This window comes from Eumetopias jubatus, unplaced genomic scaffold (genome assembly GCF_037043125.1).
Source record: "Eumetopias jubatus isolate StellerSeaLion01/CBP00866 unplaced genomic scaffold, mEumJub1_p1.0 scaffold_11, whole genome shotgun sequence".
Lineage (NCBI taxonomy): Eukaryota > Metazoa > Chordata > Mammalia > Carnivora > Otariidae > Eumetopias > Eumetopias jubatus.
The window spans coordinates 16,482,825-16,626,670 of NW_028274817.1; the positions used below are offsets into that span (position 1 = coordinate 16,482,825).

General features: G+C 45.6%; 1 protein-coding gene across 1 annotated transcript; it reads left to right on the forward strand.

The window, feature by feature from the left end:
* Positions 1 to 9,608: 9,608 nt before the first annotated feature.
* Positions 9,609 to 111,419, forward strand: GPC4 (glypican 4). The gene is made up of 9 exons (XM_088028921.1): positions 9,609 to 9,768; positions 79,660 to 79,818; positions 92,956 to 93,347; positions 104,223 to 104,388; positions 109,069 to 109,199; positions 109,345 to 109,491; positions 110,257 to 110,393; positions 110,932 to 111,107; positions 111,217 to 111,419. Exons 1-9 carry the CDS (start codon positions 9,609 to 9,611, stop codon positions 111,417 to 111,419), a joined length of 1,671 nt encoding a protein of 556 aa, XP_087885047.1.
* The last annotated feature ends 32,427 nt before the right edge of the window (positions 111,420 to 143,846 follow it).

Consider the following 143,846-nt stretch of genomic DNA (forward strand, 5'->3'; position numbering starts at 1 on the left):
TTTTGTGGTGATGAAGATTTTTTGGACCTAAGTAGAGGTGGTAGTTGTACAACCTTGAATGCCTTTATTCACAGTACCTAAAATATTGACTAAAACCCGCAAATTTTCAAGATCATTATCATTTGTATACATTTATTAAAGGTAGACACATTAATATGAATCCATACTTTAAAGGAAATAAAGTTAGGAGTCATAGAAATTAGATTTGATTATTTAAAATCAGAAATTGGACTTCTGAAAACAAATTTTTCTATTTTTTTTGACTTTTGTTTTTTTAAGTAGGCTCCACACCCAGCACAGACCCCAGTGTGGGGCTTGAACTCACGACCCTGAGATCAAGACTTGAACTGAGATCAAGAGTCAGATGCTCGACTGACTGAGCCATGCAGGAGCCCCAGCTTTTTTTTTTTTTTTTTAATGTAAGGTCTGCACCCAACGTGGTGCTTGAACTCATGACCCTGAGATCAAGAATCACATGCTTCACCAACTGAGCCAGCCAGGCGCCCCTACAGGTTTTTCTTGATACATTTTTTTTTTTTTTTTTTTTTTTTTTAGCTGCCTCCTTCCCTTGACCCTGAGAAGTCAAGGGAAGAAAGGCAGGGTTCTCTTGGAGGTGGTGGAAATGAGTGGGCGTAAGCCCCTTCCTGGGTTCTGCCCACTTTTGTGCGTCCTTCCCCTTCCCCCGCCCCCCCCCCAAGGCTGCATGCTGGAATACGGCACTGGATACTCTGAGAATTAAGAAAATGTCAGTTTGAATTATCCAAAGTCATGCTGGGTAAGAGAAGCATGGTATATGTGAGCATGAGCAGGAAGGGACGTGGGAAAAGCCAACACCCCCCCCCCCCCCCCCCCGGCCCTGTGCTGTGTGTGCAGCCTGGATTCAGCTAGATGCTATGAATGTCTGTGCAAGTTCCTAGTTTCCTTGCTCATTTGAATCCATTATTGTTATAGCAACAGTTCTGTAGACATCACCCATCCGTGGTTAGAAAATGACAAATGTCAAACTATGTCTGACCCTGACTCTCTTCAGCTCTTTTTATCTGTGGTATCTCTTTGGAATAAAAATGCCTACTCCCTGCTGGGTCTTCTTAAAAATGCACATTGTCTCTTCACATAAAGGCAGGGATGATGGCGCTATGGAAAAAGAAGAAGAAAAAGAAGAAGAGGAGGAGAAGGAGAAAAGGGAAAAGGAATTCCATCTGACTTTTCAGGTTTCAAGTGCAAGTCTCACTACCTGTAGGGTTCCCTTGGCATTTCATTAAGGACCTTCTTATGTCGCTTAAAACATTCTGTCCCCTTCTAACTGGGCCTTGGTTTTGTGGCTGGGTTTTCTGATCCTCACGGTGGGGCGAGGGGGTGGGGTGGCGGGGGAGACAAGGCTTTATGATGTTCGGGGCCGGAGTTGGGGAGGGCACCCTTCAGATACTTGGAGCCCTGCGAGGCAGGCGGTGGGGGTGGGGTGGGGAGGGCTGCCACCAGATAGCTTGCCTGTTTTTCCAAACAAGGTAGAGAATGAATATAAAATGCAGCAGACACTACCACATGTAACTACGTGTCCTTTGCAATCCCGAGGCACAACGTGCCTGAAACCTAGAAACCCCTGTTCCCTCTTGCCACCGTTCTAGTCAGAACCTATATTTTGCCTCTGACAGTCTTTCATGGGCTTGAAATTTCAAATGCAAAAGGAAAGGTCAAGTTTGAGGTGGATGGGCTAGACAAACGTCAAGGTCCCTTCCAGCTCTCACATTCGAGTACCCTCTGCTTGGACAATGCTGGGCTGCCTGCCTCTACCCTGTCCCTTTGCTTGTGCAATTTTCTCGTTGGCTGCATGCGATGTGGGAGAGTCATACAAACCGTTTTGAAAAATGAGTGTTTCAGAAGTACCTTCGCATGTATCGGTGGTTTTATTGAATCAAAAGGATATGAAGAAATAATTTTCTTTCCATGAATGCTCCATTTATGTCCAGTGGGCAAATTAGAGAAGGAACTCTCCCAATTATATTGAAATGCATGTTTTACATCTAAAGCTGGAGGTCAAATCATAGGCCACAAGCTAGAGTAATGAATATCTATGGTAACTGTTCTGCCATCACCGGGAAGTACACCCACTGAAAAGTGGGTTCTTTTTTTCAGTAATTAGAAATGCTCTTCATACACCAGACTATAGATAACAGCTTAGGGATAGAGAAGGCTAACCAGCTTTCCATACAGATTTTGGTCTTTGTTCTCTGATGAGCGTGAGATGTGAGTTGTCATTTTTTACAGAAGCTACATACTTCATGAGACCTTTGCCCCAGTAGTAAAGTAGGAGAACATGTCAGTACCAGCGACATGAGAATGTCCATTTTACTCTCTGGGCCTCAGTTATCTCACTGGGAAATGGGCACAAGAACACGTTTACTGGAGAGAGAGAACCCTAGTGGATAAAAATAACTCTGATCTCCCTGTGTCCAACAAGTTGTATAATTCAACGCTAACTATGGAGACCAATACGGATATAATTCATGTGTTCCAATACAAAATTATTAGACCAAGGGGCGTCTGGGTGGTGCAGTCCATTAAGCATCTGATTCTTGGTTTCAGCTCAGGTCGTAATCTCAGGGCTGTGAGACTGAGCCCCGTATCAGGCTCCACGCTCAGCGGGGAGTCTAAGTTTCTCTCTCCCTCTGCCCCTCACCCTCCCACTCTCTCAAATAAATAAATCTCTTTTGTTTTTAAGACTGAGCCACCCAGGCGCCCCTCAAATAAATAAATCTTCAAAATCATTAGACTAGGGGCACCTGGGTGGCTCAGTCAGTTAAGCATCTGCCTTCAGCTCAGGGATCCTGGGATGGAGCCCCATGTCAGGGTCCCTGCTGAGCGGGTAGCCTGCTTTGCCCTCTCCCTCTGTGTGCTCGCACGCTCTCTCTCTCTCAAATAAATAAATCTAGAAAAAATTATTAGACCAATACGCTATCATACTAAATAACATTTCAATGCTGGCGAGGCTGGTTCTGAGCAAATTGTGAAGTGGATGGAATGTATAATAACCATAACGAGAGTATTAGCTAATATTTACTCTATCGAGTCCCAACTTTTAGGCCCCACGATAGAAGGGATACTGTTTTATTCATAATTGTGCTCCCAAAGCCTTAGTGTTGCTCCCAGTAAATACTTGTTGAGTGAAGGAGTGAGTGCATGGAGAGCAAATGAGTGCTTGGTACCGGGCAGGGTGCTAAGTGCTTTCTGATTACGTCCGTGTATTTCTGATTTCCATGCCTTGTGCTGAGGACACAAAAAGCGCTTGGGGCCCAGAGGAATGCTTTTCATATGTTTTTCTGTTGTAATCCTCGAGGGGTAGGTGTGACACCTGAGGAAAAAAGCCAGGCTCCGGAAGGGTAAGTTACTTCTCTAAGGACACGCGGCCCGTAAATGGCAGAGCCGGCACTCGGCTCTCGGGCGGCCTGGCCCCACCGCCTAGCCTCTTCTACTGCCTTTCCCTTTGCATTTGTTTTCTGCTCTTCGTCAGGAATCCCTGGATGAAGAAATGCTGGGCCCTTACCACTTGGTGGAGGAGACGGCCGCGGCCTCTTTCAATCCATTCTATGCCTCCTGGCCTCCCCAGATCATTCTTTCTAAGGCACCACTTCTGTCTTTTCAGTGTCGGCTTATACATCGTCAGTGTTGATGGGATCAAGATAGCATGGTCATCCCGGGGTAGCGTGTCCCGGTTATCTGGCACCTTCTGTCATGATAGCCTCCCAGATGAACCTGGACTCAGCCCAAATCAGGTCTTTGCTAGCCTCCACTGGCCCTCTACATCCCCACTCCTCTCCCTGGCAATTCCTCCCTGTCCTTCAGGGTCCAAAGGAAGTCCTACCTTCTCCAACATTTATCCATTAGCCTTGCACTGTCGTCGAAGTTTTCCTGGGTCTGTTTTGGGCTTGGGGCACAGTGAGAAGTGACTATAATTGAACTTGGACTCAGAGGGCCTCAATTTAAGGCTCTGAACCAGTTTCCTCACCCATAAATTATGGAAAATAATACATATTTCACAGATAATACATGTGGAAGCAATTCCTAAACTCTGCAGTACTAAACAAATATCAGTTATTATTGCGAGATTGGCTTCCCACAGAAGACTTTTTAGGCAAGGAGTGGGAAGCTTGCAAATGATGCTATCAGACTGATTTTGTGACAGCCCCTGGGTGGATGGATGGGGAGAGAGAGAGAGAGAGGTCGGAAGCCAGAAGACCTGTTAGGAGGTAGGCTCTACAGTCCAGACAAGAGGTAATGGAAACTGGACAAGTGTTGATGGCCATGGAGTAAAAAGGAAGACTTGAATTGTCCAGGTGGTTAGTGAAGAAAAAGGGAGTACAGTGGGGAACACGGGCACAAACAGGAAGTAAGGTGGCTAGGTACCCGTTGCTGGTAGTTAAAGTTGTAAACACAGATGAACTCTCTGAGGGAGAAGGAAAGGTAAGGCAACCTTCAAGTATTAGAGAAAGAATACTAAAGGGAAGTATGAAATTAGGAGACAGGAACAGACTACGCACATCAGCTCTTTCCAAGTGACTGATCCTTCAATTACGGGTACTTCTGTAAATTTCCAAAGGGACCAAGAGGAGGCTGACAACCATACAACAAAGGGCAACTTGAGATGACCTTCCTGGGGGGGACAGGCCTTGCCTTGTGTTACCCTCACCAGCGTCTTTCTCCACGCATCTATGGATCCCACCTCTCCAAGCAGACAGTCAGCTCCTTAAATGATTCTGGTCTTCCAAGTTTCTAGAGCCTTCTCAGAACAAACTTTGCTACATAGCAAGTGGTCAGCAGGTATTACTCGCTTGGTTGCTTGAAAAGGAGAGTCACAGGGCGGGGGTGGTGGGGGAGAACATTACTTGGTGAAATCTAGGCTGAAGACGGGCTGAGTTTGTCTGGCAAACTTTTATGACATCTTAAGCAGTCACTAACATTTAAAAATCAGGAGATTTCAGGGGCGCCTGGGTGGCTCAGTTGGTTAAGCGACTGCCTTCGGCTCAGGTCATGATCCTGGAGTCCCGGGATCGAGTCCCACATCGGGCTCCCTGCTCGGCGGGGAGTCTGCTTCTCCCTCTGACCCTCTTCCCTCTTGCGCTATCTCTCATTCTCTCTCTCTCTCAAATAAATAAATAAAATCTTTAAAAAAAAATAAAAATCAGGAGATTTCAAATACAATTCAAGGTCTTTTATTCCTAATGGACACTGGCTCAACAGGTGAACCTGTACTCTTGCAGGCAGTAGGCATTCAAATCAAAATAAAGCCCGAGAGAGAGCGCTTGGAGGCCGGGGGCAGAGGAATCCTCAGAGAAAACATGACCAATGCATGGTCATGCTGGTGCAGACAGTGCTTTGGAGGCCTCGAAGCAGGAGCCAGTAGTTCTGCTGGGGGGGACCCAGGAAGGTTTTCCGCAAGAAGTGATATCTCAGCTGAGTTTCAATGGATGACTAGGAGGAAGTTGTCTAAGGAGTGGAGGGGAACAAAGGGTATTCCTAGCAGGGGCAGGGTATGGGTGCAAGAATGTCCATGGCATGATGGAGAATGAGGGGCCGAGCACCAGATAGACAAGGTTAGCAGCGGTGAGTGCATACCTTGTTCTCTCTGCCCACCAGCGAATGTACCCCAAGGCCTCATCAGGAGAAATGCCTCGCCTGGGAAAAGCAGGTACACCGTAAAGTCATTCTATCTCTCTTACCCAGTGCATTCAACTGCAAAGTCTGTCTGGCATATATGTCTTCCCTCCCTCTAGGGATGAGCAGCACCGGGTACACAGTAGGTGCTCAGTGAACATTTAGTTCTCCGAAATAGGGATGCTTCCACAGGATCTGGGCAGTTGCACATTCACAGCTGACCCTAAATAAGACCCAGAGGACTGTGTTCTCTAACCAAAAAAAAAAATCACACAGGATTTGGTCAGAGGTCTTATGATTTTCAGTCTTGGTTCAGCTACTCAGGATTTCCGTGGCTGTGAACGAGCCACGTAATCTTGCAGAGACCCAGTTTGCTCATCTACTTTTATTTTTTTAAGATTTTATTTATTTGAGAGTGAGAGAGCACAAGCAGGGGAGGGGCAGAGGGAGAGGGAGAAGCAGACTCTCCGTCTGAGCAGGTTGCGCCGTGGGGCTCTATCCCAGGCCCCTGGGATCATGACCTGAGCCGAAGGCAGACCAGATGCTTAACCGACTGAGCCACCCAGGTGCCCCTGCTCATCTATTTAAAAAAAAAACAAACAAACACTAAAAATGTCTAAGAGTAGAGGAGTGCCCCCAAAGGCACTTTGCAAATGGTGAAGTACTATATGACCCAATGTAGCGTATCTGTAAAAATGGAATACTATTCAGCCACAGAAAGGAAAAAAGTCCTAATATCTGTTCCCACATGGATGAATCTTGAAGACCTGATGCTAAATGAAAGAAGCCAGACACAGGTCACATATGGCAAGATTCTATTTATACCAAATGTCCAGAATAGGCAAATCTATAGAAACATAAGGTGGATTAGTGGTTTAGGGGAGAGGGGAATAGATTTTCCTTAATGGGTACGGGGTTTCCTTTTGGGATGATGAAAATATTCTGGAGCTAGATAGTGGTGATGGTGGTACACCTTTGTGAGTGTACTAAATGCCACTGAATTGTATACTTTAACATGGTGAAAATGGTAAATTTTATGTTTACGTATTCTACCACAATAAAAAAGCTCCCCCAAAAGTGCTATATGAGAGTTGATCACCTTGAGAGGCTGTTGATTCTTACATTCTACGGGCAGTACCCAGTCCATTTTCTAGTATTCAGAAAACTTACAGAGTAGACGCATCTCCACTAAGGAGCCTCTTTATAAGAGAAAAGCTGGAGTGGGGGTGGGGGGAGGAAAGGAGGAGCTAGGGGCCATCTGAAAAGGGAAGCTGGATGGTATTTGTTTCGTAGATTGCCAGTTGTTCACCCTGTTTGTATTTAAATGAAAGGAGGCTTTGAAGTGGGAGCCGCCTCTGAGCAGGGCTTGGGGTTCCTGTCTTGTGTGGTAAAGTTCAGACTTGTCCAGATCCGTTTCTAGCCAGAGGTTACTGTTTCTGGTGGAAAAGGCTCAAATTTTGGTTAATAATACATGAACAGGAAAAGCAGGAGTAAATGGTGGTGGTGGGGGGCAAGGAATGAGTTCCCCCTGGACTTGTGAAAAGCAGCTTTCGGATTTGGGCTCCATGGTTTGGGAGGATCTTTTTTTCACTCATGGTCACTGGATTTCATTTTGTTATTACTGTTGGTTGCATCTCAGATCATATCATCTTTGGTAAAGAACATCTTTAAGTAAATGCAATCGATCAATGAAAGTTAAAAGTGCTGGGCTAAGCCCTAGCAAGAATTTGAATGGTATCAGTTTGAGAAAAAGGTGGACTATTTGAAAGTCTCTTGAAAATGGCAGAAAATTCACTGGGAGGGGAGTTTGCATATTTAGAAAAACTCCTCTGCTAGTGGCAGGGTTAAATGTTTTGCCAACCCACAGAAATTGTAAGTTTCACTAATAGGTCACAATCTGTTTACCTTGATGATCTCCAAGAGTTAATAAAATGTGGAAGAGTCTGCAGTGGGCTTTCAAAACAACAGCTGACCTAAGTTTCTACAACTCCACAGAGCCAACACGTCAACATGGTTTACAAACAGCAGTGGACGAAGTCTCAACAAACCCTATGAGGGTGATAATTGTAATGATGGTTCATATCTTCATCCTATGTAATTTTATGGGAATTGAGAGTCTAGCCAAATAATAAGTTCCAGCCCCTTTTATCTGCCCAGTTCCCAGCACACTCCCGAGGTGTCTGAGGCACTGCTCACCCTAACCTCTTAAAAGCAGATTGTAACAATAACAAGGGTAATGACAAGTTCCCAATCTGCACAGTTCCCTTCATTAAAGGAGCCCTGGGAGCTTCAAAAACACTCATTAATGGAATCTGACAAAGCTAGGAAGGTGGGAAGACTCGCCCATTTCCAATTTTCTGGTGGCTAAGTGGAGACTGGGTCCCAGAGAGGTGTGAGTCTCTCTCAAGAGGCTCGAGGGCAGAAGGGGATTGGGGGTCTTGGGCTACCTTTACTCCAGGTGACCTGGGAGTGTAGCCCAGCGTTCTGGACCCACACCTCAGCTGCATACTGTTAGCAAGTCGCTCCCCTTCTCTGGGCCTCAGTTTCCCCACATGCACGAGGAGGATTAGGGCCAGGTTTCCGAAGTCTCCGAGGTCATCCCTGACTGTCCCATCGCCTCGTTCTCGGGGTGGGGGGGGAGGGCTCTCTCACTTCAGGGTTTGGTTAGACTTGTAGCAGAACCGGGCGTGGCTGGGGGAAGGCGGGGGAGGAGAATGCCTGCCGGGGTTCCGAACAAGTCGGTGCTCATGGAGCACCGTTGGATGGGAAGCAGGGCAGAGAGGGCCAGGTGAGGGTCTAGGGCCAGCTGGGACTCCGAGGTGCCCTGGTGCCTGCAGCGGAACAGTGCGAGTCAAGTCAGCGCCTTCTCCTCCAGGCGCAGGAGCCAGGCGGTTAGGGGCATCCTCGGGGCTGCGGGGCGGCCGGGAGGGCAGGTATCGAGGCGGGAGGGCTCCGCCCGGCTTTGGCCCACAGTCGGCGAGTCAGGTGGCCGCGCGCAGAGGGCCTTTGACTCGGACGTGGGCTTCGGGACAAGTGCCCAGGCGCGTGGTCCCCCACGACTTGGGCCCTTCACCCCGGAGAAGTTAGCCCTCCCTCTCTGGGTGGGGGGCGGCGGGCATCTCCCGCCTCCCGGGCGGGGGAGAGGAGGGGAGGAGGGGAGGAGGGGAGGAGGGGAGGAGGGGAGGAGGGGAGGAGGGGAGGAGGGAGGAGCCCCGCGGGGCGTGTCGCGCGAGGGAGAGCCGCGCGCCCGGTGCGGCCCCCTAGGAAGTGGATTTGGCCGCTCCGGATCCCAACCCGCTTCCAGGTTTTCTCCCGTCCCGGCCCTGCGTGCTCCCGCCCGTCTCCGGCCCCCCCCCCGCCCGCCCGCCCCCTCCCCCTGAGTGCCGCCCGCTGGGCCAAGTTTGCCGAGCGTCGCCGCGCACGCCGGCCAGTCAATCAGCGGCGGAGCTGAGGAGGGCACAGCCGCGCGGCCGAGGGCAGAGTGAGCCGAGCCGAGCCACGAGAGCGGACCGGCGCCGGGCAGCCCGAGCAGCGAGCAGCGCGCAGCGAGCGCCCGCCGCCGCCCACGCCCTCCGCGGCCCCGGCGGCGCCTGCCACCTTCCCCTCCTTCCCCGCGCCCCTGTCCCGCTGCCGGCCGGCGCGCCCCGTCCGCCGCCCCGCGCAGCCCGGAACCCACCGGCCAGTGCCTCCGCTCCCGTGGGCCGTAGACCGCTTCCACGCCCTCCTCCTCCTCCTCCCCCGGCTGGGCGCCTGGCACCGGGGACCGTTGCCTGACGCGCGAGGCCCAGCTCCACTTTTCGCCCCGCGTCTCCTCCTCCCGCTGCTCTCCCAACTCCTAACCCAGCTCCCTCGCCCTCTCGCTCCGCTCCGCCCGCGAGCCCCCGGCCCCGCGTCCCTCGGCCCGCGCCCGCCACTCCCCCGGTCCCAGAGGTGGGAGCGCGTCGGCCCCGGCCCGCACCATGGCCCGGTTCGGCTTGCCCGCGCTTCTCTGCACCCTGGCTGTGCTCTGCGCCGCTCTGCTGGCTGCAGAACCCAAGTCGAAAAGTTGTTCGGAAGTGCGACGGCTCTACGTGTCCAAAGGCTTCAACAAGAACGATGCCCCCACGCACGAGATCAACGGTAGGTGGGGGGGCCCCCGGGAGGCGTGCGCGGAGGCAGGCACCCCGGGGAAGGGGCCGCGCGGAGCCACCCCCCCCCCCCCGAGCGGCCGCAGGTAGCCCGGGGCAGGGGGAGAGCCATGGGCAGGCGGGAGAGAGCGCGAGAGTGAGCCCCGGCGCAGCGCGGCCCCTCGGGACTGCGAGTGGAGGGGCGCCGCCGACGGGCCGGGTGCCACCGCGCGTCTGCTCCCGCCCCGCCGCGTCTTCCCGGTCCCGGGGAGCCCCGAGGACTCTGGCCCGCAAAGTGCGTGTCACCGGCTCCCTCGCCTGTTCCGGGTTGAACTCCTTACTGGGTTCCCCGCTTTGTTGTGTAGGTGACGAGAGGCCGGGAGGTTGTGAGGGTCGCCGGTGGGGGGTGTGTGTGTGTGGGGGGGGGCAACCTACAGCTTGCCGGCTTCCCGGGGACGCCAAACGTGGAACTCGAATGGAGGTTTCATTGATATTCTTTAAAAACCCTCTCCCCGCCTCTCTTCCACCGCTGACGCGGATTAGGAATTTTAGTAGCTACAGCGGCTTTAGAAGTCGCCTTTAAAAAAGCAAACGACTCTCCACCCCTCCAAATCCTGACTTTTGGGAACTCTCCTGCTTTCCGGAAGGTGCTGGACGGGAAGGGTACTTCCACTCCCCCCCCCCCCCGCTTTCTTTTTTCTCACCTCATTTTCAGGGTTAATTGCACATTCAATTACAAACCTTTCAAAGGACTGACTACAGGAAACCTGAATCGCAGTTTGGAGATGGTTATGCAAATGGAGAAGCCTTAGCCTGTGAAAAAGTTCACCGGATTTCGGCGCTGGGGGTTGCGTGGGGTGTTGGTGAGAGCTCTTCTTGGGGCGCTGGGGAGGCGGCTTTTCGGCGGGCGCCCTTCGCCCTTCCTCGCGAGGCCGGCGGCGGCGGTGGCCGGTCCCCTCCGGCTCGCGGTCTCTCATTCGCGGAGGGCAACTGTTGCGCGCAGCCCCGCGGGCCGCGCTTGGGCCAGCAGCGGCGCAGGTAGCCCGTTCGCCCTGAGGGTTCGGAAAGAACCACGGCTCTGGCTGGCTGCTGGCCAGCGTAACCTAACGGAGGAGAGAGAGCGGTTCGAGCCCCCGGGGGCCAAGCCTCCATTCCGAACCTTTCATGGAAGTGAGGAGAGCGCGCCTTTGCCTCGCGGGGCTGGTCACCCGGGTGGGGCGGGCAGGGGGCCGGCAGCCAGCAAAGGAAATACTGTAATTTTAACCAGGCGCTTCCAGAGGCTTAGGAAGACGCGGGGGTCATTTTTTGGAAGGGCTATTAATAACCTTGGAGATTAAGTGCAGTCATCAATTACATATAAATTACAAAGGTAATTGAGGGAAGTCGCTGGGCACTTTCCCAGTGTATTCGGCATCCGTCTAGAAATAGAACTCAAGAAATTGCTGGAGTAGCCGGGGAGCCCACTGCACCTTGGCAGTTATCAAGTAACTCGGCACACTACTGATTAGAGACTGTTTGCCCTTGAGCTGCCTGTCTTTTGGGGAACTCGAGTATGTCCTCACAGCGGCACGATTTTATTGGTTGTGGAGCCCTGAAAAGCCCTCTTTCTTTCCCCTCTCCCTCCCGCCCCGCCAGAAAAAGTGAAGTGAACCGGCAGCCACTGAAGCTTGGAGGCTCCACAGGTCAGACCCTGGGGTCTTTGTGCCCTGCACGGTTTGGGCCTGAGCCCAGCAGAGATGATTGGCGTGAAGGTTACAGTTGTCATTCCCACATTTTGAAGGCATAGATGCAGCGAAGCCCTTAATGGGAATGTGACAGGTTTTCATCTTCTCCTGCAAACATTATGTGCCTTTGAGAGGGACCAGCGGCATTCAGGGCGTAGTGGGGTGTGCAGTTGCCCGCCCCACTTTCTCCCGCTTGGCTCTGTGCAGGCTCCTCATGGCAGGAACTCTTCCCCAGCCAGCATCTCAGGAAAAAGGAAGTTTGAAGGGTGCTCAAGTACTGCGCTAGGTGTTGCCTTTGATTGCCCTGGTCGTCAGCCAACACCTGAGCGATATTTTTTGCATATATGTCTCTCTGGATATTTTGCCCCCAAAGATAGGAGAGTTATTAGTGACCGGCAGCAGGAAGTGGAAGCTAATGTGCTCACACCCAAAACATTTTATTCTTTTTGTCTTGTCCTTCGGCTCCCTCCCAGAGCTGCTGCTTTTATTTCCCCTTTTGAATGACCTACTGGACTGCATTCTCCTGAGGAACAAAGGAAGTGCCTTTTTAGCTGGAATCCTTGGAAGACCACCAAGGACTTTAGCTCATGCAGTGCAATTTCGCACCACTTTCAACAATAACAAAAATGCATGACTGAATGGCTCAAAAATGTGGAGTGTTAAAGGCATTCATTTGAGTCTAGGACACTGTCACAACACAGACAGACCCAAGTAAATACCTTTAGATGGCCAGTATAGAAACAGGGGGTAATCTTTACCATCACCCTGGCCTGTCCAGATGCATGCATTAGCCTTGTCTTCCCTGGGCTACACTCAGATAATTGTGGTCATTTGGGGGAGCATAGTCCATATAGTGACTGGTATACAGCCCATGTCTGAATGAATTGCCAGGTACTTTCCCTGGCCGGGGGTGGGGGTGGGGTGTGTGTGTGTGTGTGTGTTGCTGGTGGTGGGGGATGATCTATTTTATTTTATTTTTTATATGCAAAAAGTCCAGGATTGTTTTCCGGGCAAAGGGTCACAACGCCTGGGTGCCTAGCGCCAGGCTTAGCCCAAGTGTAAGGTTTTATTCCCTGACGGCCTTGTACTTGCCTTCTAGAGTTTTGAACAGGCTTTAAGAATACTGTGTTCTTAAGGAGGCTCAGTCTTTTTAGATCATAATTAAGATAATTTGATGTGCTCTCAAGGGTGTCAGGGAGTACATCTCGCTGACAGGGCTTCGGGACCCAGGCGAAGTCCCGCATTGCCTATCCACTTGACCGCCGAACTTACCAAGTAATGGGTCGATCAAAAGGGATCTTTAACACCAAGGATAAGGTTTTTGTTCAGCTTTCAATGGGCATATCTTTTTGGAGCACCTACTATGTGCAGCATTCGGTGCTGGGCATCGTGGAGGCAGCAAGAAGGTTTGGAGGGGCCTCTGCCGCCAGGACCTTTCCCAGGTAGTAGGGAGACAAGCCATGCGCACACGGAATCCGAATGCGACGTGGGATGGGGGAAGTACTGTCCAAGTGGTACAGATGAGGAGGGAGGAGCCACCCACAGGGTTCCAAAGGAGAAGGGATCTGGGACCAGATTATCAACTCAGTAATGCTAGTTCACTAGTAAATTTAAGGAAATTCATTTTTTATTCTTATATATTTTTAAAGGTTTTATTTATTTATTTGACAGAGAGTGACACAGCGAGAGGGAACACAAGCAGGGGGAGTGGGAGTGGGAGAGGGAGAAGCAGCTCCCCGCAGAGCAGGGACTCAATCCCAGGACCCTGGGATCATGACAGGGAGCAGAAGGCAGACGCTTAATAAGGACTCAGCCACCCAGGCGCCCCAGTTTAAGGAAATTTAACAATCTAACCATTTTCATTGTGCCTCCCTTCCATAAAGACAGGGTTAGAGAGATGCAACAATTGGCATTTAATTTTATTTTTAATTTTTTAAAAAGTGTTTTAAGTAATCTCGACATCCGACATGGGGCTCGAACTCATGACCCTGAGATCAAGAGTCGCGTGCTCTACTGACTAAGCCAGCCAGGAGCCTCAACCATCGGGAGTTTATTACTAATCTAACTTTTGCTGAAATTGTCTTTAAGAGTGAGGCAATTGGTTTAGGGATGTTCCTAAGCCTGCCCTTAGGTCTCTTTCATAGGGACATTGAAGGATACCAAGGAAAACTTTGTGTCATAGTTGTGATTTTGGAAGTTTTTTGTTTTGTTTTTTTTTCCCTGTTCCCATTCATGTTCATGAGCAATGCACTTTCAGGCACACATACACACATATGCACATATGTATGCTTCAAAGGATTCTGGGAATGACGAGCTATGTTAGGATTACGTGGCAAAAAGTATGTGTGTGTTGGAGAGGTAGGCATCCTTTCTGATACTGAGTTGATTATTGTATGTAAGACACAACATATGTCCTCAAGATTTACATTTCCTCTTTCCCACTCTAAGTAGGTGGGTTGGATTTTGCAGAGAACTTGTGATCTTGTATTCTGTTGGAATCCTCAGTTTGGCTCCCTGGGTTTTATATAAAAGGAGGGTCTGATTGAGCCACAGGGCCTGTCAGAATAGAGATTGTCCCAAGTAGTATTGGAACTACTTCCTGGACATGCTCAAAAAAGAACTTAATAAAAGTTCTGGCTTATGCAGCTCAATCTCCAGTTAGAACATACAAATATGAAATGTTTGATTCAGCATAATTACTATTTTCCTTTTTTATTTGACTCACATTGGGTTGCACGCAATTTCAGGATTAGCTGGAGACTAGACTGAGGAATGAAAAGGAAGTTTCTTGTTGTCTCGACAAGGGAAACAACATCAGTGTTAATCTAAATCAGTTGGAAGGGAGTCTCTGGCTCCCCAGTAACATTAACTGTTTTAGCACTGACATTGTTCCTGCATATGTTCACAACAAATGCATTTTGGCCTCAGGGAAAGGGCTTGTAGCTATTGGTTGCTTTCTCTGGACCTGGTCCTAAGCTAAGGGTTTTACATATTCTCTCAGTTAAAATCCACAACAGCCACACGAAGTCAGAAGTATTACTATCTTCATCGTCTTCCCCATTTTATGAGACAAGGAAACTGAGATTCAAAGGGATTTGGAAGTAGATTCACAGGCTCACAGCTAGTGAATGGTAGAAGTGGGACCTGAACCCAGGTCTTCCTTGACCCAGAAGAACAGTCTATGCATCGTTGTACAGGTTGTAAGACAGAGTACCTTCCCAACACCCATGGAGGGCTGGCTTTAGAAACAGAAGCTACGAGAGGACCATCAACCAGCAAAAGACAATCCCAGCCCTGTTCTGATGGTGTGGTAGAGAGAAGATCCAGTCCTGTCCTTTGCAGGCAGGGTGTTCATACCCAGACACAGACAACCTGGTGTTACCAGTAGACGGAATGTAAATTGTATTTCTTGGGCCCTGGGGAGCCGGTGATGGTTTCTGAGGAGGGGAGTGTCATTAGTCAAACTGTTTTAGGAAGAGAGCCAGTGTCCCTGGGAGTTAAGGGTCAGTGAGGGCTATCAGGAGGCTGTTTTAAGTATGCAGTTCTCTTTTAAAATTTTTTATTTTAATTCCAGTAGAGCGAACATGCAGTGTTCTGTTTGTTTAGGGTACACAATATAGTGACTCAACAGAAGTATGCAGTTCTTAACTGGTCTGCCTTCCGCTTGGCTTTTTACCCTCTCATTCCATGCTGACCGGCCCCAGCTTCATTTCCTTCGTGCCGTGCTTCGAATGGAGTCCTTCCTTGCTCTGCTTTGAGCTTCAGTGTCTTCACGTATCACAAATGATACTTTCATTAAGTCACCTCTGAACTCCCCAGAGTTATGTGCCAACTCTTCCTCCTAATTCTTTGCCTGAATCAGATCGATGGTCTTTGCACATAACTGTCTCGTGTTATAGTTAATTGTGCGTGCAGGCACCTATGTGCCTTCTCAACTGTAAGCAACTCGAGGACAGAGGTCCAGCTCCTGGTGTTTTGAGTGCTAAGTGGGATAGCTCAAGGCAATATTCGGTAAATGCGCACGGGGTGGGGGCTGGGGGATGACATAGACAATTCTTTCGCATTCTCTGTCAGGATCCCGGTGCCATAATGGGGTTTATGCTGCCTTGTTGATAGATTGTCATCCCATGGTCTCATGCTCTCCTGGGAATCTTTTGGAGCCGAACATTCTGAAGTGAAATTAATTTAGAGTAAATCTCCGTGATACATCGATATAGCATATAATAAATGTTTTTATTCCATTTTTGGGGGGCGGTGGAGTACTCGTCTTAACCACTTCATTAATAACCAAGTGCTGTAGGAATTTTTCAGCATGATTCAGAATTGTTTTTCTTGCTCTGAGATTTATTTCTTTAAGGAATAGATAACTGAGACTTCCGTGTTAGACAATTTGGAGCAAATTTAGAAGAGTAATTTAGCACATCAGATTTGGCTGTTGTAGAGCTGTTCGATGCACATTGGTCACCTTTTACAAAATAAAACCTGAAGTTTATTGTCTTTACCAAGCAGAAGAACACAGGCTTAAGGATATCAGAATATTTTATACAAGCAGACCCACTAAAGCACACACAGGTAAGAACTAGCATTTTCAATTCCACTTGGCGAAGCATCTGTTGCTTACTACAGAGAACATGAAAGTGCAGAAAATTCATGAAGCGATTCCATCCTGGAGGTAATTTGAAATGTTATATTTAAGTTCTGATGCATTTAATTCAGCAATCTGGTGGAAGAGAAAAATCAAAGCGATCCATCAGCCAGGTATTCAACTTTTGAAAAAGAAACTCTAACAAATGTTAGAAATTAGGAAAAAAATTGAATGGAAGAGTTACCAAAAAAAAAAAAAAAAGTCAATAACCTCCAGAAAGCCTGGAAAGTATGTAAAAACATCTTATTGGAAGCCCAGATAAATGTGTGCCAGACATCAAAAAGACCAGCTGCTTGGGGGAAGAAAAAAAGAAGCCGGCATGACTAACTGGTAGAGTAAAAGAGGCTGCTGCTTCAGGGGAAAAGGAATCTTTCACAAAATGGAAAGAGCTTCGGCCAGGAGGAGAGGGGGAAGGCCACGAGGGACGGCAGGGCAGGTACAGACTAGAAAGTGAGCGAGCCAAAGGGACTGGAGGTGCACCTTGCAAGTGATTTGAACGAAGGCCCATGTGAGGATAATGGGGAAAAGGGAAAAGGCTAAGTGAGTCCAGGAGGAAAAGCAGGATGGCTTCCTCAAGGGAAAACCGTGCCTGACGAACCTCTCTTGAGTTCTCAGAGAGAAGAGAAGTGGATGCAGGGCAACAGGCAGCCGTATAGGTTTGCGTGAATTATGCAGTGGGCTTCCAAGGCAAAGAATATTCAGAAAATGCATTTCGTTTGGGGTAGGTGGGGGATGTTGGTTTACTGAGGAGAGAAAATGGGAGAAACCCCACTGTCCCTGATGGAGTAGTTTTTGTTTTTAAGGATTTTATTTATTTATTTGACAGAGACACAGCGAGAGCGGGAACACAAGCAGGGGGAGGGGGAGAGGGAGAAGCAGGCTTCCCGCGGAGCGGGGAGCCCAATGTGGGGCTCGATCCCAGGACCCTGGGATCATGACCTGAGCCGAAGGCAGACGCTTAACGACTGAGCCACCCAGGCGTACCGGTCATGATGATGTTTAAAAGCTCCCCAGTGGTCCCAGTGAGCAGCCATGGTTGAGAACCACTGCCCTAGATTATGTCCCAGTCCCTTCCATCTCTGAGAGTCTACGATTTGAAATTTTCCAATGAAATTCATCAGAAAGTATTGTCTTAGAGGAGAGCTTTAATTTGCACGCAGCGCATGCTCATTGTAATTTTGGCTAACTTGGATTTAAGATTTAAGGTCTGCTGAACTTGGAGAAAAATATTTTTTCATCAGGATGCAAGTGACCCGTAGCCTGTGGTGCTTTGCTGCGGGTAGAGAAGCAAGCCTAGGCCATTGAGAGTACTTTGGAGAGAATTAGAAAGGAATCGTCTTGCTTGTCCTTTATTAAGTGTCAGTGTGCTAGGTGATATTTCTTCCCTTTCTCCTTATTGGTAAAATAAAAAAGATCTCTTTATCCCTTACTTTAATGTCCTCTTTGCCATGTGTTTATTCTCTTCAAGTATCTTATCAAGAAATAGAAGTACAGTAAATCCCTAGGCTTCTGGCCGGCACAGCCCTCCAGAACACAGCTGGGAATGTGGAAGTAAGCAGAAAAGCTGCATGATGGAAACAGCTGTCATAAAGCCCGTGCATTCTACTTGGAGACAAGGCCTTTGGGAATTTATCATCAGCAATCAATGACTGAATAGCTCTTCTATCAAGAGCAAAATGCTAGGTGCTCGGGATTCAAAGAGGTTTAAAATGAGTCAAGCTTTTGAGGTACTTGCGTTCAAATCCGGTGGGCCGTAAGAAGATAGAACGGTTATCCGGCTTCCCAGTCCCTGGCCGATGAGAAGTGGCCAGTAGTGCTGGTTGGGGAGTGGAGGGGTCCCAGGGGGGATAAAGGCAGGCAAGACCTGACATCTGGGAAAAGTGAGAGTGAAACAGGGTGGGGGTGAGGGTGGCCAGAAGCTGAGGCGGGGGACCCAGGACTTGCTGATCTTGGCAGCACCTTTCAGTTCCTTGAGCCCCTCTAGGAATGGGCGAATGCTCAGAGGCAGCTCCCTAACCCCTGAGGGCACTAGAATGTTTCAGGGCAGTATTAAATAATAGTGTTTGGTATCATTAAATAGATAGAGCGTAGAATGTTTCAGGGCAGTATTAAATAATAGTGTTTGGTATCATTAAATAGATAGAGCGTAGACTTTAGAAAGAGTATAATACCTGTTTGAAATGCAAACTTGCTTTTGAAAGGGAGGAAGGTTCAGTTCACTTACACATTCACCCTTGCAGGGTACCTCGTTTACCAGTGCTGGATCGATAAGGAGTCAAATTCTATGTGTCACTTTGTCCTTTTCTTAAAAAACAAAAAAACAAAAAAACACAAAAACAAAAAACTAAACTAAGGGCTGTATATTATTAATTCAGTGGCTTATTCACCTCAGAGCTTTTGGTCAGTGATCTTGCTCCTGCACACCTTCTCTTCCAAGTCCTCTAGGACATCCAAGTTCCATTTGGTTCCTTAATGTTACTGCCTGCCATGCTCTGCTTGGGACACAGGCATTCTTACCTGAAGTCACAAGAGGCAGAAGAGCTGGGTTTTGGTTAGAGGGGACAGGTTTAAATATTTGAATATTGATTTCCCTCTTAAACATTTACCAAACTGAGTAAATGGATAATAATTAAAGAAGCATCAGAAGTTAAGGAGTACACACATTGCATGGTCCTTGTCTTTGACCATGTGCCTTATTTGAACCTTAAAAAAAAAAGAAACCCCTCTTTTTTTTTTTTAGATTTTATTTATTTATTAGAGAGAGAATGAGAGATAGCACGAGAGGGAAGAGGGTCAGAGGGAGAAGCAGACTCTCTGCTGAGCAGGGAGCCCGATGCGGACTCGATCCCGGGACTCCAGGATCATGACCTGAGCCGAAGGCAGTCGCTTAACCAACTGAGCCACCCAGGCACCCCAAAGAAGCCCTTCTTTGCCCCATCATGCCTGATCTGAGGTCATGTATCTCCGGTTTCTGTCACACTGCAGGTGTTCGAGCCATGTTTGTGGTTCGAAGATAAGTTCGGGCGTGCTTTTTGACTCTTGTATATTTTGAATGTTTCTGTTTGTCCCTTTTCAGTGAACTCATGTGAAGTTATTTGTTTTAAAATTTCTGCATTCAGTTCTCGACGCCTAAATAAGATAGGGCAAAAGGCAGAATCCTCTTTTCAAACCTACAACGGAGCATTACTTCTTGCTTGGAGGTGGGAGCGGAGTACCTCGTGTGGTTTGTTTTAATCTTGGTGGACTAATGGTTGCTTCTTGTGCCATCTATTTCAGACGTTAAGAGGAACTCTGCTGTACCTGCAAACGCGCTTTTAGAAAAGGGAGGCTGGTTTTGCTCCTGTTCCTCGCTTCCAGCTTTCTGCTGGGTGCTCCCTTCCCGCAGCTTCCTCAGGAGGCTGGGGGCAGGCCCCGGGCCGGCTCGGTGTTTTCGTCTAGTCTACCTCAAGGTCACCTGGCCTCACTTCATCCCAGCCATCCTTTCCATTCTAGTCCTTTCTTCTCCCAGCTACTCTGTCCATTGGCTTTTGCAAGCCTCTTTAAGCCTGGCTTCTTTCTTCTGTGCGGGGCTTCTGGGCTAGACTGGAAAGTGGTGGCTTTTGGACTTCAGAACTTTCCTTCATTCTCCAAAGCCTTGACGTGGGCATCCCAGCGAGCCCTAAGCCTCAGGACCTTTTTTTTTTTCTTCTCTTCAGTTATTGTTTCTATCCTACCACAGAGTTTGTCTCCATTTGCGTTTTCAGCCTGGTGTTTGGTTAGAGACGAAAACAAAGCACCGAGTCCTTGCAGACTGCAGTGTAAAGCGTGTGGGTAACAGTTACTACTTGCAATGGTCCAGTCTGAGTGGGAGTATCATTTTTCTTGGCAGGCACTTCACAGAAAGTCCTGCTTCTTTGGTGCCAGAATAAGCAGTCATTACATTCCTTACAATTTATAGTCAAATTATTATCTGCTATTGTTAAAATTGCCTTAATTATAGAATATTTCCCCATGCTAAGATTCTAAATTGCAAAACAAGACAACTTTGGGTTGTGCTTTGGGAAACCATGCTGCAAAATCACTCCCTGGCCTAGGATGTTGGAGGCTCTGAGGAGGAATGGTGTTTTGTGTTGATGGGGAGAATTTTTTTTTTTTTTTTTTAAGGGGAGGAGTGTGGGGGGGGCTCGCTTTAGACTGAATTTGAACCGAAGGCCCCCGGTTGGCTGCTTGGTTGCTGTTCTGCCTCGTTTTTCCCCAGTTTGGAACTAATCTTTTCTTTTTCCTGCCCCTTCAGGTCCGATGGGCCTAGGCACTCTGGGAAGAAGGCTCTGCTGATTGATCATTAAGCAGTGTGGCAATCTTAGAAGATGGCCTTGTATCTCTCCAGTTGGAGGACAGATGAGGAAGTCACAGCCTTCCAAAATAAGGGACTGTGTTCTTGTGATGTGAACAGAGTCAGGAGACAGGGTGGAAAGTGGCTTCTGTGGAAACGCTCTTCCATAAGCTCTACGTTTGGGCACTGCTTTCAAGATGTCTCCAGAACCTGTCCTCCTCTGACTGCCTGGGCGGCTACTGTCCTGGCCTCCTTTCCCATCCCCTCTTCCCCTGCCCAGTCTGTCTCAGCATGTCAGCCAGTGCTATCCTTTTCTGTGAACCCTGACTCAGACCATGTCCTTTCTCTGCTCAGAACCCTTCAGGGGCTCCCCTTGCCACCCGGAGTGACAGCCAAAGCTTATGAGGCCTTATGGGGTCTGCCCACGGCCCCTCCCATGACAGCCCACACTTTCTTCTCTTCTGTCATTGCCCCCAGCCCCCCCAGCCCCCCCCCCGCCCCTGCAACATGCTGGTCTCTCTGTTCCTTTGCCCTTATCCTCGGCACCTAGAACACTGCTCCCAGATGGCAGCATGGCTCACTCCCTCAAATGTTTTGGGGCTTTGCTTACCTATTCCCTCAACTGAGAAGCCTTTCCTGATCTCTGTATAAAGTTGAACCCCCCCCCAACACACTTTGTCCCTCTCCCTCTCTGCTTTATTCTTTGCAATTACAGTTATGATAACTATTTCCAAGGAGAAGCCCTTGGTCTTGGGAATGATGATCTCAGGGTGAAGCATAGTTTTCTTCAGTATTTATCCCTGTAGGGCTCTTCTCATCTCCCAGGAGGAGTGCTTTTGGACACCGTCACGAGGGCCCTGCTAGATATGGCCAGGGTCTTGTTTCTGTCATTGGGTCCCGAGGAGAATTCTGGAGTACTTGGTGGAGCAGTGCAGGGGAGATGGTCTAAGTTAGTGAGGCTTACCTGGAGCACTCTTCTCTGGTAATAAATCTCAGCCATCATTTTAGGGATTGGGATTACATGCACCCCAAAATGCAAAGTGAACTCTTACGTCCTTTTTTCCTGTTTTCGGAGTGGTCTGCAGAGGAACCCCCCAGTATTGGGAGTACTAAAGCCTTCAGGTTTCTGGGGGAAAGTTTGGCGTCCACTTTTACGTCCATAGAGACCACAGAAATAATAGGTTTTTTTGAATGATGAGTGGCTCCAAATGAAGCCCTCTGGTCCAGCAGTGATTGTTATAGAACTCTGGTTCAGCAAAGTATGGACCAGATGCGCTCTCCCCAAGCCTGTATTAATGGTGACCAAGTATGCAGAGGTTGTCCAGCGGTGAGGAAGGAGCTGGTTTGGGAAGTAAGTGTCCAGGGAGATAGGATTGTAAGCAAATACAGCCCCAGCAGTAAATTTGAAGAAGGAGCATCCCTGCCATGCACTTCAGCTCTGAGAACAGGGCTTTCTCCATTTCAAGAAAGATGGATTTTCAGATTACTTATTTTTTTTCTTTTTAAGTAGGCTCCACACCCAGCATGGAGCCCAACGCGGGGCTTGAACTCACGACCCTGAGATCAGGACCTGAGCTGAGATCAAGAGTCGGATGCTTAACCAACTGAGCCAGCCAGGCGCCTCTCAGATTACTTGTTTTTAAAATCGAAATATGATGGATGTTTTTCAGAAGTTTCCGTTATAAGTAATCTCTGTGCCCAGCGTGGGGCTTGAACTCACAACCCTGAGATCAAGAAGCTCATGGTCAAAAAAAAAAAAAAAAAAAAAAAGCCAAGGGTCTACCCACTGAGCCAGCCAGTTGCCCTGTGATATTTTTCAGAATTTTAGATTAAAACTGTAAATAGGACCCTATTTTTGCTTGTTCAGAAACTTAAAGCCCTAAGGAGGAACTGAGGCTTGGAGTGTATATGGGCTTGACCTGGCAGGTTTACCCAGAGAGCCATGAGGAGTCTTGAAATCCCAGTATTCTCAGTGTTTCCTGGTGACAAGCCAGTGTTTCTAGCCATCTTCTAATTCAGACCCGTCCAGTTTTGAAGGGCAATCTGCAAGGCAGTGATACAGAACTGACCGCACTGTAGTAAATTGGGGGGCATATGTTTGGACATGGAGATTAAAGTTGCCCTATTTTACTTAATTTTTATTTTTTCATTTTTTCAAGTAGGCTGTGTACGCCCAATGCAGGGCTTGAACTCATGATCCTATGATCGAGGGTTTGCATGCTCTACCAATTGAGCCAGCCAGGTGCCCCTGAAAGTTCTTATTTTTAATATTAATTAATTAATGGAAAGCACACAGTCTGAACAGCAAAGAGAGAAAATAATTTTTTTTTTATTTTTTAAAAGATTTTATTCCTTTGACGGAGCGCACAAGCCAGGGGAGTGGCAGGCAGAGGGAGAAGCAGGCTCCCCAATGACGGGCTCGATCCCAGGTCCCTGGGATGATGACCCGAGCCGAAGGCAGACTCTTAACCGACTGAGCCACCCAGGCGCCCCGGGGAAAATACATTTTTATTTATTTTTTAATTTTTTAAATTAAATTTAATTTTTTTAAAGATTTTATTTATTTATCTGACAGAGAGAGACAGCGAGAGAGGGAACACAAGCAGGGGGAGTGGGAGAGGGAGAAGCAGGCTCCCCGCGGAGCAGGGAGCCCGATGCAGGGCTCGATCCCAGGACCCTGGGACCATAGACCTGAGCTGAAGGCAGATGCTTAACGACTGAGCCACCCAGGTGCCCCAAGAAAATGGTTATCGAATCTATTTATTTTTATTTTTTAAAGATTTTATTTATTTATTTGACAGAAAATAATTCTTTAAAATGAGGATGGGGCATCTGGCTGGCTCAGTCAGTAGAGCATGTGACTCTTGATGTCCAGGTTGTGAGTTTGAGCCCCATGTTAGGCGTAGAGCTTACTTAAAAAAAAGATGTCAAAAAAATAAAGTTGCCTTATTTTAAATATGAATTTAAACATAAAGATTATGACATGTGCCCTATTTAAAATCCTGTGGAATGCTATCATTATAAGCATAAGTTGCCCGATTAAGGATAAAAATAAGCATTTTGTTTCTTGTGTAATCAATCGAATGGTCTATGTGCTGTGAAGTACTCCTGGTATGGGCTAAGATGTATGAGTTCATGATAGGGCGAATCAGTCCTTAGCTGTCCAAACACAGCTTTAAGTTTGGGGAGGAGTGATTGTCTCTGCTTTTATTTTTAAAGCAGACACAGCATGCACTGTTTTCACCAATAACCTCTTAGTGTTTCCCTTGGAGCCCTGAGATTTTCTCGGTTGCTTCTAAGCTTAAGAATGAAGTAAACACACCATGAGATTCTGGGATAGTGGAGGCTGAGGCTGAGCTTGTTTATCTCAGCTGGGTCTATAATAAAAGGGTTTGCTAAAAGCACATGAATGGCCTAAATACAGTATTAGGGGATGCTTAACACCTAGAGAGGGGAAGAGAGTATTTCCAAACACCTTAGAAACAACTGGTTTTGATTGAAACCATTGTGTTAGTTATCAATATATCTCTACTTAGTAAAGTAGGTCTATCATATCTCTGCTTATGAAAGTAGGTCTCGTAAGTTGCTTCGGTTGCCCATACTTCTGGGGGAGGGGTCGCTTAGTGTTTGAAAGTGACAAGTGTGCATTTCTTTGCAGAGATATTGTATAGTTGTAGAGATACTGTAAAATATTGTATAATTCAGCCCATATTCCCTTTAGTTAGTCAAATCTATAGAAGGCATTTCTATAATTGACCATATTAACACGAGAGACTAGTGGTACCTCTGCTGTTAGGATAGAGTATTTGTTTTCCTTCTTGAAGTCCCAGCAGCTGTTATATTCTCGTATTTTGCGGAAAGGGAAAACAGCCCCCCAAATTGAGATGTGTTTTTAATGTGAGAGAAATGCAAGCTGATCACTAAGAATCAAGGGAAAGGATTGCATTTGGCACAGTTATTAATTTCAGAAATGTCTTTGAATCTGTGCTATATGCTTGAGCGTTATGCCAGTGCTTTGTGGCTTCCTGGGGTGACATTTAAGAAATGTAGATTTAGATCCTACCTTTCGCCAAATAGAAATTGCCTCAAGTTTTAAGTATTTTTCCTAACAGAAATTGGTCGTAAAGGCATTTTTCACCATTTGCAACAGTTACTTGATGTGTGATCAGGGAGTTATGTCAAACCTTAAATTTGGATAGTGCTGTGTATTTAGTAGTGCTCTTGTGGAAGGAAGTATAACTCCCAACTGCAGATAGTTTCCAGGGGACCATTAAAATGTACTTCAAGTATTTCGATTGTGATTATCATTCTTTGAAATGAAGGGGAATTTTGATCAATTTAAATAAGGAGGAATAGCAAGGCATTTTACTCCAGATAAATGTAAAACGTTGGAAATTTCTTCAAATTCCACATAAGTGTGTTTTTTAGTTGTATTGAATTTTGTCCACTGAGGCTTTGACTTGGTGCTAGTGTTCCTTTTTAAACAATTTATTGTAACCCCGACTGGGCCTTTCTCATCTCTTCTCTTTCTCTCCTCATATTTGTTTTGTTTAATCAGTCAATATTGATCATTTTTTCCCCATTTAACAAAAACGACCAAGAAGAGACTGGCCTGATTTCATCAGCCTTCGAATTGCTTTACTAATGGAAATCTGTTGGTCCTTAAACATCAAGGGTGCAGTTATTTTTTTATTTTTTTGAAGGTTTACTTAATTTAGAGAGAGAGTGCACAGGAACGGGGGCGGGGGGCAGGCGGAGGGAGAAGCAGGCTCCCTGCTGAGCAGGGAGCCTGATGTGGGGCTCGATCCCAGGACCCTGGGATCATGACCCGAGCTGAAGGCAGGTGCTTAACCCACTGAGCCACCCAGGTGCTCTCAAGGGTGCAGGTTTAAAAGGAACTAGTGACCCATTCTTCAACCATATGTCCTTAATATTTAAAAAATCTTGCAGGGCCTGCCACTTTAGGAAGTCATGTCATTTTCTTTCAAGGTTTTTAAATTTTTAATTGTAATATAAACCCTACCTCTTAAAATTATTTAGTCCATATTCAACAAGATTCCTACAATCATGGAGATAAGGGTTGTTAATTATTATCTTAGTAACCATAGATAGCATTCATTCACCGAGCACTCACTGTGGCTCTTTTTTGAATGCATTATGTAGATGAACCTATTTTATATAGACAAAAAATAAGACGCCGCATGGAAGGAAGGTGGAATAAAGAACTTGAAAAGCAAGGCTGTCATTACAGTGAATGAGCCATCCGCACTTGACCAGTAGGCTTTGCACCTGGCTGAGGTAAAACAGGACACTAAGCTGGTTCTGCATTTTCTGTTTATCTGATCAAAAGAAACCTTAACAGCTCCTTAGGCGAGACATTTCCTCCTTTTTGCTAAATCTAGAAAGCATTTGTTGCAGAGATCCTTAGGTCCAACAGTAAACAGTGTAATAATCCATGTCATCAGGGATTTCGTTTCTTGTACCGATCTGCCGTAAGAGTCCAAAGAAACAACACTTGAGAAGTCCGGTCAGGCTTTCGGGTCCACGGTATTGTCTTCAGTCTAAAGAATCAAACCCTTCTTATCTTTATTGGTAACTGCTTTCTTTTTGTGTATGAATTCATATCTCTTGGTCCCTAAGTCCAGGCTCTCTTGCTGAGTAGCTATTAACCCTACAGTAACCGCAAACACAGCCACCTGGAATGACCAGAAAACCAGAGTCGCACACTAGGGGAAAAGTGACCCCGCGGGCTAAGCCACTTGAGATCTAGGAATTCAAGCCGTTTGGGGGATGTGGACAGTACTTCCTCTGCTCCTTTGGCCATTTCTTCTTCTCCTTGCCCTAACTCTGCTCTCGGGACTTTGAACCTGGCACTGAGTTATTGTAGTTGTCATTTGGCCTCCAGAGATTATGGTTTATGGTAGGTTAAATTTTTTCCAGTTGAGAAGATGGTATGATAACAATAACAAGGAATAACTTCTAGATCCTTTGCATATCGTGGTCTGTTCCCTCCCTACGCACGTGTATCTGTTTGCACTTGGTTTAAAGTGTAGTACATACTGCTTGGTAGATCTGTTCTTTTTAATGTAACATGAAAAATGCCTTGATTGTTACAGCTCTGTACAATTACAGTTCAAATGGCTGCATAATATTCCCCAAAGTCAATGTACCATCCTCTATTTTGGGCTCCCCCTACGGACGTTGAGATTATTTCTGGTGGTTTGTAGGTGTTCATGTTTGTGTGTATTTGGTTTTATATTGAACACAACAGTGATGATCTTCATTCCTCCTTGTTTGGCTTCTGTTGCAAACTTCCTTAAGTTCAATTTTATGATGAGTTTCTTGTTTATTTTTTTTAAACTTTCAGAAGGTGTAAGAGCACGCAGCTTTCTCTCGTGCCTAAAGCCTAGCTGAAGGGCAGTGCACGCCAGGCTGCTGCTTTCCAGGTCTGCACGGGGAGGGCAAGGGGAGGAAATCTGAGGCTTAACTCAGGTTGTTGGTCAGCTCTAAGATTTCACTTTTTCCCTAGCATTTCCCAGATGCACCCTCCCTGAGCTCTAGCCAGGAACCTGCACCTACTTTGGTTCCTAAACACTTCGTTCAGCAGTATTCCCAGAAACAGCTAAAATGTTGGCTGGTGGGAGGAGATTCAACCCTGAAGGTGAGTACAAATTAGTTGCTTGAAGGGCAGGGCCTTTATTCTGTGGTTCTTCTGCCCTTTGATTGGAGCAGAATTTCCCACATGTCTGTGTGTCTCACTTTAAACAACAAAACAAAGGGGAAGAAAACCCAAACAAAACCCTTCCTAAAACATTTGTCATCTAAACAGAACTTCCTAGAAAGCAGTGTCATTGTTTCTAAAAGGAGGAGCTCGTAATAACCCTCCATTCTCCCTCCTCTCCCACTTTTTTACAATGAAAAGATTTTATGACTATTAGTTGTGAAATGGCTTAATTCAGCTTCTTATTCTTTATGGAAAATAACTTTGCTATGCCTAATGTCTGCCTCTGGTCAAAGGGCGTTTCCTGTGTCATTGGCTTCCACGGTTTGTCTGCTTGGAGCTTTGTGATCGGGAGGGTACAGTCTCGCCTTTTAAATTGTCTGCTTCGTCTTTTATCTTTCAACAGGTCCTGGAAAGAAATCGTCCAACGGCTTCTTTCCAGTGTTAGTTTTTGAAAGATCCGTGGCTTGCTTTATTTTGACAGGTGGCTGGTGAAAGAGGTGCTTTTAAAGGGCAGGGTGGTGGAGGAGGGGCATGCGGGGGGCGGGCAGGGGGAGAGGACCGAGGGTAGCTGCTGCTTTGGGGGCTGTCTGACAAATGGCGGGTGATTATTGTGCGCTTTTCCCTCAATGGGGCCTTGAAAGAGGAGTTTGCCAATAAGGCCTGCAGTTGGAAGACAGCTGTACGCTTTTTAGGACCATTTCTGGCTTTTCTGCCTTTTATTGGGGTGCCCTCTATGGAAACAATGAGGACCCAGGAGAGGCGACTGGGTGAATGAATTTCCTGTAATGCACAGGAGCGATAAATCATTCACAACCTCGGTATCCTTATCAGGAGGAGCTGTCCCTTTGAGAGTCCAGGCCAGCACGGTGTCCCACTTGGTCCCAGGAACCCCAGTGTTCAGGGCTATCTCCCAGTAGTCCTGACTTGGCTTTAGCTTGGCTTTCTTTAGTTGAGACTAGCTACCGGGGATAGCAGATTGGCAAATGAATGGCTCCTGGTTGAGTTACTGCTTCTTTGTCATAAGCGAAAGCACTCACCACCTCTTGTAACCTTTGGTTGTTGGTAGCCTCCTGAGATTGTCATGTCTAGGGTTTGTGGGACTTAATGATGTCGTGAGAATTATAACGATGTAGGTATCCCTTTAAATCTTCCCTCCTGTGCCAGACTCCCCCACCCCATCCCCCGCCTTTCCTGAGCCATTTATGTTCAATTTATGTCTTGTTTCATGTGCACAGCACAGAATGATACAATAATATTCCAGGTCGTTTGAAGAAAGGTGGAATTTTTCTGATTCCCATGTCCTTCCTCTGTACATGAACAATTTTTTTTTTTTTGGTATTGTCAACTACAGTACATTTAACAGATTAAAGCCTGTTAATAATTAAGAGCAAGACATAGGGTGCGAGCCGAGTTAAAGAGCTAACCAGTAGAAACCACCGAAGCTACACCAGTGTATAATCACTAACAGGATCTGGGATCCAGGCAGTTCTTTTCCAGACCCTCTTTTCTTGCTCCCTCCCAGTCCTGGCTTACCAGTGGCCTCTTGGGAAGAAACGGAATGATCAGTAGGGTAAATGCACTGAGCGAAAGCGGTCCACATTTGCCTTTTTGTGCTAGAACTCTGCTGTAACAATGAGTGGAAAGGGGGCCATCTGCTGAGGCCGAGAAAGCTTTCCGTCCTTGAAGGGAGGCTTGTTGCATGGTGTTGTAGGAATTCACTGTAACTTCTAGAGCCCTGATACTAAAGATGTCTCCGTCTCATAAGTGAAAGCAATTGATAGCAGTAACAACAATAAAAATGTGATTGGGGAGGGGTGTCTGGGAACTTGACCACATATATAGAGCTTTTAATTCCTTTTACTGACCTTTGCAGAAGTTCTAAGCTACTGTCTTTGCAGTTTGATGATGAATTTCAGAATTCATTACACTCTAAGCAAGCTGATTTTTGTCTTGTCTTGTTTTGCTGTTCTTTAAGTGGACACAAGCTATAACATAAGCACATAAGTGTATCCCTGCCAGGGAGGAGAAAGCCTTGGGCCTGGGGCCAGGAGACCTGGGTGCTGTTCCCTGCCCTGCCACCGACTGGCTGGGTGATGGGCATTCAGGAAGTCCGCGTGTCAGGGCCCCGTTCCTGGTGTTCAGAAAATGAGGGCTTTGAACTTTGCTGGTCACTAAGATCCTGGCCAGCCCTGATATTCTGGGTTTCACTGCAAAGGCATTGAGAGCTGATGAGATGATCTGGAAAGATAAGAGAAATAGGAGGAAAAGCCCTTTCCTCATTGCATATGTATCCTCGAATACAATAAAACCCTGAAATGAGCAGTTCTGGGTAACTGAGCTTTCTGAATGGTTTTTGTCTCCTTCCTTGCCGTCAGCTGTGAGCAGCTTGCCTGCATTTAGCCACCTCTGTCCCTCCTTCTTGGCTGCTTCCCTTGTGGTCTTAGAAACCGGAGCATTAAGCTCATCAGAACTCTCTGCCAAGTAAGTGCACATAGGTTGTGAGGAAGGGCCTCTACTATGACTCCAGCCCTTGGACTTGGGCTGATCAGAGCCTTTGGGGGCTTATTTTTAGGCTCCAGATAGGCGATGTGTCACTATATCCCCATCTGTCTTAGGCTAGACTTTAGTGTGGTTAATAAGCACATTTCTCCTCTGTGCTAATTAATTAAGAAGGAAGAACAGGTGGATAAGAGGAGGCAAGGGAACAGACCAAGGAGATGGGGCTGGGGAGGGGCCGGGGAGGCAGTCTATCCCCGGGTCCAGCCCTACAGCTAAACCTGCATCAGAAGACATCTTGTTTCATAAAAGATAGAATAAAAAAAAAAAAAGTTCGAGGTGAAGAGCTAGGCCAAGGAGCTGTTTGAGAAAGCTGGAGGCCCACTTTTGAAGCTTGGATTCTAAAGAGAAAGCTGGCTTGGGTGTGCCTCTCTGCTTAAAGTGGGGTGCTGGGTAGTACAAGCTGCCTCAGCCAGTGTGTTTATGGTTTGCTTATCTGGCTGGTGCCTGGCACTTGCACGCAAACTTCTGAGAGGCCACGGAGACCCCATTCCTCTTGTCTTGGGGCATAGGCCAGAGTGGGAATTTGAACCAAACTCTTCTTCCTTCAGAAAGGTATAAACCACAAGGCATCAACATCCAGATACGTATCCTTACTCTGGAGTTTCTTTAAATTGCTCCTGCACGAAACCTAACTCAAATGATCAACCATTGTGTTCGGAATAGTCTCTCCGGCCATCAGACCAGTAGCGGGATGGACCCACCATCTGTGGTGCTGGCCACGTGTGTATTTTCTGGTCGCAGCCGTCATCTGAGGTGGAGGCCCTTTACGGCTCTGCCCCCCACCCCCGACCTTTCTACCTCCTCAGTTTTATGCCCCCCTCTTCCCACACCTCATACTCTGTCTACGTGTGGCCAAGTCAGACTCCTCATTCCCAGGGAGTAGCTGGGACTGTTGCCTCTTCCTACTTCTGCCAGGGAACCATTTTGCGCATCTCACATAGACCTTTGCATCCCTTTTCTCTGATACCCACGGGTGGACATCTCCCCTTCTTCCCCAGAGCATCCTGCTGTGAATGAGTAAGTGGAGAAATGAATGGACCTCAGGATTGTGAATTCTTCATTTATTCTGCAAACATTTTATTAAACATCTTTGGTGTGCCCTGCTAAGTGTCAGGTACTAGGGATATAAAAACCAATAAGACATGAGCTGTTAGCTAACAAAATTTAAATAAAGTAAAAAAATGAGTAAGACAGACGTAGTCTCAGTTCTTAAGGAAATAATACTTTATATTAAAATTGACTATTGGTTTTATTGCCTCTACAGGGTCATAAGCTCTCTGAAGTTGGGTATCGTGTCTTGTTCTGCTTTATAATCCCATCATGCCTTGCGAACCGTACAGGGGCTCACTGAATGTGTATTAGCTTGATTTGAAAAATACCCAACTTCTTTCCCATGACAACAAAGGGCATACATTCCCAGAAGCCCTTTCCAAAGCGGCATCTTTGGCATAGCACTTTGATCTAATGGTGGGGATGTTAGACTTTGAAGCACACTCTTCCCTCCATATCGAGCGGACTGAAAACACCCAGGGTTCAGACTGCTCACTGCCAGGTACAGGCAGGGTCTTCCTCTCAGTGTGAAGCCTCAGAAGTAAAGGCCTTCTGCCTATTTGTGCTCCTGGATAAGTGCACACTCCAGCCTACCACCTAACTTGTTATGCCCAGAGTTGCTAAAGTGCCTTTAGCTGCAAACCTTTGTTTGTCTGTTGAAAGGATTTGATGCCATCTCCTTAGCTATAGGAGAGCCCAGCTGTAGAATTGTCCCAGGAAGAAAATGGCTTTTAGACCACACACAGGTGTTGGGGGAGACCAGCTTCTGATTGACTAATTCTTGAGCTTGAGTCGAACATGAAGGCGATAGAGCTGGGGATCATTTACACTGAGCATAAGTGGCTGTTCAAAGTTAGAAACGGACGAGCTTGCAGGGGGAAACTCCGTTCACGCATATGAGCCATCCTGTATCAGGAAAATGAAGGGCTGCAGCCTCAGAAGTCCGACATACTATGTGATTAATAATCAACAAACATTTCAAAGTACAAATGATAAAATTAAATCCAGCTCGCATTTACAGGAAACCCTGCCTCTAGTACAAATTATAGACTTAATAGGTTTATCTGGCCATGCCTGTCCTTTAAGTGGTGTATAATTATTCCTAAACCTTTCAGGAAAGAATTTGAGAATAACATTTTAAACCCATAAGCCCTAATTCACTAACAAGGTGGAAATCTCATTTAGTCTTCGGTGGACTCATTTATTTATTTACTTGATGTTCAGATATTAACCTTTACTCACCAGCATTGCTTCCACTTCTCTGCTGTTTCTACTCTGGCAGCGATAAACAACAAGGAATTAATATCACTGCAAAATGCTTCAGGAGAATTATTTGCAGCATATAATTGAAACCTACTGCTGTCTTTCATGCAGCATTACTACAATAACAGGAAATACTGGGAGACCAAAGGAGAGACTTTCAGCCTACCCCGGGGTAACTGTAGGCTTTCGTCCATAAAGCCACTTTGCTCTTGTGAACCGAGGCTGATGGTGTTGTGGCCGAGTAAGATTGAGTGGACATTTGTGAAAACGGGCCTGTCGGGATCTGGCTGATCGTAAGTCAGTGCGGATTTAAGCGGCCTGTTCACCAGAGGTGCAGGGACCCCTCCTTTATGTACTGCACGTTCCAACTTCTGCTGCCACCACCATGCCAGATTGCATGAGGAGTCCCTGATTGAGGGGACTGGGGGCTTCTGGCTACTGCCCCCTACCCCCCGGCCTGAGTATTAAGATAGAATCTGGTCTCTAACAGCCATGAGAATGAGCTTGGGCTCCTGAAGCACCGGGTGGATTAACACGTGAGTTATTTTTTTCTAAAATCGAATTCTGCATAAAATTAGCTCTAGTCTCAAAAACAAACTAAGCAGACTAGAAACTGGACGAGGGGGGAGTCCTTTGTACTCACAGAATAGGTACTTTTCCTTCAAGTGTGTCAGGGCGAATTAGGACTATTAATGCTTTAACAACTCTGCCAGTTATTGAGCTGGTCCTTAAAACAAGGGAGGCAAGGGGGGATCTGAATAGACAGATCTCTGACTTAATAGCCACTTCTCAGGTTGTTCTTTAGTCTCTGAGTATATGCACCTGCCTCCCATTTCCATTAATGGCATTAAGAGCTGCATATCGTGTGTAATACAGGATCATCAGGGTCTTTATTGCTGCTCTTTGAAAGGGAATAAAATCATGTCCCTTTCATTCTCTCTGAAACATTACGTGTTAAAATTAAGAGCCCTTGTGCTTTGCCCAATTACTTTCCAGATAAAGTTTCTCGATAATGTGCCTCGAAGTAATTTTAATTTGAACAAGCAAATATGTATTCTTTGTTTAAACATTTTTCAATTCCATTTGTGTCCTTGCTAGAATCTTCTGAAAGAACTGCTTAGATTAAAAAAAGAAAGAAAACAAAAAACCCAAGTAAAATGGACTCCAGTGTCCTCACTGCTGTTTAACAGCCTCCCCTCCCCCCGCAAGGCCCTCACATAGGAGAACGCTGCACAAAAGAGCAGCGTCGATGCCCTCGCCGAAGCCGAAAGCCTGGTCCTATCCCTCTGCCAAACTGGTAGTAGTTAAGGAATGTCCTTTAATTTTAGCCTTAGCTTAATTATACAGACGCATCCATACTCCGTCCACAGATCAGTTAGTTTTGGCCGGGAGGTGGACCGTGGGGCGGCTGGGCAGTTTGCAGGCTTACGTTCTGACTAGTACTGCTGCGCCCACCCTGGGTTAAGCGGGGGCCAGGGACGCCCAGCATTGATCTCTGTGCATCTTCTCCCAACTTCACAAACCTCTCAGAAGAGGATTTTCATCTTCGTTTCTCTGATCGGAAACCGAGCCTCAGTTTCTGTAACTGTAAAATAGGATCGTACCTTCAGAGCTTATGGTAAGGGCAGCATAATATATGTGAAGACGCTTTCAGTACCATATGAATGTGAGACATTCGTGTCGCCATTGTTAAAACAGTTCCTTCTAGGCGTGCCTGGCTGGCTCATTCAGTAGAGCCTGAGACTCTTTTGATCTCAGGATCGTGAGTTCGAGCCTCACGTTGGGCAGAGCCTGTCTTAGAAAAAACAAAACAGTTACTTCTGTTCTGATTATAAGTACTTTTAAGGAAAATTCAAAACCAAAGGAGCCCAATTCTTTTGACTGTTCCTGATGTTTAACAACTGAATTCCTTGGTGTTTCCTAAGACCATGGCGATGATAAACATTTTTATGCTCCTTTTCCCCCGCCACCCCATAAAAATTGATTCATACACGTTACTGTAGGCCCCCCAGTTTGCGAGCAGTACTGAGTCCTTGAACTAAGTGCTCTACTACAAAGTCAAAAAGGACGCGTTCCTGTGAGGCAGAGGCTGTGTCACCTATAAACCCATTTACTTTATTCGCCCATAAGTTGGAAAAGTGCTGGAAATTGGTAAGGAAGTAATACTAGGCTCTTGGAGGCATCAATTACCTGTATCAAGATACATTTTAATATTTTTATGCGAGCAGAGGTACATTCAGTATGAGTCTGGGCAGAGGGTTCCAGGCCCTGATATGAGGCCTCTGAGTTCAAAAGGGCTTTGGGGGGGTGAGTCTGAAGGGCAGTGCTTCCCAGCAGGGCTAGAGATTGTACTGAGAAAGCCTTAGTTTGCAAGCGAGTCCAGATACTCTTCCTGTTTTGTTGGGAGCGTGGCGGGTGGGGGGGTCGGAAAGGAGAGTGCTGGCTAGTGAGAGATGTGAGGGAGTGGGTGGGGTTAGGTGAGCTTGAGAGTTGACATCTGTGCTGGTACCTTCTTAGCGCCCTGGGCTCCTGTTAAGGTCTTTGATGACACCCTTGGGGAGTGATGCCTGACCTTTCAAGGTCCCTGCTTGTACACATAGTTCAACAGCTCAAGGTCTGAAGCCTTCTGAAGCCTTCTGGAAATGCTTTACGTGTGCCAAAGACAATGCCCAGAGTCTGCTTTTGGCTTGGGCTCTCCCTCCTACTCAGGTAATTGTGCATCCTTATGTAACCTTTCAAACCGAAGACAGAGACATTTATAGCAACTTTCAAGTTCCTCTCCTCTCTCTTTCCTCTTTCAAAGTTTGAACTTCGAGATCCTCGGGGCGGGGGGGGGGGGGACCCTTTCTTTTAAAAGAAATAACTTTAATTCACTGCAGATTTAACAACAGGGTATGGCCCCGGTCTGGTCTTCAGCTGAAGGACATGACTTTGTGTGACAGGGATCCCTGAGACAGACTAACTTTTACAAATTGGCTAGCGCTATTTTTGCCATGAAAAAGAAAATAAAAGATTGCATGGCTTGTTTTTACACAGGAGTCAATATTGTCACAATTAGTTAGGCCTTTTACATTTTATCTTGCACATGGCCATTTGCTCCGGGTAGTGGGTTTGGTTGGACACCTTAAAGTGCAATTCTTTGTGCATTTTTTTAAAAGATTTTTTATTTATTCATTTGAGACAGAGAGATAGAGCATGAACAGGAGGAGAGGCAGAGGGAGAGGGAGAAGCAGGCTTCCCGCTGAGCAGGGAGCCCGATGCGGGGCTCGATCCCAGGACCTTGGGATCATGACCTGAGCCGAAGGCAGACGCTTAACCATCCGAGCTACCCAGGTGCCCTCTTTGTGCATTTTGAGTTCTCTGGAGAAAATTCTGATGTTGCATCGTCACAATAATGAGTGTACATGTTTCTGAAAGGGCTTTTAACTTTGATTTAAGAGCTCTTAATATTTTTAATGGGCATTATTTTTTAGAGAAATTTTAGGCTCATAGCAAATTTGAGCAGAAAGTACAGAGTTCCCATGGACCTCCTGCACAGCCTCCCCTTGCATCAACATCCTGCTCCAGAGTGGGACATCTCTTACAATGGACGGACCCACACTGATATACCCTCATCACCCAAAGTCCATTCTTTACGTCAGAGATCACTCCTGGTGATATACATTCTGTGGGCTTGGACAGTGTACAATGACATGTATCCATCACTATACTATCAGACAGAGGAGCTTCACTGCTCTAAAAAATCACCTGTGCTCTGCCTGTTCATTCCTCCCTCCCTACAACCCCTGGCAACCACTCATCTTTTTATTGTCTCCATAGTTTTGCCTTTTCCAGAACATCATATAGTAGGAATCATCGAGTATGTGACCTTTTCAGTTTGGCTTGTTTCACTGAGTAATACAAATTTAAGCTTCCTCCATGTCTTTTCATGGCTTGATAGCTCACTTCATTTTAGGACCAAATAATATTTCATCGTCTGGGTTGCCACAGAGTATGTCTCCCGTTTTCCTCCTGAAGGCTATGTTGGCTGCTTCCAGGTTTTGGTAATTCTGTAGAGAGCTTCTATAAGCATCTGTGTGCAGGTTTTTGTGTGGAATAAACTTTCAGCACATTTGGATATATACCAAGGAGCCCAAGTATCTTCAGTTTTGTAAGAAACTTCCAAACTGTCTTCCAAAGTGGCTGTACCATTTTGCATTCCCCCCAGTAACGAACGAGAGTTCCTGTTGCTTCACATCCCCAGCACCATTTGGTGGTGTCAGTGTTTTGGATTCTGGCCATTGTCATAGGTGTACAGTGGTATCTCGTTTTCATTTGCAATTCCCCAGTGACCTATGATGTGGAACATTTTCTTATGTGCCATCTGTAGATCCTTTTTTTTTTTTTTTTAGATGATTTATTTGACAGAGAAAGCACAAGCAGGGGGAGCAGCAGAGGGAGAGGGAGAAGCAGGCTCCCCACTGAGCAGGGAGCCCAAAGCGGGGCTCAGTCCCCGGACCCTGGGATCGTGACCCAAGCCGAAGGCAGATGCTTCACCGACTGAGCCACCCAGGCGCCCCCATTTGTAGATCTTCTTTTGAGATACCTGCTCAGGTCTTTGCCCCATTTTTAAAATCGGGTTGTTTTCTTATTATTCTTAATACTGTTTCATCCTGTGACAGATGTTAACTTAGTCCCTTCTGGCTGGCAGCTGGAAAGTGATTTTTGGTTACCTCTCCCACTTAGATACGTAGGGTCTCGGGCAGACTTTGCCTGGTGTGTGTTCCTCTGGGTTTGTTGAAGGATTCACTTTATTAACCTGAAATTCTGGTGAAAGGGCAAGTAAAAAGTTAGTGGTCAACTAAGTGTGCAGGCGCCACTTAACCTATTGACTTCACAGACCTGGCAGGAAAGTACAGTCGGTCCTGCTGTAACACAACATATTCATTCCTAAAGATCACTGTGCTATGCAAAATCCGGCACTAAAACCACAGGCGTGGGAAGATTGGAGTTAGGGTACAGCACTAAAAAACTTAACTAGGGGCATATTTAAAAACTAAAGAACCTAATAAAAACAATTGCATAGTTCTACACGTGCTAAGTGCTTAGGAAATACATAAATACTACAAATATGGCACAAGAATGCGAATGTGAAATTCACATGTTCATTGTTTCCTAAGAGATCAATCACATTGGAACAAATTCACATTTTCAAAATGAGCGTTATAGCCTAGCCGACTCAAATGAATACGCTTTGATGCATTCTTTTTTTTTTTTTTTTTTTTTTTGAGATTTATTTGAGTGAGCGCGCTCGGGGTAGGGGGCGTGGAGGGAGGGGGGACAGGAACAGAGAGGGAGGGGGCGAGATAGGGGACTCTGTGCGGAACTCAGGGCCCAACATGGGGCTCTGTCCCAGGACCCTGAGATCATGACCTGAGCTCAAACCAAACCAAGAGGGTCAGATGCTTAACCGACCAAGCCACCCCAGGAGCCCCTGCTCTGATACGTTCTTGAGCATAGTAGGTCCCTTTCATTCTCCTAGTAGCTTCTCACAAATGACCTCCTTTGTCGGTGTTGCCCGAAGTGCTGCCATCGACGCCCCACTGACCAGGGCTTTCATCACCAGTTTGTCCCCTCACCAAGGGCCTCTTGTGCTGCTTGGGAGGGCCAGGTAGCATGCAGAGAGCCAACTTCTGGTTTTATATTGAGGGGTATGCTGGGTTGTTTGACCTCTTGCTTACTCAAAATTGTTGGTGTGGATGAAGCATTGGCCAGCGCCAAATGGCAAGAAGGCTTCTTGGAGGCAGGTGAACTAGGGCTGGCTGCCTATTTGAGCCCTCTGATGAACGGTCTTCACAGAGTCAGTGAAAGCATATTAGAAGCAGGTCTGTCCAGAGCTTGGCATGGATCTTCACAGGCCTGTATTCAGTCGTGTCTGCATCTCTTTTCTGTGCATTTTTCCCCTTATGGATTATAGAAACCATTTCTTCCTAGGGAAGCTTTCGATCATGTTAAAGACTCATTTTCAAAGGGAAAACAACGCCTTAGAGAGGAATTTGTTTTCAAAAATAGACATTCACATTGCATATAAATATATAGACAAGCGCTCTGACGGCAACAACAACAAAATGCTGCCCTTCTGTTCTAGGAAAGAAATACCTTATTTTCTGTTTGGAGGGAAGGATTCTTTACAAACTACAAATGCTCTGTTCTGTGTGTATCATCTCCTATAATCCCCCTCACTAAAGATGCTTTGGACTCAGAGTGGCTCTATTATTCTTGAAAAGCCTTGGGTTTTTCTGTATATTGGCTGAGATAGATTCTTAGCCTTAAAACTTTTTGCCATCCAGAAGCTACATCAAATTTATGAAGCTGCTGTGCTTGATTGGGAATGGGTCCTCAGAGTTGGGGGTCTGATGTTTTAAAAAGGTTTTGTAGAGAAAATTCTAGATTCTCTAATCTCTAGGTCAGAGCAGTCCTGTTTTCATGGAGCCTCCAATTTCTCTGTTATTTGCTACTTAGGACCACTCTGTTGTCTGCAGAAATGTTTACAGACTTGTCACTGTTTCAGGTAGAGAATAGGAGCTGGTATCTTCGCTCAGAGTGAGGGCAGTGGTTTTGATCCTTGGCTCACCAATGGCTTCTCTTACTCGAACTTTCTGTGTGTCAGTACTGATTTCCATGTGTTCCCTCCTTTAATGCTCACAAAAACATCATCAAATCTATTTTGCACTTAATGGAACTGTGACTTCTGCCACTTGTACAGGATCAAGCAGCATGAGATTTGAACCCAGGATGTAAAAAAAATTTTTTTTAATGAAATCTTTACCCCCAACATGGGGCTTGAACTCACAACCGTGAGATCAAAAGTGTCACACACACCACCAACTGAGCCAGCCAGCTGCCCCAGGATTTTTCCTTTTCCTTTTTTCTTTTTTTCTTTAAAGATTTTATTTATTAGAGAGAGAGCATGAGCAGGGATGGGGGGCAGAGGGAGAGGGAGAAGCAGACTCCTTGCTGACCCGGGGGCTTGACGCAGGGCTCTATTCCAGGACCCTCACATCATGACCCCAGCCGAAGGCAGACAACCACCTGAGCCACCCAGGTGCCCCTGAAGTGTTAGCTTTTTATTTATTTATTTATTTTTAAAGATTTTATTTGTCAGGAGAGAGAGAGAGAGCAGCACAAGCAGGGGGAGAGGGAGAGGGAGAAGCAGGCTCCCTGCTGAGCACGGAGGCCGATGTGGGGCTCGATCCTGGGATCCTGGGATCATGACCTGAGCTGAAGACAGATGCTGACTGAGCCACCCAGGCAGGCGCCCCAGGATTTTCTTTTGTAACTTTTTTTTTTTTTAAAGTGTTAGCATCTTTTTTTTCTTTTTGAAGATTAATTATTGATTTTAGAGAGAAAGAGTGTGAGTGAGCACGGGGAGGGGCAGAGGGGAGAGGGAGAGAGAAACTTTAGCAGACTCCTTGCTGAGTTTGGAGCCCAACACAGGGCTTGATCTCATGACCCTGAGATTATGACCTGAGCCGAAACCAGGAGTCAGACGCTTAACCAACTGCACCACCCAGGTGTCCCCTTTTTTAACTCTATCTATCTATCTATTTATTTATTTATTTTATTTTGAGGTAAATTTCACATAACAGAAAATTTACCATTTCAACCATTTTAAAGGGTGCAATCCACTGGCATTTAGTATATTTACAAAATTGTGCATCTGTCAACATTCAACACTCTCTAATTCTAGAACATCTTCATCCTCTCAGAAGTAAAATTCCGCACCTATTAAGCAACCACTCCTCATCTCCCAACCCCCAGCCATTGGTAATTATTAATCTCCTTTCTGTCCCTGTGGATTTTGCATATTCCGGATATTTCATGTTAATGGAATCCTACAATATCTGACCTTTTGTGCCTGCCTTCTATCACTCAGCATAATGTTTTCAAGGTTTATCCCCAATTGTTGCATCTTTTGGGACTTGATTTCTGTTTATGGCTGAATAATATTCCATTGTGTGGACATACCGCATTTTTTATCCATTTGTCATTTGGCAGACATTGGGTTTCTGCCTTTTGGCTATTGTGGACAGTGCTGCCATGAACATTCACGCACAAATTTGTGGGACTTGATCCCAGCATCCTGGGATCATGAACTGAAGGCAGACGCTTAACTGAGTGAGCCACCCAGGTGCCCCCGACCGTTTGTGTTATCTGTGAGGTTTCTGGTCTGTAGTAGGCCATTAGTAGTTTTCAGGGTATCTTGTTTTAAGCAGAGTTTTGACTGCGTTGGTGGGGGATGGGGGTCAATGCCCCTAACCCCTACGTTGTTCAGGGGTCAACTGTGTATATATACCTAGGAGTGGAGTTGCCAGGTCATATGGTAATTCTACCTTTAACTTTTTGGGGGGCTGCCCGACTGTTTTCCATGGTGGCTGTGCACCATTTTATGTTACCGTCAGCAGTGTGCGAGGTGAACACAGGTCTTTCCCACTCTAGAGGCTGTGCCCATTTCTTGGGCCATGCTGTCTCCTCCTAACTCCCCAAGGGCTCCAGTGTCCCCCTGGCACATCTCACCTCCAGCCACCAACAGAAGCATGTGCACGGTCTCCTGTCTTGGGGGGAAATTGTTGGTTATAATATGGATTTGGCTTGGGGATGGAATGGGGGTTTGAGATTTGTCAGTGGACATCCTCCTCTTCCTCAGTGTCAGGTAGTGGTTAGGAGTATAGGTTCTGAACCACATACTATATGATTCCAGTTCTAAGAAAAGGTCCACAACGGGCACATCCATAGAGTGTGTAGGATCAGTGGCTGCTGGCTAGATGCTTAGGACTTAGGAAGTGATGTGATGACTAAGGTATGGGGTTTCTTTTTGGGGGTAATAATTGATTGTGGTGATGGTCGCACAACTCTAAATGCACTAAAAGCCATTGTGTTGCACACTTTAAATGGGTGAATTATATGGCATGTGATTTTATCTCACTGAAACATTAAAAAACAGCGTAGGCCCTGGAACCTTACTGCCACTTACTAGCTCTGATCTTAGACAAGTTCCTTATGAACCCTGGAGCAGAGTCACTATGTGTAGAAGGAGGTAAAATAATAGTTATGTACCTACCTCATAGAGTTGTGATGATCAAAGGAGCTAATACAGATAATATAGTGCTTGGCATGGTGCCTGACACATAACAAGTGCTCAATGCATGTTGCTAACTATTAATATTAGCATCATAAAGTATTTTTTGAAGGTCCAACTGATAGATGGTATTCATGATAGGGCAACAAAGGCAGGAAATGGGTAGAACTCCTCTTAAAATTTAAGATCTTGGTTCAGCCCTGCTGCCAAGGGAAATGAACAATACAGGACAATGTAATGAGGCAATAATTCGGATAGTAATGAGAGATGAGGTCATGTGGCAGGGAGTGCTGGGTAGACCTAAGGGCTAGAAAAAGAATATTGGTGGTGATGCGGGAGAGGAAATTGTATTCAAAATGCTTCCCTGCCCTCACTGACAACAGATGTTGGGAGGTCTTGGGCTCTGGGCTCCAGGGCCTGTGACCCCCTTGAAATTCTGTCCAGCTCCTTTGGAGGTCATGATCCCACAGTTGGAGGGCTCCTGGTGTAGATTAGCTTCCTTGGGTATGTTTTCCTCTCTCTTTCTCGAATGCCTCCCTTCCCCAGGCTCTCGGAGGACCTTGGAGGTAGGTGCTCATAATAGTAAAGAAAGCAGCAGCTTTTCAAGGGAAACAGAGGAAAAGAACGGGACGGGGGCCGCCCAGCAGGAGTCTGAGCGACACGGATCTGTGCGTGAAAAGAAAGCAGAACAAAGCAGCCAGTCCAGTCACTCTCAGGTTGGAGGCCCTCCAGAAAGAGCGTGCCCACTGCTGTCCGTGTTCGTCCTCACCCGCTGCAGGCGTGGAGCATCGGCCCGCCACCTCCCAGTCAGTGGCCCCGGGCGGAGACAGACAAAGGCAGAGAGAGTCAGCCTCCCTCCCCCCAGCTCCTCGAGGAGGCAGGCCCAGAGCACACGCGCGAAGGGGATTGAAGAACCCTTGCGGACGACAAGCCGCAAGCGCAAAGCGGACAGGCGGGCCACCAAGTGCGTTGCAGGGCCCAGGCGGTCCGGGTCCCGGGCGGCGCGCAGGCGATGCTGCCTTACGGCCGGGAAACCCGTGCGCCACCAGCACGCCCAGTGACCTGTCACGGGGAGCCAGCGGGCGGCGTGGGTGTCTGCGCCTGCAAGCGTCCTCGCGCCGGGTTCCATCGGGGAGGCTGGAGCCGCACGCGCGCACACGGCGCCCTGACGCGTGCTTGGGCAGTGGTGGCCGGCGCGGGCATTTCGGGGCCGGAAGGCCGGCGAGTGTGAAATGCCATTGGCAAGGGGCGGGGGCCCGAGCGGGCAGCCCTGTGCCTCTGGGGAGGTTTCTCTGCGCCGCGGGGAGAGGGCCCCGGGGTCAGCTGTGTGGCTTCTCCCTGCCCCCTCCCAGCCTGCTGTCTGTCCATCAGCTGCAGGGCTGCCGGCCCCAGCACGCGGGCTGCTCCTTGGCTTTGAGCCAGTGGCGAGCTGGGAGCCTGTGACTTTGAGACTTGGCCCTTTTCAGTTCTCTTTGTTCAGAAAAAAGTTTCATCCTGGCTCTCTTCAGTGGCTGCCGAGGATTAGGAGAACCCCGGGGAGACTTGGCTATAGGACAGCTCTCAAAGCTGTGCTGGGAAATTTGAAGAGGGGCCATTTCTCTCTGTCTTAGTTCAAGTTACATTCTTCTCTCCCTTCCTGGACGAGTTTTTACTGTTGCAAACCCTACGGCGTAATCCCCTGCAGCTATGGAGGGGATTAGACCAGTATCTGGACCAATAAAATATTTTAAGGACCGTTATAATGGACAACATGAAGGAAAGTTCAAATCTAGGCACTCGTTTTTAATAGTCGCACCAGTTAGAGCCGCTGCTTGCTTTCCTGGGTTAGCATTTCTCATTCTTGGGGGGGGGGTAGTCTGCTTTTCAGTGGCTGGAAAGCAAAAGAAAGAAGGGAGGCTTTGCTCTCCTGAACAGAGCTTGAGAATTGGATTGCTAAAGGGCCAAGGGCTGCGGTATTCTCAAGTACAAGTGGGCCATTTTCAAGAATGTGTAACTACTTGTAGTTTTCTCCAGTTAATATTCTTAAGAAATGGAAATTGCCTCAGCTGTAAAATGGTTTCTTATTAATTCTTTTTTTAGTGTCAGTGGCTTTTACCTTTAAGAAAATGCATTTTGTCTATGATTATGAAGAAATTGTTTTTGAGAATCTGGTTATGACAATAGATGGACAGATTTTTGCATTTTCCTTAAGCTGCCCTTTGATACAAATCTACAAAAATGCCTCTGTCCATCTTGTTACCATGCTTCTTTTGGTACTTGGGGAGAACTTTACTGTGAACTGCTTCCATTAAAATTATTTCCTTGAGGACACATTAACAAAGCAGAAAGCTGTGGACTCTACTACATATACACATACCAGGGGTGGGTAGTTCAGTTTCTGTAATCCCACAATATACAAATGTTGGCAGGATTTCAATGATGGTATTAATCCTGTGAGATACTTTGTCATGCATGATAGATGATATTTACAAATTGAGGTCTAAATGGTCAGAAGCTTTGAAGATACTTTATTATGCAGTATGTGGAAGTGGAAGTGTTTATATTACTTGTTTTAGACGATATTGCCAACCAGGCAGCAAAAAATATACAGTCTCGTAATAGGCTGCAACAGTTTCATAACAAACCTGCGGGTTCCTGGGGAGTTTTTACAGCCTAAACCAACAAGGTTTGTCAAAGGTTTTGCCAAGGTCTTAAAACCCTGTGGATACTCGGAGGGTTTTGATATCTCCTGTGAAATGCTAGTCCATTTGTATGCCATCCATATACCTGTTGAGTGACTTTTCTTAGTAAATTTCTGTATTGGGAACTTAGAGTGGAATCTGATAGCCCTGCTATGAAGAGCTCCTGGTTCTTTAAGGGCTCTGCTTGATTAATGAGAAAGGATTTGAGCATAATTAGGAATCACAGTGCATTTGAAGACTGGAAGTGGAAGCCCAAGAAGGGTCACTGATTTGTTCTCAAGGTCCTAGAGGCAGATTGACTTGTTTCCTCCCAACATGTGTAACCAACTGTAGGTTGCTTTCGTTTGCCCTTCTCCCCCCCCCCCCAATTTTGGGTACTTTTAAGCTTTTAAAGGTTTCTGTGATCAAAGAAACTCAGTTCACCCTGGCCATATTTTTTGTGACTTTGTACATTTTCTCTTTTCTTTTCCTGTTTCTCCCACTGGGCTTCTCCCTTCCTGTGACTTTTTCTTTTTTCTTTTCTCCGTGCACCGCCCCCCCCCCCCGCCCCTCCAGAAAGTCTATTACGTAGTGTTCCTGAGCTGTAGAATAACATGGTACTCTGGGCACAATCGAATTACCCTTTTGTATAAAGAGTAGAGCTTTTCTCCTTAGGTGGCTGTGGGGGAGGTTTTGGTCTCTCTTAACCCCTCCCCATGATGCCAGACACTTGCAGCCACAACAGTATGATAGATTGGTGGCTTTTTCTTCCCCAGTTTTATTGAAGTATAAGCCATATACTATAAAACTCACTCCAAGTATACGATTCACTGGTTTTAGGATGTTTCCAGAGTTGTATGGCCATCACCACAGTCTGTTTAGAACATTTTTGTCACCCCAAGAAGAAACTTTGTACCTTTTAGCAGTCTCCCTTCGTCCCCCTTCTCTCAGGCCTATGCAGCCACTAATCTGCTTTCTGGGCAGAGATTGATGTTTTGGGGGCCCAGTCTGCAGTCCTGTCCCTGTGATGAGGGGCATTATTTGGCTGCCTAACTTGCTCACCTTGGCGGTGGCCTTCCTGATTTTTGCCCATTCTCCCTCATTAGCCGGACCTGTCACTGACTACTTTAGAGCCAAGTCAACTTGAAGATGAGTGTATCCTGCACTGCCATTCCTATGCTAGAGATTCCAGAATGGGGCCTTGGAGAACCTCTCTGTGAACTTTCTGTCTGATGTCTGACTTCCTGCAACCTCATTTTTATCAGAGGACCACTTACTCTTTGCCCCTAAGCCCTGGTCACGGGAAGCCCCAGACTGGAAGCTTCCTCAAGGCAGGGACTTTGTAACCCGAGCTCCAAGCCTAATGCCTGCCTGCCACATAATAGACACAGTGTTCGTTGAATGAGTGAACTTACACACTGATATTAAAAAAGATTAAATTACCCTAGCTTTTATTTTTTTTAAAGATTTTATTTATTTATTTTAGAGAGAGCGTGAGCGTGTAGGGGGGGAGCAGCACAAGGAGAGGGAGAGAGAGTCTTAAGCAGACTCCGTGCTGAGTGTAGAGCCTGACGTGGGGCTCGATCCCATGACCCCAAGATCATGACCTGATCCGAAACCAAGAGCCAGATGCCCCAAAATTACCCTAGCTTTTGGACACATACCTGTCACTGTTTACGAATTGAGCTCATTTGTGCTGTTGTCCTTTTCTTTTTTCATTTTGTATGTGTTTGCTTTTTTGGGTGCTTTTCTTTTATTAACCTGACTGTAGAAATCATTAAAAAAAAACAGCATGTAAAGCAGATATCAGAATAAATTCTGGTTGTATCCCATTTTGGGTGCTGATCAGAAATGTACTTCTTTCTCACTACCTTTTGTTTCTTGTGAGACTGGTTCCTATCCAGGAGCCAACAACATGATGCTCTGTGAAGTGTTAAGGGGAAATAAAAAAAGAAGGTTTAGAGGACCAGTTATGTTTCTTTCGAACTAATGCTATAGAAATCTGTGCGCCAGGTAGCTGCTTTGATTCTTTGTAGCTCTTATCTGCGGATGAGCATCTGGTAAGGAATGCTTTTACTTGCACTCCAGTACATGCCTGTTGCAGTCAGAAAATAAGTGGGAGTGAACAGTTTCTATCTCAGATTCCTCGGATTGCCGTCACTGTGGGCCTGGTGTAGAAGTCGAGAAAGTGTCAGTAAACTGTTGTTAACGGGGCTCCCCCAAGAGCTCAGGGTGATCTGAGGCACAGCACCCGCCCGCCATCCGCTGGCATCTGCCAGAATTCAGAAGTGAAGCCCATTGGATCATTTGGTTCAATGTTGTCCAACAATAGGGTATTAAAAGCCACACACTCAGGAGCAGAATATTGAAAATTGCTTTGAATTTTCAAAGCTCGCTATCTAAAATATCCCGACAACTTTGAAAAAATGACAAGCAGGCAGTGCAGTGGTCCCTAAGACATGTGCTTGCTCTTAAGCAAACGCCTAAAATGTTCCTAATTTGTACCAGAGACCTTATCAAAGGGCTTTGCAAAACTTCCAGTTCGGCAATTATGCGTATTAGTTGAGCTTAACCTCTTGAGTCGGGGGTGGGGAGGAGGGAATTATCATTTTGTTCTACTTTCAGCTATGGAGGCAGGTGGACCTCTCTCAGAGGAGACCGTGGCCTAGTGGGAAAGGGTTTGATAAGAAAAGAGAGGGAATTTGAGAGGATCCTCTTTTAGAAGTTGGCACTGCTTTCCTCCCGAGGCACTGTTCCAACTGTGCGCTGTAGACTCGCGCGCTCCGAGCAAAAATGTTCAAACCCCAGCAGTGCAAACCACCTCGTGTTAAGCTTTGGATTTTCACTGCTCCCACCCTCAGGCCCCATTTTAGCTATGATCCAACAAGGAAACAAGCCTTTTTTGAAAAATTGCTTCCACTGGTAATTCTTAGTAAAGGATGTTTAACAGTCCAGAAGGCAAAACTGCGTGTTTGGAAAGTAAGTGACATGCACCTTGGTGTCTGTGGCCTCTATGTAATAATAATTCATTGTCCCAGAATTAGGATCTGTGTTTCTTCAGGAGAAGCTTTTAGGTAGATTGTAAAAGAGAGGGTCAGAGAAGTATTTTAGGAGATGCAAGGTATCTCACTTTGTAAAGACAACTGTCAGCAACCAGATTTTTAAGTAATGCAATCTTCCTCAGGAAAGATGAAAGGGTAGTGGTTTCTTTATCAGCAAATGGAGACCACAGCTGTTTTTCTCTGACATGTGGTAATAGAGCAGTAATCTTTTACTGTATTTTGCCATTTAGGAAAACTTATAATTAACTTTTGGGGTGTGTGTGTGTGTATGAGAGAGGGAGAGGGTGAGGGAGAGAAATATGTTCCCCTTTATGTCCTGGGTCTTGATTTTTAATCATTTCCAGAAACTTTTAGAAAGAGCTAGTAAGTAGATGTTATTATTGAACCAGAAACTGCATTTTCTGGTGTTCTCTCTGTGAACATCTCAGACTTGTGTTGCCAGGAGCAACCCTGAAGCTGATTGGGGGGGGGTGCTTGGTCACAAGTAGGTGTAGATGGTTGGAGAGCGGGTTCTAAGTGTTAAACTTTAGAGTGGTCGGGAGATTTCTTTCTAGAAAATGAACACCAGCCTGTTATGATTACCCTTAATTATACCCTTGGGTATATATTACAAAACAAAAAGACTTTCTGAAATTTAAAAGCAAAATTTGGGTTTCATGTAACCTCTTTCGAGCTGTGGAGTCCGGGTCTGGGTGGAGTAGCTTGGCGTTTGGGCTCAGTGATGAAGGAATGAATGCGCTCATTTAGGGTAGGAACAGCCGTCATTTCTGTGAAATCACCTGCAGCCCCCCTTGGCTCAATTTTAGAATGACTTCTAGGATGTCCAGGAAAGTAAATTGTTCATCTTGGGGCCTCAGTTTCTGTTGGGTGAGTTAATTGCCTTTCCCTATGAGAAACGTGGTGACTGGTCTAGTGGCCTAAGTTTCCTTGTATTAACCAATTTGGAAAAAGGGAAATCAACTCAAACATAACTTTTTTTCTTATCCAAGAATTGATATACCCATTTGATAGAATTGATATACCCGTTAAGGACAAGCCTCGCCTATGAAGATGGCTTTATTTATATTTAGAAGTGATGGCTGCAGGGTTTTATCTGATCTGCTTGAGATTACAAAATTGGAGCTTGTTACAGCATCGGGGCAGGGGAGGCTGCTGATTTGTCCCAAAAGGCAGCAGTGATTTGGGTAAAGCAGAAGAATTTGTAGGAGGGAGAGAGAGAGAGAGAGAGAGAGAGAGAGAGAGAGTGTGTGTGTGTGTGTGTGTGTGTGTGTGCGGAGTCACAAAGCAGAAGAATTTGTAGAAGTGTGTGTGTGTGTGTGTGTGTGTGTGTGTGTGTGTGTGTAGTCCTGAAACTGAAAGTAACCTAAAATCATGAACACTGTGATTTAAATGACTGAATATTTGCCCTAAGAACGTAACTAAGTCAGAGTCGCTTCTTAGCACTTTGTGGTTATGCCCGTCTTGTTTGTTCCACTGGTCCCTGAGAAGAAGAGATAGTGAGGCCAGTCTAGACCTAAAACTCAAGAATTAAAGTAGGCTTTTAATTAACAGTTTTTAAATTTGCCATAGTTTGCAATTACATTTATATTTGAACAGGAAGAAGGCTTAGGACTTGACTTATTTCCTAATGTGCTCCTGAAACGCTGAATGGGAACTTGCTCTTGAAGACTAATTTCAGACGTGTGTAAGCCCATACATACACGCACATCCAGACACACAGTGGCTACATTGGGATGCCATAGCTTGATGAATTTTTCAAATATTTTAGCAAAGGTTTCAGAGCACTCATGAAACAAAAGCATTAAGGATTGCTTGTCATAGTTAATAAAGTTTGCTTGGATCTCACTTAATTTTTCTGCTTCACTTCACAAAGTAATTGAAACTTCCTTTTTGCTTTGAGAGCCCCCCCCCCCCCCCAAGAGCTACAGTCTTAAAAGAACATCTCTTTTGGTTAGCAACTCTGTGGAATTTTTCTGAATGTAGAACTAGGTCCTCAAATACTTATTGAGCTTATGGTCATTCAATCCTTGGAAGGGAAATTAGTTAAATCTGCAAGTGGCTTCTGGAGGCCAAAGAACATCCAAGGAGAAAAAGGGCTTATTACAACTCAAGCATTGAAAGCATCTCTTTGGGTAAGGCTGGAAATGTGATCCAGGATGAAAAGTAGAGATGATGGAACTGTCCCTCTGGAACACAGAAGGTATGAAAAACTAAGCTCCAACTGACAACAAAACTGAAGAACTTTATAGGAGCTATCAATTGATGGAGATGAGCTAAAATGATGAACTTCCCAGTGCTCCATGTCTAGCTATGTGCTGCTTTATTTCAAGTGGTTCTCTAGAAAATTGCTTTTTCCAACAAATACAAACAACGCTGGAACTCTTAACTGACTCTTGCAAAATAGCTCCCTCTTCCCTCCCTTCCAGCCGTGTTTTGTTTTGGGTTAGCAGTAAAAGACAAAATAGATTCTTGACTTTACTAGAAAATTTTGGGGACAGATTTTGCTGCTGAGGCTGCCGAGGTGAACAAAAACCTCAGATTGCATATCCCTCTCTTAGGGCAAAAGCTTATTTTTGGAGCATTGTGGGTGGGTTTTGAGGAGCTCTTCTGTTTTTGTTTTAAAGCATTTGGTAAGAAGACACTTGACTTTGAAATTTTATTTTCATATGTACTGGCTTGAGAGACCTGACCTCCCACCTCCACTCAATCTACCTTGTCAACTTTCATTTTTAACTAAGTAATCAACTAGTTGACAGAACTTGCTTATTTTAAAAGCAATCATATGGGAGTAATTTCGCCTTTTTTTTTTTTATCAAGTTGAGTGTTAATTATTTTGATCTGCCTCTTGAATGGTGGGTTGTTAATAGTAATATTAGTCGCAGCTGGGCTGTGAGTGCTCGACTCCAGATCCTTGGTTGAATCAATTTTCTGTTGAAAATGATTTATTTAAACCCCAGTTCTCAACCTCTGTCTTCCCCCCAATCCCTTAGGATAATTAAATGCCCAGTACTGTACGTCTAACTAGTTACTTGCTGTTCAAGAATCCTCATTTAAATGTTCATATCATATGCAGAAAGAATGATTTATCCTGGGAAGAAAGCTTTGTAAATGCTGGGTTGTTTAGTTCAATTTAAATTCATTTTGAAGAGAATAGCTCCATGCACTGAGCATAGTACTTTTATCATCTAAGAAAATACTGAGAAAATTACTTCAATATAAAGTAACGTAATACTGGGTGATCAACACTTTTTAATACCTTGACATGGCTCCTTTTATTATAAAGAATTTATTTATTTAAATATTTGAGAGCAAGTATGTGTATGCATGTGCACAGATGAGTCGGGGGCAGGTAGAGGGGATGAGAGAGAGAGAGAGAGTCCCAAGCAGACTCTGTGCCGAGCGTGGAGCCTGACTTGGGGCTCGATCTCATGACCCCGAGATCATGGCCTGAGCCCAAACCAAGAGTCAGATGCTCAACCCACCGAGCCACCCAGGTGCCCCTACTTTGACATGGCTTCTTGATTTTGTTCATATATCCAAGTGCAGAATCCTACCTTACACATAGGTGTATAGGTGGAAAGATATCATAAATTACAGTACCTTAAGATATGCAAAACCAGGGAATTAATTGAGTGTGACTGCATTATAAGTCACTGTGCAAGTGAAGCATTTGAAAAATATTTTGACAGTCTTGACTAGGTTTTCATGTCATTTTTTTAATCAACTGCATCATAATATTAGGTTTCATTGCTTAGCTCACACTGTCTAATGGTTATAAATTCAGTATCATTTAAGACAGACTTGAGTTATCTCATGTAAATGATGATAGTTCTGTGAGAACTATAACTTAACAGAAATATAAGAAGAACAGGAACTAGGGTCAAAAGCCCCACAGGGTATAAAAGGGTCATAACCTTTCTCTGAGGAGGCAAACTTAACTGATGTAATAGTTTTTCAAGAGCACTTGATTGTGTGAAGGAATATGGTAACAGGATTGAAAGCAAACCTAAAGCACCAATAAGGATTAAATTAATTGTACATCCTACTTCTTGGGGAGGGATTAAGGCTGTGGTTTTCTATGAAATTATTTAATTGCAAGTGGAATAACATTCCCTGGCTTTGCATGTCATAAGGTATTGTAATTTATGACATCTTCCACATATATACCCATGTGTAAGGTCGGATCTGCTCTTGGATATATGAACAAAATCAAGAAGCACATCCGAGTATAAAAACATGTTACCCGGGGTGCCTGGGTGGCCCGGTTGGTTAAGCATCTGCCTTTGGCTCTGGTCATGATCCCGGGGTCCTGGGATTGAGCCCCGCATCAGGCTCCCTGCGCAGTGGGGAGTCTGCTTTTCCATCTCCCTCTGCCCCTCCCCTCCCCTGCTCTTTCTCTCTCTCTCTCAAATAAATAAAATCTTGAAAATATGTGTTACCTAATATTATATTACTTTATATTGAAGTAATGTTCTTTTTTTTTTTGAAGTAGTGTCCTTAATGTTTTCTTAGATGATAAGATTACTGTGCTCTTAAAAATATTAAGAGGGAAGCTGTAAATGAATCAACAAAACCTCTTAGATGATGAGTATAAAACACGCTGAAAGACAGCTGATTTTGTTTTAAAGGTTTTATTTATTTATTTGAGAGAGAGAGCATGAGCAGGGGAAAGGGGCAGAGGGAAGTGGGGAGAGGGAGAAGCAGAAGCAGACTCCTGCCTGAGCAGGGAGCCAGATGAAGGGCTCGGTCCCAGGACCCCAGGGTCATGACCTGAGCCAAAGGCAGATGCTTCACCCACTGAACCACCCAGGCGGCCCTGAAAGATGGCTGATTTTATTAACAGCCCTTTCATGAATCAAAAAACATCCCTTTAGACTTTGGTGTGGAGGATAGAAGGAATGAGGTCTATAGTCAGTTTGAATGTTGGGAGTACTGGAAAATGTGCCATATTGCTGTCTCCATAGTGTCTTGTTCAGGGAGACCTGCATCTTCATTGAAGGGCCTACATTGGCCGTCCAGATAATTGAGATGGAATTAAGACTTCGTATGCTGTCAGGAAAACAAGCACATCCAGTTCATCTCCAGCACTGTTTCAAGATGATTCACAGTTGGAAGAGAATGGCAAGGAGTTTAACAGTTATGTGGTTTTTTTTTTGTTTGGTTTGGTTTTACCCTTTTTATTTGAAAGAATCTCAGCAGAAGATACTGTACTTGAAAGATTATAGGTAAGAGAGGAGCTCATTGTTCTGGTTTGCCTAGAGCAGCTCAGGCTCACACCTGTTGTCCCAGTGTGATGGTTAAAATAGGGCCCCCTTTAACTCTCAGAGGTGTCCTGGTGTGGACGGACTATCATTTATGGTCACCGTGAGGACAGGAAATGGGATGTTCACGAAAAGAACTTGAGAGTTAAAAATGATTTGAGATAGTTTTGCTTCAAAAAAAAAAAAAAGGCTAAGTGAACTTCAAATTCTTTTCTAGATGTAAGTTAGCCTAAGGTTGTGGAATGAAGCGCCATCAGGTTGATCTCCTGGCTGAGCAGGTTCTGCTTATGTTGGGAGAGTGGGTCTCAAAGAGGCAAGAAAGCCCTATGTACCGATGTCTAAAAAAATCCTACAGAACAGAATCGAGTCTGATTCTGATGGCACGCCAGGGCCGTCATTATGAACACCCCTTCTCGTCACCCTGGCACGCACGCAGATAACAAGTCAGAGTTGGGGCTCACGCCATAGGAGAAGCTGTGTGGACTAACTCACAAATAGCTGCCTCCCTCCACGGAGCTTGTGTGTGAAAGTTGACGGCACAGTATGCAACTGCGTTCCTCCAGGGCCTGCCAACGTTTTGTTTTTGAAACGACCAATAAAGCATATCTTTTATTGTTTATGCACCTCTTCCTGGGGAGTAAGAGGGAGTAGCAGCGAAGCACTCTTTTCTGTTTTATTTGTGCATTTTTTTTTAACCTGGTTACAGTGCTGTAGGCTAAAGTATGAATTATGGTTTTGTGCCCAGTGATCAAATATCATCAGCCTAGGGAACACCGTAAGACCCGAGCTGTGCAGAAATGTCCAAATAGTGTAGAATAGGTGTTTTGGAATCAGATTTATGTGTTTATTGTTATGGCATATGGTTTAGTGGCCTTGGAGCTAGGAGACTGATTCCTGGGCTGTAGTAGATGACCTTGGATAAGTCACTTAATCCCTCTGTGCCTTCGGTCCCTTTTCTACTTTCTGAAGCTTAACAGGGATACAGAAATCCTCTTCTGGGGTTAAAGAAGTGAGTTGCTTGCTTGCAGGAGATGGATGCACTCGCTCAGCCTCGGGTCTCACTTGCTAACACAGGGGAGGTCATGGAGGGCTTTCTGAGTGCCTTCAGCTCCAACCCTTGCCCTGAGCGAGCATAACGTGCTTCAGGATGTGGAGGGTCCCTGGACAAGAATGTGTCCCCCAAGTGTAGTGGGAGGTGGGAAGGCCTGCAGGATTAGGTTTAGTTCTGGGAACACAGGGGTAGGTCAGCCCTTTCCAGTAAACTGGAGCCTTGAGTGGCAGGCCCCTGTGGTGAAGCAGAAGTCGGGCCAGGGTGGGGTCCCAGTCGAGCCCTTGCTGATGACAGGAAAACTTTGTTATTTGGGCAGCAGTGGGTTAAGACAGTTAAGATACTTGCCAGCGAATATCTCATGAAAATCACTGGATTACCCTGTAGCAGTTGTTAAGTGCCCCCGGAGCAGTCCGGTTCAGAGGGACCACGATGAGAGGGGAGGCGGCCCAAGATGCAAGGATGGAGCCACAGATCTCCAGGTTTTGAAAGTACCTTAGCTCATAATGTCCAGACTCATTACCTGGAAGTTTCGGGAACCCTCTCAGCGTGCTCTCCATGGAGCTGCCTGGCCTTGCAGTTCATGGTCGAGGGCTTCAAGTGTGGACCGTTATGGTGGTGTGAACAGGTTAAGTTAGTCTTGCTGACTTCTGGTTTCGGGGGCTATTAGAACACTTATTCCTTAGGATTTTATTTCAATCAATTGCAAGTGATTTCCCCTGGATTTCTTTTTACTGAAGTCTAGTTGACATACAGGGTTCTGTTAGTTTCAGGTGTACAGCAGAGTGATGTGACAATTGTGTACATTAAGCAGTGCTCATCACAACAGCTGTACTCCCCATCTGTCACCAGGCAACAGTATTACAATATTGTTGACTATGTTCCCCATATGACACATTTATTTATTTTATAACCGGAAGTTTGTGCCTCTTTGCCCTCTTCACCTGTTTGGCCCATCCTGCTGCACCCTGCCTTCCACAGCCACCAGTTTGCCTTCTGTACTTGTGAGTCTGCTTTTGTTTGGTTTGTTCTTTAGATTCCACATCTAAGGGAAATCGTTTGGTATTTGTCTTTCTCTGTCTGACTTCATTTCACTTAGCACAGTGCCCTCTAGGTCCATCCATATTGCTGTGAATTAGCAAGATTTCACTCTTCTTTATGCCTGAGTAATAGTCCAGTGTGTGCGTGCGTGCATGCGTGTGTGTGTGTCTTCTTTATCCATTCATCTTCTTTATCCATTCACCTATGGATGGGCACTTAGGTTGCTCCCATGTCTTGGCTGTTGTAAATAATGCCACAATAAACATCAGGGTGCATATATCTTTTCCAGTTAGTGTTTTCAGTTTCTTTGGGCAGATACCCAGTACTGGAATTACTGGATTATATGGTATTTCTATTTTTGATTTTTTAAGAAACCTCCCTGCTTTCTCCACAGTGGCTGTACCAGTTTACATTCCCACCAACAGTGCGAGAGAGTTCCTTATTCTTTTTTTTTTTTAAAGATTTTATTTATTTATTTAGCGAGGAGGTAAGCAGGGGGAGGGGCATAGGGAAGGGGAGAGAGAATCTCAAGCAGACTCTGCACTGAGTGTGGAGCCTGACACAGGGTTTGATCTCATGACCTGAGCCAAAACCAAGAGCCGGATGTTCAGTTGACTGAGCCACCCAGGTGCCCTGATGGTTCCCTATTCTTTACATCCTTGCCAACACCTGCTATTTCTTGTCATTTTGAGTCTAGCCATTTTGACAGGTGTGAGGTGATATTTCATTGTGGTTCTGATTTGCATTTCCCTGATGATTAGTGCTGTTTTGCGTCTTTTCATGTCCTCTTGGCATTCTGTATGTCTTCTTTGGAAAAAAAAAGAAGTCTATTCAGGTCCCCGGCCTATTTTAATCAGATTATGATGTTTTCTTTGGGTGCTGAGTTTTATGAGGTCCTTATATATTTTGGATATTAAGCCCCTATCAGATATATCATTTGCAAATCTCTTCTCCCATTCAGTAGGTTGGGGGTTCCTTTTGTTGATGGTTTCCTGGGCTGTGCAAAAGCTTATTCACTTGACGTAATCCCAATACTTTGTTTTCTCCTGGATTCTTTTAATTGAAAAATTACATAGACGAAGACCAGAGTACACTAGAACTGGAAGTAGCCTACAGGGCATCCAGTGTGAAAGGGGAAACTGAGACCCTGAAAGCTAAGTGCTTTGCTTGGATACAGTTTATGAAATTGGTCTTATGGCCCTATCTCCATCCTGCCAGGCTTGCACTGAGGGTAGGTTAGTCTGTCATTGGCCACGGGAAGAATGTTTTGCTCTAATTCATTGCTGCTTTTCAGTCCTTCACCCTTGACAGAATGGGAATCATATTCTGTTTGTCAGTGGTGTAAGTTTAAATTGGCTTCTAAAGCAAAAGTCTGCAAAGGGGCCCGTTTATTATCTCTAGAAATGTCCCCCCATTAGCTCTGGCAGGCTTCCAGCCCTGCAGACGTAATGGACTGAAACCTCTGCTGGTTCTCAGCTTTTGGCGTTCAGAGATTGGAATGTATAAACTGAACCACCCCGCAGAGGTAGATACAACTTTAGTCTCATAATCTGTTAAAATACAGCTACCCTATTTGCCCTGCTACTAAATGCAGAATGTAGAAATTGCCATTGAACTTGGAGAGGCAGGATTAGGGAAGAGAAAGTATGCTCACTGCAGAAGGAATCAGAAATTACCAGATTTCCCTATGAGTCTCTAAGGACCTCAGTTGACTGAGAAATGAGAGATTTGGTCTACATCTGTGGTTCTGAAGCCCTTTCCAGCCCTCACCTTCATCCAAAACAAGTATTTATTGAGGGCAACTCAGCTAGCTCCTGTTGCTCTCGGGGTGCCCAGGTGAATAACATAAACCCTTGGCTACTGGAGAAGCGCTCAGTGGAGGAGCTCATTTGGGGGCTGATGTTCGTCAGCTCTTCTGCCCTCCACGGGAGGCCCCTGGGTGCCCCTGAGCAACAGAATCATGGGAACATAAGATCTTAGAGCTCTTATTTATGAATGTTGGAGCCAGACAGGAGGTCAGAAGTCATTTTACAGAATGAAGTCTTTGAAAGCCAGAAAGGGGGGGATTCTTGCCTCCGAAGCACCCAGCCACTTTGTGGCAGTCAGTTTGAGGACCACGGTTTCTCATTGCTTCCTCATGGCTCCTTAAATGATACTGTGCTGTGTTGAACTCTCCCTTTTTGGCTCCCAACAGAATGTGGTTTGATGTCATCTTTGGTGGCCGTTTGCTGAGTACCTAAGTGAGAAGAGTTCACCGTCCTTTTTTCTAAACCATTTTGATAATTTGTCTTAAGTGCACCCAGCTCATTGAATTTTTACCTATAACTTTTTCTACCCACAGTCTCATGAACTGGCTACGTTCTAGTCCCCGATGATTTCCCTGCATGGTAGTGCTGAGTGTTGGCTGCAGTGGATCTCCACCTTTTGTAGTCTGAGAAAACCATAGTGTGTTCTGTAAGTGAGACCGTGTTCAGTGTGGAGAGGGTCCTTGGCAGACCTTTAAGTCCGTAGACTTTGGAAAATACCTCTAAGACCCACAGGTTGGGAACCACTGAACAGAACCATTGAAAACATATGTGTATGGGCGCCTGGGTGGCTCAGATGGTTAAGCAACTGCCTTCGGCTCAGGTCATGATCCTGGAGTCCCGGGATCGAGGCCCGCATTGGGATCCCTGCTCAGCAGGGAGTCTGCTTCTCCCTCTGACCCTCCCCCCTCTCATGCTCTCTAGCTCTCATTCTCTCTCAAATAAATAAAATCTTAAAAAAAAAAGAAAACATATGTGTATGATTTATGTAATGATAACATTTGAAGCTTGGGTCTTGGAACTTGATATTATGAACTGAAATGCTTTTAAACTTGAATCATCTCCATGCATACCTGATTCGTGCCTTCATTACATTTGACCTGAAATCCATGAAGCTGATAAGAGCTTGAGAAGGCTGCCCTGATAGCATGTAAACACTCGGAGAGCCGATGAATGACCTGCTACAGTATTCTGTCCTTCCTGCACAGCTCCTGAGGGATTGCTTATGAACATTTCACCATCCAGCCGTTTGCCATTTCTGATCTTATTGTCTAAAACGTATGCCCTCTAACCTAACATCCAGGGTAGGACGCTGCTCCATCTTTTTGCAGAGAAAAGCTTGCGAAACAGCTGCAACTATTTAGGAAAGATGAGTGATGCAGAAAATAGTGCATATTTGCAGGTTTTAATTGGCTTGTTTCCTTTTTCTACCAAAAAATAAAAACCTACAGACTGTGATTTAAAAAAAAAAACAAAACAACTTTGAAAATAAAATCATTCTAGCTTTAGCTTATTAAAATAAGGGTGGAGATTCTTAAGATTCTCATGTTCAGAAGAGATTTCCCTATCAATGTCCGTATCCTGTCGCAGAGGATCTCCTGGGAAGAGGGAACATCAAGATAGCCAGGTCTCAAACTCAGCAGGCTCTCAAATAGGTAGTTTTAACATGGACACTTGGTAGGATGTTGTCATAACTGGGAGGAAAATGGAAATGGGAAGGAGGGTGCACTGCTGGAATAATCTATCCTAGACTCTGAGCTCCTTTAGGGCAGAGAGTGTGCTCATTTCTTATCCTCAGAATTTGGCACCATGCCTGACATATATGGGGTAGCCAATAAATGTCCATTGACTAGAGAAAGAAAGGATAGCTTGTGGGAACATAGATAGAACAAGCATGGGAGTGATGAAAGGTTAATGAAATTGGGATGAAAAGGTGAAGTTTTAAAAATTAGGTGGGAACCCTGGGGATGTGCTTTCCAGGCAGCCGCCAAAACTATAGTTGAAATGGAGTAAAATATTAAGAAACAAGAAATCGGGGAGGTTGTAAAAAATTACTTATTTGGCTTTGGGACTAAAATTCTGCAGCTGTGATCAGGGAAAATGCTCTGCACAACAGCCTGAATAATGAATAAAAATAATTTTCAGAATGAAAAGGAATCAACAAGCTCTGTGACTCAACATAGAAAGGCCCATTGCTGGTCCCCCCCCATCTTTGACAAGAATGACCTTTTACCCACCCAGGCTGTCCTCCTAAAATGAGTTGACAAGGTTTGCATTAGTAGGGTCTCTTAATAGAGAATGGGACTGTCTTAAATGTCTTAGTTACTCTAGGAAGCATAGTTTTTTTTAGCTGTGTCAGGAACAATGGATATTCTTAGATTTTCAGCAGCTTTCATAGCTAGATCTCTTTGAGATAATTTGTTGTGTTCCGATCCAGAAAGTTATGTATTCCTTTTACCATTCCTGAAAGATGTAATTCATATGGGAGTTATTAAAGAAAGGTGGGTATCTGATTCTTATTTACCATTTCATTCCACTTTTACAATTATGCATGCATATTGAAGTTCAGAATGCCTTGTCTAAATTTTCGGATGAAAACAGGAAGTAGTGACTAAATTTAAGTGTGTTTTCTTATTTGAGAGATCAAAACCCATGTTTTGGACTTTGTTTTGTTTTGGTCATCACTCCCAATTTAAATGTCATCGTTGTTTCTGGTGGCCAGAGCAACTAGCTTGTGGAGACCAGTAACTTGTGTTAAGCTCCTATCTGAGGCCAGTCCAGATGGAATTCTTAACTCCAAAAGGTCGATGGGTGGCAGATTCCCGAGAAGTTCAGCATAGACTTTTTGGCCTATGTGACCCAGCGCTTCCACTATATATACATATATGTATATATATATATATACCTAAAAGAATTTGAAACCCTTTGGGCAAAAAAAGAAAGAAAAGAAAAAAACAGAACTAAGTTTGGGTATTACTAAGATTTTAGTGTTGCTGAGAGAGTGTCCTGTCAATGTCTGTATCCAATGTCAAAATAAAAATCAAATAATGTAATTTAAGGATGTTTGTGGCAGCATTATTCATGGTTGTGAAAAGGTAGAAACAATCAATATTCATCAACTGATAAATGGATAAACAAAACATGGTATAGTCCACACAGTGGAATAACATTTAGCCATAGGAGGAAGGAAGTACTGAGACACGCTACAACGGATGAACCTTAACAACCTGATGCTTCATGAAAAAAAGTCAGTACAGAAGGACTCCATGTTGTACATTTCCTTTTATATAAGACGTCCAGAATAGGCAAGCCCACAGAGACAGAAAAGAGATTAGTGGTTGCCTAGACCTGAAGTGTGTGGGTGCGTGGAGGGGAGGGAGTGGCAGTGACTGCTAATAGGTATGAAATTTCTTTTTGGGGTGATGCAAAAGTTCTGGAAGTAGATAGTAGTGATTGTGGAACTCAGTGAATAAACTAAATCCCAATGAATTGTACATGTTAAATGCATGAATTGGATGGTATGTGATTTATATTTTGATTAAAGAATAGTTGGGGGAAGATACTAAAAAATAGTTGGGGCTGGGGGATAAGCTATGGGTCTAGCACCACGTTGGACTCGTGAATTAACCATTTGCTTTTCCCTAATGGCTAAATGTCAGGGTTCACTTGATTGATAAAGGGATACAAAAATCCCAACCTGGATGACAGGAGACCCCCGGTAACTTAGTGCCATGCCGCCTTGGACAGTTTTACCCATATTTGCAGGGAACTTCATCTTTTCTTCCATAGACTGAGGGACTCAGATCTCAGGGCCATGGGTTCCTTCCAGTTCTTAGTGGTTGGAAACTTTGATAGCCTTTACTTAACATAGAACCTTATTTCACCGTTTTCCATCCTCCAGAGAACGCAGGCAATGTTGGCAGGTGAGGAGTGGGTAAATGGCATCTTTTCATAATAAAAGGCTTGAGGGTATTTGGGGAAGGGTGAGAGAAAAAACTAGCTTGTCTTAGACTGTTTTGGCTCCTATAACAAAATCACCAAGACTCTGTGTCTTAAACAACAGAAGTGTATTTCTCAGGGTTCCAGTGACTGGGAAGTCCCAAGATCAAGGTGCCCCGGAGATTCAGGGTCTGCTGTGAGGGCCCCTGGGGTCCCTTTTATAAGGGCATTAATCCCATTGCTGGGGGATCCACCCTCATGACCTAACTACTTCCAAAGTACCACCTCCAACTACCCTCACGTGCTTGGTTTCCACATGTGAAATTGGGGGCAAGACAAGCGTATTCAGTCTATAGCAAAGCTGTGGGTTTAAAGACAAACCTTATTTGTCAGCTCATTGGCTGAGGGCTTGCATGTGTGGTTCATTCCTGCTACAGAACCATTAATGCTTGACAACCCTGACCCAGGCGCCTCTTGACGTCTCTGCCATGGCGTTCCCAGCTCGCTGTCACACCCTGGCTTTCTGTCAGACGAGCAAACCGTCACCAGCATTTGTCTTACTTGCTGAAAGGCCCGTCCTCCCCTCCCCCTTCCTACCCTTAGCCAGGCTTTCCTGACTCGACTTACCTGTTTCTCGTAGTGGGAGAGAACAGTGTGGTGGAAGGAGCTCGAGGGGGTCCAGGCTCACAGCAGCACTCATTCAGCTTTCTGAGAGGAAACCAGGAGTGGACAAGCTTTCACTGAAAAGTCACCATTGTGTAGGTTTTCATGAAATAAAGATTGTGTGCGCCACCACAGAGGGCTGTTTTCAGGACAGCCCTTACAGAGGATGTTTGTTTCTCTCGGAAATGCTGGCAATCTTGTAAGCTTTTCATCCCTTCTTTAGCAAGGCATTACCCTAGCGCTTTTAGTGCCCTATCCTGCTAAGAAGTAGGAAATGTTAAGAGGCCATTGTTCTAAAGACACGATCTCCGAATATCAGTGCTAAGTGCCATCTGTGGCCACACACACGTTCATTTATAAAACGGCCTGCGAGAGACTGGGAGCAGTGATGGGTTTAGATCAGAGTTCAGTCTCCAGACCAAGGCTATTTAAAACTGTAAAACCGTTCTTACCTCGTTCTTTCAGATGTAGACCATTTGTACTGTGTTATATGCAGGTTACAGATAGGGCACGTGACATTTTATACACTGGCGTTTGTAGGATGAAAATGAGTGAGCCGCCGTTTCCCCCCGCCCCTTTTCTGTCCATTTTATTTTCTCAATGTCTTTGTTTCCATTATTGTATTTGATTTGTTCAGGGGTCTTTTCCTTACTCAGAATCCTGCCTTGTCACTTTCTCTTTTCTGTGAGAGATGAGAACTTTTGCATTTGGGTCTCTGATAGAAAGGAGAAGGAACGATAGAATTTCTGCAATCTAGTTTTCCAGAAAACATTGCTATTTTGGCCTTCCATGCTGTTACCCAGGGTTTGTTCCATTTCATTTCCCTGGAGCACTTAATAGACATTATGACAAAGACCAGAAATGGTGCTTTTCTGGTGTGCACAGTGGCCTGTCCTGAGGCACGTGGTTTGAGAGTTGGCTTTCCTTGAGCATCTGATTTTCGTTTCCTTCTCAGATACGTTGGATCTTTTTCCTTCACCAAGCCCAAGTTGTCTTGAGAGAAAGAAAGAATGGTGTGAAGTACAGTTAGCAGAGTCTCTCTTCCCAAAGGGGAAAATGTGTGTTTGAAGAAATAAATAAGCCCATTCTAAGAAATAAACCTTATTTTCATGTCTACTTAACTCTTTTCTTCTAAGTCTTCTGGGATTAATGTTTTTGGTAATATGAATCAGCTGTTTGATGTCTTTTGAAAGGAAAAACAGCTTTGCCACCTGGGTCCATTCTCTGGTCAGTTGTGTCTCTGGCAAGGACACCATGGTCAGGTGGAAGGAAAATGAATGTTCTTTTTTGGAACACAAATTCAAAGCACCTAAATATATACAACACAAGTGAATTTTCCTTAATAAATCACCCTGTTGATCTGTTCTCTGAATACATCTAGAACTTTTGTGAAGCTTTTGAGTTGCATCCTGTTCCTACTGTTGACCTTAATGCTTGTGGCTTTAAAATAACATTTTTGTTATCTTGCTTCATCTGAAAAGAAAATATTTTGAGTACGAGATTTTTCCAGATAATTACGCTTTCACATATCAAACAGTTCTAAAAAATGTTCTAAACATTTCAGTGAAAATATTTCTGGAATATTTATTCCTCTGGCTTATAAACAGAAGGATTAAAAACTGTAATTAATTAAGGAAGACCCACGGTCATCATCATGAAAATCATATAAGAAAGGGTACGCTAATGCAGTCATGTCCTCGGGGCTCTTTTTAATCCAGGGCAGAACTGAATGTCTAGAAATCAGACAGAGTTGGTTAAATATGCAACTGAAATATTGGTGTGTAAAATAAAAGACTATGTCTCAGAGGGCGGCTCCAATATTCTACAGTAAATTTCACAGACTCTGAATGATTTTTTCTTATACTTCCTTTTTTTTTTTGGTTAGACCAAGGCTTCCCTGGCTTTTTGGATTGTTCCAAAAGTTGGAGCAATGTGTGAGTGAGCTGTTGCTCTACTTCTAGGGTTGCTGATTGAATAAGTTCAGTATATCAGGAGGCTATAAAAAGAACACTTTTAAAGCCTCTCCATATGCTTGATTAAAAGAAATAACATTCCCATCTTTCCACACCAAACCTTAATTTATTTTCCTTTGTCTCTCCCACATCCCTTAAAGAATTGCCCCAGTCTTTTCATCTAGCCTCCAAATTTTGCCGATCTCTCCTCTGTACCTTTTAAGATTCAATGCCAGGACATAGGGGCATAGGTACAGCATAATCTTTTCTGTTGTGTTTTTAGCACCCCTGTACATTTTATCTTCAGGGTCCCCTTTATCTAACCGCACATTTTTCTTGCACTGCCCACCCCAGGAGCTCTGGTTTATTAGATGAACTTGATTTGTCTCCTTCACCAAAATATTTGATTTTCTCTTCCTCCCTCCCCATAGGCTTTATTTTTGTAAATGTGCAGTGACTGCACCTTTGTTGTCAAGTTTGCCAGCCTGCTTGATATGGAAATGAGTCTTACTAGTTTCTACTTCCCAGGGTCCCTTCTGGAACCCTTCTTATGAATAGGAATCGCATTGACAAGCACCAGTCTCTCGGGCACAGTGGCTGTTTGTAAAGACGGCCTACACATGTTGGCCAAAACAATTTCACCCTTGACTTACTTCAAAACTGGCTGGTGGATACCATCTGGTCACAGTGATTTATCTACTCCTGGTTTGTTGATTAGATGCAGAGCATCATGTTTACCACTATTTGATCTAGTACCTCTGACCTGCCGAGTTCAGTGTTCTGGTTTGGGAATGCGAATCTCCTTAGAAGACAAAGAATTCATTCAGTCTATCGACCATCTCCTTTTTAGTCCGGTGACTGTGATTAAGTGGGTCTGCCGATGCTCTAAATGGCTTCCTCCCTTTGATAGAGCGAAAACAGTCTCTTACTCTCTTGGCTTTGCAATCTCTTGCAAGTTGCTCCTGGCCTGGTTTTTAGTTTGTGTCTAATCTGCAATGCCTTATGGGCTTTTCTCTCTTCTCTGTTTGGACTAGCTCTTTATCTCATCAAAGATACCTTCACTTCTTTTCACTCTGCCTTTTAGCCACACTAAAGGATCCCTTCTCTCTGCAGCCCTCTTGAAATCTTAAGGACTTGGGGAGCACTTATTCTGAGGTAACAATAGGTAAGGCTTTTCTATTTTTAAACCAGTCTCCAGGCATCTTGCCTGTTGTTTACTCATGGAACTCTTTCTTTCTCCCTCAATAATAATGCCTGGTTTTGCCAGAGCTTCTTAGCCTTAAATAGGAAAAAGACATTGAATGAGTTTGGAACTTTTCTTTTCCTCATCACGCTGTTGGATGTAATTGTGCTGCCCTCGCATGCTTGTTGATCCCGTTACTTGGTGCCCTCCGTCCTATATACTACTCAGGACCAAGGCCAGGGTATCTCCCGGCGCACCTGTTCCTCCCTCCCTCCCTTCCTGCACGCTCCGCCCACACACGCTTCTAGAAACACTTGTTCAGGAAGCCCTCATTTTTCATCTCCAAACCTTGCCTACACATCTTGGCAGGTTAAACGTTATGTTGATGAATTTTCTTTTTCTTATTCATGTCTGTGAATCTTCTGCATAATTGTAAGGGGGTAATGGAGGGAAATCTATGGTACCCGTCTAAAACCTAGCAGAGGAAGATGTATTTGACAGAAATATTTAAGAAATAGAGTATGAGGAGGTGATCAGGTGCTAAACTGACAGACAATCTGAGGTCGATACACTCTCATCAGAAACATCAAAAAAAAATCGGCACTTAAATGCATCACAATTGTGCGGGGAGCTGTCATTTCCATCTTTGTTCTCCCTTCCTTTGATGTGACAGGGAACAAACTCCCTTCATCTCAGGGTGGGTTCATTGGTTTTTTTTTTTTCTTTTTTCTTTTCTTTTCTTTCTTTCATTTTTTTTTTTCCTGACATACGTTTATCCTTAGGTATTCCAAATTTCTGAATCATCTACCTTTATTTGATAGAGCTTTCAGCAAAGCGATTGCCACAATGGAGGAGCCGATCATTAGTCAGGACAGTGCAGTGACATAGTGCACGCCCTAGACACACACATTTTATTTTTAAAGATTTTATTTATTTGACAGAGAGAGAGCGCACAAGAGAGCATGCACAATCAGGGGGAGTGGCAGACAGAGGGAGAAGCAGGGAGCCTGATGTGGGCCTTGATCCCAGGACCGCGGATCAGGACCTGAGCTGAAGGCAGATGCTTAACCAACTGAGCCACCTAGGTGTCCCGACACACACATTTTTTAAAAAGCAAGATGCACGTTTAAGGAAGTAAATATTACTGTCTTTCACTCTTCTGAATCGTATTCGCGAGTGCCGGAGTTCTAGACTATTGAGTGAGGCACCATATACATTTAATGCTTTCTGTGAGGTAGGTTCTGGTTTTGTCCCTATTTTCTAGAAGACGAACTAGTTTCCGAAGCGAAGAGACTGACGCAGAGTTACACAGAACTGAGTTCAAATTCAGTCCTGTGTAACTCGGAAGTCCTTACATTCTCCGAATCACGGGGAGCCTGCCTGCCTTAGAGACCTAGAACAGGTACTGTGTGTAGAAAACTTTTCTAGTCCCTTTATTTTGTGAGTCTCCTACTTGTTGTGACTTTCTTCATTTGTTTTGTACCAGAAAAGCAGCTTGGCTTCCGGCCGCTCTCCCAGGGCCACCAAATTTGTCAGTGCTATTATAAGAGTTTTAACCAAGAAGCAAAATGTGTCATGACCTTTTTTTTTTTTTTCTTTTGAACACAGGCTCATTTCATAATAATCTCTGGCATAATTTGTGTTTCTCTTTGCTCCCACAAATCATGAAATCATGAAAGTTCATCTCACAAGAATGAAACCATGCCTTTTTAAAAAAGATTTATTTATTTGAGAGAGAGCTTGAGTGCGTGCACATGAGTGTGAGTGGGGGGGAGGGGTAGAGGGGGAGGAAGAGGGAGAGAAACTGAAGCGGACTCCCACCGAGCACAGAGCCCAAAGCAGGGCTTGATCTCCCCATCCATGAGATCATGAGCTGAGCCAAAACCAAGAGTCAAACACTTAACTGACTGAGCCACCCAGGCTCCCCAAAACCATGCCTTTTTATAAGGATGCCCTACACTTAACCATACCCATCTGGTCATTTAGGCAAAATGAAAGCTCAGACTTGTGCTATCAAGCACCTCCTCAAATGTTTGTGAAACCTGAGATCAAACTGTGCCTCTTCTCCAAGCTTATTGTAGTATTATCATTCTGTATGATTGACTTTATCTCAGTAGGGTTACCCTTGAGTTAGGTTAGTTGATGTTTTTGTATTAGGCTAGGATGATATATTAACAATAGAGATACCCATGGACAGAAGCCTAAGTATTTTTCCCCGTAGCCTGGTCAGACTCATTCTAACTTAAGGCCGCTCATTTGCAAAAAGCAGGGCTTATGATGCTGGACAATTGCTTTCGCTTCAGCTTTTGAAGTGGCTCCTTTCCCTCACATTGAAACTGATTTCCAGAATATGATTTAAAATCTTTCACTGTGGTAATGTATGTGCTCCTTTAACATTGGCAAGACTAGGGATTATGATTTAGTTTCAGCCTAAGATTAGGTAGATTAAGAAAAGAATTAAAATGGGACCTTGCATGGTTTGTGATTCTATAAAAGACAAAGAGAACAAAGCGAGCTCTTTTCTTTCATATTTCTAGTTACGAATATCCATCTAAGTACATGAAAATATGTACTAATTCCAACAGATAAGCACAGCACCACCAAGCGTTACCTTTAAACCAAGACTGGACATTTGTCTGTTGCCATTTGTTCTCATCCTTAAAGACTTATTTTTATTATTTGTTTTGAGTTCTTTCAAAGTAATCTCTACACCCAACATGGGGCTTGAACCCACAACCCCGAGATCAAGAGCCACACATTCCACTTACTGAGCCAGCCAGGCGCCCCATGACCGTTTTTAAAATGACCTCTTGTTGGTTACTGTGGGAGCAGGACAAACTAGGAGCTTGTGCAAATCACACGTGTGTCTGCAAGGAGAAGTTTACTCTTTTATTTTCCTTTGAAGTACCCTCAAGTGTACTCTTAAAATATATCATGAACCACATACCATTATTCGTTTTCCACACGGGATAAAACATCTTGAAGGGGAGAAGCTGAAAACAAGTATATTAATCTGATGACCTCTTTTCTGGCAGAAGGTCCTGGTAAGAAATTGGTCCTTGAATTTTGCAAAGGAGGCTATATTTATTGCCCTTCTTTTTCTATGAAGGGCCATTTTAATAATTTTTGCTCTCACATCAAAGACTTTTCATAATTATAGCCAATAATTGCAGTAGTAATGGTGTGCCATCTGCAGGCTCTGTATAATGGAAACTAGAGAGAAAAACATCTCCCTCTGCTTGCTAAGAGTTACCGTGGAACCTGAGCGCCAGATTGCCACTACTCAGCCCCTGGTCGTACACCATCTTCCTTGTCTTCCTCACCCACTTCTCGTCCGTTCTTTCTCTCTCACTCCTGTGGCTTTGATGATGGGTCACATTCTGGAACTGGGGGGAGTGATTGGAACTTCCTTGGGATCAGATATTTGGCCAAATTAATTGCCTTTCAAGTGAACAGTTGACCCATGATCCCAAAGATTTATGGAAGGCAAGTTGGATATTGACATAATGAAACAAGCACCCACTTATCCAGTTGGTCCAGCCCATAGCAAGCTGTCTGACGCCGGACTATGAACATCCATCTCAAGCTTGACTCTTGCCCGGGTTTTGAAGCTCTGCTGTCTTTCTTAGGTCCTATGATGGCACCGTTCTACAGTGACTCCGATGCCAGCCCTCTGACAGCAACTTCCATTTCTTCTTAGAGGCTCAAACTAGAATGGCCTCTTTCCTTTCATCCCCACCCAAAGCAAAAAATGGTCACAGGCAGCCCTTCATTCTTGGTTATCTGACAGCTCGGCACTAATGAGGGCCAGGCTACCTCCAATGCATTAGGTTGTGGTTTTTTTTTTTTTTTTTTGAACATTCACATCTATGTGGCCCTGGGGTAACTATAAGGCCTCTTATCTGGCAGGCCTGCATCTGAGGATGGAATTGAATAGGCCTGTAGGGACTTGAATGCAGAGCAAACCACTGGTTTCTTTTCCTTGTCACTTGCTGGCAAAGCGGCAAACACTGTTCCATGATCTACTGTAAGGAAGTAAATTTTTTCATGTCATCAATAAATAATCACATTAATACTTCAGTTTAGTGCTCAAGATCTGCCTTTACTTTTCCCTCTCTGTGATACTTAAGAAGTAAGAGTAAAATGGTAGGTGGTTGGCATGGCGGCAGCCCAGCTGAAGAATTCCCTGATACCTTACATTTTGCTTCAAGCACCTTTTTATCATCAGAGTTTCAGAGCCCAGAACAAACAGGGATAATTCCCAGTGTGGCACAGAGGAGTTGTGTAGTATCTCGGCTCCTTTGCTGTTTGGTGTGTCTGTCACTTGAAGGCATAAAAGCTCTTCTCCTGAGACCTTACTTGCAAAAATTGAATGGGACCATGTCAGTGATTTATTGCCTGTTGGAATATAAGTTTAGGGAAGCTCAGCCTTAAATGACCAGAGTTTCATACTTGTAAAAATCAAAGCATTAACATCCTCTTAGAGGTGGGAGGTTTTAAAATAAATTTGGATGTTTAGTGACGTGACGTGTCAAGCCAAATAACTAAAAATAGCATTTGTGTGAGAAGTTTTTTTTTTGCTTTGCCGATTTTTCTTCGTTGACCAAGAAAGGTAGCAGTACCAGATCCCCAAGGAGTTTGCTTACTCCCTTCATTACAGGATTCTGCTTTGAGTCCAAACGAACATCTGCTGTTTTGGATGACTCAAAAAATGTGTGTGACTCTTGCTCCCAGTTTGTCCAAAGGCACCTCCAAAAGCACCTCTGCTGAAGCCCCAGTGTGAGAAGCATGGGTTGGATGGCTTTGCCCGGGGTAGTGTCAACTCGCTCGCCTTTTGAACTTGAGTTGTTCTGAGAGAAGATCAGAGGACCTCAGAGATTCTGGGGGATAGGGGCTGGAGGAATTCAGATTATAGAGTAAGAGGGAGAAAGAAAAAGCCGGTAGAGCAACAATAAAATCCATGTCTGCGCATCTTGTAATTTTCAAGAGGAGAGACCACGCCTTTTGTATTTTCTGCACTGATGGATGGCATCTGGTGCATGAGAGGCACTTGATAAATACCGCATTACTGTTTTTGTGTTGCCAAATTGGGTCAAAGGTTAGTTTGGGTAAAGTGAACAGTTGATTTAGGCTTGGGGAAAAATTTAAAGCAGCATTCTCTTCCCAGATAATCTCTTGGCGGTGGACTGGTGGAAGTAACTAGTTCAAGAAGTGATAAAGATACTGGATTTTCTAATCCTAAGGAACAAATTCAGTGTAATTAATCGACAGGTCTGATCCTGAAAGGTAAGATTGGGGGATCAAGTGGTGCCAAGGAGCTAGTAGATTGCCATTAGGATAAATCCCAATCAGATGTGGGCTTCCTCACCTATGCAGGTAAGCTGGGAGAATCTCAATGAAGAGTGGGAACACTGAAAACTTAAGCAAAGTCAATCTTCTGGGAAAGGCAACATCATTTCTAAAACGGGAATCTATGCTTGGCTAATGAATGACCTTGTGGTTTTCAAGCAACTAAAGCATATGTGGACCAAGGGAAACCAGGGCAGATGATCTACCTAGGCCTTCAAAAAGCTGTTTGTGAGTTTGCACACCAAGCCAAGGAAACTTGAAATCCTTGGCATCGCCACAGAAATGTGGGACTGTTCGATCAAACATTATAACGGTTGACTTCGAGGAAGGAAGCAAAGGGTATGGATAGATAATTCTCTGGATAGCAACATTAATGGTGGCATGCTCTGCAAAATTAGGACCCAGACCGATTTTACTTAGAGCTCCAAAAAATGCCTCACAAGAGGAAGTCAACTTTTGTTGACAAAAGTGTAGCAAAGAGCCCACTAAAAGGGAATAAATTCTAGGGTATATGCCCCAAAGGCAACGGGCCCAGGTGTTAGGGTATTTGATAATGGTGAGGAGAGGAGCTTTTTTGAGGGCTGGAGAGACTCAGCCTGGCAAAAGGAGGACCCTGCCCCTCCTCCATCTGCCTATGCTAAGGTGCAGAATTTTTCCTCTCATGTTATAGAAATTAACTCCTCTTCAGCTGTGGCTCATGTCCATGTGCGTGGAATGGAGACTAATTGAGAGTCCTTCAGTGCAGATCTGTATTAGAGTGAGCTGTAACTCACTGTGACCTTGAACAAGAATTTTGTGGGAAGTGGATTGTAAGGGATGTCATTAAGTAGAAACACTGAAAATGTAAATGTTTCTTTCTTCTTTGCCATTTCATTGACGCTTGGCTAGAATTTTAAAAGAACGGTTCCTGTGGCGTGAAATCTGATGTCAGAGAATCATTTTTCTTTATGTGAGCTAGCAGACTTTGCTATCACTTAGTGTAAAAGCTTTCTAGATAACCATTTGGAGAAATATCTTTGGGAGGATTCATGATTAATGAATATGTTGTTCTTTAGGTGTATTTTTCCTAGAAAGTAGGTTTACTGAAAACCTATTCTCACACTTTTGGAGGGAGGAATTTTAGGTGTATCATGAAGGAGTAAAAAAAAGTTGAGGGTTTTTATTTTCTTAAGCACCCAAGCTGAAAACAATTATGAAAAAAAGAGAAGCTACTTTTAAAAATGTTCATGACCTGCACAACCCATGTAGTGTATATGAAATGGAAGGTATTGATATTTATATTAGAGCAAGTGTCTGTGAACTTCTCCATCCACCAGCTGCATTTTCTTCTACACCAGTGATAAGCTCGGGACTCAGCCGCCCAATCTTTCTGATCTTGCCAATTAACCTAAATGGCTTTGGCAGGTTGGTTATCTGACGCCGGGGCTCCTGGGGGTTCCTGGAGAGATTATTTAGGAATAATAAGGAAAATCACTCCTGTTTTTTTCTGAGGACACTTTGCCTTATCCACTTTCTCTGTAGTCTTGATTGCCCACAGGAGACTGCTTACAGGGGCAACCATTAAGACTTCTGTACACTAGGGGGGTGTGCAGAGAAAGAAGTGAGAAGCTGGTGGCCAGCATTCCCCAACCCTGGGAATCCCTGTGGCCCTCCAAGCCTGGCCCTGAGTAGCTGTCTTAGAGATGACCCTACCAAGGCCTCTGTCTGCCAGGGATTGTGATCCAGAAGTACTGTTGGGCGCCAGAGAATAGAATGTTCTAGCCAATGAATGGTATTTTGTCTCGAGGCTACTTTTTTATGGGTCGCTGAATATGTAACTGAGGCGTTCGGAATTCTTTACCTCCAGGCATTCTGTTAAATTAAGAGCCCAGTGAAGATTATAAATTGGTATTGGAGAGAAACTCTGAATTGGTGCTACCAGGCTGCGTGCACCTGAAGCTCGGACAGGAAAGCTCTCTTACGTTAGTGGTAAAGCGCGAGAGCGCCGACTTTTCCTGCCTGCCCCTAGCCAGCCCCCCAGGAGTCCCTAACACAGTCCCGTGAGCCTTCATTAGCACCCACTGCTTAGGGTAGTATGCATTGGAGCCTCCAAATTATTGAAGAGTTTTGGGTTAATCACCAGTATTACTAATCCTGTTTAGAGTCGTGGGCCCGTAGTAACTGCAAAATTGATGCAGGTGACGGTAACCTAGGTCGGAGTGCGCATTTCCCGCCCCTTGCTCACTTGGGCTGATACTGCCTTCCTTCAGGAAACCTTTGGTTTACTACCACCACAAGGGGGTTCCAAGATTGCCAGATAGAAACTTAGGTTCATAATTTCTTATCATTTAAAGAGCAATAAAAACCCTGCTTGATTTCTATCTGGAGTGGATTTGAAAGCTGTTGCCAGCTCACTGGAATGGCGCACGGAGTTTGAAAATAGCAACCCTAACTCTTCCAACTACATTTACAGGAAGGTATTCTTAGAAAAATACAATGCAACTGATTTTCAAAATGTATGTGTTTCTGATTGGCTTTCCCTAGCCTACCTTGCAGGATTAGTGGACCTAAAAATAATTGGCAGTCTTAAGCCCTCCAGAGCTGTATTTTGGCAAGGTTTTGCAAAATACTAACTAGCTGCATTTCTCCTACTGATTGATTGGTAGGTGATCTCAAATGCTACATCTGCATAATAACTATAATTTATGTGCTTTCTTACTAAGGCTTAGGTCAAATGACTTAAGGCTTTCGATGTGCATCGCACATCCTATGTGGTAATTCCACTCCTTTTCGCAAAGGGGCGGGTGGATTAATGTATATGCTCCCCTAGCCCCCCTGGGAATATTAAAACCCTTTAGAGATTTTCTTTCTTTGTTCCCGTGAAGCAGAACATTGTGTATTCCTCCTGTGGTTCTTGGGTAGCTTGGAGGCACTGGAGTTAGACAGCAGCCTGCTTTTTAGCTCACTTTGTGGCTGCATGGATTTAGGTCTAGAAAGTGAGCAGAAACCATTTTGGTAACTCTTGACCAACGGCAAGAATTGTTTTACTTTTGGAACAAATAAAAATTAGAAAAAGAGTAAAGTAGCAATTGAGGGATTAGGGAAACCACCTCCAGCAAATAATAGCTTAATGTAGCTCCGATTAGTAAAATTACACCAAGCATTGATATTTTTTAAAAGCCTGATGAAAGCTCCCCCCCAACACACATATTTACCCCTTTTTCCTTTGAAAACGGAAGTTTGCTTTTTAAAAAAATAACAAGCTTTTTATCCAGAAGAGTTTCAGATTTACAGAAGTTGGGAGGATAGCACAGATGGTTTTCCTGTCATTAGCACCTTACCTTAGTGTGGTACATTGTCACAATTGATAAGCCAATGTGGATGCATTATTATTTGAAGTCGCCATCTAGTTCTGATATTCTGATATTCTTAGTTTTTTTTATTTTGCTAATGCTTTTATTGAGATATAATTCATATCCTAAATGATTTGCCCATTTAAAGTGTACAAGGGCTTTTAATGTAATATTCACAGAATTGTGGATTCATCACCAAAATCAATTTTAGAACATTTTCATCATCCCAGAAAGAAATCCCCTACCTTTTAGCTGCAACCTCCCCTTACGCCCCATTCCCCTAGGCAACCCACCAACCTGCTTTCTGTCTCTGTAAATTGACCTATGCTGAACCTTTCATATAAATGGAATCATACAATATGTGGACTTTGATGGCTGGCTCTTTCACTGAGCATAGTTTTTGGGTGTTTGTTTTGTTTTTGTTTTTGAGATTCAGCCATGTTGTAACACGTATCAGAAGCTCATTCCTCCTTCTGGCGGAATGATCCATCATACAGATATACCACATTTTGCTTATCCCCGCCGATGCACAGTTGGCTATTAGGAATGATACTGCTGTAAACATTCACATACAAGTCTTTGTGTGTTTTCCCCCAGTGTCATTTTTCTGTTCCAGGGACCCATCCAGGATACCATATCTTAGTCCATCATCGTGTCTCCTTAAGCTCCCGGAGCTTTGCTTTTGATAGCCCTTGAGAGGTCTGTGTTTCATTTTCATCAGTTCGCTCTCACTCATGCAGGCCGCTCAGCACCTCTTGTCTGGCTGTCTTGAATTCTCTCAAATCCACGCCGGAACAAGAAAGTTTCCTGAACTAGCGAGGGGAGAGAAGGTGCTGGCCCTCCCGGCCCCTTTCCTTCAGCTAGTACAAGTTGTCGGAAAAGTCTCTTCTTGGATGACTTCAGTAGCTTATCGGGGTAGAATAGATGTTCTTTCTTTCTGTGTTTCCTCATTGCACTTTTTACATTTACAGAAGGCTTCCTTGTTTACAAAGGGCTTTGTAAGGCTCTAGTGGGTAAGCGACTTTCCCCAGAGCCTGCAGTGAATCATGTCCAGCTGGGACTCAAACCCAGGGCCTGACTTCCCACATCAGTCTTCTTATCCCGAGACTACCATTAGCCTTGCAGAATGAAAGATCCAAATCGTGTTAAGTATTTGGAACCTTCTAAACTCACTTCCTAAACACCCTTGTAACGAGCTAAGTTTTCTTCAAAACCCAAGTGAGGCACTCCATTTCGGCAAGAACGAGCAATGTGAAATTACAGTCTTCTTACGTTTGCAATTTACAAAGTGCTTTCCAGTCTCTTCTCAAATGTTCCTCACTGCAGCCCTTACCCTTAGGGTGCAATTTGTGTCTCTATTAGTTACCAATGGCACTTGGTCGTTTTATTGGTAGAAGTCAGTTGGGGTGCAGAGAATGTCCTACAGAAGTTGGGAGGATAGCACAGATGGTTTTCCTGTCATTAGCATCTTACCTTAGTGTGGTACACATGCTGGTGCAGGTGAGCCTGGGTTCTCTACCACTGTGTCCCGGAAAGGTTTCTGGCTGCTGTTCGCCCCATTTAGAACTCGGGGGGGACTAATGACTAGCATCTCCTAGTATCTCCTACAGATACAGAAGCTAACACCTTAGTGGTGACTACAAGTATTCTTTTATCACCATTCCCCCCAAATGTGTCAGAAGTGGAGAGACGTTTTCTTGGCATCTAGTCAGACTTCAAAATGAATTTTCTGAGAAAGCCCTAGAAAGTGGTTGTAAGATACAGGTAAAAATAGTCGAGTTGATAGTACATAGCAGAGAGCTGGCCTGAGAACTGCTCACCATTTGTAGCACTTTCTAGGGGGGAAGTGAGAACGAGCAACCGAAAATCCACAGACATTGGCTGCACCCCATTTGTACCTCAGAGCCAGCCTTTGGTAAGAGGAAGTGAACAAGATAAAATGAGAACGCACATTTCCACAGATTGTTTTCCACCGAGTCCTGATAAAGGATCGAATAGATTTCTCATCCTCAGTGCCTACTTCTTTAGCCATTGATTTGAAGAGCTTCCAAAAAGGGACCAGTACACACTCGGCAGGATCGAGTAGTCATTTATTGTGATTGTCTTTGTTCAGCTTTGAAAACTAGGGCATATATCAAGACTAAAGAGAAATTACATAGAGCTGGTGTGATTGAAAAAAGTTTGGCTCTTTCGAGTGATTTTTTTTTGTTTGTTTTTAATGACATAGCTTTAAAAGCACGCTTCATTGAATCTCATCCAAGCCTCCGAGGACAGGGCTAGGGGACCTTTTTTCTTTAGAAGGCCACTGACCCACAAAGAAAAAAACGAATCAAGGGCCATGTACAAAAAAAGCAACTTAATTTAGGTGCCTCCTTAGAAAACCATAAAGCATTCAACTTACCTGCTTTTCAAATGAAGATCAGGGAACTCTAAATAAGTACAACAAATTAAAAAAAAAAAAAAAAAAGCCTCCAGGTTCCTATTCGGTGCAGTCCGAAGCTGTGGAGGAGGGTGATGAAGAACAGTCGGGGGGAGGAAAGGCGTGAAAGTAGCCAGGAGGAGATACACGGAGAGAAGCCTGCACCCAGCAAGGGTCATTGGAAGGAGAAGGTTGAGCTGGGGAGAGAGAGGAAGCAGAGAATAGTCGTAGATCATGACCTGCTGTTCACCTGAGCCATTGGACTAACTGGTTCACGACTATTCCCAGCTCTTCTGTCGGTCCACTAAAGCGTTTCAAGTACTAATTCTTATGGAAGTGTATGTAGCAGAATTACCTAGGGTCCTTAAAAAAAAAAAAAAAAAGGCACATGCCTAGTACTTAGCCCTGCACTGTCTGCCCACCTGTCCCCATATCAGGTCCTCTTGTTCCAGTGCTTGCTCACTCAGGCCGAAGGAGACATTGCTCCTTCTTTCCTAAATGAGAAAGGATCACCAGGTTTAGAAAGGAGATCTCCAGAAAGAAAAGGCATTTCTCATTCAGACACAGTATTTTAGGAGCAGTCGCAAAGAGAATGTCTTTCAAATAATACGTGTGCCCTTTTAATATAAACCATTTTGGGTACTTAAAGTAGAAATATGCAAGTTCAAGATCAAGAGTGCTCTTCTGACTGAGCCAGCCAGGTGCCCTAGAAATAGTCAAATTTTATTTATTTATTTCTTTTAGAGTGAACTAGTATTTGGGGGGGTGGGTAAGGGCAGAGGGAGAGAGAGAGAATCTCAAGCAGACTCTGAGCATGAAGCCTGAGACGGGGCTTGATCCCACAACCTCAAGATCACAACCCGAGCTGAAACCAAGAGTGGGATGCTTAACCGACTGTGCTACCCAGACACTTCTAAGTTTTAAAAACCAAATGAGTTGTTCGAGTTCTTACCAGAATGCTAAGCTCTGATTCCATTTTCAAACGCACCAAGACTGCCCCCCCCATATTTCCCATCAGCCGAAACTGGTTACGGCACTGAGCCCCCCAGTAGCGTATGCATGTCTTGGGATTTACTTCACAAGTGTGTCTTGGACTGCGTGTGTCTCAGGCAGGGCTTTGGGCAAGGATGTCAGATTATGTTTTCAAGTAATGCCTTTTAGAAATGCGGACAGAATAAGTGGTGCATTCCAGGCTACGTGGGCAAAGTGGCCTGTTGGAGTAGGCTTCTTGGAACAGAGAGGAAGACGACTTTGACGGCAGAAGCATTAGCCAAGTGTCTACCCTGTTGTTGTCCTTTACACAAGGTGAGCCTTTTACCATCAGACAAAGTCTTCCTGGAAAGACCTCTCTAAAATGAAAGTGGACTCTCTTTTATTAGGTATTGCCAAAACAAATATGTACTCCAGTGTTCTGGTATAAGCTGGTCTCCAGAAGGCCCTGCTAAGGGTCCCTGATGGCCATGAAACGGGCAGAGTACACTGGCTGTGCTGGACTATTTATTTTTTATTTATTTAAAGATTTTTATTATTTTGTGAGAGAGAGCATGCGCACAAGTGGGGAGAGGGAGAGGGACAAGCAGACACTGTGCGGAGCGCAGAGCCTGATGTGGGGCTTAATCCCATGGGCCCGAGATGATGACGTGAGCTGAAATCAAGAGTCGGCCGCCCAACCAACTGAGCCACGCAGGCGTCCTGACACACTGGGCCTTTTAGATGCTCTAGTGTATATGTATGTGAGTGGAAATGGCACTCTCTGCATTTGGCAGGTTACTGGTAACTTTTATTGCCGTTACCCATTTTTGAAAGGTGTCTCCTTAGTGTAAAATTCCTGTGGGTCATTTTATACCCCTCAATGTCTAGCACCTTCTTAAGTACAGAAAATTACTCTTTCCTGCTGTCTCAGAATTTTCTGGCTTCAGGTTGTGTGTGTGTGTGTGTGTGTATGCATTGGGGGTGGGAAAAAGGTGTGTTTTTCCTTGAATTTAGAAACTTATTTTGATAGCATCCATTAAGTGGCCCCTTGGTTTATTATATGTGTGAACCCTGTTAAGATTTGGTGAATGTAGATTATCTTCCAAACTCATGCATTGTTTGGCCTTGGAAATTCAGTGCATACCCCAATGGAATCTTAGCAGGCATTTGAAAACCAGCATGTGATGAATTTTAGCCTGTGACGATCTTAAAAAGTAGCTGCTCCCGTCTTATAATTCATTTAAATAGCCCTGCATGTCTTAAGCTCTTACTCTGAGCATTCCAATTAATTTTCTATGTGGGGTGTGAGTGTGATGGATTATTTAATACAGTACAGCAAGTACTGTCCTAGTTGGGGTTCTTCGTATCATTTCATATGTTAAGACCATATTGGGGGAAATCCTCAACCCTGAAACCTGGAGACTACTGGATATCTCTCCGTTAATTATGTGTCTCAGTACCAAAGGCCTGCTGTGAACTTGTTAAGCCAGTGAAGAGGGAGTTTTGTTTTTGGTTGTAACAAAGGTGTTTGCAGAAAATTGAGCCTTAGCAACCTTCTTTGGCTAATGAGATCTAAGATACTCTGCAGCTTCACAACTCCTAAATTCTTAGACACAGTCTTACCCTCCCCTCCACCTTTTTTTTTTTCTTTTTTGGTTAGATTGATCTGTTGACCAAGGGTTTCAAAGATGCCAAAAGAAACGTTTAGCAGTTTCTGGATGAGGAAGTTGTTTGAAGATTTTTCCCCTCCCCCCTTTCCTAAATAGTCCTTGATTACTGTACCCCCCCCCCCTCTTTTGTGTGGCAGTAACATTCTCCCTACTTTTCAATTGCTGGGAAGGAAGAATGATCGGGCATTCATATGATTATGTAATATTTGTGTACATGCTGTGGACGATCCAGTTTAGTCAAATTAAGTTGCTTAAGTCCATTTTATCTGCAGTACCCCACCTCTCCAAGGCCACTGCAGTATCTATCTTAGGTCAAGATTATTCTTCTACTAAGCACACTCAGCCAAGAAGCAGCAATGGCCGGCTCATGGCCCAGCCAGTTCATTTCCTGTAATTGGTGGTGTTTGACTGGCTCATCATTCTCCAACCCTTTATTTATTGTTTACACTTATGGTTGACAGGTGCATATGTCTTCAACATACTTAATTCCTGAGTTCCCGAGATCCTTGATTTGTTTTTAGACCCCTCGTCTTATGTGGAACATGGATGGTAATAGCAGAAGGAAAAGTGGCAGTGAATCCTTGTAAACATCTGTAAAAATCGGATCACACCAGGTAATAGTGGTGTGACTCAAGGGGTAATAACTTTTGGGGTGCAGTTTTCAGTGGCACCACATCTCTTGGTCATTATGAGGGAGAGGTATGGTCTCTGCAAACGCAGTTGTGTTCTGTGCCAGGAGGAACAAGGTGTGGGTGAACTTTGGGACCTAGTAAAAAAAAAAAAAAAAAAAAAAGGCTCTCCAGGGGTGCCTGGGTGGCTCAGTCCTTAAGCGTCTGCCTTCAGCTCAGGTCATGATCCCAGCGTCCTGGGATCAAGCCCTGCATCAGGCTCCCTGCTCCACGGGAAGCCTGCTTCTCCCTCTCCCACTCCCCCTGCTTGTGTTCCCTCTCTCGCTGTGTCTCTCTCTGTCAAATAAATAAATAAAATCTTAAAAACAAAACAAAACAAAACTCTCCAAACCTTCCTGTCCTAACCACAAGCAGAATATAGTCGGTGTAGAGGGAGGGAGATACCTTGTGGGTAGAGCGGCTGTGGAGTGATGCATCTTATGGCACTTCTCTTGACTCCTAGGACTACATCACTGCCTGAAGATGACATTTATTGGAAGCCATTAGTCTATATTGGGATCAGTGGCTACATATCCTGGTATTATGAGGTCAAATAGTGTCTGACAACTGCACAGGAGATGCTGGATGAGAAAATCTGAAATTTGAGGATCATTTTCCATTACGCTTTGTGACTTCTCATAGCCTGAAATTATCCAGCGTGAACTCCCCTTGTTTCCCCTTGGCCAGCAACCCCTTGAAATCCACTTACCCCTTTGCTTCCCCACAGTAAAACTACTGCTGGTGTGTTTGCTCAGTCTTTGGCTGTCATGTATTTTATTTTATTTTCTATTTTATTAGAGGGGAGGGGAAGCACAGAGGGAGAGTGGGAGGGAGAAGCAGACTCCTAAAGCAGGGAGCTCGATCTGAGGACCCCGAGATGATGACCTGAGCTGAAGGCAGACCCTTAACCAACTGAGCAACCCAGGCGTCCCTGTCCTGTATTTTATAAATCATTCTTCATTAAGGGTACCTTCTCTTGGAATGTAAACTCCCAAAAGCTAGAAAAACTTATGTCTCACTTATATGACTTGTACAGTATTAAGCATAGAACCTGGAATAATTTATTTAAAAAGAAAAAAAAAAAGCCTTGGGTTGATCTTAAATGATTCTGTTTATTGGCCACACCGATTTCCTGTGCTGTAGCAATCTTCTTGGTTCGAACGTCCTTTTGTATTTTGTAAGTGGCTTTCTTAGTTTAGCTGTCCCATAAGGGAATGGATGTTTTTGGTTTACATATCCCCGCCACATGGGGCTCGAACGCACGACCCTGAGATCAGGAGTTGCATGCTCTACCCAACTGAGCCTGCCTGCTGCCTTGATGTTTTTAATTTTAGTAAAACACTTCAGATACACACGATGTCTAGGCTTTTGCGGGAACCTTGCCGGTGGAAATGCAGCAGAGTGTGTGCACTTAAGCCAAACTCTTCCCTCTTGGACTTGATGAATGATGATGGAGATTGATGGTCCTACAATTTTATCTTCCAGGTGATCATTTGAAGATCTGTCCCCAGGGCTATACCTGCTGCTCTCAGGAGATGGAGGAGAAATATAGCCTGCAAAGTAAAGATGATTTCAAAAGTGTGGTCAGCGAACAGTGCAATCACTTGCAGGCCATCTTTGCTTCCCGTTACAAGAAGTTTGACGGTAGGTATGGGAACTTTGGTCCAAGTAAGCGTCATTATGTGCTTTGTTCTTGAATTTGTTTGACACCTTTTATGCAAGTCCTGTTTTAGAGGTGGGGACAGTTCAGTTTCTACGATTGCTTTTTCAGAGCTCCTCTGTCTCTTCCCAACACATTCTCCTTGTTGGAACCTAAGGGCAAGTTTGCCTTCCAGCTTCATTGCTGGGATCCTTCTGGATGCACTAGAATCTGTATGGTAGGCATTATGGAAATATGGTCGCAAGAAGCCAAAAAAGAGATTGAAGTAGTTTAATTTAAAGGCTTTCATTTATTTTCTTGGGTGAACACAAAATAGTGTTGTTGACGTAAGTCACTTAAAAAAAATCTCCCTAATAAAAAGCAGGCATCTGAAAACTTAGCATAAGCATAGAGATTCTGCAGATGCTGGACTTCATATTAAATTTCAAACTGGATTTCCCAGAGACAACTAGAATTCCTAGAAGCCCTGTAGAACATAGATAGGATTAAAACTCAGCTCTTGAGTTTGCATGCAGCAATGACCCAGAAGTAGCTACTATATTTATAATTGTTGTTAAGCTGGGCTTCATCCCTTAGCTGGCACTTTGGCGTCATCTGTCCGTGTGAAGCCACGACCAAACTCATTTCAGTCCCCTGTGCCAAACATGAATTCTCATATGCACGCTGTCTTTTAATAGTGAAGAAATAGCCAATATGAGCCGAACGAGAGGCACTTCAATCATATCTGAAGCAATGTTACAGATAATGGACTTTAAAAACTATAGACTATGGGGTCCAAAACACCTCAGGATTCTCTTCTCTGGTGCTCTTCACTCAGTTTGAAGATTGTTATGAAGTAGATTTAATTTTAATAGGAATGATTTCCTTTGTGCCTGTTTTAAAGGCCATTCTAATTACATAGTACCTTTGAAGCATGCTTTTCTTGACATTATGTGTGGTGAAGAAGTACAAGGCAAATTTTCAAGATGTGAAATGTCTTTGAGTATTTCTGCAAAGGGCTTGTTACCATGGTGAGAAGTTGGACTAAATTAGATTTATATAGCTGATAAGGCAGTCCCCAGCTAAAGAACAGGTTGTATTTCGAATGTTGGCTTTTGAGATTTGGTATTTGAAACTTATAACTGATTTAATAAGTGTTAGGTTCCCAGGTTAGACCATGAGAGCATATTTAATTTGTAATGAGTTGAATTAAAGTTTTCTCTATGTAGCATGTCATTTATCATACCCATTTTGCCACCAGTTACTGTGCAAAATTGTGTTCTGTCTTGATTTTATCTCCTCCTTTTCCTGGATGGATGAAAATGTTTTATATATCCATATATCCTGTTTATTAGTCCACACACACCCCCACACACATGCTGTAACTATAAAGAGTACTTAACAACATGTTAACACCTTGTGAAGATGGGTGTTATTGTCAAAAGACATCATTAGGCCACCTCTGTCTCTCTTGGTCCCTAAACTGTTAGGGTGATTATTGAAAAGACTGGTATTCACTTCACTCTGGCATTTCTCATTCAAGACTGTAATCTTAGCATTTTCTTTTGCTTTGAGTAGAATACTTAGATAATCAGATGGCCATCTTTGGAAACTTGAGATGCTGATACATAAAATTGACCCCTTGGGGTTTAATAAGGGCATTTAGAAGGGGAAAAGTCCTGCTCTTTACAAAAGGCTAGCCTGTTGGTAGCATGACAGAGTGGCGATAAAGCTGTTTTCAAGTTCTGCCACCTCCACGTCGCCCCATTTCCTGTTGGACATGCCTCCTTCTGGTTTGGAGCCCACGGACATTAGGGACCCCGTGCCTACAGGCCTGCCGCTTTAGCCATTCTTTCCCCTTCTCACTCCCCATGGTTTTATAGCATTACTCGTATGATTCCAGTGTGTAATTTTTAAAAAGCCATACAGAGAAACACTATCAGTAAGTGTTAACATATGTTTTTTTTTAAAAGGACGGAAAAACAGTTTCTCTGACCTTTTCCTACCAGGTTGCACATTCAATAAATGTGTTAACACTGTTTCTTTATCAATTTCAAAACTGGTGATGAAAAATGATTATGAAACTTTAGTTTGTTTCTTCTGACTTCAAATTAAAATATGGCATAGTCAATAAAGGTAGTGAGCACAGATTAAATTTCCTTTGAAGGAGTAGTAGTTGAAATGTGTTTGGTCTGGAGATCAAAACAGAGCTGGGATACGTTGCCTATTTCCTCCAGACTAGGTTTTCTGAGATAATTAAATGCTTTTGTATGGTAAAACCTCAGTTGACTGGTATCCAGCAAACCACAGTCCTCAAGTGGGTGCTGCGTTTGTTGACTGATTTTTAAGGATGGCAGGACCCGCTAGCTCTCCTCAGGCCTAAAGAGAAAGTTGAGTGAAATTGTATAGGGGCTGTCTTGATGCTCGGAAATCCAAGGGCAGGGTGCTTGGTCAAAGAATTTTCCAGGCCATTATAAAGGACAAGCTCGAGCTAATTGATGTGAATGAAAGGAGGTTGGGCCGAGCAGCAAGATGGCCACTGGCCAACCAAGCTGGGGCGGCCAGGTAGCAGGAGGAAGGCTGACAAGTCATGAGGAAATAGGAGAGGGACACGTGGAAGCCCACAAGGTCAGGCAACTTCAAAGGAGCATCTTTTGCCATCTTTAAGCTTACGGTATAAATTTAAAGTGGTGACCCTGAGCCCAGGCATCTGCCTGTACCATCAAAACTTAAGTTCTGTTTATGAGATAGTGCCTCTTTCTAAGGCCAGAACAACTAACTTGTTATAAATTTTTTTTAAGATTTTATTTATTTGACAGAGAGAGACCGCGAGAGAGGGAGCACAAGCAGGGGGAGTGGGAGAGGGAGAAGCAGGCTTCCCGCCGGGCAGGGAGCCCGATGCGGGGCTCCATCCCAGGACCCTGGAATCATGACCTGAGCTGAAGGCAGACGCCCAACGACTGAGCCACCCAGGCGCCCCTAAAATTATTTTTTTAAAGATTATTTATTTATTAGAGCACGCACACACAAGCGGTGGGGGAGGGGAGGGGCAGAGGGAGAGGGAGAAGCCGCTGGATCCCAGGACCCTGAGGTCATGACCTGAGCCGAAGGCAGACACTTAACCTAACCGACCGAGCCACCTAGGTGCCCCTCTTAGAAACTTTCCAACAAAAATAAGGTTCATAGGCTTTTAGTGGGTCAGCCTTCTTTAACTAGAAACCATCCCATTGCCTCGAATTTCTCTCCTTCCTCCTCGAGGAGCTCCAGAGTTCAAGTGCCAGTTGTGGCGTTTCGGGGCCAGTTCCCTTATCTCTAAAGGCTTTTTTTTTGTTCTACCTGTTTAATTTTTGTACACGTTTAATTTTTTACTGTTTGCCCATCTAAAGAGATTATACAGTCTGTAAATCCATTTTTAAGTTGTGAACTGTGTGCATGTGTGTGTTTTTCAGACCTGGGTAAAGTACAGAAGTACACTTCCTTAGGCAGTATCCTCCCCACCAAAATTCTCAGGGTTCTCCTATTTTAAACTTGTATGTCTGAGTGTAAGGTCTCACTTCTTTATTTTTCTACACTGTAGTCTCCCTTATCCACTCTCTAACTGGGGATGCTCCAAACCAGAAATGCCCTGCCCTAGGCTGGAGACCTAGAGCCAGGAAGTGAGAGTGGTAGAGCTAGCTGCTCCCCCTCTTGGTGAGTTCTGGGGGGAGCAACAAATTTTTTTTTTTTTTTTTTTTGAAGTAGAACTGCTAATTAACATAGCTGAATCGGTTGTCTCATGAATATGCTAATCAGATGCTCAGTTCAGGGGGCTTTGAAAGAATCGCCAGGCAAAGGAATAGAAATAATAGAAGTGGGGCATAATCCGTGTTTTGGGACCACAACATAAAGGCCCACCCCAAAACGTCGCATTTTGTGAGAGACTAGTTGTTTTTAAAAGAAGCATGGTTCAATCAAACAACCCAAATAGATTAAGAAGATTAGAGCTGCCACGTTAAATATATCTCTGAATCACATAGTAAAAATGATGTAACAAGTATGAAAATACATTTTTGCTTAACTTCCCGAATCAAACGGTTTGCATGTTAAAGAAATCTTAAGGAAATAGAGCTGTCTGAGGCTAGTCCATTGCAAAAACTCTGTTAATTCCTCGTGTTAGGGAACAAATGTAGTAACTTCAGGGGCAGAGCGCATTGAATTGTCAGCCTGGTTCTGTTGTGAACCCACTGTGACCTGGGGCAATTAACTGGGTCTCAGTTTTCCCATCCATAAAATGAGGGGGTTGAGCTAGATGCTCTCTAAAGACCCTTTCAGTTCTAAAAATTCTGTGAATCTTCTAAACATGTGACTAGACCAGCTGCTTTAGTGAAAGGTCTTACAAGATGTTAATTAGCCGCCTGTCTGGTACCCTCTATTTTCCTGCTATCATTTCTTAACTCCACTACTTTCCCCAGGTCTTTGAAAACCCTCCCATGAGCCTGAAGCTTGTTAACTCGAATAATAGTAGAAATTTTCTGAATTAGCTTAAAACGCACATAAAAGAAATAATTGTCCCGTCTATCTGCACAGGCCAAGTGTAAATCAAAGTGGCCACCCTTCCCTTAAGCCCTCAAGCCCCCTTGTTTTCTATCATTTCACAAAGGCAGGACGCGTCGCACTCTACAGATTTAGCCAGATCTGTGTTTTAATCACTGACTGGAAATTTCCCAGAGTTCACACGGGCCATCCCTTCATTAGGCCAGTCGGAAAACCCGCGTAGAGGCGCGGGGAGTTGACAGCATTTGCATTCACAGGCCCATGAAAGCAGTGACCTCAGTGGGAGGAAGCTGGCCACTCACCTTAAAAGGCAAATGCGTCTGACTAGGCTTCATGGCCATTAGCTAAGCTGAAATTTCTGGAATTTTCCTGACCTCTGACCTCCACTATTTTTTCAACTACATGGTCTTATCCTTCGCACATCCATATTGACTGACTCAAGACCCCCCTGGGGAGGTTTTTACGTTTATAAAAAAAAAAAAGTCTTAAATATCCTCCAAAATGAACATGTGGTAGAATGTAGAACATCCTAGGGCTTGCTTTTTTAATCTTCACCTCAGATTTGATCCATTCAGACGTTTAAAAAAAATGTGTTGCTTTCTTAAACCTTTGCTGTAGTGCAGTCAGTGGACAGCATTTCACGGGATGCTTAGCTCGGAACTGGATAGAGAGGTGAGGCCTTCTGGCCATCCTGTGAATGTCACACTCTTTCCAGATCCTTATGCTAAGGGTCTTTGATTTCGTTGGAAGGCACTACTCCTCTTTTCTTTCCAATTCTATTTTCTTTTCCTTCCATGTGAAGGGGACTAAAATGCCGGGCATTTTTGCTAACTCTTTCATAATCTCTCTGTGAACCTTGATGAAAAAAAGCCACTGGCAGCTTTACTGTAATCAAATCAAGAGCTCAGACAAAACACATGCATTTCTGTATTGACAAAGGTTTTCTGCCTTTTGAGTTGTTATCCGAAGTGTGACCAATCGTGGCTCTAGCATTGGCTATCTCGTCAGATTGGAAATGCTTGTGCAACTTGCAGGGCGCCCCGAGCCTGGAGCACCAGCGCTGTGGGCCTCTGCTGTTAGCTTTGACTTCTTAAGAAGTCACGGCATCAGCAAGAAGCAGCCGATCTGTTTGGAGGCAAATAAATAAAATGGAAGAGCTTCAGCTGAACGGCTTTTATCTACTTTGTTGGTTCATTGCACTTTGAGCCTGGGAGTGGAGAACACTGTTGTTCCTCTCTGCCCAGCCTCCTTCTATGTGTCTGTCTGTCCAGGCAAAGAAAAGGGCGTATTTGATCTAGCACTGCCTCCCAACTGATTGACTGGGGGAATTCTCAAGCCAGCCAGGCCTTTTCTTGTTTATTGTCCCTGCCCAGCTCCATCCCCTCTCCCCTTGAAAGAATTGGCAAAGCCATTGAAACTCTTGTAAAAAATATGACTCACAGAGAGTGTTACGTGGGCACACCTTTTCTAGAGGTCAGTGTGTCAGAAGTCTTGAAAACATTCATACCCTTTGATTTAGTCATTCTACTTTTAGGTATTTCAAGGAAAGAAAGATGTCTGTACAAGGGTGTTCATCACAGCATTACGTACAATAATGACAAATAGGAAAATGGTCTAAATGTCCCACGATGACTCTGGTCTGTCCACATGGTGTCCTATATATGCAGTTGTTACCGTTGAGGTTTCTGAAGGATCTTTAATCACATAGGAAAGGCTAAACATACCCAAGAACAGGGTACAGATATGTTACGATCTCAAGCCTGTAACAATACGTATCTTCATAGGAAGAAGAGAATTTGATAAACCATTGTTGCTGTCTTTTAGAAGTGGGGTTATCGGCAACTTGTTTCTATTTTCTTCATATCTTGTCATACTTTTTAAGTTGCTACAATTTGAAGGGGATACTTGATAGGAAAAAAATTGTATTTTTTCATGAAAAATGCTTTGGTGGCATTTTAAGAAAATATTTGGGTTTTTTCCCCTTAAAGTATCACAGTGGTCACTATAGACCATTTGTAGACAGAAAAATGCATGGAAACCTCCAGCAATTAAATGAGTAGAATAAGGGAAATAAAGTACTCTTTGAATATGTGAAGGTACAGTATTTTTCTGGTTATAAAATGTCACTGAAAAATTTGGGCGAACAAAATTGAGAAACATCTATTGAAAAAGATTACCCCAGGTCCGTAACACCCATTGTATTTACATCAACACTGTATTTGCCTCATCTTTTTTTGTGCAGGTAGATGCGAATTGGAACATAACAGATTATTTTTACTTTGTGTCCTGATTTTTCTCTTGATAATAGGTTGTGAGCACCTAGACCATATTACAAGGTTTGTATGTGAGGCCATAGAGTAGATCCACCTACAGGTTAGTATATGGAACCCTTGGGTGGCTTCTCCAGCCTCCTGGCTTCCCCAAACATCCCCTCAGCCTCCTCTGAGCACTTGAATGAGAAGGAATGTGTGTGTTAAAGGGAATTGGCTTAGCTGGTACTGGGTGTTACCCTTCGTATGGATGGAATGGGGTCTAGTAGAAGGCTTACAGTCTTTAGCCCATGTCTCTAGCTACAGTAGCACGAGGCAGGGGCCATGAGAGATAACATAAGGAGCTTTAGCTTTCAAAATGGATTAACTAAGAAAATTAACCTTGCAGAAAAAGAGCCATGCCTACTTTGGCAAGCTCCCTAGCACCGTTTCGTATGTTCACAGCTCCTAGTAAGGGCTGCAGTTGGCCGTTGCCCCGTCATCCTAGGGGAGGTCTGTTGATGTGCTGTCAGTTGATGAACATTCATCAAGTACGTGTCCTTTCAGTACATCGTGCCATAGCAGGCACTTTTAAGAAGTAAGATTATGCCGAGATGGAGGAAAGTGCCTGCTGAAAACTCAAGCAGACGTTACTGAAAAAGCAAGACAGAGGGAGGAGATCGTCAGAGACCAAAGTTTCCGTTTCGTTTTTCCTTTTTCTCTTCCATTCACAGGTGCTTATGTTAGCCGTTCTTGATTAAATGCGTTGATCTCTGGTGAAGGGGTGAATAGAACTCTTCGAATTTTCTTAACAGTGAGAAAAGTATGATTTGTAGCACTTAGAAGGAGGCTTCTTTTCTCAGGAGTTTTGTTGAGGTGGTAACTTACTGTTCGCACACCATGCCAGGGCTGCGAAGTTCAGCCTTTACAGTAAAGAGGAAATTAATCCTTCAGCGTAAAAGGCAGCTTCCTAATAATATGAAGACAAGGTGGTAATTTATAACACGCAGCCAAGTGGATTGAATAGAAAGGGCTTCCAGTCTCTCAGGGTCGTGGGTTAGTTCTAGAATGTTTTCTGGCTCATTCGTCGATAGCCAGTCGATTGTTTATAATGGAGTAACTAATGGCGTTTAATAGCAGAACTGGGGCCTTTTGACCTGTTTCAAGAATTTTGAATGTTTATTTGATGCGAGACAAGTGGCTGGGGATAGAAGAACATGATGTTCTTCTTCGTTCTTTTAAAAGACAGGATATTTGCATAGAAAACTTTTATATGGAAAAGGCGACCTCTCGTTCTAGCTGTTCCCATGTTAAACTGATACTCCTGACTTCCGCATAATCCATTTTAGAGCTGGCAGATACTTTCAGTCCCCTAGCTCAGCCCTCGGACTGAGCGGTGAAATGCGTGGGGAGGGTTGGGGGTTGACCTGCCGCTTCATTCTTAATTTTCCTTTCCCCGATTCTTTGCTTAATCCCTGATCTGTGTTTATATATGCGTGATGTGTGTGATACACCTCTTCCATGGGTTGAGGTTTCTCCATTCGGTGTCTTTCACTCAGTGGTCGCTCCCACCCTTGTAGATGTCTGGGACATTTCACAGCATCGGAAGCCAGAGCCATTAAGCATTTCCTTTGACTAAATTGCTCCCAGTTTTATAAGGCCTTGGGTCTTCTTAACTGACCTCCATCAGCTTTGGCTTCATTTATGTTCCCCGAGCTGGATAATATTCGACTCTGCCAGGAAAGATAAAAACAAGCCTTAAGAGATTTTTAAAGTGACTGTAGATAGGAAGAAACCCTAAAGGTGACCATAAGAACCCTTCACCAATTACAAGTAGTGTCCATTTATTGAGCATCTCTGGCGTGCTGGGCATTATCCATATGAGGTGAGCAGTAACAGCATCATGTTATGGATGAGGCCAAAGAAAATCAGGTGAGATCTTCTCTCCATTCAAGGTCACACTGCTCATAAGTGAGGGATCCCGTGCTTTCCCCACTGTATCACTCCAGTTTAGGTACGTAGCATGTTACAGTGCTTGTTTCCACCCCTGTGTTCCGTGCTCATCCACGAGCACTGGGAGTAGCAGTTGCTTGATCCTTAGAACGTAAACACTTAAACCTCCAAATTGAAAGCTGAAGGAGAAATAAACCCTGATCACCTCTTTGACTCTTTCAGACACCTGTAGCATCACTTGAAACAGACTCCCTGCCCAGCATTTTCCATGAGTACAAGCAATTGTCACAAGGGAGATCTAATTTCCCCATTAACTTAAGCTTCTGATCGCTGCGGAATCCTGGGTTACACTGCTCTGGCTGGTCCTCTCTTAGCCACCGAGTGTCTTATAATTGGCTTCAGGCATAATGATTAAGGAGGAATGATTGCCAGCTGTCTCGGGCCTGTACAGTTTCTCTTTAGCAGTTAAGATCAGACCCTGATCCTGGATTCTGAATAATGGGGGAAAAAGTGAAGATGAACATTACAGTGATGAATGAAGTTGCTACTGAGGGCCGGGGACCAGGACTGGGGCCCGAATGTCTAATTTTGCTCTATTCCTCATTGAGAAGGAAGTGTCCTAGGAAGAAAGGGAGGAGTGGGGATGCAAAAGAGTTACACATGCACGTGTGAAAGCTGCTAGTTTGATAGGAGGAGCAGACGTAAGAGCTCCCCCCCTTCTCCTTTTTTCTCCTTACAGCAAATTGTTATGCTTTGGTTGATATTGGACCTAACTGGTATGGATTTTGGAATTTAAATTATGTCTGCCATCCTTACAAGGTCTCTGAGGCAAAAGGCATAGTTCGAATGGTCCCATTTAACAGGGTCAGTAAGAATAAGTCTAAAGAGAAGGGAGTTTGGGTCCTCCAGGTCCCTTGGCTTTTGTTCTCTTGACTTCCATAGGCGAAAGAGATGAATATTTTAGAACTTGCTATATGAAATGAAGGATTAAGGATTTTATAGGTGCTTTAAAAATCTCTGGGAAACATAAAGCCATGTGTGGGGCGTTGGCGGTATAGTAAAGGTGAATTGGATGAAGGAAATTTGTCTTCTCGGGAACGTTGATTACAGTCTGGGCAAGAAGGTTAAGATGCATGGTAAAACTGTGGGCTTTGCTTTGAGCCCATAATAGCCACTCAGTACATACTTGTCAAATTGCATAGCCATTAGGAGGGATTCAGTGATCAGATTTTAACTTGTTATATCAGTTTTATAGAATTTCTGTATATAGCCCACTCGGTCTTTATATTTGCGACTTATATGGCCATACTAAAGAGTCTTTTGAAGTGTGTCAGAAGGGAAATCGATTTTCTGAACAATCAAAGGAATTAGAATTGAGTATGTATGTAGCACCAAGCTAATCTCTTAAAGTTTAAATTAACATCACACACAGCATGCACGCACACACCCTTCCTAGACAGTATTTGAGTCATGGGAAACAAAGTAAGGTCCATGGTGGTATTGGACAGAGGGCATGCTGGTTTGAAATCATTTCTCTTTAATTATACTCCAAAGCAGCTACATTATAATACAGAGCAGCACCAACCCATAGGTTCTTGATCTGAAGGAGGAACTCTAAGACTTTTATTTTTTTTCCCATAAAATGTTCAGTGTCTTAGCATTTCTTTGACCTGGAGCACTTTGAAGCTTAAACGGTGAACTCTGACATTGTATAGCTGTTTTAAATTAAAACACCTCTGAAATGCCTCTCTGCCCCCACCCTTAAAACCTATACAACTGTAGGTGCCATTCACTAGAAATGCAAGAAAGTATTCAGTTATTTATTAAATGAGTCATCAAAGCACAAGTCAAATAGTTTCCAACATCCTACTTTTACACTAAACGATGTGTGCCAATTTTATGAGCAATATAATAAAAATCCAATATTAGGGAAGGACCTGTGGTTGCCTTTGGAATCTTCTCTTTTGGATCGTGAACTAGCAATAGCAGTGGATTGACACAAGGCTTTGCGTATTGATCTCAATTGCCAGGCTTTAGTTTCCCAGCATGTGAGAGCTACGTGTGCAACCTGCGGGACACATACTAACGCAGCTCAGCACACCTTCTTCATTATGTCCCAGACGAACCAGCAGCACCTGGCTGGGCTGCTAGGGTTTCGAGCAAGGTATGGGAAGTGGACCAGATGGCATTTCCAGGTCACTTCATACCCCAACACTCCCCAGCTTTGATTTCTAGAAAAGTGTTACCTGCATCTGGACACTCAGTTGAGAGACTTCCACACAAGAAAATTTATCCCCCCCCCCAAAAAAAATCATAAATCACACCCAAGAATGCAAGGGAAAAAATGGAAAAAAACCCAAGTCACTGGAAAGACATTTTTCCTCTAATTAAAACGCTTAACCCGTATGCTTCATATTTAGCACAGCCCCGAGCTGGTGTTGATTGCTATTGAGGAGTGAAATGGGACACGTTTCCTTGGCGAGAGCAGCAGTTCTGAAACCTTAGGGGAAGCAGAGTCGCAGATGGCTAGGCTCCATGCCCAGGATCTCTGATCCGGTGGGTTTAGGGTGGGGCCCAAGAACTTGCATTTCTAACAAGTGCCCTGGTGATGTGGTGTTGATGTTGGCCTGTTGTGGGACCACACTTGAGAATCACTTGGGATTTTAGAATTAGAGGCCTCTCAGGTACCTGATTTGAGTAATGCTTTTCATATGGTTCCCCTAGCTCCTTGTGTACTTTCTGGTCTTCTTCCGGGGAAGAGAACTTGGGTAAAAACGCCAGGCTGTGCACTTGTAATGGAGGTGAGGAGTTGACTTGTGTCCCCGTTCTTCTGGGGACACAAGTTTTTAGCTTTTTAGCTCTTCAGAGGGAATCCATTTCCCTTTGTCTCCTTCTTCAAGAGGGCCCAGGAAATATAAAACAAGCGAAACTCAATCAAAGTAAAAAGAAAGAGCTCCTCTCCCCACAAAAATACCCCGCAAACAAAACACACATAGTTTGAAAAGCTGGAACCCAGAAGACTCTGGGCTTTGAGGCTCAAGCCACCGTGTGGTTGACGAGTTGGGGGCGTAGGTATGGAATCTCTCGGAAGTAAGCAGTCACACGCATCCCCTCCAAAAGGCTTCAGCGTTTCCAGGGCAGGTTTTGAGAAACTATTGGAAGTAGTTTTCAGCCTCTCATTTGCCCGCCCAACATGAGAAGATAATGGCTTTGTTGCGCTATTGCATTTTGAGAAGATTGCTAATGTTCTTCTGGCTTCAAAGGAGGCACCAGATTTTTTTCTTCTGCTCCATGTTCACTTGGAGGCACTTTCTTAATTGATGTGGTCCTTATATTTTGCTTTAGTATTTATTACATTTCCTGCTTGAAAACTTAATATCGTGAAGTATTTTATTTTTATACCAGCCATAGGTTCATTAAGAATGATTGTTACGGATACACCATTAGCTCTTCTCTTCTTTGAACTGCCTAACAAAAGCTTCGGGAGAAACTAATTTGCCCTTTGTACTTAAGAGATTAAAATCTTTTAACACTCAGGCCAGAAAGTAAAGGTGGAATAACCAGGTATTCTTACATATTTTTCTGTTGTTTTCCCTGTTGTCCGGTTAAATATACCAAATCTGTGGTTGAGTCTGCTAGGCATTGCACGTCTCTCTACCCCCTCTGCCCCCTTCCCCCTTCTTTCCCTCTCTCCCCACCTCCACCCCCAAAGAATCTCATGATGTTACCATATGAATCCTTTAAGAACCCAAGGTCAACTTGGATACCCCACTTTTTCACAGGGAACACCTGAGAACTTATTTTCAGAAAACCTCAGTGCTAGCTTTTGTGGTATTTCATTATGTTTCTTGGCCTCCAGCATGTCCCAAGCAGTGTTCTTGCATGTCACGTAGATGTAAGGAGAAAAGAAAAAAAACTGTGCCCAAGTAAAACAACATGTTTTGAAAATACCTGTCCTGGTGTCAGGTTTCAGTTAGGAGGCATCGTTAGCTTTGGTTTAGATTCTTGCAGTAGAAAGTTCTGGCAAACCTCATGTTTTAGATTTCATGTACCCATTTTTATCAAGTTCTTTATTTTCCTTGTGACTGAATGAGAGAAGTGTCTGTGTTTGTGTGTGTGTGCGTGTATGCGCATACAAGCATGTTTTATATTGACGCCTGAGAAGTTGTTGGTCTAAAATAATCATTTTCCCCCTTTCTTAGGTGTAGACACGTGTAGGTGACTGTGACTCGTGACCTAGATTTCCTTTCATTGACACGAAAAGGAATCCACCTTATATACGAGTGTGTTTTCCAAATTCATTTTGTCATATTTTTTCCTGTTTTCAAACTGACCTGAAAAATGCTTTGTTACTTAATTACTGAAAACCCTTTCTTCCTTTTTTTTCTTTTTTTGTTTTGTGTTTAGAATTCTTCAAAGAACTACTGGAAAATGCAGAGAAATCCCTGAATGACATGTTTGTGAAGACTTATGGCCGCTTATACATGCAAAATTCTGAGCTATTTAAAGATCTCTTTGGAGAGCTGAAGCGCTACTACGTGGCGGGAAGCGTGAACCTGGAAGAAATGCTAAGTGACTTCTGGGCTCGCCTTCTGGAGCGGATGTTCCGCCTGGTGAACTCCCAGTACCACTTCACGGATGAGTATCTGGAATGCGTGAGCAAGTACACCGAGCAGCTGAAGCCCTTCGGAGACGTCCCTCGGAAACTGAAGCTGCAGGTTACACGTGCATTTGTAGCTGCCCGTACTTTTGCTCAAGGCTTAGCGGTCGCAAGAGATGTAGTGAGCAAAGTCTCTGTGGTGAGTGCTCTTTACATCCCGTGTGTTTGTTTTTGTTGTTTCATTTTAAAAGAAAGTTTGGGGGGGGGCGCGCAGTCGGTTGGGCATCAGACTCTTGATTTCGATTCAGGTCGTGATCTTAGGGTCATGGGATAGAGCCCTGGGGCAGGCTCCATGCTCAGCAGGGAGTCTGCTTGGGGTTCTCTCTCTCCAGCTCTCCCCCACTTGCTTGTGTGTGCGCACTCTCTCTCTCAAATAAATACAGTTAAACAAAGAAAATTTGGGAGGTAGAAAAATCAGTAGAATTCCATGGACACGATAACCATTTCCTTCTACTCTCTTCTTTCTCTCAGCCTTTCCCTCACACACTTTATTCTGATACAGATACGCCCTATAGTTAGAGACCATGCTGTGATGAACATCATCCTATAACATCGTTCTTTGCAGTGGTTTCTTGGGTAGCTATTCTTGGAAGCAGAATGTATGCTCACTTTGGAACCTGGTTTAGTGTCGCCATGCTCTTTTCAGCTCCTGTTCTACTTCCCCTCCAGAGAAAGCAGCAGACAGGCTCCATATTTGGTTGCTTTGAGTGACTAGGTTTGGGCCTGCTAGTTACAGTCTAGAGCAGTATTGAACATGCATTAGTACGTGGTTCCTTGTTTTCAGGTACACTCAGAGCTCTTTAGAAGGCAGAGCTTTTTATGACAGTTAGTGGGGGCCACGTGCTCTTGACTTACGGCTTTGTTTATAGGGTTACCGATAGAGAGAATGAAATTGTAATATGTAGGCAAGAGCAGATTGAAATGAAGCACATTTCCCTCATTTGTAAGCTAAAGGAATTGGACAGTGTTCTTTGAAGCCAGCTTAAGGGGGTATTTCAGGGGCCTCCTTGAGGAGAGGCAAGGGAGACGTGGGGAGTCTGCCAGTAAGCGAGACTCTGCGTCCGTGACTTTACCTCCTGGCTATACCAGAGAAACTTTGCTTTTCTCTCTTTTCAAAGGAGAGGGTTTTTTTTTTTTTAAGATTTAATTTATCTATTTTGAGAGCAAGCAGGGGGAGGAAGAGGGAGAGAGAATCTGGAGCAGACTCCCCGCTGAGCACGGAGCCCGGCGCAGGGCTCGATCTCACGACTCTGAGATCGTGACCTGAGCCAAAATCAAAAATCGGACACTTAAACTGACTGAGCCACCCAGGTGCCCCTCAAAGTAGAGTTTTGAACAAGATTTCAAGGGGGAAAAGGTTCTATGGCTCCTTCGCTCCCTGCTCCCCCAGAAAAAAAAGAAATTTGAAAACTTCTGGAAGGTCTTTCTGCCTCTACCCTTCCATGACTTAATACCGGCAAAGAAACAGTAATTTGGGACAAGTTACCTTTGGAAGACTCATCTTGGTGCTGTTACATTTCAGCCCTCAAAGGAAAAGCCAAATTGTAGTCCATTCACTAAAAAGTATTGCAGACAGAAGGACAGCAGCTCCTACTGAGGCCATCTGGTGGTTTTGAGGACTGGAGGGCGTGGTCAAAACGAAAACTGAATAGCGATACAAACATCTGGGGTATCAGTCTGATTGCCTGTCAGTTCATTTAGAGTTTGGGTGACCACATAATTTATTGTCCAAACCAGGATGCTTATTGTCTAAACCAAGAGGTGCTTCTTATGAAGTCTTACCCAGATGGCGTGTGCCGCTAAGTTTGAAGAAGCAAGCAGGCTTGTCCTGAGCAGGCCAGGCTTCGTGGTTACCCTAGTTAGAGAGGAAGCCTAGATGTTACCTCAGTGAAGGTAAGATTCTAAAGAATCATGTACCATAAAAATTAGGTGTTTCTAAGATGTTTCATCCTAGGATTGGGTGATAGGAGGCTTAGTTGATTTGTCGTCGTCACTATTGCAGGTTTGTATGTTCTCTCTCATCTTCAGGCACATAAACTTTCAGGGAACAACAGTTCTTTCCAGCATGTTTTTGTTGACTCCTTTTCCTCCTGGTAATTCTTATAATTTGCAAAAATTTGTTGGGGCATAGGAGAGTGGGTGGGAGCAAGTAGGGAGGGTGATGGTTATAATTAAAGGAATAGTCTGATTCCTGAACTTCTGCCAACCTCAGCAACCATTATGAATCTTGCAGATGCTCACGTCAGAGTCCTGAAACAAGGCACAGTTATTCCACACCACGGTTATTTACATGGTAGCTCACCTAAAACATCTGCCCTCCTTCATCGAGTCCTTGCATTCATCCTCAAGTGAATAGGCGGAAAGGCGCTGCTGTGTGGTTTGAATGAGTGTGTGTGTGTGTGTGTGTGCGCGTGCACACTCGTGTGGAAGAGAAAGGCAAGAAGTAGAAAGACCTTTGCAAGCATCTGAAAAATGGTTGTTTTCCATTAGCCATCTTCCTTTCAGTTCTTGGGAAGAGGGACCAGGCCGGCAGAAGTCTGGTTAGCCTCACTTTGCTAAGTTGGAAACCCCCTTCGAGAACTGAGATTCCAGAACCTCCAACTCACAGTGGAAGGCAGTAGATGAAATAAGGAAGTGCTTTAGAGACCCTTCATTGCAGATTTAGAAGATCAAGGGCTAGAAGAAGGCTTGCTGTTGTCCAATCTCCCCCGCCTCCCAGGGTAGGGAGAAGGAAGCAGTTATGGCTTCCCCGTGTCACATTCTTCTTGACATGGTTCTCAGAATTCATGGTGGGAAATCCATAAGATTGGCTTTTGTATAAACGATTCAAACACCCTTAACTATACAATAAAGAGTATGTGACTCAAAAGAGTCACAATTTCTGGTGTTTCTTCTGGTATGAATTTTTTTTCCAGCAAGAGATTTCCTGTGTACCTTAGTATTGTTAGGTTGTTTGAGAAAGTTCCTTTCTAAATATAACCCTAAATTTGCTTCAGAATTGATCTGTATTCTACGTTCATTGTATTTTCTCATATCTGTGTAAGAGATGTTTGCGTAGTTAAATGAGAATACAATGAATACAAGGTATAAGGCTTAATTTGAGCAAACATTGCTTGCCAATTGTTTAGTTAAAAATACTCTTTTATGTCTACTTAAAAGTTGAATTTGTAACTGGAAGCTTTTTAATAATGTTTTCTTCCCTACTGAGCTTCTTCTAGACTTAAGGACTGATTTGAAATCAAACCCTTCAACTAAGTTGGGTCATGTTATCTAAATAACACAATGACAAGATACTCAGGTATCAGGTCAATTTCTAAAGGAGTTAAAACACAAATTACTGAAAAATCTCTCATCTATATAATGTTTCTGCCTAGAATTATCTAAAGAATACTTGGATATTTGAGAAAATACTTAGTACGTTAATTTCTGGAGTATGACTCCTAAATAAACCAATTTTAATTTAAGATACAGTGGTATGGGGAAGACAGTAAATGATCTGACTATGAAAACCTTATTTCAGGGGGCGTCTGGGTGGCTGTCGTTAGGCGTCTGCCTTCGGCTCAGGTCATGATCCCAGGGTCCTGGGATCGAGCCCTGTGTCGGGCCCCCTGCTCTGAGGGAAGCCTGCTTTTCCCTCTCCCACTCTCCCTGCTTGTGTTCCCTCTCTCGCTGTGTCTGTCTGTCAAATAAATAAATAAATAAAATCTTTTGGGCATGTTGGAAACAAAGTCTACAGTTGCTGTCCAAGGGTTGTCTGCAGGTGGGACTAGAGCAACTCAAGAAATAGACACTCTTTTTGGTGTCCAGTGGAATGAATTACCTTGGGCTTGGAAAAGACCATTCAGAGTGGAGACTATATTTCCTAATTAAAGAGAGTCACCTCACCCACCTCATCTACAAAGAGGTCTCTGAAAGTCAAATATGAGAAGCATTGGGGTCTTGGGGGTAGGTACTGCATACTTAACTCAAACACGTTCCCGCTTTCTCTTCATAAGTGGATGCCCTGTTTTTCCAGCTTGCTTTTGCCACACAACGGTTGTAGTTAAATGCTGAGCAATGATTTGATTATCACTAAGCCTTTTAAAGGCCATTAGCACCAGTAAGCTTAACTTACTTCAAGAGAAAGTCACCTCTTAGGCCAAGTATACTTGCCTTGCTTCAGATTTTTGGGCCTAAACCTGCAGTGATTGCAGCTTACTCCACTGAGCTTTACAATTCCAACTGCAGAAAAGTCCCTTTAATTGGTAACAAATGGTCCAAGAGCACCCTGGCACTACACATCTCTGTATGACTTAGTCCTTCGTTCCATGTCATGGTTCATGATGCATTTCTTACTGACCTGCTCTAGCAGCAGTTTTGCCTGGAAGGGTGAAGTCTGTTGTGGTCTTTCAGAAATGCACGAGTGGTTACATGCACCATGAAAATGAATAGCTCCCATGCCAGAGAGAGTTGCATTCTCGTGGTTTCAATTAACACTGACATAATGGGACTATGTCTGTACCCCCACCCCAAACTCCAGGGGCTATAATTAGAAAGCAGTGCCTCACCATTGTGATGTCTAAGTGATTGTCCTGCCTCGAGAACAATTTCCATTGCCCCCCCCTTCAATTTCGTCTGTTCACAATGCCCTGACACCTGCAAGAGTACTGCACAAATGATCTTGCCATTTCCTGCATCATTATAAATGTAAAATCTAATAAAGGTCTATCCATAAAGCTTTTAAGAAGCTAGGTGTAGACATTTGTTCAAACCTGAATATTTGTGTACACTCACCATCTTAAACAACTCGGATTGTGAAGAGGAAGGTGGGACTGTAGCCGATCGTGGCGGACGACGTGGGCCAGCAGGAGCGTGGAAAGTGTTAAGGACTTGAGACAGCGTGCTCTCGGAACAAAAATCGAGCCCTCTGCAAGGAGCTTAACACAACGATGCTTCAGTTTTATCGACAGCACATCAACAAATACTCCTGAACGGGCCCTGGTTTGTTCCACGTGTTTTGTTATGTCTTGAAAATTCTGTTCTCTGGAATAGGAACATCTCATCCTTCTTTCTTTTTGTGTGTGCGGTGAATTCAGACTAGGAAGTTGTTGTGGTGTCTGGGCGGCTCAGTCGGTGAAGCGTCTGCCTTCGGCTCAGGTCGTGATCCCAGGGTGCTGGGATCGAGCCCCGCATCGGGCTCCCTGATCAGTGGGGAGCCTGCTTCTCCCTTTCCCTCTGCCCCGCCCCCCTGCCATCCCCGGCTCGTGTTCGCTCGCACGCGCTCTCTCTCAATCTCTCTCTCAAATAAATAAAATCTTAAAAAAAAAAAAAAAACCCTAGGAAGTTGTTGAATAAACTCATCACATCTCACAACATGTTTGGGTTTCCTATCTTTTTTTTAATCATAATTTTGGGAAATATTTCCCCTTATTTTTATTGGGTGCTTATGTTACCAAGCAACAGATAAAAATCTAGGTCTTTTTTGTTTGTTTGGTGCAGTTAGCTTTGCAGACCAAAAAAAATGTTGCAGCAAATGTATGTTAGGGACTGGAATAAACTAAAAGGAAATGTGTTTTTAACTTGAGTGCAGCATGTTGACTGCCATCACTACGTAGTGTGGCTTAAGGTTTCTTCAGAATCACCGAAATGAAATCCAGGCTGCATGAAGAGTTCTTATCCAGCAGTTTTCTTTTTTCAGGCTGCTTGCAGTAGTTTTCAATGTGGTGTTTGGAAAATGCAGGTTATTGAGTAGAAAGTCTCAATCTATATTAAAAGAGTCTTTGCAGAGAAGGGGCCTTTTCTGCAAAGGCTTTTTATGGCAGAAATGGCGTGCAGATGTCGATGTCAGATGTATATTGGGTGGCAGGAATGAGTATCCTACAAAAGGGAAATGAGGATTCCCCCCCCCACACACTGACTTTTACCATGAAACACAGACAGCCTCCTGAAATCCTAAGGCACTTTAGTGTTTAGAAAGACCCTTGTCAGTCTTGAAGGATTTTATAAGACTTGGAAGTTGGCTATTAATATCTTGTCATTATGGGTCGGTAACTCAGATTTTGATTTGAGGGCAAACAGAAGTATTGAGTCCAGATGATGTCCCTTTTCTACCATACTGTCCCCCAAAACTAAACAAGTCAGACCACCTCATTCTCACATAAATGATGTCAAACCCTTTTTCTTACAAAATATCCCACTTCCTAGTAGAAATTGATCATCTCTGCTACATTTAGCCATAATTCTTTAAAAATGTTAAAACTTGGGTAAAACATGTGTATTGTTTTCTGGTGTTCGTTTGTTTAAGTGGGCTCTTTTTTCCTCCATGTGCAGCAGTGTTTACCGGAGCTTTTGAGTTCTTTGTGAGCAAGGGCCGGTGGGTGGTGTATGTATATGTGTATATATATATATAATTTTCCTTCGCCCCTGTGCCATCTCGACCTATTGTGAAGATATAGCAATGGCTGAGGAAGTCCTTGTTGTTCATTAAACAGTATGTCATTTCATCGAAGGGTCTAGTCAAGCACATCCACCACATGGATGAATCCTAACTTGCCCTCCAACGTAAAAAATGGTTTCATTTGGTCACTACACTTGAAAACCGCAAATTCTCACCAGAAAACCATCCAGCCTCATCGCTGAGCGTTTGCTGTGTGTGGATCCCCTGTGCTAGGTCTGGGGCGCTGTGGGGAAAGGACCAAGCTTCCTGTGCTCCCCTCAAGTTTCTTTTACTGTTCTGTTCCTCAAAAGAAGCCATTCTGATACACATCGAGGAAGTTGAGTGTACCTGCTCTAGAACCAAAATTCCCACTTTCAAATCTTGGCCATTCCCTCGAAGATCTTGTCTGAGTCCCTTCATCTCTTTTGACCTCTGCTTTTGCACGTGTGAAATGAATTGATAATATGCCTCATATGATCATGGGGAGGCTTAAAATGAGTTTAATACATGCAAAGTAGAAGAGAACCTGGCACATAGTAAGTACCTTGTAACTGTATCTTATATATCAATAAAATCCATTAAAAGCTATCAGTAGACAGGTAATTCTGACATAGAACAGAATATTCTTCTCTTCGGTTTTGACATCAAGACCCTGCATGATCATGAAACCACAGAAGCTAAATAAGCATTTTTTCCTGAGACCATTGATCCATTCTTTGTGTTAGTGCTTCAAAGGGGGAAGGGAGGAGTGGACAGTTTTCCCTCCTCTGCTTCTAAATGTCATTTTGAGAAAGAACTAATCTCTAAGAGAGGTTTGAAAAATGTGCCTTTTATCAAAGCAATCGTAACCCCCCCACTCCTGTGCCCCAAGGATTCCAGCATCGGGGCTCAACAGACCCTTCTAAACAAAAGGAAGACCTCAAATGTTAGTCAAGAGCTGTGACCCAAAGGAGCAATTATGTTGAACATTTTAAGTGGTATGTCATGCCACAGAGCATCAGTATAGAATTGAGGATTAAAAGACAACCTTGGAGTATAGTTGCCCCTTGTGTTAATCCCCACGGGGCAGGATCTGCCACTTGGACTTGGGTCCCCACGTAAATGTACTTTAGTAAGTAAGTTATTTAGGGACTCAAGAAGCAATTGATTTTGAGGATTATGAGGGAGTAGAATGTGAATGAACTTGAATTTTTAAAAAAATTTTTTTTAAAGATTTTTATTTGAGAAAGAGAGCACTTGCACACGAGTGGGGAGAGAGGCAGAGGGAGAAGCAGAGTTCCCGCTGAGCAGGGAGCCTGACATGGGGTTCGATCCCAGGACCCCGGGATCGTGGCCTGAGCTGAAGGCAGACGCTCAACTGCCTGAGCCAGCCAGGCGCCCCTGAACTTGAATTTGTATTCAAAATAAATAAAGCCCCTGAAAATTCCAAAAGCTAGTCAACCATTTTGTTTCTCCACTGGGTACTCCAGAGCCAAAACGGAGAAGTGGGCCTTGGCACCCTGGGTTCACCATCCTGAGCTTGGTTGGGTCTGTGAGAGTGGGGACCGAAGGCCTGGGGGACGGTCACGTTATTGGTACTTCCTCTGGGGGGCTGAGCATTGCAGGGGACGCCTGTTTCTTTCCGTTCCCTGACTGTGTTAAAACCCTTCTCTAGGGGCGCCTGGGTGGCTCAGTTAGTTAAGTGTCTGCCTTCAGTTCGGGTCATGATCTTGGGGTCCTGGGATAGAGCCCCGTGGCAGGCTCCCTGCTCAGAGGGGGAGCCCGCTTCTCTCTCTCCCTCTGCCCCTCCTCCTTCTCTGTCCCAGGGCCTCATCCCCACGCAGGGGTTTTGTTTCCCAAGTCTGAATAATGTGACGTTGCGCGTAGCGGTCTCAGTAGTGGTCCTGAGACCACAAAGACTGCGTTTGATTTTCTACAGCCTGGGTATTGCTCATGTCCTTGCCCATCGTGGTTTTCTTAGAACTTGGCCATCTCTCTTCTCGGTTCTGGTATTTAGTATTTCCATAGCATGTTATAGCTGAGTTCGTGGTGATCCTTTTTAGTAGTTAGACAACCAGTCACGTGTAGAGCATGAGCCAGTACTTAGCCAGAGAACGAAGTGGAAAAAGTCAGCCAAACCCAGCCTCATAATCTTCCTTTAATAAAACTCCGTGTCATTTTGTTCGGTCCCAGTCTTTAAAACTGGAGCTGACATCTCCCTGTGTAGTAGACCAGGTCTGCTGCATCACAGATTTGACCTACGATGGAACAAAGAATGGAGCGGACCTTGGAGAGAGTTAAGAAAACAAATGGAAGGGTCTTTTTTGGGGCGGGGGGGAAAGTTTGTCAAATAGATCTGTTGTGTTTTAGATTTTGGCTTATTTCCTAAAGGCCCATACCATTTTGGAATGTGTTTGTGCTTTTGAGAACAGTTTCCCTACTCTAATACAGAGATTCCTACTTGCTACCTAATCACAAGTACATTCCAGAATAATCCCCAACACGAGATAGGTGCTCAGTAACTATTTGTTGACACTTGAGCTTTGTACATGTTTCCGTAGTAGGGCATGGTTTCCGCTGAAGCATAATATTTAACAAATGCCACAGGCTGTAATCCGATTTCTCATAGGCATTTGCGTACTAACCCTTCGCCTCTCTGCAATACAGCCAGTTAGGGGTATCATCAACCTGGAGCCGAACTATAGCAATACAGAGGAAAACAACAAGTGTGCCTAAGATGAGGGTCCATGGCCCGTGTTGGAGAAGGCCAGGAACCGGGAGCTCTCTGGGCAATGTTTGATAAGGTGCAGTGCTCGAATCCAATGTAGCGGGGGCACCACATCAGCAAGTCAGTTCATCTGTGTGGCCTTGCTTTTCTTGTCTCTTAAATGCGAGAGCCGGACGATGTGACCTCTGAGGCCCGTTCCAGCTCTGACTAATGTGATCCTGGGATTCTCCAGCCACCTCCTCTCTCCAGGCTTGCGTGCTCACCTGTAAAGTGAGGGGGTGGGGTAGACAGGTCTTGAAGTCCTAACTATCGGTGACTTTAAAAGAATGGACTTTTAGCTATCCAGAAAATCTAGCCCTCCAGACTGGCCATCCCCCCAGGATAGTGGGTAGCCAAGATTTCACTGCCCATTAAAGCACAGTGAAAAGGACTAATCTGGGCTCGGTTAAAACTGCGGCAGATCCTAATTCTTGGGAGGGGCTGTTGACTTCGACATACACAATAACCAGCTTGTTGGAGGCCAGAGTCCTGGTGGGGATAAGAGGTGGGGTGTGTGTGTACATCAGATAGGAGCCCAGGGGTGTTAAGTTTTCCTCCTGACAGTTCTAATCCCTCGTTCCTGTTCCTAAGGCTACTGTTGATAAGCGGTCTCCACAGTCACACTCCGGAGCAGGTGAAGTGCATCCCAGCATCTGTTCCCTGCCCCGGTATCTTGGAAAGTTTGCTCAGAACACTGGTTGGGTACTGACAGAGGGGAACACACTAATCCTCTGATAGCGACTCGGAAAGCAGAGGGCGGGGCAGAGAGAACAAGAAGACAGAAACCTTGGGTTAGCTGCCCATGAGTGATGGCTGGCCATGATCCTTTCTAAGCATTGATGAAGATGCAGGGCAGGTGGCACCCGCTCTTGTGTGCCTAAGACACTGTCGCTGGAGAAGCGGAAAGAGGACACAACGCCTCATTTCTCCACCGAGGACAGCCAGTACCACGTTTATCCTTGCTGCTTCCCTTCCTCGTGAACTTTTCATAGCCCCCCGTGGCCTGCCAAATGGTATCTGTTTCTGCCTGGTCTTCACGTGCCTTTCAGTTCTGGCTACGCACACGCTCCTTCCTGGGCAGCCAGCCAGCCGTCTTTCCCACAATTCCTCAACCCCAGGCACCCGGCGTTCTCCCTGGTGGGGGTGTTCTCCCTTCAGTGGGCCAATTAAATCCAACCCTTTCTCCCCAGTGTAACCGAAGTCTCCTGTCTTCCATCGAGTGTTCCCTGGGCGCTCTGCTTTACTGTTCCCAGGCCTTGGAAGGCCTTCACCTCACCCCAGGTTTAAATGTATTCACATTCTTGCCTGTAGGATACATTGAGTTTGGCCTTCAGCACAGCTCCTGGCACAGAAGGGAGTACACACTAGGTACCCCACTACACCTCGATGGGGGGCTAAGTGTCCGAGGCAGACCCAGTGATGGTAGAGGCCACAGCAGGCCATGCACGGTGGGCAGGAGAAGGTCATCTCTACTCCTGTGTCTCCTGGCCGATCCTGGAACTGTGTGTGTACGAGGACTTTGGAACAATTGAGCCACATAAAACGAGTGAGAGTGTGTGTGTGTGGGGGGGGCAGGGAGCGGGATGGAGGAAGCATGGGAGTCTACAGGGTGGGAAGTATGTGCACCTGGGTTATTTACGGTCAAGTGGTGTTCTTGCCTCGACCCCCACCCACCCACCTTCTTCCTTTTATCTAATCTTCCTCTAGAAGCAGCAGGCCAGGCCTGCTCAGTGTGATCCATCACAACTCATTCTTAAGTTGAATTCATGGCCAAACCTTCAAGGTCAACTGGATGCACTTGGAATGTCTGTGTTATCACTGCCCCACGTTGTCTTTGTCTTCTCCCAAACTAGGTCAGTCCCACAGCGCAGTGTGCCGAGGCCTTGCTGAAGATGCTTTACTGCTCCCACTGCCAGGGGCTCGTGAGTGTGAAGCCGTGTTACAACTACTGCTCGAACATCATGAGAGGCTGTCTGGCCAACCAAGGGGATCTCGAGTTTGAATGGAACAATTTCATAGGTGAGTGAGCGAGGCAGGGGTTTGTGTCGCCGGAGAATGCTCAGCTTCCGGCCACAGGGAATATCGTAATTATCGTCCGTGGAAGTTCTCCTGTTTCTTATTTCTTGTTGGCCAGGGTTCCCACTATACTCAAAGTTCACACCGGTCTACAAGTAAATGTTCCTTGAACAAGTGGGTGGCGTTACGGAAGACCTCAGACACGGTGAATTGCAAGTTGTCATAAGGAGAATATGACTTCTTGGCACTTCCACCCCACAAGGTCCGTTTTAGTTTACACATCATAGGCTGTGTCCCTGTAAATGCTGGAGTACGGCCATCACTGACTGAGCTTTGAAATCGTTGTCTGTCACACTGTGACCGAGACTTCCACACACCGGCCGGATGCCCGTTGGGTATTTGAATCAAGTGAAACCGGATTGGAGGGACTTTAGGGGTTCTCTTTCTATAGAGAATTTAACAGTAACCGACTGCTCCGGTGAGCACGGAGGCCCTTTTGCTCTAGTCATCTTAGAGGTAAGCATTGTCACAGGTCCCTGGCACCCAGAATCCAGACAGCAATGTGAGTGGGGTACCCACTTTCCGAGAGGAGTCATCAGCATCAGTGGGAAAGGACAAGTTAAGGATCATTTAAATGTCCGGCCATTGACTTCGTTGATGTGCCCTTCATGCACACCTTAGTCCTGAAACCTCCATGACTGGTACGGAAGCTCCTGGTCCCCCATGCTAGTGGCACCTTGCACACGCGCGCACACACACGCACGCATGCATGCGCGCGCGCTAATGGCTCACAAAACAGACTCCGCTCTTCCCCCATCCCCGTCAGGTTTGTGTAATTGCAGAACATAAGTGGCTTTAGAAGCACCTGTTTTTCACTTGTTCACATCATGGGAACATGTATGCAATTTGCTGGCACCTTTGGGGCGGGGGATTGGAGTTGGAGAGAAGGCTTTTTAGTCTGCGTGAGAGCTAATTACCATATTAACTCTGTTTGAAAATGCATCACTAAATTGGCTCCAACAGATTCTTGAGAACACTGACACAGGAATAAAAAAAGATGTGAATATTAAGCACTTCAGCACAATTGTAGCCTAAATAGCTCAAAGCGAGAAGACCCGAGAAAATCTACACACAGGAGAGCCGAGTCCCGTGAAAGGGAAGGCAGGGGCAGCGGAGGCCCATTGTGCCCAGAAGGAAGCCATGGGAGAAATTGTTGCTTTAAAATATTTCCCCCGGGAAAGAAAAGCTAGTGGCATTTCCAGATCTGAAGTTGATGTTTTTGCTCTTTTTTCAGTCTTACCCTCACCCCCACACCCACATGCCAAATTTGCAGTTCGCTTCTGCTAAATTCATTTTTGTAAATGTTGGTTAGCCTTTTTATTTTATAGCATCTAATGTACTCGTTCTCCGGGCAAAGGAGAATTCACTGTACAGCACAGACTGCACTATTAGTGTAGGGTGACAGCCCTCGAGTTTTGCCAACTTTTCTATGGATCGATCAAGAGTAAGGTGCAGAGGGCCGTGTCCCTCGCGCTGTTATCTTATTCGAACATATCTGGCAGAAACGGTAACTCATTGTATTAAGATACAAATTCTCTTGTGCGCTTTTTTTTTTCATAATTTTCTGAAGAGTTTGCAGCTCCACATCAAATCAAAACCACACTGTGGCCTGCTTAATTAATGTTTTCAAGCAGGTACTCTAAAGCAAGGAGGAGTGAGTTGCTGTTGTTCTTGTTGAGAGTTTTAAAACCTACATTTGCTCTCTTTCAAGAAACAAAATTAAACCCAAGTGGAAATTGATCGGATTTCCCAATCCATTTTCTTCAGTTTTTGAAATGATCCTTTTTGGAGGGATGAGGTATATAATTGTATCTAAACTTAATTTTTAATGGGTATTTTATTCTTTATGTCCCATAAACTGATCTAACAGGCCAGGAGTAATAGACATTGTTAATCCCCAGTGCTTTTTTATGAATTTTCACGAGGGTTTAATTTGCTCTGTGGTTATAGAATTCAGTCCCAATTTACATGCCTCTGCTCGAAGTTCCTTTTTTTTTTTTCTTTGCAAAGAATTTTTCTTACCCCTTTAAATGACTGCAGTTAATGAACGGCGAAGAGCTTTTCCCCCCCACTTCTTTAAATCAGATCTTGGGGTTAAGTCGGGAAACTGCCTTTTGCTTTCCCGGTGGGTCGAGAGGCTGAAGATGGGGGTTTGTGATTATTGGTGGCATAGTGCAAAAGGATTCTCTTTGCCTGGTGCGAGGGAGGGATGCTCTGTGGCTGGGTGGGGGTGACCCAGTGCCCATAGCCTGAGCGCTGAGAGCCCGAGGTTGGACCAGGCCCTTGAAGAGACTCAAGCTAAGTTTTCCACATCTGCCTTCTTGCTGCCATGGCCTCCTTTTCCCCCCCTCTCTCGAATTGTCGTCAGCCTTGATCCAGATGGATCCAAACAGTTGAAACACCCTGGACTTGGTTTTGTAAGAGGTTGCCTCAAAAGGTCGACCAAATACTCCCCACTGCCACCCCCAAAACAGTTTCTAGAGAGCCATACATTCTGCTTGGTGGCACCTTGTTTTCCATCACGTACTGTGGTTGCCTGAACATTCACCTGACGCCAACCTTACTCAGGTCGCAGGACTTTTGTGTTGGGGTGTCGGGGTGTCGGGGCTGCTGGGAGGAGGCAGTGACCCGTCAGATATCCTGGAAATGAGAGACCTTTAGCCTAGACCCACCAGAAGAAAAACAACCCCACAGCCACCATCTTTGGATCTCCCTCGGGGCTGGCTGCTTCTAGGGAAGGGCCTCGTTGAGAGCCAACCAGGACTCCCCCCAGGGGCGGGAGGCCGCTCTGCGCATTCCTCAGCCGCCCCGCGCAGGACGCCATGGCACCGGCCCCAACAAAGGCCCGGCTTCCCTCCATTCCCAGAGTTGACAAAGACGCCAAACAGCCAGAAGAATCGGGTTTATGTTTCCTTTGAGCCTTTCACAAACACATTAGTGATCCAGCCTTTCCTCGCCACTAGGGGAATGAGTAGTTTCAAAATGCTCTGTTTTCTTTTCTTTTCTTTTTTTTTCTTGTTTAAACCTCTGCATTTTGGATGTTGATTATCTGTCTATTCATAATATTTTTATTTGGAGCAAGCGACTTCTTCTACAAAGAATGTGCTTTCTGTACGTGGCAGCCCTGATGCTTTGACAATGATGAACACATTGACGTTGTGCTCCACTTGTTTACAAAAGTCTCCTTTTGCTAGCACATCAAAAGCATTTTTCCCCCTCTAGTACAATGCTATATTCATGCTGGCAGTCTTTACTTAGAGGCTGGAAGCGTCACTTTATTGGTGCTTACCACAATGCAATCTGAAACTTTATTTAAAAAAAAAAAAGTGCATTTCACGGAAATCTATTTGTGGTTTGTGACATTGGAATTGCAGCTTAGAGAAATGACCCCCATGCCTTCAAATGTTGTGTTGCGTCTCTTCTAGGTGGAAGGTGAAAGGTTGATGAGCAGATTGGGTTTCATTGACAGGCTGATGCCCAAACTCCTTTGCACCAGAAAGCTGAGGTAGAAGATGGTGGTGGCCTGCAGTCTTCTCAGAGAAGGGCCTATAGTCTTCTGGAAACTAGCCCTCCTTGCTGGGGAGCTGTCCTTGGCCTACCTGGAGGCTGTAGATAACGTGGGCCTAACGACCCTTTCCCTGCCGGGCCTTAAGCACCAGAGTGGAAAGGAGAGCAAACAAGCTGAAGAGTTCAGTGCTTGTCAGGAGGGCAGCAGCCTTTCCTCATTGCCAGTTTCCTCCAATTTTGACCAGGATAATCAGGCAAAAACACTAAGCCTCACAACCCCCACAAACACCTACGGCAGAAAAACAAGTACCGCATATTTTTGTTTAAGAGATGCGATGTGTACTAAAACATTCTAGACTCCTCCAGAAGGCCAAGGTGATTCGCAGAGTAATCCGTGAAGACTCACACTGTGAGCGCAGGCTTTTTGTGTACTGTGTCTTGTGTTGTCTTTTTACCCGAATGAAAAGAGGCACATGTTTTGCTTTAACTTGAGGCCCTTGTGTTTGAAATGGGAAGTTTATCTTAATACAAAATTACATCTTTCAAATTTGCATTATTTGAAAAGTCATTAGAATTCCTAGGAACACTGTCATTTGTACTTTCCAACTGTGCGCTCAAGTTGCTGAAAGGGTTTCATTTAAAAAATGAAAGAAAGGAAATGATATGCCAGGATTTTAACGGATTTATGTTTTTGAGTCTTGTAAATGGAACCTAAATGAAAAGATCCTAGAAAGTCACTGGGAGAAGTGGCATGCTGTTCTGCCCCCAACCTTAGGTTTGTCAGCAGGAGCTAGCTCGGAGCCTTACATTGACAGCCACCGACACACGAGGAATGAATAATCAGTATAATAGAACGTTCCCGATTGGGTTTCCTTGCTGTGGAATAAAGCATTCACCTGGCCATTTCACACTTTAGAGAGCTAGCAATACACGGGGACTAAATGCAGCCTGTGTAATAGAAACAGACGTAAAAACATGAATTGATTATGACGCATGCCTTCTTCCCTACCCCGCACCGGAAACAAAGGCAGTAAGGTAATCAGACTGATGACCCAAGGCTGAACTAACGGTTTACTTTTTCCTGCTGTATTGTTTTTTCTCCAAACGTCCTATTAGATGCGATGCTGATGGTGGCGGAGAGGCTCGAGGGTCCTTTCAACATCGAATCGGTCATGGATCCCATCGATGTGAAGATTTCCGATGCTATAATGAATATGCAGGAGAATAGTGTGCAAGTGTCTCAGAAGGTAATGAAGGCAGGATAACTGGCAAGGAGCAGCAGAGCCCTCCCTCCCCCACCGCCCATCTCCCCATCTTCCCACCTCCCCCTGCCCCCTCCGTCAGGGCTTGGGACCCAGCTTCCCTAATGGGACTGTGTTCGCTTTAATGCAGGTCTTCCAGGGATGTGGACCCCCCAAACCCCTCCCGGCCGGCCGGATTTCCCGATCCATCTCCGAGGGGGCTTTCAGTGCCCGCTTCAGACCGTATCACCCCGAGGAACGCCCGACCACGGCAGCTGGCACGAGTTTGGACCGACTGGTGAGCACTTTGGCGCAGGAACGGCCGCATTTAATGACAAAGAACCGAAAACAGTTGCTCCGAATGCATTTTCCGTTGGAAGGCTTTCAAGTGCGGGTCTTTCAGGTGAAACTTTCCAAGCAGATTGCATGTGGATGTCCATAAATCTGCCTCTCATTTTCTAGCTCATAAAGTTCGTACGTCGTCAGGAAACACGACGCATCTCCTGTGAGCGCATCACTGTGCCTATTATAGGGAGCACAGAGCGATGAGACTCCTCCTCGTTCAGCGGGGCTTCACTAGCAAAGGGGATGAATAGGAAGCGCCGGGGCGGGGGGCGGGGGGTTGGAAGCGAGCCGCTTTCCCCTCGGCAGCGAGCTTCACGCGCCGTGGCCAGAGGGGGTGCCGTGGCAAGGCGGTATAGACACAGCAGCCGGAGGAGGAAAGCCTCGCGGGAGGAGACGGTGGCTTCTCCTTGTACCCACGGGGCCCGGAGGCCGGTGGGCCTCAGGTGGTAGCTGTAAATACAGAGGGAGAGTGGCCGGTGGATCGGGGCCACTCCTTCGGGGCCTGCGTTCCAACCGTTAGTTCATTTGAGCGAGTTTGTTCTTTTCCGTATAAATTTGATATGCATTTTTGTCTTGTGACTCAAGTTGAAAATGAATCGCATAGCGCTCTGGAGCTACTTTAGAAATGATCAAAAGACACATCTGTAGGCAGTTGTGTGTTTTTACAGAGGTCTTTCTTCCCCCTCCCTCCCCCCCCGCCCCCGGCCCTGCTAATGAGGTTACTGATGTCAAGGAGAAGCTGAAACAGGCCAAGAAGTTCTGGTCCTCTCTGCCCAGCAACGTGTGCAGCGATGGGAGGATGGCCGCCGGGAACGGGAACGAGGACGACTGCTGGGACGGGAAGGGCAAGAGCAGGTGAGGCGCGGGCAGGCGGGCCCCCTTCCCGCCTGCCCCCCGGGGGGTCACATGGGGGTTGCTCAGTAGTCACTCGAGGGAGGCATCACAAAGCACCGGACGGTAGGTAGCAACAGCGTGGATGGCTTCTAGACGTTCTAAGGCACGGGCTTTGTCCCGCAAGCCTTGGGAAGGCACCCGGCAGCCCCGTCTTTGCAGGATTTGATGCCTGTGCTCCTCGGCCCACCGGCCTGGCCCTCCTGAAGCTGCAGTTCCCCCAAGGCCTCGCTCCCTTCTTGGCTGATACCGTGTGTCACTGCCCTCCACACCCAAGTAACTTTGCTAAGGCCCCACTGTATCGGCCCTTGACTCTGACCCAGCAACCTCCGTAAAAGGGGTAGCGTTCCAAAAGGTGCCCGGCGAAGCGGAGAAACAAGAAATGGGAGAACTTGCCCCGGAATTGCACTCAGCGGGACTGCCAGGATCACGGCAGGATTCTCTGACCTTCGGCCACTCTGAGCTTTACCGACCCTCTTAGCGGAGTCATTTCTCATTTCAGATACCTGTTCGCAGTGACGGGAAACGGCTTAGCCAACCAGGGCAACAATCCGGAGGTCCAGGTGGACACCAGCAAACCGGACATCCTGATCCTTCGCCAGATCATGGCTCTCCGGGTTATGACCAGTAAAATGAAGAATGCTTACAATGGGAACGATGTGGACTTCTTTGACATCAGTAAGCATTTGTGGTTGGAAACTTACACATTGCTCTCGTACGCCGTGTGACGAGAACGGGCGGGATGAAATCTCTCTTCCATTTCTTTTTTCTTTTTTTTTTTTAATAGGTGATGAGAGCAGTGGAGAGGGAAGCGGTAGCGGTTGCGAGTACCAGCAGTGCCCCTCGGAGTTGGAGCACAACGCCACTGAGCCCTCCGGGAAGAGCGCCAACGATCAGGCCGGCAGCGCCGGTGGCCTCGTGCGGGCACGGCCCTCCCTCCTGGCTGCCTTCTGCATCTTGCTCCTGGTCATGCAGAGAGAGTGGAGATAATTCTGAATCTTAGAAAGTTTTCTTCACAAAGTTAAAAAGGCACCGGTTATCACTTTTATACCATCCTAGTGACTTTGCTTTTTAAATGAATGGACAACGATGTACAGTTTTTACTATGTGGCCACTGGTTTAAAAAAAATGCTGACTTTGTGTTTTCATTCAGTTTTGCGGGGGGGGGGAGGGACTTGGATGTATAAAGGCGGTTCCTGGCGCCCCCCCGCCCCCCCCGAATCATGTTAAACGTGGCTGACAGTGTAGGTACAGAACTGTAGTTAGTTGTGCATTTGTGATTTTATCACTCTTGTTTGTTTTGTTTTTTTTCTTTTTGTTTGTGGGTTTTTTTTTTTCCCCTTCAATTATGATCTTACCTTGTTTCTTACAAGAAAACCAGGGTCCTTTCTTGGCATGTAACATGTACGTATTTCTGAAATATTAAATAGCTGTACAGAAGCAGGTTTTATTTATCATGTTATCTTATTAAAAGAAAAAGCCCAACAAGCAGTAAAATTTCCATTTATCCCTGTTGTTTTAGTTGCCTTATCTGGAGAGGAGCGGATGTGATTTTGTTTCTTCTTCTTCTTAAGTTAGGACAGAAGGTGAAGGCACAGGGGGGCTTCTGAGCCACTTGGTAGGTTGGGTTCAGGCATCGATACAAGAAGGCAGCTCTACTTCACTGATAGCCAGGGACTGGAAGAGACTGCAGATTATACCCGTCTTGGATGAATTGAATCACAGAAACTAAGGTCACAGGTCCATTTCTCGAACCCACTTATACTTAGAGCGGCGCCCATTTAGAAGAAGGCATTCAGGGTGTCTAAGTTATCACACGTTCACACTTAGTTTGGGGGTGGGTTTTTGTCTTTTTCTGTCTTACCAGGCAGGTTAGCTAGCCGCTGTGTGCTGGTCTTCATGTCCACACTGACCTGCTTTGAATTCCTATCCCGATGGCAGAAATAAGTGCCCAAGAAGTTCATTTGGTCCCCCTTGTTACAGCATACCAGATTTCACACCCCACCATATAGAATAGAGAACTGTCTGGGGGCTAGCCAGAACCAGGGTACAGTCTGGGCTCACCACATAGCTGTCCACACTCCTCCAGCAAAGTTTCCGCCTTTGCATTTGGTTTTGGATCCCAGTTTTTGTAAAACAAGATTGCTAAAGTGTCCTACTTGAGTCGTCTTGCCTGGGGCCCCTCTGATCAGAAAGGCAAAGGGCTTGCTGTGGTTCACAGCCATGTGCTACCCTATCAGCCAAGAAGTCCGCCTGGGGGGGGCGGGGATCTGGGTGTCCAGACTTTTTTTCACGTGTTCTTGTTGTTTGGAGGGGGACGGGAGGGAGTAGAGAGCCCAGAAGGCAATAGCTTAGCTGTGACCCTTAGCCACAATTCCGGGGTCGGGGGTGGGGGTGGGCACGGGGATCTGGCAAAGGCCATAACTGTTGTCCCAGGCCAAAGACAACTGCCTTGGCCCCTTAGGACCCCGTTCCTTGTATCCTTACCAAATGACAGCTTCCAAAACCATGAGAAGGTAACAGCTCCCTTTAAAAAGGAGTTCCCAAAAAGTCTTCAAAAAGAGAAAACCCCGCAAGTCTCTTCCTGCTTTAGACAGCCATTAAGATCTCCGATTCCACAGAAGCTAACACCCACAGAGAGGTGGTTTGTGTTCCTGTTCAATCTTCAGTTGTAAGACTAATTCTCTATTTTTATATTGAAACGTAATTACTTGATAGCTCAGGGTCTACATTTCATTCAACTTTTTTCACACCAAATTCTGCGAGAATGGTCAACATGGAATATTGGGGGCTGTTGTAAACAGAGGCTTAATATTATTAGAAGTAGCCAGTTATTTATTAAAGCATGATGTTAATAAAATAGGCATATTCTGGCTGGTGTGTATAAGTGTTTCTTTTTTTTTTTTTTAAACGAATCACAGAAGACCTAAAGTTGAAAAGGTGCTCCATTTATGTATGAGGAAAAATGGATTGTAAATAGCTAAGCTGCCTTGTGAGAACTTGGAAAATGTGCTGATACTTAGTAACTACCTCAGTTGTGAGGAATTTCCTTTTTAGCTTAGACTGCTATTACTTTGACTTGGTAGAAATGAATCTGGTCTCCAAAATGTGGCTCAAAGAGTTATCCCCGTAGACCTTGTGAGATTGTTTTTAATTTAAAACCTTGAACTCTGCCCAGCTGTTTTCTTTCAGTCAGCTTCTCTACACCAATAACATTTTCCGAATTAAATATTCTTGAAGGTTCTTCTGGACTCTCACTGATTTGTTTTCTTTCTTTGCATTTTTTCCTGTTACCCTTTTATTATTTAAATTGTCTCTTGCTTTTGAACTTGAACTATGAAATAAACAAATCATAGATTTTTCCATTCAGATCTGACTGGGTAACTCTTGGCTTCTAAGCAGCCGGCAGGCTCACCATTGCACCCCGTCCCCTCCCCGCAAAAAAGAATAAAGGCAAGTTGAATATTCTAAAATCTTAAGAGTTCAGAGTATGAGGTAGAATAAAAAAGCTTTGTTGGTAGACCGGACTTTTCCAAAGTCTCAGTTAATAGCATGTGATTTTGTGTTTTACAAAGTCATTTGGAAATTATTTTTTCTTTCCAACACTTCACCGCCCTGTACCTTAAGAAAAAAACATTTTAACGACTCTTAGATTTACATTTTATTTCAAAAACAGTCCGTAATTAGCACCTACTACTTGATAAAAGACAAAGTACAAAGCATTGACATGCATTTTAAAACTTTCGTTCCTGCGTGTTAGAAACCTAACAGCTTACGTGAAGAAGAATTTGTCATTTGTGATTCTAGAGCCGGCATGAAAATAGATGTTGGTGATGCTATGCACAATTCTGCTTGCCCTTTGGTGTCTGCAGAATCCGTCCACTTGCCAGAGCTAAAGGGTGGCAAGTCAGTGACCAGATCTGCGAGAGGAGGCCTGCACGTGCACCTTCTCACTCTCGAGCAAATGCCCGACTACCAAATACCACTTTCTCTCTTCCTTGAAATAAGGGAACAAGGACTGAGAACTATTTTGTCAACTTAGAACCTCGCGGGGAAAATATAGCTGTGCGTTCTGCGATACACTTTATTGTAGAAGTTCGGTTTCTACTTTTAACCTCTTCTAGTTATTTTCTTCTGGAAGCCCTTAACAGAGGTGAAAAATCTCTGAAAGATAACCTGTGGTAATCTAGGAATACCAGCCCATCAGTAAGGCCAATCCATGTAGTGTTTACTTGTCTAATTTAGCTTTTCATTAGGTAATGTTATGACAGGGTTTAAAAACCAAAAGCTACATAAAGGTATAGAGTGAAAGTTTCCCTCCTGTTCCCCCATCCAACCGGTCCAGTTACCCCACACTCTAAATTCACTAAATTATTAGTTGATTATACACACACACACACACACACACACACACACACACACACACACACACACACTCTGGCTTCTTCCAAAGTTTCCTTATGCATATGGAAGCAAATAAGAATAGAGATATCCCCCCCTTTTTTTGGTCAATTACATTATTGAGGGATCCCTAAAGATGTGGAGTCCCATTCTAAAGGCATGGTTGCTCAGTGGTGCCCCACTTGGGATTTTTACTGTATTTTGGCCCAGTTGAATCGAGGTGATTTTGTTTGTTTTCAAGAAACCAATCTTGAATGAGGAGCGGTTGGCGTTAGAGGGCTATAATCCCGGAGTGCATCACTAGGACACCGTCTGTTCACATTAAGATTCGTTCCCGGTAGTTTGTCTCCATATCCTCATCAGTGAAGAAGATACTGACTGGCCAAAGCAATCGGGAAGATCCTCTTAGAACACAGCACATGAACACCACTGTTAACGATTGGAAATGGTTCAAAGGAAATGTACCCCGGAAATGACTCCTATTAGAATAATGTACTCCATTTTTTTTAAGGTTTATTTGAGAGAGTGAGAGTATGTGGTGGGAGGGGCAGAGGGAGAGGGAGAGAGAATCTTAAGCAGACTCCACACCCAGCGTGGAGCCCGATGCTGGGCTCGGTTTCACGACCCTGAGATCACAACTTGAGGCGAAGCCAAGAGTCGGATGCTTAACCCACTGTGCCACCCAGGCGCCCTAGAATAATGTACTCTTAATGTTTCCTCAAGCCCAGAGGCCTTGAAGCTGCAGCTGTATCACGCAGGGTGGAGATGAGAATAGTGGGAAATGCATACCTGGATCTTCTCAGTTGCCATATGAATTATCTGTCTGATGGCCAGCGAGCCATTAGAATACGTAAATGATTGTCAGAGTTCAGTTGTCATGTAAGGTTGAATTTTTATTCATCAGTGTTTGGAGACACTTTAGTCCATAAAATCTAGAGGAATCCATTTCTCAGCAAGAGTGTCCACGTGTGGCATTAAATGGACATTTTACTTTTGACAGTTCTTAAAGATAGGCGAGGAATCCTGGGAAAAGGCAAGATTGTTGGAAAGCAAAAAGTTTTCATGCATCAATCCTGCCGGCTAAAAGCTGATGAGAGTTGACCGGTCTGGTTAAAGAATGAAGAGAAAGCGTGTGTGAAGCCCGCGATGCTTTTCTAAGGGGTTTTAAGGTATTGTTCTCCGGTGTTTGGGGAAGAGTTTTTTTTTTTAGAGATTTTATTTATTTATTTGAGAGAGGCAGAGAGAGCACATGAGAGAGGGGAGGGTCAGAGGGAGAAGCAGACTCCCCGCCGAGCAGGGAGCCCGATGCGGGACTCGATCCCGGGACTCCAGGATCGTGACCTGAGCCAAAGGCAGTCGCTCAACCAACTGAGCCACCCAGGTGCCCCTGGGGAAGTTTTGCAGTAACTCTGTGTTACTCTGTTTCTTACCTGCGGCAGAGTTGGAAGTGTGTGTGTGTGTGTGTGTGTGTGTGTGTGCGCGTGCGCGCGCGTGCACGCGCGCACATACACCTACATACCTACATACAGGTTTGTGTCTTTTCAAACACTTAATCCCAGGCAGACCTTACCCTGTCGCTACCTTCCCCCTGCTGTCAGTGCTGTGTGCTTGGGGAATGCAGACTGATTTTAATAATAGCCGAAGGGAAACATAATTAAGAAGGTAAGCCTCCTGCCAAGAAAAAAATACACACACACACATATAAAATGCATTCCAGATAGAGTTGCTTAGGTTTACCATGGCCTGGGACTTGGTTTTCTACACCAACATTGATAACCCAAAGCTGACTGTAACCCACTGTTCTGGGGGACACCCCCGGCAGGGAAGTTGGTGCCAGGCCGGCCACAAAGAACCCTGGTTGGTGGGTGATTTTCCGGACCCTGGCATCGGGCTCTGAACCCGTTCGCTGCACTTGTCTTTATAGGTCTTGAGTGTCCCTGCCCTCACCTGGCTCTTAAAATGTAATGAAAAACTTGTTTCAGTTCTGAATAATTTGCAACGAGCTCTGGCCGCAGCAACTGAAAGTTACTTGAATGTATGGACTGTAAAAAGAAAGTTCCTTGCTGTTTATTCCCCTGCACCATCCCGACTGAGCAGTGAGGCAGGACGAACCCGGGTCCGGGCCACTAAGCCAGGCCACGTCCGTGGTCACAAGTAGAAGTCGCTCCATTTTGCACACGAGGGTAAGGACTCGGAGATGTTAGGTAACTTTCCCAAGGGTGACCTACAGGTAAGAAATGCAAGAACCAGATTTGAAATCGAGGTTGGTTGGCCAGCAGAGCCTGTTTTTGTTTTTTTTTTCCCCCAAGTGCCCCTTTTCCTTCTATTACCCTTTCCCCCTTACTCTGCTGTCTCAATCATCAGGAAGCGACAGGCCTGTCGGGCTTGCTGCAATGAGCACCATCCTGGCCGTGCAGAAGACCAAGTTAAAGGTCATGGCAGACTCTGGCTGACCCGAGTACAGGTGAAGGAGTCAAGGGCCACCTGGAGACAAATCTTTCTTTTCTTTTTTTTTTTGAATTCTTTGTTTATTTGATTTTTGGTTTTTTTTAATTTTTAATTTGTAATTTTTTTATTTTTGGAGACAAATGTTGTCGAAAAGTTTTTCTAACTTCACGCGGTGGCTCCTCGCTCGGTGAACTTCAAAACAGGAAGAGCTCGGTTGATAGTGTGTCGGCACCATGTGGCCTCTGTGCTAGTTCTAGTCCTCTCCAGGCCATGTGACCCTGTGTGTGGCAGGGCTCTGTGGTCGCCCTGGCAGCTGCATCGTTGGGAAGGGGCCACTCGCTGAACACTTAAGCAAACACAATCTGTTCAGAAAAATACCATGGTTTACATACGGAAAATTCACACCCGCTTAATCAGCTGGAGCTTCGAGAGGAGGTAAATATATCTTGGGATGAATGGGGCCCAGTGAATAAAATCTGGGCTTCTTAAAGAACCCTCCATAGGGGCGCCTGGGTGGCTCAGTTGGTTAAGCGCCTGCCTTTGGCTCAGGTCATGGTCCCAGGGACCTGGGATCGAGTCCCGCATCGGGATCCCCGCTCAGTGGGGAGTCTGCTTCTCCCTCTCCCGCTCCCCCTGCTTGTGTTCCCTCTCTCACTGTGTCTCTCTCTGTCAAATAAATAAATAAAATCTTAAAAAAAAAAACCCTCAACAGGATTTCACCTTAAAAATTACACGTGGGTCAGAAATTGGACACAGAGAACCAAGATCATAGGCAGTGTAGCAATAGGTGTGTTTCTCCTGGACTGGTCTCAGTGCACATTAGAAAAGACCACATCCAACGCCAAAACCTGTGCGTGAGGGACAAGAGAATTTGACTTGCCATTTCCTACCCGGAGAGGGAAGCCGGTGGCTTTTGTTTGTTGTCCCCTGAACGCCTGTACTGGCATGCCCATCAGGTGGTATGTGCTGAAAACCGTTCGGAAAGGTGCTGACCTAGGGGTGCTCAGACTCTAGTGTTTGACCTCAGCCTTGATCCAAGGTCCAGAGCGAAACCTGTGAGCCCAGCAGGGACTGTGGACTCAGCCTCCAAATGAAAGCCAAAGGATGTCTCACTCGTCTGCAACCACGTCATACACACCTAGTGACTTAGAAAATTAGTTCAACCACAGACGCTGAAGGCTGATGGTGAACAAAATCCCTGGACTCCAGAGGTGGGTCAAGGTGGTATGGGTGAGGCAGGTAGCCTCTGAGGTGGCCATCAGAGATGGTGTTACTCTTCTTCAACCTGCCCCTTGGGCCATTGGCCCACACAATCAGGGCTGGGTGGGACCTTATGTGCCCCACATTGCATAATTTGTCCAAGTTCCCTTTTGGAGAACTGTAATTTATGTCCAAAGAATTTGACGGTCCCTGTTGTATTGAAACACGCTCCAAAGAAGAAGTACCAGAAGAGGCCAGCCCTTGGTTAGCAGAGATTGCTAACAGCGATCACTCTGGCTCTGGGGGTGTGTGTGGGGGTGCCAAAAACCACATGGGATTTGAGGCAGTAATAGGATTTATTTATTTATTCATTTATTTAGAAATTTATAATTATTAAAGAATTGTTTAAATTCCATATAGATAATGTATGGTGGGTTATAGGAGTTTCAGGCGTACAATATAGTGATTCAACGATTCTATACACTACTCTGTGCTCATCATGATAAGTGTCCTCTCGGCAGTAATGTGATTTATGACACATCTGGCTTTGGTCTCTGTGTGGGAGGATGAGTGAGGATGTAAATGGGGTCCTCATTCTCAGGAAGCCCGTCATTCCACTGGGGAGACGAGGGTCACCCAGGAAACCATACCGTACCATACTAGTGAATACAGCTGCCCTACTGATCAAGGGAGAACAGCGCAGAGCGCAGGGGGCAGGGTGACTTCCGGGGGGGGCGGGGCTCTAGCTGGACTTGAAAGGAAGCGAGGAGAGGGAATGCTCCTGGGAGCTCCTTGTGGTTCTTCGTACTCTTTGGATGCTACAGGTTGCCTCCCGGTAAGGTGCTGGCTGCTCTGGAATTGAAGGGGTAAGGGCAGACAGGTGGTCTGAAGATGGTGGTGGGATAGATGTGGGTTGACAAGCGGCAGGAAAACGATGTGTCTAAAGAATGGAGGTGAAGGGGCGCCCGGCTGGCTCAGTCAGTAGAACATGCGACTCTTGATCTTGGGTCGTGAGTTTGAGCCCCATGTTGGGTGTAGAGATTACTTAAATAAATAAAACTTAAAAAAAAAAAAAAACAAAAATAAAGAACGGAGGAGGGGTGCCCGGGTGGCTCAGTGGGTTAAGCGTCTGCCTTCAGCTCAGGTCATGGTCCTGGGGTCGGGCCCCGTGTCAGGCTCCCTGCTCAAGTGGGGAGTCTGGCTTCTCCCTCTGCCTCTGCCCAGCCCCCGACCCCGCTCGCGCGTGCTCTCTCTCTCTCTCTCAGATAAAGAAATAAAATCTTTTTAAAAAAATAAGAAATAAATAAAGAATGGAGGTGAAGATTTGTTAGTACAGGGCTAGAGAAGAGTCTGAAGCCCTCAAAAGCCAGGCAAGGCAATTTAAAATTCAAGTGGGCACCATCGAATGGAAATTCTTGCATAGGCCTTGACATGCTGACCAGGGTGTATAAAGATGAACTAAGAAGCATGTGGCGTGAATCCCATGGGGTTGACCTTGGGCTTGACAGTGCTCAGCACTCTACTGTACATCCCGAAGGGGCTCAGCATCCCCTCACACCCCCTCTGCTCTAGCCTGCCCCAAACCGTCTCGATTGGGAGCTTTGTGGTAAAGGCAATCCAGTTCCATACAGGAGGTACTTGTTGGATGTCCAGGCTCACAGTGCAGTCAGACGCGTTACAAGTGGTCCCCGTGGCCCCCCATCCCATCACACCCTTGGACGTCACACACCTGCAGCCAGCCACCTGGCCATGTTCTCTCCATTTCTTCCAGCACTGCTTCTGGCTCACCCACAGAGCCCCAACCCCGCAGGCATCCCAGACTTGCCAGGCATCTTAGGCTACTGTCTTTGGCTCTGGCCTCTTGGTTCTGGAGAGGAACACAGAGAAGCATCTCTGGAGTCTGGTTCCTCAGACGCCATCCCGCAGGGACTTGGGATTTCAGGGAAGATGGGAAACTTTTTCAAGCGTCAGGCAGCTAGCCCGCAGGATGAACGGGCCAAATATATATCAGATTAAAGAGGGGATCCTCTAATGGGGTAAGAGGGGCAGGGCTGTCCCAGGTGGCTTCTGTCACATTACCCCTTGGGTGACCTGGCTTACGGTTTAAAAACTACGAAGCAGCTGCTTGACTTCTTTCTGGGGTCTTCTCTGAAATGGGGTCTCTCCACACCCTGTCTATGGCACAGGGTGGCCATGAGGAACTGCTAGGAAGATGCACCCGCTGGGACTTTGGGAGCTGGAGAACACTGTGGCGTTCCAAGGGAAGACGTGCCCTTCTGGGGGCCTAGGGTGCCGGGAGCAGCTCCAGGACAGGGCTTGGCCCAGAGCACACGAGATCCCTGCATGAGAGGTGACTGCACTTCTGAGACCGGGCCGCTGAGCCCCACCCCCGGCAGTGGGCGCAGGTTGGAGCCTGGGCAGGAAGGAGCTCCCGCTGAGGACTCTGAGATGGATCGTGGCCCCGTCTGCACTCTTGGCGCCCCCTCTGTGGGCTACACACCACATGCATTTGGAAGGGAGCTACCCCATCCACCTGCCGTTGCCAAGAGGTAGCAGGGAGGCTGCATTTAGATCAAAGCCTTATGGTTGGGGTTTTACAGAAAATGAGCACATGGGAGCGTGAAGCCTGGTTCTTCCTGACAAGAGAAGATTCTAGGTCTCTAATAATGACATATTTTGATTTAAGTGTTCAAAACACAATCAGCTTCAAATGGTCCCTTTCCATGGCCCACGCACTGTCTTCCGTCCTCAGAACACACCGTGCAGCTAGGGGAGAGGAGTCCCACACCCTGAGCTTCCTTCCTAGGAGGCCGGCAGGCAGGACGCTCAGGAGAGCACCCCTCGGTCCTCTTGATTGCGCACCCCCCACCCCACGCCACCCCACCGCTGTCCCCAATTTCCCGCCAGACTCTGAGTCGCCGGGGGGCTGCCATCTCCTTTGTGAACCCAGGCTCTTCTCTCCTGGTCATATAGTGAAGTTACATCAGCTCCCCTGATTCTGGAGTTGACAGCGAGGAGGGAGAAGGCTATGCAGAAGTGTTTCCCAGCATCCAATTCCCATCCGTACTTTCCAGAAAAACCAAGATGGTCTAGGAAGGGCCAGGAGTGAATAGGGTTTGGGCTGGTACCAACATAAAGCCCTGTCGGGCCTTCTGGGCATTTTGCATGTTTCCTCTTACACTGGCCCTGGGGTCTTTGGTGTTCTGAGGGCCAAGGCTTCTGGGGTGGGGGGTGGAAGGAACAGAGGAATATGGACTTCCATGCACATCCTGTAACAAACAGTAGCCAATATCCATGGCTCTTTAGTGTGACAGCCTGCTGAGTGGAAGTCACTTTCTAGAGGAATTTGAAGGTGTCTTCATTGCTTCCAGTCGGGCAAACGTGAAAGCCAATTTACCAGTTGTGCCCAGCTTAGAGAGAAAACATTGTACAGTGTGAACAGCTTAGCTAGATACGACCGTGAGAATCTGCTGAATTCAGTATGGAGCAAAATACGCCACCCGGGAGCTTATGTGGCCCGTGGGGGGCCCTTCTTCACCCATATCCCACAGATGTTGACAGAGTACGTGCCATGGGCCAGGCATTGTTCTAGACACTGGGGATGCCGTCCCGAAGCAAAATAGACCCGGTGACCATTCTGGCAGAGCTCGCCACGAGAGAGGGAGATAGACGACCAAATAGTCACAGGGAAGAAAGCATAATTACAGAGTGAAATGGGCCCCTTGCAGTAGGAAAGAATCACGTTAGAGCCCTGGGAAACTGCCACACCCACAGTTACCAGTCAGGCAGCAGCCAAGGTCTAGGGCAGTGGTTCTCCAACTTGAGCGTGCATCAGCATCTCCTGGAGGGATCCATAAACTACAAATGGCCGGGGGCCATCCCCAGAGTTTCTAATTCAGTAGATCTGAGACGGGGCCCAAGAGTTTGCAGTTCTACCAAGTTCCCGGGTGTTGTTGCTTCCGCGGCTCTGGAGGCTACGCCTTGAGGCTTGTTGGCCCAAGCAAAGCAGGCTTGTTTTTTAAGATTTTACTTATTTATTTGAGAGAGAGCGAGAGCGAGAGAGAGCACAAGCAGAGCGGCAGGCAGAGGGACGGGGAGAAGCAGGCTCCCCGCGGAGCAGGGAGCCCGATGCGGGGCTGGATCCCAGGACCCTGGGATCATGACCTGAGCCGAAGGCAGACGCTTCACCGACTGAGCCACCCAGGCGCCCCCAGCAAAGCAGTCTCGGGGCATGGCCTTTGATACAGGGCACACAGCCCTGTTGGGCAGTCAGTCAGAGGCAACTCCAAAGAAACACCGGGAAGAAAGGAATCAGGTAAATTGCCCGAGATGGCAATCATCTTGCCACACTGACAGGTTAGGCTTTAATATTCCCAAATGGAGCCCACGTTCTGTCCGCCACACCTCAGGCTCCAGAAAAGGCCAGGCAAGTGGGGGTGGGGGTAGTGAGCAGGACCCACGAGAGGTCTAATTTCATCGGGGATTAAGGAGTTACCTGCGCATGATCACACCACAAGGGAAGCTTGAGTAAGGTATGGGGTTGCTTCTAGAGCAGTCATAGAGGGCAAGGATGATTTGGAGCACTTGCCTTGTCTGTCTTCCCTGTAGTCTTCTGGCCCAGGCCACATGGATTAGAAGAGTGGCTTCACCACATCTCTCTGCCGTGTTGAGAGGACAAGATCCCATCAAAGCCTGTGGTATTCATTAAGATGCTCTTGGCTACAAGTGAGGATAAGTCCGACTCAAAATGAGTGAAACAATAAGGGGTTTATCATCTCCTGTAACAAGAAGCCACGATGTAAGGAAGCTCCAGGGATAGTTATTTCTCAATGTTATTATCGAGGATCCAGATTCTTTCCATCTTTCAACTTGCCAACCTCAGCAGGTTGCATAGCTTCCCTCATGACTGAGAGTTGGCTGGGAAGCCTCCATAAAGCTGAAAAACATGGCTGTCACGGTTACAGTAAGAATACATCTTGGCACACCACTTTCTGTTGGTAGCAATAAGAGACTTCTTTTTTTTCCTCAAGTTTCTTTTGAAGAGCTAAGAAATCTTTCCTAGACGGTACCCTCTTCCAGCAAGCATCCCCTCACCTCTCGTCTCGAACTGGCTCACCGGCCCCAAGTTGTTGAGTAGAAAGGCTAACCAAGATTCATTCAGCCCTGGGCTGAGGCCAGTCCTCTCTGAAAGACGTGGCTTCAGCGGGGAGGAGAGGCACTGAACAAATCAGGGGCTGACTGACAAGCAAGAAGGGAGGAATGGCTATTGGGTTGGCCAACGACTGGGTGGGCCACACCTGTGTACTACTAGAGGGTAACACTAGTAGGAGTATAGGGTGCTCTCGCTGCATCCAGGATGGAGAAGCGCAGCATTACATCAGCGCATTAGCCATCAGCAGCTTTGGCAGGGACAGGAAACTTCACGTTGATTCAGGGATTCTGGAATGTATGCAGAGCTACACGGAGATCAATTTGTCATCTTCTAGACCTACACCAGCTCAACTCAATTTCCCCCAGTCCCTTAAAGGTCAGCCAGGTCAATCTCGAATCCTTGATGATTGATTGTCCTCTACAATAGTCCTGCCACGTGGTTGCCCAGCCACTTGTGCTTTCCGGTGATGGGGATCTCACTACTTACCATTGCGTTCTATCTCTAGGCAGCTCTAAATGTTAGAAAAGGTTTTCTGCTGGCTCTAAAATGTACACACCCGTACTGGTTGCTCAGTGACTAGGTGACACAGCCTTTGAAGTCGCTGTCAGTGTTTCCATTGTAAATGGGAGTTTTCAGATGCTCCTAACTAAATTTTCCTTGCAGATCCGTACATGTTACCAAGAGATACTTTAAAAAATAAACAACCAAATAACTGGGAAAATTTTAGCTTGTCTGCATTAAGATCTTTAGATATTTTTCATAATTCAAACCCATTTTTGGTTTGATTGGTTTAAATTTTAACGAGAGATTAGACCATAGCATCACCTAATAACTTAACATTTGGCGGGGGGAAATGTTTTAAGGAAATGCCTTGCGGTATCAGCTTTAAAAGTAGTTGTGGGGCACCTGGGTGGCTCAGTCGGTTAAGCGTCTGCCTTTGGCTCAGCTCATGATCTCCAGGGTCCTGGGATCGAGTCCCGCCTCAGGATCCCAGCTCAGCAGGGAGTCTGCTTCTCCCTCTGCCTCTGCCCGCACCCCCCCACACTGGCGTGTGCGCGCATGCACTCTCTCTCTCTCTCTCTCTCTCTCAAATGAATAAATAAAATCTTTGAAGAAAAAAGTAGTTGTTGTACGTAGGACCCACGGTGCTCCTTGCCCAGTTAGATCGGCGATGGCTAGCGGAACTCCTGGTTGACCCCCTGGGAGGAGGGGATCATTTCCCTCGGTGTCCCCTCAGAGCGAGAGTATGATGGTGTATTTGGTGGGTCCCCATGAATCCAGATGAATGCGGAAAAGCAACAGCTTTCACCTTGGCCTAGACAGATCAGCGGGGGTTAGGGGCAGAGCCCCAGGCAGGGCCAAGGGACCATTTGTGCCCCAGGGACTCTGTTCTTCTCAGACTACATGGGTCACCACTGCCTGGCCAGACCAAAGGGAGTTGCCCAGGTTCACCAGAGTCCTGGATTGTGGTCAGTTGTTTTCAAATGTCAGTATGATGCTGTGGAAAGACTTGTTTTCTATTTCCAGCAGGGAAGAGTGCCCGTAAGTAGGTCTGCATTGTCAAAAATGCAGAAACTTTTTATTTCAAGGTTGATTCCATCTCTGATGCTATCCCCTCTTTCCGCCACCCTCCTGATTCGCCTTCCTTTCCTCCCCCACCAACTCTGAAGCCACTATCCTCGAAGCGGCCTCTCCCCCTCTCCCCCTCCCTTCTTTGCCCCCCCCCCACCGCCGCCCAGCCAAGTCCAGACATGGCTTTGGATTTGGTTTTGCTTTTGTCAAAACAGGGTTAATGCAGACTCATACTTCTCTAGCAGTGGCCAAGGGCTTGACGCGGCCTGTGGAATCGACCTTGGGAAAACTGCTCCCACTTTCCAATAGTTACACTTGACCTTTCTTCTTTAACAAGTGTGCCTTCATTTTTCCAAAGGCATGTGTTTAGGTTGACTCCTCAGAATGTTAACCAGTGCTCCTGCAACCCCACAGAGATCGCCTTCCCAGCTTGCAGCACACTTGGAGTTGCCCCCATTTGGGGGCATCTCTCTCCTGTCACTGATGAGGGATATACTTTTTTTAATTAGCCAGAAGTTAATAAAGGCCATGCCTGGAGCACTGGTCAAAGGGTTCCATCACTAACTAGATCCGTTGGCATGTAATATAGATGCCAAGAAAGCCAAGTTCTCATGGGGTTCCCTCAGCCTCAAGGTCAATAATTTTGCTCAGGGGGCACCTGGGTGGCTCAGTCGGTTGTGTGCCCTATTCTTGGTTTTGGCTCAGGGCATGATCTCGGGGTCGAGGGATCCAGGCCCTGGGGGGGGGGGGGAGTCTGCTTGAGATTCTTTCCCCCTCTTCCTCTGCCCCTCCCCCCTGCTCATGCTCTCTCTCTCTCTCAAATAAACAAAACCTTTAAAAAAATAATTCCGCTCAGAAATGAGATGTGGTTATGAAAGGAGGAGAGGGATTTTCTCACATGGCTTAGAAATGCTGCAGAAGGCAGGTCACATGAACAGTGTTCCACGTCACTTGAGTGTCACAATATGGCTGGAGCTAGTCAACATCCTCCCAAGGCACCTCTGCACTTGGAAGGAGCCAGCACTTCCTGGACGTGCAAGTTCTGCTCTTTTGTGAAAAGTCATCAGTTTGGTGAATGTACGGACGTATTTTGATGGATGGGAGGATGTCTTATGGGCTTGGTGGTAAGCTTCCTCATGAGCTCTTACCCAGCCTCCTTAAACGTTGGGCCCTGTCATCTTGTCCTCTGTTACATCCTTCTCTGGCAGTCACCTCTGGCCTGGTCAGACCAAGCAGAGATGCCATCTGTGTGATCTCCCACCGACAGATTCTGAGACTCTGGGAAGAAATGTGAGGAAAAGCAAGCTTTGTCCCAGGTGCCCCCAGCCTCTCAGCTATCAGCCTTTTCCGACCAACCCCCACCCCCACCCCCCAAGACCCAGAGGCTTGGAGGGCCCCGTTTTCTCTCCTGGAGCATCTGCATTTTGACGGGGAACAAAGTGTTCAGCTGAGGCAAGGACACTGTCATTTAGGGATTTGAGGCCAAGGTGGACAGGAAGGTCAGGGCTCGGGAGGTTCCTTCCAAGTTTCCCAAATCACTCATTAGCTCCGAAAAAACCCCAGCCGCTGGACCATTTCACGTCCTCAAGAGATCGTGCTACCAAGGTCTCCAGAATCTTGTCATGACCGGCCAAAAGAAGATGGTTTCCATGTAGTCTCTACTTTTCGGCTGTTTCCTGGAGGGAAGGCACAGCTCGTCCCCATTCACTGCTTTAATAACAGGCGGGACCCTGTCTGGTGACGTGGCCAGACTTGTCGGGTGGCTCTGTGGAGTGCGCACTCAGGGTTGAGGGCACCATGAGTGGATGCCAGCCAGACCACCATGGCCCAGGAAAGCTGATTATACAGGCGGATCCCTGCTCTGGGGAGGGCTGGGCTGGTGGGGGATTGGAGGCTGGTTTAGCATTCGACCTAATTTGAGGCCTAAGTAAAAATGTGTGTTCGGTAATGGAGGCAGTCATATTGAAAACAGGTGGTGTTTGGGCTTTTGCCTAGTCTCTGAAATGGTTTGTCTGAGGTCCACATGCTTTTCTGGTTCCAAAGTCTCAGCCTGCTGTGGGTTTGGATTTCCACTAAGGATAAGGCCTTCTTGAGCCTCTATTCTGAAGGGGCTCCTTGAAGGTCACCAAGGATGTGGAATTATGGTCAAGTCGCAGGCCTTGCCTAACAGGGAAGAGCAGGAAGAGAAATGGGGGCTGCCTGTATGAGCAGCAAGAAGCTCACGTTCTGCCCTGTCGGCCAATATGGGCGCCCCGAGATTGTTGGGGGCAAATTGGTGAAGCGGCTGCAAAAGTTGAGCCCCAGCTCTATGCTGGGTGCCGTGTGGAGATGTGGGACAGAGAAAGCTGGGCTTACCTGCTAATGGAAGACAGAAGGTGTCCAGAGAATGATACCAGTAGAAGGTGACAGAGTTACCAACCAAATAGTACTGAGTAGGGCTTTTTAGACTCTTCTCTAGAAGGTTGCTCTAGTTAAATGGGGCTGTTTTATAAGTGGAACTGATTCACCTGTGCATTTCTTGATACATTGATTCATTTGTTCCGTAAACTCTTCTTCCATGGAGAAAGATGTCAATCAGAGAGGAAAACAGGTTTTTTGTGTGTGGGTGTTTTTTTTTTTTTTTTTTCCAGTGAGGGCTGGTTATTATTTAAATAATGCATTCCAGGGCGCCTGGGTGGCTCAGACAGTTAAGCGTCTCCCTTCGGCTCAGGTTGTGATCCCGGGGTTCTGGGATCGAGCCCCACCTCGGGCTCCCTGCTCGGCGGGAAGCCTGCTTCTCCCTCTGCCTGCTGCTCCCCCTGCTTGTGCTCTCTCTCACTCTAATAACAAATAAAAAGTCTTTAAAACAATAAAAAATAAGTAATGCATTCCTTTCTTTTCTGTGCAAACCATCGTCTCATCTTTACCCTGTAATGTGTTTATTGTCAAGTGCAGTCAAGAACAAGAGCGTGATCTGTCCCAGTCTATTCCATTTGTATGCCCAGTAAGCCCCACTCCCCCTATGCTAGCTGACGTGGCCTAGTCATTTTTAATATTTTATCATTTCTTAAAAAGAGAAAAAACACTCATCATTGTAGATTGGTTACAACTGGTCGGTGGAGGGCTTCATCGGAGTTTTTGTAGGTTGGTGCATTTGACGTGCTAGTTCCGTGGATGAGGGCACAGGGCACAGATGGGTTGAAAGAGGGAGTGCGGGAACTTGGGCACCACCAGCCCACCCTGAAAACCTCATTTGGATCTAAAAGGACCATTAGGTTTAGCTAATACTCGGGCGTTTGAATGTGATGTCGAAAGTTTCTACCTGCTCTCAATTTTGGTGATTTGAAGACAACTCAGTGGATTACACTGAGCTCTACACAGTTGGGAGAGAGTAGCCAGGGGCTTAAGACGAGCCCGTATTTGTTGGCATCACTTTTGAGAGTGGCTTATTTTTGAAGGCTTTGAATACAATGAAGAAAATAAATTCCTCGTGACATTTTCCAATGTGTTGGGCCACAGCTGGCTATCTGTTGGGATGAATGGAATTACTGGGAAAATTACCTGCAAGACTTGACATAGTTTTGGTCTCAAGTGCTTCCTGGAATGCACCGAATACAGAATCCCTGCCTCGTACAAAATCCTCATGAATCTGCAGGTGGGTATCTGCAGCGAGCTAGGCAAGTCTCTGCATTCAGTTCCCACTGGGTAGCGAGGAACTTTTGTTTCATGTAAAACGAGGAGCAAGCTTGGTGTGGCTTTCTGGTTCCCATCAAAATGCCCTGCAGCCTCTCTGCCTCTCTACAGCCTGTGGCTCTGAGCCTGCAGTTGGAGAGCAGAGCTGTGTAGCCCGAGGGGATCTGAGATTGGAGGCCATTTCGTTTATGACCATTTGGGAGTCTTAAACCCTCCTGGAACTGAATGCGTCTTTTTAATTTTGTTGCTGAGTTAGTTGGGGAATTGCTTCAAATTCTATTTTGTTCGGCCCGGGGACTCCTGCTCTTGTTTTTGTTTCTTGAGGACTGTACTCAATTTTCTCACTCGAATCCTATAAAGGTGCTCTCCCCAGTGTCTCCCAGGGGCCCCTTCTTGGGCCATGTTCTCTGATACCTGGTAAACCACTGCAGAATCCCGGTCCTCGTCCGTGACTGATGGAGGGCTAATTTTGGTCCTGGTCATGAGTTTTTCAATGAAGCCTACTCAAACTGGCTCCTGGAGGACACTTCCTCATCAAGGGAGGACCAAGGGTCTGAAGGTAGTCTATGCCATATGTGAGCAGAGGGAGGAAAAATGGGGTGAGAGGTGCTTCATCTAAGTGTTGGGAAGATTTTTCTCTGCAAATATGTGTGTGTAAAAATACGCATTGTGGATTTGCCTTCTCTAGCATGAATTCACTGAAGTCACCTAAGTAACGAACGACATAGGGAATATTTGAGACCTTGTCTGATTTCTTTATGCTTTGTAGAAATTCCCATATCGTTAGCCACTCATTTCTAGATCCAGGAGAAATTAGTCATATTTGTAGAAATAAAGAGTAGGGACGCCTGGGTGGCTCAGTCGGTTAAGCACGTCTGCCTTCGGCTCAGGTCATGGCCCCAGGGTCCTGGGATCGAGTCCCACATCGGGCCTCCCCGCTCAGTGGGGAGTCTGCTTCTCCCTCTGCCTGCCACTCCCCCTGCTTGTGCTCTCTTTCTCTGACAAATAAATAAATAAAATCTTAAAAAAGAAAGAAGGAGTAAAGGGAAAAGGTAGAAAAAGATCAGGTACAGGAACAGTACACGTACTTCCACTTATTTTTCCTGAGACCCTGAAAAGAGAAATGAAGTTTTGCATTTTCCAAGTTTATTAGGTTTTCTGATTTCAGAACAAGATAAACTGGGTTTTTTCCTTCCCAGTTGTAAGCTAGAATTTAAATTGAGGCCAACCTCATCTTCTTGGACTTAGAAACTATTTTCCGGGCAGAGTATTTTAAAAGCACGACTTTCCTTGTAACTGATCAGTATATACAAAAAAGGTCTGAACAAATGCCTTCTTCATTCCATGGCAAATAAGGTGCTGATAAGATACAGGGATAAAAATATAACCACCTGTTCAATAAGGAGTTCCAGAGGGAAGAGAGAGGGGAGGAGAACGTGTGTGTTCCTGCACGCCCTACCCAAGGGCCTTCCTGGCCCTAATGACCTAAGTCACCAAAAGAAAAGTTGGCGAGTCCCATGCAGTATATTCGTAAAGTTCGCGGCTTTCTTAGCAGGAGGTTGCAACCAGACAGTGGGCAATTCTCCTTGGCTTGGGTGGGCATCTATCATGGATTCCTTGGCAAAAGTAAAGTGAATGAATAGCTTGAATGTTCTTTGAAGAGTGCTGGGCAGGCCACAGCTTCAAGGAGATTGATCCAAGTCCTCGCCGTTGCTTCTGAAACAAAGGAGGAGGGGTGTAATATCTAAACTGTGTAAACCTAGGGCAACTGGGCTGGAAGGCAGCTGAAGGGGAGGCCGTTTTCGAGAAGCCAACATTCTGCATTCACAGTCCCCCTGCTCCTCCTTCGCCTACCTGCTCGGGAATAGATTTGACAATGACAGGATTGACCTAAAGAATTTCCCGAGAGCAAGGCCTTGTTATTGGACAAATAATGATCGTTAAGAACGTGAAGATTGGTGCTCACGTTGTATTTGGTTACACCGACTCCCTTCAGACCCAGAATCAGGACGGTAGGTACAGCTTTAACATGAAATGATCTCTACGAAGAATTTCCTTTTCCCAGGATCTTTGAATGAAATGGATACCTACCCACTATTGTTTTCTCCCGGGGCTGACCTGGAGGGAGAACAGAGGCACTATAGAAGCGTGCGCTCTTTCTTTGGAGGAGAGATGAAGCAGATAAGAGCAATGGATCTTCAACCAGCAGGGAGGGACTGCACTTCAGAGCAGGAATGTGAGTCGGGTCAATGAATTCTTCCAGCTCTTGACACCCCAAAGTCTCGAGTTTGCGCGTATGCCCATGTATAGAATCGGACAAGCTAGCCCCCTCCGCTTGGGGTCGTGAACAAATTTGATCAAGAGACTCTTTTTTGTTTGCATCTTGCCTTGACGAATCACGTTCATCAGCACGGGGCTGGCGTTCTGGGGTGCCCACTCCTCCCTCCAGCCTGACACTGCCATTAATCAGTTCCCTGGGTAGAGTTAGCCGACCGGGAGCAACCCTCCTGAAACACTATCAGCCGGCCCACACCGCACCATTTTATTGACGAGATTATCGTCAAAGACAACACACAGAAGATCAGCAGAATTTAGACTATACCAGTCAGGGGCTCAGTCAGTAGAGCCTGTGACTCTTGATCTCGGGGTGGGGGTGTTCAAGCCCCACGTTGGGCGTAGGGCTTACTTTAAAAAAAAAAATCTATATAAGTTACAAAAAGGATACTTACGGGACCAGAAAACCTGGAGAGGGGAGTTCATGGTTTTATAAGGGAGGAAGGAATTACAAGTCGGTATCAGAAGCCGCCTATAAACTATTCTAGGTTGTTTGTAGTTTTGTTTACATATGTTTGTAGCGAAATGTAACCCATGCCATAGGTTCAGTCATGCTCAGTGCTTGCTCCCCCTTATCTTCGCGACGCCCTGTATTTACAGCCTCCTCCAGGTGTTGTCATAGAAACGGCCCCACCATGGCCCTTCCTGCCTCCCATCATCAGGCATCGCTCCTTGACTGGAGCTGCTCGGAGGTCTCCTCTTTAACCTTTTCAAGCCCAGTAGTGTGTGGGCTCTGCATTCTTTTCCAAATACGCAAAAGCCACCTGTTTGATAATGTGGTCCAGAATCTTGCTGGGGCTCAGTGTCAAGTTCCCCACTCTGTACTTGCTGGAATCCACCCATATGTGCGTCTATATTTAGTTGCCACCATCAACATTTTCCATCTCTTACATGTTTCGCCAACTTTCGCGTGGGCTGTTGCTTTGACCTTGCAGTGAGGTTCTAAGCATGCAGGGGACCCAAAATAAATAATTCAAAGATCCCCTGTTCACCACAGTCGTTAACCTCCCCAACCTATTTCATCTCAGCTGTGGGTGGGACCCGAGCCGGGCATGCCGGGGAGAGAAAAGGCTCTTCTCCCAAATGTCTGGTGGGCAGCAAGGTAGCCAAGTGGCTTTTGGGTGGCCGAGGGGCTTACACCTGCCCCTCGGCAGAACCGGCCCCCTGCAGAGACACAGCGGCGCCCATTCTCACGAGGCTGTGGGATGGGGACTGGTCACAGATGCCAGGGCCACAGCATTCTAGAGGAGCCCCACTCTTTAGCTGCTTGAGTGGGACAGATTGGTGACAGGGGCTATTCCTGGGAGATCCAAAAGAGGGAGGAAATGACACGGTGTAGACACCTCCTGGTCGATAATTTCCTCCATAACATCTGCTTAAAGTGAATCTCAAGGGCAGATGAGCAGGGAGAGAGGATGTTACAAAAGGTGAGCCTTCAGGGGCAGGGGAGCGTGGCGAGAAGGGCCTGAGGATAACCCGGTGACAATGGCATTCTTGGCGTATGTACGGAGCTCTGGATATGGACGGTCACACGTTCGCGTCTGGTGCAACATCCCCTCTTGAGGTAGTTGGGTAGGAGAGTGTGCGGGGCAGCCAGCCTGGGCTTGCGAACCGCGGGGGGGCTAGGGCCCAGGTGGGTCTTATCCTCAGTTGTAGTCCCAGGGCCTAGAACCACGCCTGACACACAGCAGGAGACCAAAAAGTATTTGTTTAATCCATGACAATAAATAGGGTAATGTTGCTTAAAGAACAAAGCAAGAACAAGACAATAAAGTCGTTGATCCCCTTTGAAGATGTGAGGTAATGAACTCATTTGGGAAGTGGTGCATGAAAAGAAAGAATCGAGCCTTTATCTTCCCTCCCTACATAAACCCTACCCCAGAGTGGAACAAAAAACGTTATGAGGGGAAGATTCATTTTATAGAAAGCATTCCAGCTAATAAATGAAGAGCGAGTGACAGGGTTGGGACGTCAACCGCTTGCATCCACTCATCAATCAGCGGGTCTAGGCACTGGTTACCAATTGGATCAGCGTCCCAGGCAGAGTGACAAGCAGACGATGTGTGCTTCCTGACGACCCACGCGACACCACCTCTGAAGGACCTCGGCCCAAATAATCGAACCTGAACCTGATCGAGCTTCTTGTCCTAACTTCCAATTGACAAGAAATCTAGGAACAAAGGAATGCGTCGCAGTTAGTAAAACCCAACCTGGATGAGACTGGACAAGACAAACACAAGAGGGAAAAGGGGAGAAAGAGGAAACGGGGACCTCATCGATTTTAAAAGTCTTAAGAAACATATTAAGTAATTGCAATGAATGAATTTGAGTTTGATCCTGCTTCGAACAGGCACCTTCTTTTATTTTTTTATTTATTTATTTTTTAAATTTTTTTAAATTTTATTTATTTATTTCAGAGAGAGAGAGAATGAGAGATAGAAAGCACGAGAGGGAAGAGGGTCAGAGGGAGAAGCAGACTCCCCGCCAAGCAGGGAGCCCGATGCGGGACTCGATCCCGGGACTCCAGGATCATGACCTGAGCCGAAGGCAGTCGCTTAACCAACTGAGCCACCCAGGCGCCCAGGCACCTTCTTTTAAAATGTAAAAAACCCCCCAAAACACAAAGAAGTATTTGCTGACGAGTGAATGGTGGGAAGGTGAAGGGAAGAGCTGTAGCTTGACGTGCTCGGGGACTGGCCCAAGCCACAGGACGGCCGGACTAATTTTAGTTCCCACCTGCTGGTGGAAACAGGGCTCCGAATATTCCACCAGGCTTGATTGGAATTAGTATCTGCTCCATTTCAAAGCTGCGAAAAACTGGATGGGAATCTTCGAGCGAGCGAGCAGAGACCACAACTGTCTTCCTCGCTGCTGTCTTCCTAGTGCCTAGGAAAAAAACATGAGGCGCATAGTAGGTGCCCTAAAATACTCGTGGAACCGGGAGAGCTGGATTCTCGCCCTGCCCATGCCACGACTTTGCTCTGAGACAGGCAGCTGATTGCGGCTTCTCTGGGCTTCATTTCTTCACCCAAGCAATGAAGGCACTGGTACCGTGGCCGGCAAAAACTTCCAGTTCACATGGTCTGTGATGAGAGAGGGAGCACTGCACTTCCCAGAAGTCTGACCAGGCTTAACCCTGGATCGGTCCGTGGGAATTAGTTAAGTGACAGAAACACCATGACGCTTCCCGCCTCACACCGTTAAACGCCCTCCTTGCCCGCAGGAGAAGGACAACTGCCTTTGTCCAATCATCGGGCACTGATGGGCCCCGGGTTTTCTTGGGGATTTCAAGTTTGCTTTCTGTTAACAGGAAAGGGACCACACTGACCCAGAGGCATTTCGGTTTGTTTCCCCCCTAGGGAGCCAGCTGAGTGAATGTGGAACTCCCACCTGCCAGGGCAGCGTAAGCTGGCTGGAGCTCATTAAGACAAGGGGCGAACCTTTGGAGTTTCCCGAACTTCTCAACAGTTCTGGCCCAGGGAGCATGCTCACGGGGGGTTTCCTTAGCTGAGCCTCAAGGCAGGTCCGACGCTGTATCCAGAAGCAGCTCCCCGGGTCTCCGATCAGAGGAACTCCCAAGGAAGAGGGAGGATCACAAAGCCCTGGGCCGTAGGCAGGGCAAGCAGTCCTGGTTTCCCCATTTGCGGAAACACCTATAAGCCTCCCACCCTGCCCCCCGGCCAGGCACCAGCCCCCTGTTTATTCGTGGGCTGGGAATGGGAGGAGGGCACAGTGATCTCAGCAGACCCCTTGAGGGAACAAGGACACCCTTTGGGGATGGTGGTTTAACTACAGTCCACCAACAGGCTTATTTCAAGGCCAGTCATCGGGTCACCCAGAAAAAAACCTTTGTAGCTTCCATGGGTTCCGTTTGAGGATGTGTTGTGGGATCGATCCCCCTACACCAGATTTAGGGAGGCTGCAGCCTGACGAGTGGCCCAGAGCTGGACCCAGGAGGCATCTTCGAGAGTCAAGGGCAGCTCGAATCGATAGTCCAAAAGGGAATATTAAAATGGAAGAAGGTGTCAAGATGAAGCGGCCAAGTTCATTGGAAAGCTCAGACAGGGTTAGGAGAGAGAAAATGTGAAATTTGCCCAGCAAGTGATCGGTCCTGACTTACCCCACTAATTGGAGCGGAACTTTCGTTAAGGGTTACCTTCTAGTTCCGTGATGGAGCATCACGTGATTGTCTGAATTGTGCTGGTTCCAAATTGATTTCTTATTCCTTTTGCTTATTTATCATTTGGTTTTGACCCCATCTGCTTCCCCCAAAGGATTGGAGGCGGCTTTCTTCGCTAGTTAATTTTCAAAGCAGAACCATTTAGAAAGACCTTTTCACACTGCTGGCGGCGTCAGGAGCCGGGCCCCAGCTCTGGTTACTAACTATTCAACACAACGCGTATTTATGGGGCACCTGTGTGCAGAGCTCTGTGGGGCTACCAAAGAAAGAGAAAGGCTGTCTCTGTCCTTTCTACTTGGCCCAATCTACTCCCGGGGCCTCGGGAACATTAAGGGGTGGGGAGCAAAGGTGAGAACCTCAGAACAAAAGGGGATATGTGGCAATTAGGAACTCAGGAGTCTCCTATAGAAACTGAACGATGGAGGGGCCCTTTTAGAGATCACCACCTGTGTTTCCCAAACCAAGGTCAGCCGACCCCCAGGACTCCCAGACAGTGTGCTGGGGTGGGGTGGGGCTTGCAACCCCAGGAGAAACATTATGTCTTCTTTACTTAAAGATATTGATTGGCGGCAAGTGGAGGCAGGGAGAGAACTCTTTTTTGTTGTTGTTGTTGTTTTCTTTTAGACCTGTCGTTGTTATATTAAAACAAGCACATACACGCATTTTAAAAAACTGAAAAGAGGAGATTTTAAAGAAACCCCCTGCTTTTAGCAGACTGTTTCATATTATGCTCAGAGCCTGCCTCCCCCCCACCCCCACCGCCCTCCGCACTTGTATAAGCTTTTGGTGATATCTCAATGGGAAAATTTAAGAAGCTTTAAGACGATTGTGCAACCCAGCACCGTCCAATAGAAATACAACAGGTGCCACATGCACAATTAACATTTTCTGGGAGCCACATTAAAAAGACAAAAAAAGCCAGGTGAACTGAATTTTTGTAATACATTTGCTTTAACCTGATATAACCAAAATATTATCATTTCAACACATAATCAGTATTTAAAAAACTTACTAATGAGATCGTTTACATTCTTTCTCTCATGCTAAGTGTCTGAAATCCAGTGTCTATTTTCCACTTTCCCCACAGCCCAATGCAGGCTGGCCACATTTCCGTGCTCCACGGCCACACGGGGCCAGTGACACCTCCCCTGGACAGGGCTGGCCTCGCCCGTTCATTTTACGGAGGAGGACATGAGGCCCCAAGGTTCCAGTTTCTGGTCTACCTTATTTTCCCTACAAACCTTTGAATTCTTACCCCAGCCCTTTTCTCTTCCTTTACGGTGTGACTGTTCTCTTGGAGAAGCAGGAGGACAAACAGACGCGCGCGTGCACGCCGCACAGGCAATATTGGCTCGTACGCTCTGCCTTTTACTTTCCACGCTCCGTACAGCACCACCTTTCCAGCCCCACACAATCCAGAATGCTCTGCGCTGTGGCCTGGTGCCGCAGGTGCAGGCTTCTAGGCTTCCAAACCAGACATTCCCAGCCCTGGTTCGAAAGGAACAGGTGCCCACGGGTTCACGCGTGAAGCCCGCTCCCCCTGCCCCCCCGCCCCTCGCTCCACACACACGCTCATGCATTTTAAAAGAAGCCTTCTGGAACTCGGAGCCTCATCCCGGCCCTCGATCGCAGGAAGCCTTCCACACTAGGACTTTAAAGGTGGAGTTTGGTAAATGCTATGGCACTCGCCTGTGCGTCATTGTGAAAAGAAATGAGAAAATACAGTGACTATAAGGGAGGAAAGGAAACTCACCCACAATCCCCCTCCCCAAACATAATCACAGCTCGTAGTATTTCCTTCCTGCAGGAGGCCTTTGGATGGACCTCAGACACTTCCAAGGAGGCCCAGCTGTGACCGGGACCGTGGAGGCAGTCGGGCTCCCTCGGTGCCTTGCCCACAGCATGGGCTGCCGGCCAGGGCTTCCTAAGAAAGCGGAAGCCTCCCAGCCCCTTTCCACAGGACTCCCCTCCTTCGATTCATGAAATCGAATTGAGACTCTCCCACTCTGCTTCCTTGCGGGCTCCAGTGGTGGCTGAGGCCGGCTGGGTCCTCTGCAGGCCCGGAGCCCCTCGCCCTGGGCGCTTGTGCGCGGGCGAGCCCCAGCCGCTGAAGCAGGAAGCCCTTTGGTGGAGGCGTGCATTGTCCGCCTCCTCCAGGCAGCGGTGGCCTGCGGAGGTTCCTTGACCTCAGTGGCCCCAGGCTGACCCCCTGCCAGAGGAGAGGAGCCCGACTGCCAAGAATGCAGTGGAATCCCGCTGAGGTTGGAGCCGTGGCCGAGAAAATGTGCGGAATGCCATTTGTTAAGACACACTGGCCTTTGCACAGAAAAGCTCTTTGGGCTTCAACAAAGGTAGGACGCATTGTTTCGGGACTAAGGGTCTGATCCAAGTTCACTTTGGTCTGTCTCAAAAGAAGGACGCCAGCTCATTAAAAACAGCAAAGTAGCGGAGCTGCCGAGATGACTTGAACTTGACAAAGTTCCCACCCTGTCTCCATTTGGAGCCCCATGTCAAATCTCCTGTTCAAAAAAAAAAAAAAAAAAAAAAAACCACAACAAAAAACCCTTGGGCTGTTCACAAAAGGGGTTATTCTTTTAAGGATCAGTCCACTGATAGACAGTGTAAGGAAGATTTTGAAATTACTATTATTTAGAAAATTATTATTTTAGAAATGATCGTTATTATTAATTTTCACTAACTTGAGGAGTTCCCATTTTGGCAATGGGGGAGAGGCACCTGGTGGAATAAAATCATAACTAGACTAGAACTGCCTAACATTTGCCTAATCCTTTCCAGTTGACACACTGTTCAATAAAGTCACTTTTTCATATATTCAAATAAAGTGAAAATAAACAAAAACAACAAAAAAAAATAAAGTGTAACCCTGGGAATAAGCAGAGAAGTATGGGCTATTATTTTGGTGAAATAGGAAACTGAGGCCACTTGGAGGTAAAGAGACAGGCCTCTGCTGAGCAGGCTTAGGGAGTAAAGATACCGTTAATAACACACCCACCACCACCATCATCATCATCATCATCATCATCATCCTGTCAATAATAGCTGGCCCATATAGTGCCTCCTTTGTGTAGGATAGTGGGGTTTTTTTAAACATTTTTAAAATTTAAATTCAATTAATTGACATATAATGTATTATTGGTTTCAGAGGTAGAGGTTAGGGATTCATCAGTCTTACGTAACACCCAGTGCTCATTCCATCGCGTGCCCTCCTTAATGCCCATCTCCCGGTTACCCCATCCCTCCACCCCAGCCCCTCCAGCAACCCTCAGTTTGTTTCCTAGAGTTAAGAGTCTCTTATGGTCTGTCTCCCTCTTGGGTTTCGTCTTGTTCCATTTTTTCCTCTCTTCCCCTATGACCCTCTGTTTTGTTTCTTAAATCCACGAATCAGCGAGATCATATGATACTTGTCTTTCTCTGATTGACTTCTTTTGTGTTCTAAGGGCTTGGAATGCATTCGCTCATCCCACTAACCACGATCCTGTGAAGGAAGGTATCATTACCCTTCCCATTTCATAAGTGAGGAAACAACAGCATAGGGATGTTGGGTACCTTGCCCGAAGTCACACAGCTAATATGAGTCCGGACGTGGATTTGAACCTGGGACCTCTGCAACCCCTGATTCCCTGGTTCCCCTCACCCTTTCTCCTCAGCAGAATGGACAGAGCATCCAAGCATGGACTCTGGTCCATGGTGGCACTGTCATGTGCGGCCCCGACGCATGTTCCTTCGTGCAGCATTTCCCGAGGGACTACTGTATGTATCGTCTGTGTGCATGTGGGGGGGTGGGTGGTGGTGAGAAGTGAAAGAGAAGAGAGCTTCAGGAAACGTGCTTATTTTCTTATGGTGAGTGTATTTATTTATTGCTCCTGTCCTTACCGTGTTTATGCTCTAGGGTGATAGACAAATGTGTGAACATCTAACGAGGTGGAATGCGAAAGGCTCAAGGGAGGTTTTGGTGATCTGCTGGGGGGGCCGGCGCCTCAGCTGGATGCACGAAGGGGAGAAGGGCCAGAGGTTTGAATGGGATGCCGAGGAAGTTAACTTTTACCTGTAGGTGATGAGGAACTGTTGAACGGTTTTGAGGAGAATGACAGAAGGACGTGATGTGCCCTGCTTTTTAAGGAAAGGATAGGAGAGACAGGGCTGCATTCCTTCTGGAAGCTTCTGTGGAGAATCTGTTTCCTTCCCTTTGCCAGCTTCTAGAGGCTGCCTGCATGTCTTCTTAGTAAATGGCCCCTTCCTCCACCTCCCGAACCACAAGTACAACGTTTTCGAGAATCTCTCTCTGACCTCTGCGTCCTTTGTCATATCCGCTTCTCTGACTCTGATCCTCCTGCCTCCCTCTTAGAAGGACCTTGTGATGACATTGGGCCCATCAGGATAATCCAGGATAACCTCCCCAATTCAGGATCCCTAACATAATCACATCTGCAGAGTCCCTTTTGCCATGGAAGGTCACAGGCTCTGGGGATTGGAACCTGGGCATCTTTGGTGGGGGGGCATGACTTACCCTGCCATGCCTAGGATCCCTGAAACCACCTATTTCTCAAGTAACTTACAGACGAAGGGGTGCCCACCAGCTGCAATGATTTAGGTTTTCTTCCTGGCACTTGGTGAAACTGTGGCAGAGACACCATATGGGACAAGAGTGGTCTCTCCTCGACTCTCCCCTGCCACTCACAGGGGTTTCTGACAATGAGACATGTCACTGACCTCAAAAATGAGCCACTCGGGGCCCCTGGCTGGACTACTGCTGAGCTCAGAGGGAAAAATTTAAGAATTGGGGGAACCTCAAAAGAGCTTAATTCGAAGACTTTCACTGAGCTGCTTTTTTTTTTCTTTTCTTTTCTTTTCTTTTCTTGGCCAGGGACTTTGCCAGCTGCTAGAGATATAACCATGAATAAGACCTGGCCCGGCTCTCAAGATGCGCACGGCCTAGTGGGGAAGGCAGATAAACAATGCTGTACCGTGTGACAAGTGTCCCCACAGCTGCATAGCCTCCAGAAAGTTGAAGCCTCCGTGAGGCCTTCAGGGACATCTGTAGGGGCCAAGCTGACCCGATGGAAGGAGGAACCAATAAAGAGCCAACATATATCGAGAGCTTTACGATTAACCTAAGCACTTTACATATGTGAGCTCATTCGTGCTTCATAACTCTCATTATGCCCACTTTACAGATGTGGCACAGAGAACTTAAGTGACTTGTCCAAGGTCACACAACCGGCAAGTGGCAGAGCTGCGATCCAGGCCGACCGGCTTCAAAGACCGTCTTTTTAGCCACCATGTGATACTCGGCCTGCTGGAAGATGTTATGCTTGGGTTGGCTCCCTGAGGGGCTGGGATGACTGAGGTAGATCTCCAGACTAAAGCAGAACGACCCCTGACTTCAGAGTCTCTGAAAAATTTGTTCTTGGAAATAACCAGCTGACAATTCTATCTGTGACTCTAGCCCTTGAGGAACTGTGGGAGTGCAAGCAGGTTTTCCTGTTTCACCAGAAGAAAACAAAACAGGAGAGGCAAATACGGTGGTGAAAAGAAAAATCCCCTCTGCTATTGCCCCTGAAAGAAAGCAACGTGCTTTCAGAGCTCTGTGCACACACTTCTCTCCTTACGGGGTTAACGAAGAGTTGACTAGATAAATATCTGGATTCTACGCTGGACCCTCTAATTTAAACCCCATCCATTTGGCTTTTAGACAAGGGTTGAGTTAAAGCTTCTTTTGCTCTGGCTATGAATAAATGGTTTGCTGAGCAAATGAATGGTGTAAACCCAAATGCCTGGATGAATTAAAGAGAACAAATGTCTCAATTCCCCTCAAGCTCTGCCGACGTGTACACTTACATAAAGAAATAATATGTTGATTAAAATCATTCTTCATCATTCAGCAGACCCTCCGAGGACTTCTATGTAATCGTCATGTTAAGCTCAACCTAATGACTGTATGAAAATAACCTTGGAAGGAGCTCGTGGGGTCTGGCGCAGTCAACCTCTGCTTTCGATCACTTCGAGTATACATATAATAAGCTTTAGGGCTTTAGCATTCCTTGACGTTTAGTTTAGTTATTTTATCACCTGTCTCCAAAGGGGTCTTTAAAAGACATCTTCCCCCTACGTCATACTTCGTGGCATTATTTGAGTTCAGTGTGTTTTGAATATATTGCAGCTGAGCTTCTGGAAATAAAGTGGAAGGTTCTGAGTGGTGTAGTCTCTGGGGACTAGATGGGCCTTCTGCCCAACAAATACCTGTCTTTGGAGTCAGCACCAGTGGCCACTCCTTCTGTGATTCCCAGGCAGAACGGGCTGCCCGCCCGCATGCCGGCTGCACCTGGCGCGGACCCTGTCACAGCACCGAGCACACCGCCCAGCACATGCCATGTGTGCACGTCCGGCTCCTTCACTCAACTCTTAATGCCTCCAGGGCAAGGGCCCTTTCGAAGTTTATTCTAATGATTTTTTTTTTTTAATGAAGTAATCTCTATACCCAATGTGGGGCTTGAACTCATCACCCCGAGATCAAGAGTTGCATGCTCCTCTGACTGAGCCAGCCAGGCGTCCCTTCCAAAGTTTTTTTTAAATTGAAGTATAATTGACATACAATATCCTATTAGTTTCAGGGGGTACATCTTAGTGATTTGATATTTTTACACATTACGAAATGATCCCCACGATAAGTCTAGTTACCATGTGTCACCATAAAAAGTTGTGACAATATTTCTGACTATATTCCCTATGCTGTACTTTTCATCCCTGTGTCTCATTTATTTTAGAACTGGAAGTTTGTACCTCTTAATTCCCTTCATCTATGTTGCCCACCCCCACCCCATAACCACCAGTTTGTTCTCGGTATCTCTGAGTCTGTTTGTTTCATTTTGTTTCTAAGATTCCACATGTAAGTGAAATCATATGATATTTGTCTTTGTCTTATTTCTCTTAGCATAATAGCTTCTAGGTCCATCCATGTTGTTGCAAATGGCAAGATTTCATTATTTTTACGGCTGAGCAATATTCCATTGTGTATATATACCACCTCTTCTTTATCCATTCATTTGTTGATGGGCACTTATGTTGCCAAAAGGTTTTTTTTTTTTAAGATTTTATTTATTTATTTGAGTGAGAGAGAGAGAGAGAGAAAACACACAAGCAGGGGGAGCGGCAGGCAGAGGGAGAGGGAGAAGCAGGCTCCCCACTGAGTAGAGAGTCCGATGCGGGGCTCGATCCCAGGACCCTGGGATCGTGACCTGAGCTGAAGGCAGATGCTTAACTGACTGAGCCACCCAGGCGCCCCTATTGCCTAAAGCTTTTAACAACTCTTTTCATTATGCAAGTAATACCTGAAAACAACTTCCTTGTAACAAGAATAAAGATAAAACAACACCTCTTCTTCGTTCTCCTATTCCTATTCCCTCCATATTAATTAATTAATTAATCATTAATTAATATGGTAAATGTACTTAACCAGGTACAGTTGACCTTTGAACAACACAGGGGTTAGGAGCACCGACCTTCCGTGTGGTCAAAAATATGCATGTAATTTTTGATTTCCCCCAAACTTTACTAACAGCCTACTGTTCACTGGAAGCCTACGGATAACATAAGCAATCGATGAGCATATATTTTGTATGCTGTATCTATTATATACTGTATTGCAATAAAGTAAGCTAGAGAAAAGAGAATGTTAAGAAAATCATAAGGAAAAGAAAATACATTTACAGTACTGCACCGCATTTATCGAAACATATTCGCAACTAAGGGGACCTGCGCAGTTCAAACCTGTGTTGTGCAAGGGTCGACTGTATACAGTGCAGTAAGTACATTCACATTGTTGTGCAACAGATCTCTAGAACGTGTTGTTCTTGCAAAACTGAAAACTCTATGCCCATTAAACACTGTCCCCCCACCTCCCCTCCCCCTGGCAACCACCTTTCTGCTTGCTGTCTCGGTGACTTTCACTACTCTACCTCATCAATACAACCGTACAATATTTATCCTTTTGTGACTGCCTTATTTCACTTAGCATAATGACTTCAAGGTGGCTCCATGGTGTAGCACGTGTCAGAATTTCATTCTTTCTTAAAGTTGAATAGTAGTCCGCATTTTGTTTACCCCTTCGTCTGTCAGAGGACTTTGGGGTTGCTTCCATTTCTTGGTTGCTGTGACTGATGCAGCAATGAACACGGGTGTGCAAATTATCTTTTTTGAAATCCTGCATTAAAGTCTTTTGTGTATCTACCCAGAAGTGGAATTACTGGCTCATAGGTGATTCTATTTTTAATTTTTTGAGGACCCACCGGACTGTTTTCCAGAGCAGTTGCCCAGGTCTGCATTCTGACTGACAAGGCACGAGGGCTCTGATTTCGCTGCACCCCTGCCAACACTCGCTGTTTTCTGTTCTGTTGATAGTGGCCATCCCAATGGGTGTGAGGGGATAGCTCATTGTGGT

Coding starts and splice junctions, on each gene's coding strand:
- GPC4 (XM_088028921.1), top strand. CDS start 9,609: ATGGCCCGGTTCGGCTTGCCCGCGCTTCTCTGCACCCTGGCTGTGCTC. Junction 79,819..92,955: donor CCGTTACAAGAAGTTTGACG/GTAGGTATGGGA, acceptor TTTTGTGTTTAG/AATTCTTCAAAGAACTACTG. Junction 111,108..111,216: donor TGTGGACTTCTTTGACATCA/GTAAGCATTTGT, acceptor TTTTTTTAATAG/GTGATGAGAGCAGTGGAGAG.